At 41.0% G+C, this 132,484-nt stretch overlaps 2 protein-coding genes across 3 annotated transcripts; one reads left to right on the plus strand and one right to left on the minus strand.

The window, feature by feature from the left end:
* Positions 1–15,112: 15,112 nt before the first annotated feature.
* Positions 15,113–34,054, plus strand: LOC140718260 (chymotrypsin-like elastase family member 2A). 2 transcript variants are annotated; one of them, XM_073031766.1, is made up of 8 exons: positions 15,113–15,261; positions 18,712–18,800; positions 26,277–26,374; positions 27,222–27,356; positions 29,535–29,671; positions 31,540–31,682; positions 32,452–32,604; positions 33,979–34,054. In XM_073031766.1, the coding sequence occupies exons 1-8, from the start codon at positions 15,222–15,224 to the stop codon at positions 33,994–33,996; spliced, it is 813 nt and encodes a 270-aa protein (XP_072887867.1). In that variant the 5' UTR covers positions 15,113–15,221; the 3' UTR covers positions 33,997–34,054. The 2 variants fall into 2 exon arrangements, with proteins under 2 accessions (XP_072887867.1, XP_072887868.1); XM_073031767.1 differs by lacking the exons at positions 15,113–15,261; positions 18,712–18,800 and adding an exon at positions 20,699–20,807.
* Positions 34,055–35,923: 1,869 nt separating this feature from the next.
* Positions 35,924–78,142, minus strand: rcc2 (regulator of chromosome condensation 2). Its single transcript, XM_073031765.1, has 12 exons — positions 77,379–78,142; positions 65,829–65,922; positions 63,978–64,121; positions 59,710–59,841; positions 57,465–57,553; positions 56,269–56,383; positions 50,818–50,984; positions 47,370–47,550; positions 44,753–44,858; positions 43,408–43,480; positions 41,117–41,194; positions 35,924–40,118 (listed from the first exon to the last, which is right to left on the minus strand). Exons 1-12 carry the CDS (start codon positions 77,538–77,540, stop codon positions 40,014–40,016), a joined length of 1,446 nt encoding a protein of 481 aa, XP_072887866.1. The 5' UTR covers positions 77,541–78,142; the 3' UTR covers positions 35,924–40,013.
* Positions 78,143–132,484: the final 54,342 nt, after the last annotated feature.

A 132,484-nucleotide genomic window follows, 5' to 3' on the forward strand; every position in this document is an offset into this window, starting at 1 on the left:
CGTGAGAAGCACGGAGGAACATCTGGTGGAACTTCTGACATGCCTGTTTCGCTGCGGCTGCTACTGTGCGATCGGAGAAATCTTCGGAGAGGAAGGCCCCAAATCCTCGGCTTTGCCTGTTGTTTGGCGGCCGGTGCCGGGGTCGAAGCACTCGGCAGAGATGGTGCTCGGTGCTCGGTGTCGGAGGGCTAGTCGGAGGCTTGAAGTTTTCGGACGGACTCGGAGTTGGCTGTGGTCGGAGCTCCCAACGTGCTGTATCGGCAAGCTGCGGCGCTGGAGGTTCATGGCAGGAAGAGTTTTTCTTCCTTCTACTGTCTGCGTGAGATGATGGGCTGTCGGGACTTTGAGACTCTCTTTTAAACCGTGCACGGACTGCTCTTTATCAGATTACAGTATTGCTTTGCTAATGGCTTGCTGGCTTTTATAACAAGAGGAATTGAGTATAGGAGTAAAGAGGTCCTTCTGCAGCTGTACAGGGCCCTGGTGAGACCCCACCTGGAGTATTGTGTGTAGTTTTGGTCTCCAAATTTGAGGAAAGGAGTGCAGCATAGGTTCACAAGGTTAATTCCCAGAATGGCGGGACTGTCATATGTTGAAAGATTGGAGCGACTGCGCTTGTATACACCGGAATTTAGAAGGATGAGAGGGGATCTGATTGAAACATATAAGATTATTAAGGGATTGGACACACTGGAGGCAGGAAGCATGTTCCCGCTGATGGGTGAGTCCAGAACTAGAGGCCACAGTTGAAGAATAAGGGGTAGGCCATTTAGAACAGAGATGCGGAAAAACTTTTTCACCCAGAGAGTGGTGGATATGTGGAATGTTCTGCCCCAGAAGGCAGTGGAGGCCAAGTCTCTGGATGCATTCAAGAGAGAGTTAGATAGAGCTCTTATAGATAGCGGGGTCAAGGGATATGGGGAGAGGGCAGGAACAGGGTACTGATTGTGTATGATCAGCCATGATCACAGTGAATGGCGGTGCTGGCGAGAAGGTCCGAATAGCCTACTCCTGCACCTACTGTCTATTGTTGAAACTATGTGTTATAATTATGTGGTCTTTGTCAGTAAGTCTTTTATCAATTATGGTATTGTCTGCACTGTTGAAACTATATGTTAACTATAACTATATGTAACTATGTGGTTTTGTGCAGGTCTTGTAGCTTCAGTTTTGTCCGATGGGTTTGTAGTTCCTTTCCGGGGAACGTGCTAAAATGGTAGCATGATATCGATACACAGCAGCCTCTCCGGACTCTGGATTGGGGATTACCAAACATTATGTGGTTTTTCTTGTGTGGTCTGTTTTGTGCTTTTTCGTGATATCATTCCAGAGAACATTGTCTCATTGTTTAAGTGCATTGTATTTGTGGTTTATAAATGACAATAAATGGAATCTGAATCTGTTATCATGTGTTGTGTGTACTGGTGTGGTTTACACCCTGTTTCAGAGAAACGTCTCATTTCTATATACATTATATATGTTATCTGCATATATGTAATCAAGTGACAATCAACTTCACTTGACTTGACTCTATCTGTGGAATGTTATGGATGAAACTGACCATCTAATGAAGGATCTAGTGGCAATGGAGAGAACGCAGTGAAGGCTCACCAATTTGATTCCTGGAGTAACAGTATTGTCATTGCTATTGGTATTGATTTATTATTGGCACACGTACCAAGATACTTCTTGTATCTTTTGTTTGGTCTGCCATCTAGATTATGTCATACATAATTACATTGAGGGAATGCATTCCAGATCGGAAGTGCAAAGCTATGAAAACTCCCTTATCAACTGATATCCTTTGCTGTTTAGCTTAAGCTGATGTTCACTGTTAATTGACTCACTCTACTTGTTCCATCATTTTTTATTTGCTTCTATTTATTTCTTTAGAGATACCGCGTGGAACAGGCCCTCGCAGCCTAACGAGCTGCAGCGCCCAGCGACCCATCGATTTAACCCGAGCTTAATCACAGGACAATTTACAATGACCAATTAATCTACTAAACAGTACATCTTTGGACTGTGGGAGGAAACTGGAGCACCTGGAGGAAACCCACGCACTCGCAGGGAGATCGTACAAACTCCTCACCGATGGTACTCCGTGCTCCATTAGCATCATGCTAACTGCTATGGTACTATGGCACCCAATGTTATTGAAGTGCTTTGTTAAGTTTCTTAATTCACTTGTGGTGACATGCTAGAAATGTCTAACCCCTTGATTTTAATCACAGGTAAGTGCATTTGAGTAACTGCTAAATGGCTTAGATGGACCAAATTCCTGTTCTGCACACTGGGTATATGTATATCACTTATTCTGCTTTAAGTGTTAAAGTGCATTGAAGGCATGAAGAGTGGAGATTTTCCAGCCAAGAGCTTGTCAGCAGACAGTAAGGCTCCGAAATCACCCATTAAACAGTCAGCCTTTTCTCGTAATTGAAAATGGATCAGCCTGTCTCCTTGGGGCATTGAAATGCCCTGAACAACTAAATTTTCCTCAGCTTGTTTTAAGGCCATAAAACCATAAGATGTATGAGCAGAATTAGGTCATTTGGCCTGTCAAGTCTGCTCCAACATTTTGTCATAGCTGATCCATTTCCCTCTCAGCCCCAACCTCCTGCTTTCTCCCAATAATGCTTCATGCCCTGACCAATCAACCTCTACCTTAAATATACCCAGTGACTTGACCTCCACAGCTGCCTGTGGTAACAAGTTCCACAGATTCACCACTCTCTGGTTATAGAAATTCCTCTACTTCTCCATTCAAAATGGACAGCCCTCCATTCTGAGGCTATGCCCTCTGGTCTTAGACTCCCCTACCACAGGAAACATCCTTTCCACGTCCACTCTATCGAGGCCTTTCAACAGTTGTTGGGGTTCAATGAGGCCACCTCTCATTTTTCTGAATTCCAGTAAGTAGAGGCCCAGAGCCTTCAAACACTCTTCATATGACAAGCCCTTTAATCCCCGAATCATTTTCATGATCCTCCTTTGAACCCTCTCCAATGTCCATACATCTTCTCTTAGATAAGGGGCTCAGAATTGCTTACAATACTCCAAGTGAGGCTTCATAAGAGCCTTATAAAGCCTCAACAGTTCATCTTTGCTTTTATATGCTAATCATCTCAAAACGAATGCTAACATCCCATTTGCCTCCCTCATCACTGACTCAACCAGCAAATTAACTTTTAGGAAATCCAGAATGAGGACTCCTAAGTTCCTTTGCACCTTATAGTTTTGAATTTTCTCTCCATTTATAAAATAGTCTATGCTATTAGTTAAAGAGCATGACTACATGCTGCTCAACACTGTATTCTAGCTGCCACTTCTTTGCCCATTCTCCTGATCTATCTAAGTCATTCTGTAGCCTCTCTGCTTCATCAATACTACCTGCCCCTCTACCTATCTTCATATCGTCCACAAACTGGGCCACAAAGCCACCAATTCTGTCATCCAAGTTAATGAAATATAACGTAAAAAGTAGTCCCAACACAGACCCCTGTGGAACACCACTAGTCACCAGCAGCCTCCCTTTATGCCCATTCTTTGCATCCTGCCAATCAGTCAATGCTGTAGACATGCTAGCATCTTTCCTATAATACCATGGCTCTTGTCAAGCAATCTCATGTGTGGCACCTTGTCAAATGCCTTGTGAAAATCCAAGTGCACAGCAACAACCAATTCTCCTTTCTCTATCTTGCTTGTTATTTCTTCAAAGAATTCCAGTAGGTTGGCCAAGCAAGATTTTCCTCTAGGGAAATCATGCCGTCTTTGACCTATTTTATCATGCGCCTCCAAGTTCCCTGAAACCACATTCTTAACGATCAACTCATACATCTTCCCAACAACTGAGGTCGGACCAACTAGCCTATAATGTCCTTTCTTCTGCCTCTCTCCCTTCTCGATGAGTGAAGTGACATTTGCAATTTTCCAATCCTCCAGAACACTAAAATCTATTGATTTTTGAAAGATTATTACTAACGCCTCCACAATCTCTTTCAGAACCCTGGGATGTACACCATTTTACCTACCTTCAGACCTTTTAGTTTCCCAATGTTACGAACCCCGTAACTGGGTCACTTACCAGCAAAAATGGAGAGGTCCGTTGAAGTCTGATGATACTATTTTTAACCGTATTTATTGGTAAAAGTACACAAAAATAATATCAATGCAAATATACAGATAATATACGTCATCAATACTAAATCTAAAAGTGCGGGTATAATAATAATCAAGAAGAAATAAGCTCTATCGTTGTCTAGGGGATAATGTATTGTCCGATGGAAATATAAAAGTCACTCAGTTCATGCAGGCTGCAGCCTTTGGTTGGAGTCGAGAGAGAGATTTTTAGAAACTTGCCAATTCCTTTTATGATTTCGATCCGTCAGAGTCTCATTAGTGTGGCCGTTCACTTGTGGCCTCTCCTTTAGCTAAGCCGTTCTTCCGTGATGAGCCTGCCACCCTGGCAAGGGAGGACGCACACACGAGCTCTCACCGGCGTTCGCTATAAAACGCTGTCTCTGGATTTCCAGCATTTCTCCTGGTGCGTCTAAAGGGGTTGTTCCCCAGACCCTCTTTTATCCTTACTCACGGGGTCTCAGATGTCAATCAGGTTGGGATGATGCAATCCCTCAACCAGCCCACTCTGGTCGTCCCCTGAGGGCTTCAATGAATAGTACAGTACTCAATACACAATTCCATCTTCAAGAGACAATAGCCATTATCAGGGGTTTTTGTTTCGCTGAGGCCAGGACACATTCCAAACCTTAAGGATTCTGCGTGTCTCTCTCTCATTTCCTGGGTCCCAGACCCGAATTAATAGCGATATTGCGATTCTCAAAAAGGAGAGGGCGATTTTGTACCCTTCGGCCCCTCAGAGTTGTGGCACATTCATAACACCCCCTTCCTTCAAAGATTTTTACCATCGGTAAAAATGAATTAATACAGTCTTACAGGAATTTTAGAATCTAACACAATACAAAAGAGTTTTTTTTCTACAGCGTAATACAGTTATACATTCAATTCAGCATCTAAACAGTTAGCGATTACATTGTCACTTCCTTTAATATCTTAACATCTTCTTCCTTAATAAATTCTTGTAGCATCAGACTCCAATTTAATAACCACCTATTTTTATTCCTTTTCTTCAGCAAACAACAACTAAAGAGTTGTGATCTTAGCTTACGTGTATATTACAAAAGTTCATGCAAACACTAATCTTTATTTTACTTTCAAACTTAACAGTCAATCTTCCATGGGGGTTGTCGTTATTATTCACATGCTTTGTCGAAATCCCTTAAAACCAGATCCTGTTTAAAATGGCATCCCGTCACCCCTCGCCCCTTTTCCAGTTAACTCCCACGTGGTTAACTTGTATACTAGTGTGGAATAAGCTTTTGCATGCTCCTTTCATAGGAGTTATTTTATCAACAATGTGTTCCAAACTTAGAACATTTTCCGAATTTCCACACAATTCTTTAATTTTAAGCAAGTTGCTAGTTTTCTCTTCAGGACCCTTCATGCTATTTGTTTTCAGTTTAAACTCTTGGTCCAAACAGCATTTCAAATTCTGCCTCTTCACAGCACACTCTTGAATAACAATAGCGTGTGGGGCACCTTTACATTCCAAATCAACCTGTAATTGATTCGCAGGCACCGTGGTACCAAGCCATTGTCTCTGCAGCCTGGTTGCTGCTTCTGACATCAATCCAGACTTTAAATTTTCTTCATTCAATTTGGGAACTACACTTTTTCCCTTTCCCTTCAATAATAATATTCACCTCACCACCTTTTATCTCCTCTCTAACTTTTAACACACCTTCGAACACAAACAACTGGGAATTCTCACTTCCCACTATTACCAAGGGTATTACTATTACCCTTTCTTCACTGAACCAAGTCCATCTGACCCACAAGGACTGCATTCCTTTTCAACTGAATCAAATACCTCAGACTTTTTCTGAGCTCCATTACTAGGTTCAGTACCACGTGCATCCACATCTTGAACACACTCAAACAGGACATTTGCCTCTTCCAGGCTTTCAGTACCCGTACCCTTTTCAAATTCTAAATTCCCCTGATCCTCCCAGTTACTCTCTGGGCAACTCCCTTCCAGAGTAAACTCAACCCTGCGGGCTGAAACAACCTCATCTGCCAACCCAGCAGACTTCTTCAAGGTAATGGCATCCTTTTCATCTAGGACTGCCCTCATTTCATTATCGGGAACACCTTTAGAATTTTCAACTTCTTCAAACAGTTCTGCCAAACCAGACAGATCATCCATGTCCAACCCTGGACCTTTTCACAGCCTTATCTGTTTCTCATCTTTACTTCGTGCCTCTATAAATTTCCTCCTGGCTAAGGGCAGGAACTACCTCCTCTCCCTTACTCTCTTTCACTTTCCTATTCTCCGTTTTACCACCCTCTAACCCCTCTTGGTACAGGGTCAGTTAAAATGTCTCGGCCAAATCGATACTGGCCTGATTTAAACTGGTCTCGTTCTCAGCTGCCTTTCTTGACATGCTGTGAGTGGTCGCGCATGTGGGATAGATTTTGGAATCTAGGGGCGGGACCTCATCACTTACAGGCTGGCTCGTCAGCTCCATGGCTGACCAAACGTCACCACCAGCTAAATCGTTACCCAGAAGGATGTCTACGTCAATTCTCGGGAATTCTGATCGCACCCCTAGTTCAACTGGTCCAGATACCAGCTCACAATTTATAATGATCCTATGCAAGGGCACCGCTTCTGTCCCTTTTCCTATGCCTCTCAAAGCCACCTCTCCAGTCTTGTGACCAAAATCCAGTACCTTACTGCTAATCAATGACAGCTCAGCTCCCGTGTCTCTCCAGATCCGCACTGGAACTGGTGTGTCTCCCTCTCTCACAGACACGGTTCCTTCTGAAATACATTTCTCAGACCCTTCTCGTACTCTGTCTACCTGGGGCTCTCACATCGATTTACTAATCACCACAACACATCCTGTAGGGACTGCTGCTTTCCATTTTCCTGTCTCCTTCCTCGGAGCAAGGCACTTACATGCAATATGACCCACCTTTCCACAATTAAAACAGGTCAAGCCAGGACCTCTCCTGCCGTCTTGCCTTTCCTCCTCCTTAATTTTACCACTAGCTCCCGGCGGGATCTCTGCCTCAGCCGGCAGGCTTTCTGTACCGTTCCAACGGTCTCTCTGGTAACTTTTATTCGAGGAAAACTTTGGGTTAGGGCATATTCATCTGCGAACCTAGCAAATTCGGAGATGGACTTATTCGGCTTCTCATTCAAATACATCCGGATATCATCCGAAACACAACCTTTAAATTCCTCAATCAGAATTAACTCCCTGAGATGCCAAAAATCTTCTTCCACTATTTCTGCTGCACACCAGCTATCCAAGAGCACACCCTTCTCATAGGCAAACTCGGTATACGTCTGATTCCACCCTTTCTTTAAATTTCTCAACTTTTGTCTATACGCTTCAGGTACCAATTCATAGGTCCGAAGATTGGCCTCCTTTACTTTCTCATAATTCTCAGACTCCTCCTCCATGGACAACGCCGCATATGCCCGTTGTGCCTTCCCTTTTAACACACTTTGTAACAACGCCACCCATTGCTCTTTGGGCCACTTCTGACTCACTGCCACCTTTTCAAAATGCAAGAAATAACTATCAACATCGAACGGAGGTACTAACCTAAACTCCCGACTAACATTAAACCGCACCTCTCGGTCTGATCCTTGAGCTCTTCGCTCTTGCCTTAACTTCTCCATGTCCAAGTCATGTTGCCTCTGTTTCTCCTTCTCCCTTTGGTTCTCAGTTCTTTCCCTCTCCTTTTCAGCTCTCTCCTTCTCTTTTTCAGCTGCTTCCAGCTGTTTTAACTGAATTTCATGCTCCCTTTGTTTCTCAGCTCTTTCCTGCTCCCTCTTCACCTTTAACTCCTTTAGCTGGAGTGCATGCTCCCTTTGCTTTTCGGCTCTTTCTTTTCCCTTTTTGGCCCTTTCTTTTTCCTTTTCAGCTGCTTTAACTTAATTTCATGTTCCAACCTTAATTTCTCCAACTCTAACTGAGCCGTCCCACTAGCTGGTGCCTTTTCAGGGATATTTTCCAATACCTCAGCAGAAAACACATTCTTCACAATATAGTACTGAGTTATGGCCCTCCGCACCTCCCGCTTTTTCACTGACAACCTCACCTCTGCGAGGTTTAGTCCTTTCGCAATATTTATCGTCCGAATTTGTGGCAGCCTCTAGTGCCTCCAGAGTCAGGTTTTCTATAAATTCATCCACGTCCATCGTTGCTGGTTTCCCGTCTGGTTACCCGCGCAACTAGATCCAAGTTTGGACTTAAAAACCCGATTCACTGGCCCTCCAATTTGGTATCAAATCTCGAGACGAGGCCCCCACTTTGTTACGAACCCCGTAACTGGGTCACTTACCAGCAAAAATGGAGAGGTCCGTTGAAGTCTGATGATACTATTTTTAACCGTATTTATTGGTAAAAATACACAAAAATAATATCAATGCAAATATACAGATAATATACGTCGTCAATACTAAATCTAAAAGTGCGGGTATAATAATAATCAATAAGAAATAAGCTCTATCATTGTCTAGGGGATAATGTATTGTCCGATGGAAATATAAAAGTCACTCCATTCATGCAGGCTGCAGCCTTTGGTTGGAGTTGAGAGAGAGATTTTTAGAAACTTGCCAATTCCTTTTATGATTTCGATCCTTCAGAGTCTCGTTAAAGCCATTAGGCTTTACAATTCTACCGCCAGGACTTAAGAACTTTTTAAAAGCTATTATTAATGCTTTTTGAGATAGTGATTTAGATGCATATCATATTTTTTACTGAGTTAAGTATTGTATGTAATTAGTTTTGCTACAACAAGTGTATGGGACATTGGAAAAAAAGTTGAATTTCCCCATGGGGATGAATAAAGTATCTATCTATCTATCTATCTATCTATCGTTAGTGTGGCCGTTCACTTGTGGCCTCTCCTTTAGCTAAGCCGTTCTTCCGTGATGAGCCTGCCACCCTGGCAAGGGAGGACGCACACACAAGCCCCCACCGGCGTTCGCTATAAAACGCTGTCACTGGATTTCCAGCGTTTCTCCGGGTGCGTCTAAAGGGGTTGTTCCCCAGACCCTCTTTTATCCTTACTCACGGGGTCTCAGATGTCAATCAGGTTGGGATGATGCAATCCCTCAACCAGCCCACTCTGGTCATCCCCTGAGGGCTTCAATGAATAGTACAGTACTCAATACACAATTCCGTCTCCAAGAGACAATAGCCGTTATCAGGGGTTTTTGTTTCGCTGAGGCCAGGACACATTCCAAACCTTGAGGATTCTGTGTGTCTCTCTCTCATTTCCTGGGTCCCAGACCCGAATTAATAGCGATCTTGCGATTCTCAAAAAGGAGGGGGCGATTTTGTACCCTTCGGCCCCTCAGAGTTGTGGCACATTCGTAACACCAAGCACCTTCTTCCTAGTAATGGCAACTTCGCTCACTCCTGCCCTTTGACACTGTCAATATCTGGCATACTGCTAATGTCTACCACAGTGAAGATTGATGCAAAATACTTATTCAGTTTGTCAGTCATTTCCTTGTTCCCCATCACTATGTCTCCAGCATCATTTCCCAGTGGTCCGATATCTGCTCTTGCCTCTCTTTTACTCTTTATATATCTGAAGAAACTTTTGGTATATTCTTTAATATTATTGGCTAGCTTACCTTTGTATCCACTTTTTCTTTAATTATGATTTTTAGCTGTATTTTGTTGGATTTTAAAAACATCCCAATCCTCTAAATTCCTACTAGTCTTTATTATATGCCCTCACTTTGGCTTTTATGTTGGCTTTAGCTTCTCCAGTCAGCCATGGTTGTGCCATCTTGTGTTTAGAATAGTATTTCTTCTTTGGGATATATTTAACCTGTACCTTCTGAATTTCTCCCACAAACACCAGCCATTGCTGTTCTGCCATCTCCTTGCTTATGTCCCCTTCCAATCACCTTTGACCAGCTCCTCTCTCATGTCTCTGTAGTTCCCTTTACTCAATTGTAATACTGATACATCTGACTTTAGCATCTCCTTCTCAAATTGCAGGGTGAATTCTATCATAATATGATCACTGGTACCCTAGGAGTTCCTTTACCTTGATGAAGCCAAACTCAGGTTGGAGGAGCAACACCTCATATACCATCTGAGTAGTCTCCAGCCCCTTGGCATGAACATTGAATACTCCAAATTCCAGTAATTCCCTCCCCCTCCCCCCTTCCCCCATCCCAGTGTCACTCTGCCTCTTCCTCCAGCTGCCTATCACCTCCTTCATGGTTCAGCCTTCTTCTACTACCCATAGTGCTTTCCCCTTACATTCCTTCTTCACCTTTCCTGCCTATCCCCTCCCTGCTCCCCCTCCAACACCCCTTGATCTTTCCCCTTACAGGTTTTTTACCTGGCACCTACCAGCCTTCTCCTTCCCACCCTCCCCCACCTTCTTTATAGGGCCCATGCCCCCTCCCTCTTCAGTCCTGACGAAGGGTCTCGACCTGAAACATTAACTGTTCATCTCCATGGATGCTGCCCGATCTGCTGAGTTCCTCCAGCGTGTTGTGTGTGTTGCTTTGATCCCAACGTCTGCAGTGTATTTTGCCTTTACCTTGAGCTCTCTAATCAATTCTGGTTCATTATACAACACTCAATCCAGAATAGCTGATCCACTAATGGGCTCAACCACAAGCTGCTCTAAAAAGTCATCTTGTAGGCATTCTACAAATACCCCCTCTTGGAATTCAACACTAACCTGATTTTCCCTATCTACCTGCATATTAAATCATCCATGACTTGCCCAACATTGCCCTTTTGACGTGGATTTTCTATCTCCTGTTGTAACTTCTATGCTACTGTTCGGAGACCGGTATACATCTCCCTTCGAGGATTTTTTTCCTTTGCAGTTTCTTAACTCACCCACAATGATTCTATACTTTCTGATTCAATGTCACCTCCTTCGAAGGATTTTATTTTATTTTTTACCAACGGAGTCCTTCTGCCTCTCTGTTGGAATCCAAGCACGGAGATTATTCTCTTGAAGATTGTCTCTGTTTTCAGCAGGGTGAATGAAAAAGAACCCTTTTTTAAAAATAATACAAACCCACTACTACCAACAACTTTTGATTAAAACTTCTTTAGCCAGAGGGTGGTGAATCTATGGAATTCTTTGCCATAGAGAGCTGTGCAGGCCAAGTCATTGGGTTGATTTAAGGCGGAGGTTGATGGGTTCTTGATTGATCAGGCATCAAAGGTTATGGGGAGAATGGATTTGAGAGGGTTAATAAATCAGCCATGATGGAATGGTGGAGCAGACTTGATGGATCGAATAGTGCAATTCAGCTCCTAGGTCTTAATAGAAATGTCAATTTATTTAAGTAAGTAGTGTTCTTGCTACAGAATCAAGTCATTGGGTTTAGATCACACGCCTGGAATTAAATCGGTAACCTGTATCAATAACTAGTAGACAGAGCCCCAGCCTCAAAGCACCAGAGACTTGGGTTCAATCCTAGCCTCAGGTTTTGACCGAGTGGAATCTGCATGTTTACATAGTGACTGTGTGGGTTTCCTCCAAGTGCCCTGGTGTCCTCCCGCTTCCCAAAATGGTGTGGGTTGCTGGCTAATTGGCCACTGTCAATCGTTCAATGTGTGTAAGCGATCGGTAGAAAATGGGAGCGGTTGATAGGAGTGTGGGAGAAGAGGATATGATGATTAGTGTAGCATAATGTTCTGTAATTCGGTGCTTGATGGCCAACATGAATGTGCTGGGCCAGAAGCCTGTTTCATTGATGTATGGTTCTATGACTCTCCCTGCTTTATTTATCTAGATATTCAGTAAATAATACCACCACACCACTTGAAGGGGAACGCGGAGCTTGACTAATATCTTGGCCTTCTTCCACCCTTCAACCTACAATCCCAGACAGGATCCTCATTCAATTCATTCGCTGTTTAAGGAAAAGTTGTGCTCACAATTTTTCTGATGTATTTAACTACACAAATAAGAGGATTTCATGCAGTGAATGCAAGGTCTTTCTTTTCTAATTGCTGCAGATGAATGACCTAGTGGATGGTGTAAAGAATAAAGTTCAATGGTTTAAGCAACTGCACTTTACGTTCGCAAACGTTGTTCCTGCATGGTTAATTTCAATACAAGGCTTGTCATCATGGAAAATTACTGCCTCAATTCTTAGGGTAGAACTAGATTTAGCATTGTCTTCACATTTGTCACTGTTATTGAAATTCTCCCCTGCCTTTTGTTGACACAGGTGTTTAACCATTCATTCAAACTGTACCAAATGTAAAAGTGGGGAATGTGCTCAGAGCTCCTGATCTAAACATTGATACTATTTTTTTGTGCTGTCTTTTTGGTTTATGAAATTATCTCTACCCTTCAACATGGAACTAGCTTTTGTGAGAATCTTTTGTGCTGCTGATGAAATAAGCAACAATGCTACCAAATTGTAATTACATGCCAATAATCTGCTCACCGATGTTCAGTTTAGTTGTGGAGAACATTATCAGGGCACAGTTAGGAGCAGGTGGTTGAAGGAGAAGGGATCAAATCAGATAAATGGGATTATATGCGTAGAAGATAAATATCTGCAGTGACTGGTTGCTGTGAGCAACCTGTTATTGTTGCTGTAGTTCCTCATTAAAACGTGATCGATGTAGAACATAATTTTTTTTTGTCTCCACATGAGCAGTCCAAGCCACAGTTGCCTTAGCATGAGTAATCAAATTGCCTTTTAATAAATGTTTTCCCTCGCCCCTTTCACTCCTACACTTTCAAAATAGGGAGATAAGAGAAGATTAGTACTGACGACAGGACAAACATTGACAACAGAACACAAACATATGGATACAAAATGATAAAAGACAAGTTCTGGAAGGTTGTTGTGGGTGGCAGACTGGTGCAGCTGGTTAGAACTTCCACCTCACAATGTCAAAGACCTGGGTTCAATTCTTAGCTCGGGTGTGTGGAATCTGCACATTCTCCCTGTGACCCCCTTGAGTGCTCCAGTTTCCTTCTGTGTCCCAAAGTTGTGGAAGATAACATACAAAAGGTGCTGGAGGTAGCATCTATGCAAATGAATTAACAGTTTATGTTTTGGGCTGAAAGTCTTCTTCAGGACTGAGAAGGAAGGGGGAAGAGGGAAGAGGTTAGCTGGAAGGCGATAGGTGAAGCCAGGTGGGTGGGAAAAATTAAGGGCTGGAGAAGAAAAAATCTGATAGGAGAGGAGAGTGGACAATGGCAGAAAATGAAGGAGGAGGGGCATAAGCAGGTGAGGTATAAGGTCAGAGTGGGGAATGGAGAGGGGGATTTTTTTCATGCTAGATAGTAGGTTAATCGGTTTCTTTACAGTGTGCATAATTGAGAGGTAGAATCTGGGACGAACTGGTGGGGGTGTGGGAAGAATCGGTTACGGGAAAATTAATGGGGAAATAGGACTGCTTGGAGAGATAGCAGAGACTTGATGGGCTGAAATGGTCTCCTTGTGTGCCCTAAGGCGATACTAAAAACTTTGGGTCAGGTACCAGAGGCAAACATTAAAGTAACATTCAAATGCAGAGTTGCGTACACAGCTGATCAGATCAGAGATACCAGCCTCCCCTCCATAGACTTTGTCTATACTTTCCCTGCCTTAGTAAAGCAACTCCTATTCTGCTGTTATAAGATTACTGAATGGTTCCCAGGTACAATGGATGGACTCTTGACTTCACTATCCAGCTTGCTATGATCTTGCACCTTATTGTCTACCTGCACTTCTGTAGCTGTTACACTTTGTTCTGCATCTTGTTATTGTTTTAACTCGTACTGTTTTAATGCACAGTATGACACATAGGAGCAGGATTGGGCCATTCGGCCCATCAAGTCTGCCCTACTCTTCCACCATGGCTGATTTATTATCTCTCTCAACCTTATTCTCTTGCTTCCTCCCCATAACCTTTGATGCCCCAACTAATCAAGACCCTAACAACCTCTGCTTTAATGACAAGCCTACACAGCATGATTTGATCTGTGTGCAAGACCAGCTTTTTACTTTACTACAGTACATGTGACAATAATAAACCAATTCCTATCCCATTTCCAGAAATCATTTGGATCAGGTACCAGGAAAAAAATTTAAAACACAGGATAAGATGTGTTACAGGTTTTGTGTGGCAAATGAGTTCTTTTTACAGGATAATTAGAACATAACCAAGACTGTGGCAACCAACCATTCTTATAATGTAGACATGGGCCAAATGGCCTGTCGAGCCTGCTCCACCATTCATTAAGATCATGGCTGATCTGACCATGGACTCATCTCCACGTGGAAAAAGTCCTATCCAGTAAATGAACCTTGATGAATTTTAGGGTTCACACAGTTTCTTGAACATGTGGAGAAAGCCTGTGGATCAAAGATACCAGGAGCCAGAATGGCTCTGAGGCTAATACCTTGGCAGCTCAGGTAGTGATCGCTGGTGAGATTGCTCTGCTGCCGGAGAGGGGAGACTGTATTTTGATCACCGATGAGATCACTCTGCTGTGGAGAGGGGAGGCTGCCTTTTGATCACTGGTGAGATCGCTCTACTACAGAGAGGAGAAAATGTCTTTTGATCCCTGGTGGAATTGCTCGCTGCCAGAAGGGGGAAAGTCAGCCACTGCACTCATCGAGAATGTTTCCCAGATTTTCAGCATCTTGGATATGAACTTGAACTACAGGCTATATTTTCAGTTTTATTGTTTTTCATTATTTCTTTACCCAATCTTTCTCATTTTTTTGTGTGCAGGGGAGCAGGATCTAGGGGTTGATGTGCCTGTTCCATTTTTGTTCATTTTTTTGTGTGGGGAGGAGGGATTTGCAGAATGTATACTTTGAGAATCAATGAACCGTTGAACCTTTTGAACCAAGTGACCTCTCCACTCCTCCTTATCTCTGCTATCCAACATCATTGACCTTGGTTTCTCAGTTGAAAAAGGTCACTAGTGTCAATGAAACCCAGTGTAACTTTGAACAGCTGCTAAAGATTCAGGGACCACCTGCCTCTCTCCCATATATGGTTCTGTCCTTTCTCCTTTAAGGTTAATTTGACACCTAGATTAATAAGCTGTCAGGTAAGAAGACAACAGGCTCTCTATAAATTCTGCTGCGGTCAGCTTCGTGCTTCAGTGGTAGAGAGATGATCTCGCTTGTGGTTGCTGCGTTCCTCCTGGCTGGTGGTAAGATAACTCAAAGTTTGGTACTTCTCTTGCCTTGCTTGTTCTCTTTTGCTTTCTCTTCACCTCCAAGTATTGACTCCTTCTTGGGAAATATTTGACCTGGAGACCCTTCCAAGCAGGATATAAGTTCAGGATGTGCTTGCCAACAGACTCTTCAATAGAAGGGGAAACTCAACAATGAAAATGCAAATAATAATTTCAGTTATGGGAAATCCAAATTAGAAATCGAAAATGTTGGAATTCAGAGTTCAGGATGCATCTTCGTACATGGTCACAAATCTCAGTGAGTGGAACCCAGAACCAAGCTAGGGATGGGGACACCACATGACAAGTGCTGCCTTGACTTTTAAAACAGAAAGTGGTTTCCAACTTTTACATCCTGAGATGAGAAATAATGGAAAAGTGGCCCCTATCCCAAGGAAACAGACTTTGCACGTCAGATTTCACAGCTTCAGTGTTCAGCAAGTGTAGAAATTAGTTTGAAAAGAACAGTGAAGTTGACAGTGTGGTTCAATGAGGCAGCACGTGGTTCTGCTGTCTCACCCAGATTCAATTCCAATCTCCAGTGACGCAGCAGGACATGGCCCGCGGAGTGAGGAAAAACCGGAGATTTAGCTGATTTAAGCACCAGGCCAGTTTGAAAAGGTCAGAGGCAAGGGATGGGCCAATGTTCAGCTTACTACTCCACGAGGCTTACTCATCTCTGCTGAACTGAGACTGTGGACCAATTTTTGTGAATTTCAGTTCCAAATGTTACTTGTTTACATTTATTGTTTGTGCAAATCGGTTTTTTCCCCCTGCACATTGAGTGGTTGGTGCCCTTTTCTAATGGGCTCGATTGGGTTTCTTTGTTTTACGGCTGCCTGTAAGGAGACAAATCTCAAGGTCATATAGAGTATATAAAATTTGATAATAACTGTAATTTGAACTTTTTAACCCTCATGCAGGTGGGTGGTGGAGATTTCAGCTTGGAGTTGATGGCAAGTGAGAGAGAGTAGGTAATGGGAAGCAGTTGGAACAATGGATTGATGCGATTTCTCTGTATAACCTCAGTTGGCCAAGTTACATCCTTCTGTGTCAAAAGGAGCTATGACATTTTTAAGCACAACTTGTTTGCTCTCACAGTTGTTTAGTCACTTTGAGGAAATGAAGCTCTCAGAGAGACGCTGTGTATTGCCATGTCCTGGTACTGCTCAGAGAGTGGAGAAGGTGTAGCTTTCAGGCTGCATAGCAGCTCAATAACCCAGCACACAGAGCTCTGGTGGCACCAACAATCCCAATTCAACCCCGACCTCTAGTACTCTATGTGTAGAGGGTGCACGTTCTCCCTGTGCCCATTTTCTTTCATCTGGTTTCCTCTGAAATCCCAGACTCTGCAGGTTGGTAGATTAGTTGTCAACTGTAAGTCGGTTCTGGCGCTAGAACCTGTGAGAGGTTTATGGGAATTCAGGGCTAAATCAGCGAAACACACAAAATTCTGGAGGAACTGAACAAGTTAGGCAGAGGTAAATAACAGTCAACATTGCAGCACATGACCCTTCAACTGGACAGGATATGTACAGTATTCAATGGAATAAAGTATGTTGGAGCTAGTTAAATTTCTCTATACTATTCACCAAATCAACTCTGGTGAGAGTAGAAATAATATCAAATACTTCTGGCACTGGAGCATTCATTAGAAGCTAACTGGATCATAAGATTATAGCTGTCTTTGTAGAAGTGTCCATGGCAATACAGATGGAGATACACAAGAATTGACCTGTTGATTCCAGATCAAATGGTCAGCAGAGGGAATGTGGCTACAAATAACATTGAGTATAAACAATCTTTGGAGGGGGATTCAATATTAATTACTTGAATCAAAACAGTGTTTTGTAATGATTGGATACAGAACAATGCTGGGGTCTTGTCATGACTTAACAACTAAATGATAGTACAGTCGTAAAAAAAAAATCACCCATTAGATGTAACCATAGAATTAGTTACCTAGTGACCAAAGAAATGTTATAAGTATTATTGCACAGGTTGTGGTTTTAAGTCATCTCAGAACTCTATATTGTGTGGCTTCTCCTTAAATTGTCAAATAAACTGAGAAACAATCTATCTGGGGTTTAATCTAATTTATGTAGATGCAGAAGGTGATTGAACTCCTAGAATATTTGGTGTATTTGCAGGGTTTGCTAGAGCCACTCCAAGGGTAAAATAAATGTTCTGGTGAGTATTATTAATTTGAAAAGTCCTCCCCATTGAAGAATTCACATCAGACTAGAAGGATTATGCAAAAAAGCAAATTCTGGCAAAATTAGAATGTCTCGAATTCAAAGATGTAACAGCTTGAAGAAATATCTTCAGCCAATGAAGCAGAACTCGATATATAGATGAACGAGTCTGATGAGGGAGATCTTTCACCTTTCTCATAAACTTCAAAGAGATGCATTCAGATAATAGAGGAATGTGTCAGAGAGGGGAGATCTTTCATCTCTCTTATTAACATCAGAGACAGATTCAGATAATTGAGGAATGGGTTGGAGAGGGGAGATTTTTCACCTCTCTCATAAAACATCAGACAGACACATTCAGATGATGGAGGAATGGGTTGGAGGGGGAAAATCATTCACCTCTCACGTAAACATCAGAGAGGAGGATACAGGAGGAAAACAGGCGTTGAAGGAATGGCTTGACCAATGATAATGGCCACCATATTGGATTTGTGAGAAACAGTAAGAAAAACTCTCCAATATCCTTAAAGAAAAATAGGGGCATTCAAAGTTGGTATGTGCCTGGATTCTTCCACACTGATCATCACAGTAGCGCAGATGAAACAGGACAACATTGTGTAGTGGTATGATTGGGATAGCTGTCAAATACCAAAAGAAGCCACAAGTTGGTCTGTCTTTGTAGTAACATCTATTCCAGTACAGATATACAGTAGGGAAAAGTTCATTAACCCATTGGCTCCAGATAAACAGGCCCTACAAGATGAAAAAGATATAAAAGCTATGAACTTGCAGAGTATGCGAAGTACTGGGGAGAGGCTTGTGCATGCAAATGGTCAGCAAAGGAATTGAGGCTACAGGTCTGATGACGACAATTGGTTCTAGGCGGGATGTGATATTGATTGAATCAAAATAATCTCTTATTCTGGTCAGAAGCAGGAGTCTCAGCTCGTTCAAGATGTAATAACTAAATATCCATACAATGGTCAAGAAAATGTTCAGCTATGATGTGTGAGCTTCGCATCAGCACCAACTATGATTAGAGCCTAAAAACCACTCTATGCATTGCAACTTTTATGGAACACTGTATCGGGGTGATCTAATTAAAACTGTTCAATTGTATCGATTTAATAAAGAGAACTCCAGTTTTGATTGATTAGTATGAATGTAGAGGGTGAATGTATGAAAAAATATTTAATCCAAAAGGTGGACTGAACTGCCATTTACCTTGCAGCCTATGGATGTGGTGTTCCAGCCATTCGACCTCTGATGCACAGGATTGTGGGCGGTGTGGAAGCTGTACCTCACAGTTGGCCTTGGCAGGTAAGACATCCAAATGCTTAAAGTTGTAGAGTCATGGAGTAGCGTGAAACAGGCCCTTCAGCCCAACTTGTCAATGGTGCCCACCAAGCTCATCCCAAAGAATAACTTCCTCCAAATTTAAAATTGAGAGGGATAATGAATCAACCATGGAGCAGACTTGATGTGCTGAATGGCCTAATGCTGCTTCTGAGCCTTATGGTGTTATTAATTGTATTGAGGCTGAAACTAGCAGAACAAATATGGGAGAACAAGTGGTTTGTTTGGAATTTCAGAAGATTTGCATTTTTGGTCATTTCTTTACAGGTGAGAGTGTCCTACATTTTAGAATTAACTGCTGTTTCCATGTAAACTTAGTTTGCTGTCTTTGCACACCATTTCCTATTACAGCGATCAGTTTGCCGATTAAAAATATACAGCCCAAGAAAATTTGTCAATGAAACAGGGAATTCAGGCTCTTGAGCCTGCCTTCTCTTTAACATGACACTGCACCCACTTTACTGAAGTATCCTCATACCTATTGTGATTTAATGACATACTCATCTTTTAACTTGAAAACTTTCAACAACTGAATGAATAAGGATAGAGAATTCCAGGCTCATGATCCCTTGGGAAAAAAAATGGCCTCTCCTTTTAAACTCCCCAGTCAAGGCTTGGTATGCATCCTGTGAAGAACTTGTCAAGAATCTGTAAAGGTTTGGGGCATGGGCTTCAAAGGACTTGAAGCATAAGACACCTCCTTCACCCATGAATCAGCCTTGTTGCCTTATCTCTAAGACAAGTATATGGATCCCTTCGTAAACTGACCAAATAATACAGGTGTGTTTTCATCAAATGATGGGAACTGAGACTGTATAACCCCGGAAGGAGTCTGGAATATCCAAGTGATAGGACCTGCTCCCTGCTCACTCCATTTTGTACGATGGAGATCCTGGGATTACTCCAGTAGAAGAATCGCAACATCTGGTAAAATGGCTAAAAAAAAATCCACAGAATCCATTCCTCTTGGCAGTTTGCCGCTAGACGTCAAAGAAGCCTATTTGAATTCTCCAGGCTTCAGCTCTTGTGGACAAACCTACCACACAGTTCATGCACACTAATTCCTCTCCTTGAACCTCTCTTCAACCTCACCTTTTGAACATCAAGTCCCCAAGCTCTCTTTTCTCATCTCCCTCTGCCTCCTGGTATATCCCCTCCATTTACTAAGGAGTAATAGTGATTTGAGAAATGCTGAATAGCTGGAGGTAAATATGCCGGATCAAACTGCAGAGTAGAATTTCAGTTGCAATCCTCTTGGAACGAGCCTGATAGAAGTCTGTTGACTGAAAACATTAACTCTATTTACTTCTACTAAGGTGCAGCCTGACCTGCCAAGTGTTTTGAGCATTAGTCCCCATCTTATTTGGTAGCCTGGTCCTTGTCTCTCGAATTCCTTCCTCAAATCTCTCCACTCCACTGGGTTTAATCTTTTATGCTCTATAGAAGTTCCTACTTTCACCCATTCTTGCTTGATATGGTTTTTAGTTTTATTCAGTATCCCTCCCTTGAATCACTTTGTAGCATTTCAGATAGATGAGGGTGAAACACAAGTGTACACTGTCTAGAGGAGTTATGGTTTGTGAGGGGATTTGATAGAGATATTTAAAGCCCTGCTGAAGACTGAAACAGCAAATTGTTCTCATTGGCCAAGTGATGATAACCAGAATGAAGGTGATTGGCTAAAGAATCAACAATAAAATGAGGAACCTTCTTCCTTTTACACAGGGTTGCTTTAAAGGTTTTGCAACTTGCTGCTTTAGGATTGTAGTGTTCGAAAGGGAGCTCGATAACTATTTTAATTTGCAGGACTGGAAATGGATCCAATTGGGTTGCCCCTATGTAGGGGTGATAAACTGAATGGTCCCCACTATTATTCAGTGATAGGGTAATTCTGTTGCTACCGCATAGAAAGCAGTGCAAGTATTTAGAAGAGTAACAGCACCATCCGGTGGCGGGTAAGGACTATTACAGGTAAGGAAATCAACGGTTTCCTACAGGGAAACATTTCTATCATACAACAAGAGCGAGCTCAAACGTTAAATATTCCTTTACATCTTTCTGTAGCACTTGAATCATATTAATAAGCCAAATATATTTCCCATGTCAATATTTTATGAAAGGCTATATAAGTTTCTATTTCATTGTGGTATCTTTGGGAATACAGCTATTGCCATTAAGTCAAGAATTCCAATATATTGACCCAAATCAGGACGACTTTAAAAGCCCCCTCAGCACAGTAGTACAGTAATTAATTTAATCAATGAGTTTACAGGGACCTCAAGTTCATCTTGGGGTGTGGGGTTAAATCACACCAGCAGAATTTAAATTCAAGTAATTAAATATGTCTGGAATTCAAAAAGAAACTAACATTGAATAGTGACTATGACACAACACCTACAGTATGATTCACTAATGTTTTACTTACCCAATCACATTGCAGAGGAAATTTGTGACTTCAGGTCCATCAGGCGGCTTATTTGAAATGATTTGCGGAGCTACCCTATTCAGGGCGCAAATGATGACTGTTAAATGCGGGCTCTATCTCTGTATACCTATCATCCAAAAATAGGAATTTAAAAAATGTCCTTCCTGTTCCCTTTCTGAAGAGGCTAAATGGAGGGAGATACATGGGGAGTGGTGTATATAGGAAATGCTGGCAACACTCAACATCGTCTATAGGCAGAGTTAATGTATCATGTTGAAAATCTTTCATCAGAACTATCCTTTAAGGAAGTCGTAAGTATAGAGTTTCAGAGCTTTTGTAACTGCACCTTCCCCCCCCCCCCCCCGACTCCCTCCTATTCTCCTGTTTTTATGGCTCTGTCTTGATATTGAGAGGTTCCATACCGCTGTTCATGAGATTACTCCCCTTTGCTGTAATCTTCATATTGGACGTGTCATCCTCCACCTGTCAACTTCAAAGGGGACCCGCTACAGGTCAACAGCCCTTCTTCTCACCTTTCAGTATTCCAAATGGGATGATTGCCCCACACCTCCGTGGGCCACTCTTTCCTCTCCACCAACATTCATTCCAATTTTCACAGTACCTTCGCATACAACTGCAGGAGACTCGGCCACTGCCTTTTACCTCGTCATCCTCCAGAAACCCAAACACTCCTTGCGATCTAACACACTGTGTTCATTGCTATGGTGTGGTCTTCCCTTCGTTGGACTGGATGTCTGCTTTGCAGCATACCTACTTCTGTTCTGCAAGGGTGGCCCTAAGTTTCCAATTGCTTGTCGCTTTAATTCTCCACCCCACTTCAACTCTGTTTGGTGTTCCACTGGCGCCTAAAGCAAGCCCAGGGAACTGTTTGTCACCTTCCACTTAAGCACGTTACGGCCCTCAAGGTAGGGCAGAATTCAAAACACTTCAGACAAACAGCCTTTCCATTTAAGTGAGGACTGGACAGTCTTGATCAAAGATCATCCACCTCTATTATTAACTCAGTGTTTCTCCCTCTATAGACCCGAGTATTTCCAGCATTCCCGATTTCTTCAGATTTTCAGTGCATTCTGCGCTCTGTGTCAGAGTTGCAGCATTATTTTTGTAATTTCTTTTGTCTTCCTTCCTTTCCTCCACATTTGAGCAACCACGATGAGCAAGCCTTCTCCCGTCTCTCCCAGTGAGCATCAACACCACTTGCTATTCAGACTTCCTTCATGTCTACCCTACCAGACAACTCCTTGGTTCTCTCTAGCCCGAGACTTACTCTGTAGCTTCAATCGTTTTTGAATTCTTCTTAACTTTCGGATTAAAGCTCGTTCCGGACTCAAAAACTGTTTTTTCCCCTTAGTCGTCAGGTTAATATCTACACCACCACCCATTAACCTACTCCACCACCACTATCTACATATCATCTAGCATCGCATTATGTACATAGAATATATATATATGTGTGTGTGTGTGTGTGTGTGTGTGTGTGTGTGTGTGTGTGTGTGTGTGTGCGTGTGTGTATATATATATATACACACACACGTTACTTGCAGTTGTTTTTATTTTTTTAATTGTGTTCTTTATGCTTATTTATTTATTATTCTTTATGCTTATTGTGTTGTTTTTAATGCTGTATTGGATCCAGAGTAACAATCATTTTGTTTTTGCACACTTGAGTACCGAAGAATGGCAATAAACAATCTTGAATTGACCTGAAAGGTAAACTGCAAATATCCTTACACAGATGGCAAACAATCAGCTGAACCTTTTCTATTATTTCAGGTTATAGTAGTTGCAGTTACTTACTGTTATAGCGGATGTAAACCTGGTCAGTCCGTGGCAAAAACCTTGGAGCATTAGAACAGCTGCTTCTGTCCATCACACATGACGTGACCTTTGCCAGAGCCACAGCTTCCGTTCTGGTTTTGCAGACACCATTTTGACTGACATCTGGCTAACAGTGACACTGATCCACTGTTGCTGGAAGACTGGGCAATGGCAAATATTGATGCAAGTGAATAAGAACAGTTTCAGCCACACATCACCAGCTCAGTTTCTCTGCTGTACAAAGCTGCAACTCATCGATGTATTGCCAAACCACTAAATAAGTGGGACATAATTCTCCGTAAAAGTGGTTGTAGAAGTCGTGACAAGTGTACATCATTGATAACAGTTTTATTCTGGAAGGGTTACTCTTGAAGATGATCCAAGTGTCTAGTGGAGACATAGGGAATACTGTCAGCCTGAACTCATCCATAGCTTGTCCTAAAATTAGATCATATGGAAGGTAGAGGGATTGAACAAAGGGCATCCATTGGAGTTTCAATGGTGAAAGGCAGAGGCAATCTTATGAAAGGCTTCACTTTGAAATTTGAGGAGAAATTAAATTCCAAAGTGTTGGTATTTCAGTGGAATAAAAGAAATCACAATGGCATGAATGGGGAACTGGCCAAAGTTGACGGGAAAGGGACACGAGCAGGAAGGACAGCAGAGCAGCAATGGCTGGAGTTCCTGCGAAAAATGAGGGAAGTGCAAGACAGATATATTCCAAATAAGAAAAAAAATCAAAGATGTGTTGTTACGAATGATGAACAACTCTGATGGGCAGAAGGGTACAGAATCGCCAATGCCCCCCCCCCTTTGGAGAATCGCAAATCACTACTATTCCGATGCTGTTATCAAGTGAGATGAGAGAGACACAGGAAAGCTGCCAAGACAGTTGTTATTGATAACAGCTCATACAAATTAATGAAGAGAGGCACAGCTCAGGTGGAAAGTCTCCAGCTAACAAAAGAGAACGGAACCATTGATTTTTGAACTATTGTCTTTTGGAGAAGGTTTGTGTACTTGGTACTGTTCTATTCATTGAAACCCCTCAGGGGGCAACCAGAGTGGCCTGGGTTGATGGGTTGCATCATCCCAACCCGATTGACACCTGAGACCCCGTGAGTGGGGATAAAAGTAGGGACTGGGGCAACACCCCTCAGACGCACCAGGAGAGACGCTACGAAACCGGTGGGGGCTTGTGTGTGTGTCCACCCTTGCCTGGGTGATGAGTCCATCACAGAAGAACGGTCTAGCTAAAGGACGGAGGGGTCATACGTGAATGGCCACAACAACAACGCATCAACGGATCAAGATCGTAAAGGAAAGTTGGCAAGTCAATAGCTGTTACTGTTCTCTCTCTCCCTCTCTCTCTCTTCTCTAACAATTGAAACATCGCAACCAACAACTACCGCAGCCTGCATGAACTGAACTGAACTTTATAGTTCCATCTGACAATTCATTATCCCCTAGACAACGATAGAGCTTATTTCTTATTGATTATTATTATACCCACACTTTTAGGTTTAGTATTGATGATGTATATTATCTGAATATTTGCATTCATATTATTTTTGTGTATTTTTACTAATAAATACTGTTGAAAATAGTATCACCAGACTCCAATGGACATTTCTACCTTTGCTGGTAAGACACCCAGTTACGGGGTTCGTAACAGTATGTCAATGATTTGGACTATGGTGTTAAGGGATTTGTGGCTAAATTTGCCTATGATATAAAGATAGGTGGAGGAGTGGGTAGTGTTTAGGAAACAGAGAGCCTGCAGAGAGAATTAGATAGTTTAGGGGAATAGGCAAAGAAGTGGCAAATGAAATACAATGTTGGAAAGTGTATGGTCATGCACTTCGGTGAAAGAAATAAACAGGTAGACTATTATTTAGATGGGAAGAGAATTCAAAATGCAGAGATGCAAAGGGACTTGCGAGTCCTTGTGCGAGATATCCTAAAGGTTAACCTCCAGGTTGAGTCGGTGGTGAAGAAGGGGAATGCAATGTTGGCATTCATTTCTAGAGGTATAGAATATATGATCAGGGATGTGATGTTGAGGCTCAATAAGGCACTCGTGATATCACACTTGGGGTATTGCGTGCAGTTTTGGGCTCCTTGTTTTAGAAAGGGTATACCGACATGGGAGAGGGTTCAGAGAAGATTCAGGAGAATGATTCCAGGAATGGAAGGGTTGTCATATGAGGAACGTCTGGCAGCTCTTAGGCTTTATTCCCTGGACTTCAGGAGTATCAGGGGGATCTCATAGAAACATTTTGAGCATTAAAATGTCTGAACAGATTAGATAGGGCAAAGTTATTTCCCATGGTAGGACAAGAGGGCACTTTAGGATTGAAGGATGTCCATTTACAACAGAGATACAGAGAAATTAGTCAGAGGATGGCAAATCTGTGCAATTTTTTGCCACAAGTGGCTGTGGAGGACAAGTCATTAGGTGCATGTAAGGCAGAGAGAGATGGGTTCTTGATTAGCCAGGGAATCAAAGGGTATGGGGAGAAGGCAGGGGAGTGGGAATGACTGGAAGAATTGGATCAACCCATTATTGAATGGCGGAGCAGACATGATAGGCTGAATGGCCTACTTCTACTCCTATGTCTGATGGTCTTATGATCTCACAGGCTAAACGTGAGGAGGATGCTTCTCCTTCATGGGAAGAGACTGAGAGCTAGGGGCTTAGCCTTAAAATAAGATACCTCCCATTTAAGGTAGATAAGGATGAATATTTTTGCAAAGGGCTGTGCATTTTCTAATTTCTTGCTCCAGAAAATTGCAGAGGCTTTCTTTTTGAACAGTGTGTGATTTTAAATCAGTAAAGAAATCAAAGGTTATGTGGAGAGTGTGGGGAAGATACTGTAAGCACAAGTTGAATGATGAAGCAGGTTTGGGGGTTAAAGGCCTACTACTCCTGTTCCAATTTCTTTTGGCCTTACAATATCACAACCTCACCTTCCCTTCCTCAAGTCACCTTGAAACTCACTAGCCCAAGATGAAAGTAAGTCTACAAAGAGGAAATGCTTATGAGAAAATTTCATAGTTTTGGCTTTCTAACCTGACAGTAACTTTAATATTACAGAATGTGACAATGGACAGGTCTGTGTTTAACTTCATATCCAGCATCTTAATTATGTTTTTCTTGTTCCATCCTCAATGAGATCTCTTTCCAATATCTGAATAACAGCGAATGGCACCACAATTGTGGAGGATCCCTCATTGCTGACAACTGGGTAATGACTGCTGCCCACTGCATCCAGTGAGTTATTCAATGGTACAAATTAACTGAACAATTGACTGAAACTAGTAATTCACCAATTCTCTGCTCATTGGTATCTTGATTTGATATTTTTCAACACTGCTGCACCTGTTTTGCATCTTCTAATTAAATGTGCCTCAACATAACGCGATTACATCACAGTATCTTGAATGATCATGAAATGCTAAAAAGGAGGTCGTGAGGGCAAGAGTAGAATAATAATTTCCATCAGGATATCAGATATATGCTTATAGGGGGGAAATGAGAACAGAGGGGGCGAGATAGGCACCCTTTCAAGGTAGGTAAAACCCAGCCGACTGCAGTCTCATTGTTTCAGAAGACCTGATTCTAAAGTATTCCTTCACTGCCCCTCCCGCACTACAATCTATAGGGATCTGGATCCCAAATATTGCCATATATCATACGAGGAAAATTAAGCCTTTTGGCCCACCTACTCTGCTCCATTTGATGATGGCTGATTCATTTTCCCTTTCAGCTCCAGTCTCCCGTTTTCTCCCTGTATCCCTTCATGCCCTGAGAATATATCAGACTCTGCCTTAAGTATACCCAATGACTTGACCTCCACAGCCGACCTTGGTAACGAATTCCACAGGTTCACCTTTCTCCGGGTAAAGGAAGTCCTCCAGATCTCCATTCTAAGTGCGTCCCTGTACTGTATTCAGAGGCTGTGACTGCTGGTGTTTGACTCTCCCACCATGCTCTCCAACCACTTCCCCATTGGCACTGCCCTCCATTGCAAACCAGTGTCCTTCATCGACCACCTTTGCTGATTAAAATTAAAATGATTACCCATTAGACTCATTGTTCTTATTCTTCCTAATTTAAGTGAGAATTTGACGTTCCGGGTAGTACTTGGCAAACACAATCTCAAGGTTTCAGAAACGGAATCTGTTGCAATTGAAATTGCCCCAAAGAACATGTTTATCCACAAAAACTGGGATCGAGATTTCGCTACCAATGGGTAAGTTAACATCTTGCCAAGAAAAGTGTGCAATTAGGTCTCAATGTACATTGTCCCCAATTTCAGCGATGTCGTAACGTTAAAAATAAAATATTAGAAGTACTCAGGTTGACGTACTATATCTCACATCAGTTAGTCACTTTGATTGTTGAAACTCAGATCAAGGGCCGACGCAGTTGCAGAAGGTACAAAAGTTTCGTCGTCAGGCTCACTGGATACCATCCAATAACTTTGGAATCTGCTGCCAAGGCTGCAATTTTAATTAAGCTGCGAATAATTTCACTAAATACGTGTTTACAAACACTTGACCATAGTTCAATACTGCTTCTCCTTGGTCCCCTCCGAGGTCGCCTATCGGATTCCTCTAGCCTTTGACCTTTTCCACCCACCTAGCTTCACCCATCACCTTTCAGATGGCCTCTTTCAATAGACAATAGATGCAAGAGTAGGCCATTCGGCCCTTCAAGCCAGCACCACCATTCACTGTGATCGTGGCTGATTATCCACAATCAGTACCCCATTCCTGCCTTCTCCCCATATCCCTTGACTCTGCTAACATTAAGAACTCTCTCTTTCTTGAAAGCATCCAGAGAATTGGCCTCCACTGCCTTCTGAGATAGAGCATTCCATAGATCCAAAACTCTCTGGGTGAAAAAGTTTTTCCTCAACTCCATTCTAAATGGCCTACCCCTTATTCTTAAACTGCGGCCTTTGGTTTTGGACTCCCCCAACATTGGGAACATGTTTCCTGCCTCTAGCGTGTCCAATTCCTTAATGCTTATATGTTTCAATCAGATCCCCTATCATCCTTCTAAATTCCAGTGTATACAGGCGCAGTCGCTCCAATCTTTCAACTTATGATAGTCCCACCATCCTGGGAAATTAACCTTGTGAACCTACGCTGCACTCCCTCAATAGCAAGAATGTCCTTCCTCAAATTTGGAGACCAAAACTGAACACAGTACTCCAGGTGTGGTCTCACCAGGGCCCTGTACAACTGCAGAAGGACCTCTTTGCTCCTATACTCAACTCCCCTTCTTATGAAGGCCAACATGCCATTAGCTTTCTTCACTGCCTGCTGTACCTGCATACTTACTTTCAGTGACTGATGAACAAGGACACCTAGATCTCCTTGTACTTCCCTTCTTCCTAACTTGACACCATTCAGATAGTAATCTGCCTTCCTGTTCTTGCCACCAAAGTGGATAAACTCAGGTATCCACATTAAACTGCATCTGCCCACTCACCCAACCTGTCCAAGTCACCCTGCATTCTCCTAACATCCTCCTCATATTTCACACTGTCACCCAGCTTTGTGTCATCTGCAAATTTGCTAATGTTACTTTTAATCCCTTCATCTAAATCATTAATGTATATTGTAAATAGCTGCAGTCCCAGCACCGAGCCTCGCAGTACCCCACTAGTCACTGCCTGCCATTCTGAAAAGGACCTGTTAATCCCTTCTCTTTGACATTTATCTGCTAACCAATTTTCTATCCATGTCAGTACCCTACACCCAATACCATGTGCTCTAATTTTGCCCACTAATCTCCTATGTGGGACCTCATCAAAGGCTTTCTGAAAGGCCAGGGACACTACATCCACTAGCTCTCCCCCAGTCCCCACTTTTTTTATTTCTGGCATCTTCTCCCTTCCTTTCCAGTACTGAAGTGCTTGGCCCAAAATGACAACTGCTTGTTCATTTTGATAGAAGCTGCTTGACCTGCTGAGTTCCTAGACATGTTGTGGGTGATGCTATGGTTCAATGGTGGGAGTTGACATTTAACCAGAGAGCAAGATTCTTCCGAATCTATTCTACATAACTTTGTGCATCAGTGAATAGGGCAGAATCAATGAACAAAGGCTGAGAATCTATTTGATGTTACCTTTGCTAACCTCCCCGCCCACCCCCCATTCCTCTCTGAGAAGTCTGGTTTACGCTAGAATGTGGCATGTGGATCAACAGATCTCACATCATGTGCAATCACAGGAGCCATTGATGATCTATTTTTGAATTCAGTAAATTCTAAAAGCAGGATGTGCCTGATAATTGTATTTCTTGAGAAATCTCTTAATATTAAAAACACGTACTGGAAAATTGTGCATTCTTCAACTTGGTATCTTCAAATTTCTGGTCCCAAAATGCCAAATTCATACATAAATTCTTTTATTCAACAGGTATGACATTGCACTCCTCAAGTTGACCAGCCCTGTGACCCTAAGTAAGGAGATTGATCTGATCTGTATTCCGAAAGCTGGAACACTTCTTCCCAATAATTATCCGTGCTATGCCACAGGATGGGGTAGACTCTACAGTGAGTGATGCACAAAATGTTTTAAACACACTACAGTTGATTACTATTTGTGACAAAATGTCAGTGTGGAAAACATGTTCATTTTTTGATAAGTATTTATATAAGTTACAACTGTTAAGGTCCAGGGTCATTTATTTACACCAACTTGCTGTACTGCGGAAACTATCCTGAAAAGAAAAACCTAAGAGACTAATCTCACCTGTCAAAACAGAGTACAATCTTACTCAATGCTACTCTGTGAGGGTCTGTACTCCATTCTAACCAGCGCCTTTTAATTTCATTTCTGCAAAAACTGTTTTACACTCATTTACTACTTCCTCCTGGCACCAGTGCAGCTCGTCCGAAAACATACAACTTCCACTTTCCCCGAGTATTGGTGACAAAGCCCAACATTCCAAACCCACTTCTGACAGCAATATTTTAGTCATAGTCAATCTTTTTGGCCAATCCTGGTGAAATGCCAACTTCAATTCCATCAATACTGCCTGACCTCAGTTCCTCCAGCATTTTGTGTGTTGCTCTGGATTTCTAGCATCTGCAGAATCTCATGTTTATTTGCCTTTTGCCAATTTGTAACCCAATGAGGCAATAATCCACAGATTACCCCTTCTGAGGTTCTTCTTAGTATCTAGAGCCTCACACTCAATATGCAGAACCTGTTACCACTGGGAGGCTGAATATCCTGCAGCAAATAGACACCCCCCCCCCCCCCCACCAGTCCAAAGTCTTTCTACCATTTACAATAAATCAGACAGGAAATAGGTTCCTCTTGCTAGGATGAACACAGCTCCAAAAATATTCAACACCCAAAGACAGTAGGTACAAAATCCCATATGCCTTTCCAAGGCTCAGCTAACATGATTTGGCAATGCATTGCCATACCTTTATCCTCACACAAATGGGAGTCCTGATATGAAAAAGAGCTGTTCCTTTTCAATAAGCATTTATGGTGATACTTTACAACGGTGCTTTGCCAGCACAAATAGTTCATGTGAGCTTGATTTCCACATTTATGAGAAGTTTGGATAGATACAAGTATAGTAGGGACATGGAGGGCTATGGTCCCAGTTCAGCTCGATGGGAATCAGCAGGTTAAGTTGGCTTGGTGTGGACTAAATGGGCTGAACAGCCAGTTTCTGTGCTGTACTTCTCTGACTCTACCCTGTAAAGGGGGAGTGGTGTGGGGTGGAGGGAGAGATACCATCTTGCCAGGGATGCCCAGATCACAAAAACTGACAAATACAGCTAAACCCCCCACTTTCTCCTTATTTCCTTACATCACCAAAGGGTATGGGATGAAGGCAGGGGATTGGGGATGACTGGAAGAATCGGATCAGCCCATGATTGGATAGCAGAGCAGACTCGATGGGCCAAATGGCCTACTTCTTATATCTTATGGTCTTTAACATAGTAGGCCATTTCATTCACAACCAAGTCTATGCCAGCTCACAGAGCAATCTCCTTTGAACCAAATTGCTAGCACTCATCTACGCACTATGGCCAAGTTGTCTACAAACGTGCATCTCTTTGGGGGGAAACCGACTCAGTCACAGGAATAACCTACACTCTACACCCAGACCCGAGCTGCAGGAGCTGCAAGGCAGCTCTTATTATCTGTGCCATGATAGAGCCAATATGGATATTCACACTCACCTACCTAGTAAAGAAATGGTCTAAGTTAGTGAATTGGAGTGGGTCATCAAAGCTTCTCCATTCTAAACATCTAGCTAGCCTTATTACTCACAGGCAAGATTGCCATTAAAGAATTGGGGCATCCATTCTATATCCAGAGGAAACATTTTGGAACATGGTAAAGAGCAAATGTATCCAAAATCTTAATTCACTTGTCTGTTTCATTCTTAATACAGCCGGTGGTCCCCCTCCTGACAAACTCCAGCAAGTTCTTTTGCCGGTCGTTGACCATGCAACATGCACCAAACCAGACTGGTGGGGCAACATATCCAGTAAGTTGGTGTGTGCTGGCAGAGATAGTAATACTTCCGTGTGCAACGTAAGTAATCTGAAATATTAAATTTTACTGTTTGAACATTTCAGAAATAGCTTTTTGTTAAATAATGGCAGGAGCCTAGATAAACATCTCACTCCCAAAATGTAAAGTTAAAAACACTGAGTGGAACACAAAAGACACTCTCCTTGATTTTTAAAACAGCTCAATGGGATCAATAGGATTAAAAAAGTAAACATTCTGTAACTTTTAGCTCTGGGGAAATGTGAGTAAATTGGTGAAGTTTACAGTTAATCAAACAGGAACATTGGTAGGGATTGGAGTGAGACTAATGTTAAGCCAGGGTGCAGAATAGTCCCCATACTGACAACAAACTGTTAACTGCAGAGTAAAAGAATGTTACGACACAGAAGGTTGTCACATGATTCATCCTGTCTCACCTGCTAGTGATAAATATGATGAAATTAGTTTTAAGTCGGTGCTTTAACAAGGTTTGTGACACTACTGTATTATTCCCTGCATCCCCGCCCATGTGAAGGTTTATTACCATAATTAGAATATAAATGGTCATTTGTAGATTTTTTTTAACAAATCAATAACTATTTCATGACCAGATTTTGTGCATTTGTTGCCAAGGAACTAACCTCAAGAAACACAAATCAATATCAACCTCAAGTGATTGATTTCTACACACCAATCCATCTTTGTCTTCAGCTTGTACGATGAAGTGGCCCCAGAGCTATCGTGTAAACAGGAAAAATGACAGGAGTGTTCAGAGATTACATTTAAGAAGCTCATCTTTATTTAAAAACAGGGTGATTCGGGTGGACCCCTGAACTGCTGGGGTGCTGATAAAAGATGGGAAGTGCATGGTATCGCCAGCTTTGGTTCAGCTTACGGTTGCAACCTCGAGAAAAGGCCTTCCGGCTTCACCCGTGTATCTGCCTTCAATGACTGGATTTCACAGGTACATTACCACTTAATTAACAGCCATTATAAAAGAGGCACAAATACAATAGTTCTGGATTCATGAAAAACCAAACATCTGCGACTGCTTTAATTCACCTTGATTTATTTCATCCAATTCCAGTCAAGTGTCTAAACTAGAATGTGGACTGATTTCCCTTTTTGCCCACTACCCAGCACTAAGCTGCAGCTATACAAGACAACCAACGTGATTTTTAAACCACACATAACAATGCTATCCAGCATGTTTAAAAAGCACGGATGGCTAGGATAAACCAAAACTCTGTAGCGTGCATTTCACGGAATGGTTAAGTGCTTTTCTTTCAATGACGTGTTCTGCAGCTAGTTATATGGTTGAGATTTGTAAGATTTGGTAGATGGAAAATAGGCAAATAATTGTCGGGATTGTTTTTGTGCATCTACTGTGTTCCCAAGTAACTTCAATCTGCAACCTTTTAATACCATTCTGTGCTAAAACATTACCTGATAAATGGACTTGTGTCATTAAGGTCCAGTCAACCTGCCTTCATGTACATAAAGCACATATCTCCTGCAAAACACTATTGCATTTGCTTATTTTATGCCATTTCCAACATGGACAAAACGTTTGCAGAATATCAGGGTATATGGTTCAGTCAGGTTAAAATATGGTAAATTTACATGCAAACCAGAAATCTGCAGTGCTCCATCTACTTTTTAAACTTGATGGCAAAGTGCAAATTAAATACTGTAACTCAATTAAATATATTATGATAATAGTGTACTCATGCAGGGTGTTTTGAAAAACGAGCATGCCAGTATAGAGAATACTTTTGGTAATATCTGCTTTTACTTAGCTTTAAGCATGAAATGATTGCTAATTAAAGTTTCTCAGCCTAAATTCGATTCCCTTAATCTTGTTTATCCTGTTCTTTTCTGTAATCTTTCATAACCAGATTCCTGCTCAAGTACAGTTTCACAGCCCTTCGTGTTTGTTCTTTAGGCACTGGTTGTCATTGAACAGTGGTGGTTGATTCAACTACAAAGAACACTGCAGCCCAGCTGAATGTAGTAGTCACACTCAATCAGCAGGTGTCACTGACAAGGAGCAGAACCCTTGGTTAAAGGCTGGTAGCAATTAAGGCACATCATAATTTAGCTAAAACAGTTCAGTGATACCAGGAATAAGTATAGTTTTTGTAAATTTTGGACACGCAATTATTTGTTAGGGTTGGGGAGTTAGCTCCTAGTTTCCAAAATGGACTGTTGACTCAATAAATACAAATATAGGAGACACAAACACCTGTGACAGAATCAATTTTGTAGTATCTGATTGTTCAGGAAAGGAGTTGCATTTCATTGCCACATCAAAGTAATCATCTGTTTTATTTCACAGATTATGGTAAACAACTGAAGTCCACGGGGATGAAACATATTATTCAGTCTGCCATAAGTCAATAAAAACATTAGCTTATACTTGTTTTCTTAGTCCTTGTTTTTTTAAAATTAATTGTTTATATATATACACACACACACACACATACATACACGACAACATGCAGATAGATCTGAAAGAAGCTATTGCAGGCCATTCTCACCGTTAACATCCTTAGTCAGTTTTTGTATCCAGTAGACTGGAAATAATTTCCTGCTAAGTCGTACTGCTATTCTTCAGGAGGTAGAATTAGGCTTTGTTGCACAGAAGTACAATGTCAAGAATGACAATCTACCAGTAAACTTGCCCTTGAATTAATTAAAACGATGAATTTCTTTAATTCAATCAAGTGCAGATCTGTAAATAGGCTAAATTTAGAATGTGTGGCGTGTATAGCATCAAAACATATCAGCTTCATGTTCACATTAGTTATTGTTGACTGGTTTCATAGAGTTGCAATTTATGATTTTTATACCTGAGGAGAGAAGATAGTCAGGGATTTTTTTTAAAAATCCTGTTTACTAATCAGATGCCTGGTCGGAAAACCAATTGTAAAAGGTAGTCACATTTCTTCCATTTCCTCTTCTTAAAATTGCAGAGAAAGGCCATTTGCAAATTACAGTCCCAAACCTCTCGTTCAATGGCATTCTATCCTCCTCAGCCTTTGGCATTTCAGTTCCCATCTCAAGCTTCAGTCATCCAAAGCCTCACCATTCCCCCCCCCCCCCCCCACATTCCTGCAATGTAACTTTCTTGATTACTATTCCAAGTGGCTCCCAACAACTTCCATATACTTTACCCACGTTACCAGGAAAACAGTTCACTAATATCTGCAATTCCCACCCAGACTGTTATTCGAGACCCAAAGCAATGTTGTTGACTCTTAAACGTTTTCAGAAATGATCTAGCAAGTCATTCTGTCCCAAATGCCAGATGAGTAATAACTGTCTGCTCCAATGGCTATACTAAATTCCATTATGCAAAATCCTTGGATATTCTCACAACTTTTTGTCCATCACCAGAATCGCTCATCCATTACAGCATTATTTCCTTCATAATAATAACCCAATTACGTTAGCTTTTCTTCATCAAACACCCCTATAAATCTCACACTAAGCCCGAATCTCTCAAAACTAACCCAATTACTGTTTCGCTGATCTGTAGATCACAGCAGCTGACTTGCAAGTCTCCTACAGAACGCTTCATTCCACAACAATGATATCCTGTGGCTGAGAAATGTGACAATAGGATGCCTTGGTTACATACAAAGTGACATGTCATAATTAGCCCACCCAAAAATCACTTCTACCAAGCCTTACCAGGACCCCTCCCTCTTACACTTGGCATGTTCTTTCCCCCAACCTAACCCCAGGACATTGTATTACACTTTCTCAAAGCTGGCAACCTCAGTCTATCCCCATCCAAATACAAACCTCTCATTGATTCATTTGCACACAGACAGACAAATGGGCAAAGCGAACTCAAAGCCATAAAAATAATGAAAACCATATGACTCAAGTTCTGCAACAAGGTGATCAACTGAGGAGATGGTACAGAAGATTATTAGGATGTCTGATGTCACATTGCAATACAATCAATTAAAATATTTCCTGTGAAAACACAGCAGACAAATTGGACTTGGTTTTCACAAGTACCGGTAAATGAACACATTCCTTTTCCAAAGCTGCAGAGACTGAAGTCAATGTTAGATGAACACTCAAATGTTTGGATTCTCTCCATCCATTATAATTTCTGGGCCAATATTTCTGTCGAGTCAGATCTTCAGGACAAAAGTACGTAAAGCGCTCTTTAAATTTTAGTTTAGAAAAAAACGAGTAATCCTTCCAAATTCAGCAGCTGTAAGTAGATCAACCAGGGCAAGAACCAAATCCACAGTCTCACACAGTGGAAGGAAACACAAGGCAAAATTTATTCAATTTATTGCAGAAAATACAAAAGTAAAAAAAGAAAAAAGGTTTACAGCACTGAACAGGCAACTAATTTGCTACAAAATCACTTTCTAAACCTAATGATGCCAAGAAGCTAGCCACTATTAACCAGAATGAAAAGGAGATGTTCCCTCCCCACCCATCCATCTTACTAAACAAGCTGACAGTTCATCTCTACTTGGAAAATGTCAAAAATTTGTAAATATTCAATTTTATTAGTAGTTTTGAGATGACTGGGAAGCCATTAAACACAGTGGAATTCCCTAGGCACAATAGTAACACAATGAACAATTCAGAATTGTTCTCCTTTGGGGTAACAGCTGAAGGAGGACAAAAAAAATTTCAAGCCCCTATACCCCCAACAATTCTTCCCTGCAAAAGCATTTTGTGCTGTTGTGAGGTTTAATGAGAAGAGTTTGAACTACAATAGTTTCAAGTCTTGGTCAACATCTATTCCAAAACACTTTTTTAAAAAAGATGAACTTACAACTTTACCTGAATGTAAGCTTATCTAAATTTGGACATTTGAAATGGACACGTGAGTCTTGTTTAAAGTCCAGCTGGACTACCAGTATCAAAATTTAAAAGGACACGATCAGGTTGTACATTCAGGAGTGAATAACGAGAATTTTTCTGTACCAGCACAAGAAATACTTATGTTCAGTAATAACAAGTACAGCTGATTACAGGCCATTTGGCATATAAGACACTGAACGGCATCAACAGCTTGCATTTACCCCAAAGAGAAACATTTAAGAAAACAGGTTCAAACTTCCCAGAGGACAACACTGTTATCTTGCACTAAGTCTAACTATGCTCATCATTGTATATCCAAATTCCAGCCAGCTCAGTATTTGAAAGACAGCAGCGATTCCAAAGTTAATGAAGTTACTTTATTTTTGAGATAGTCTGGTGGAATACCATGCAACACTTACAGAAAAGAGTGCATACTCACAGCTACTGGTGCAATACACTGTCTGTGCAACTTGCACCTGCAAAGTTCTGTGGTACATCTATACCCAATGCTATAAAGGCTGGACCTTTGAAACCAGAAGAAAAAGAAGAGTAAAATTTGGGCCAACTTTTCATGGTTGCCATCTTGGATATTTAAACATTGGCTGCTTCAGGAAAACATGAATGCAATAGAATCACACAGGGTTATTAAGTCCCACTGCAGAAAAAGGATCAATATTTAAAAAAACCAGATACTCTCCTTCACAGCACTAACAGCTTTTAGCATGGTGGCTTAGCAGGGTTTCACAATCCTAAGATAGGGACAATTAAAGTCAGACATTCCAGCATGAGGCGGACAAAGTAGCTGGTAAATTAAAACTGAGGAGGAAAAAGCATTAAATGTTAGGAGAATTTATTCACCATTTTACAGAACAGAATTTTGCTTCACTTCTACAAAAAATTAGGAAACTTAAGATGTGCTGTTTTAAGATTTAAATATGCCATTGTTTGCACACAACTTCAACATTGGTGCAACTTGAAATTCTGACATGGCAGCCAATTTTCAGCTTCTTTATAGAAAGGCTGCCCAGCTTGAAGCATCCCCAATGGTAAAGGCAACACAAGACATGTCAACATTGCTAGCATTAAGATGCTTGTGCCACCTTTTGTCAGAGGCTGCATCATGAAAAGACACCACAGCTGCCCCAGATATCATGAAGCATTATTAACAGGAGTAGAAAATTGTGAACAAGTTGTGGTTCTGTCAAACCACAATTGTTAAATATTTTAGTCTCAATCCTTCATCTTACCAGCATTGTTTATGGAATGATATAACCAAATCATTAAGGTTCTTCCAGCACCTGGGCATCAGAAGACCAAATCAGTTTAAATTTTTCTTAATACATTTCAAAGCTTACGTGATGAATAAGAGGGTAACTACTAATTATTTTGTGTCTGCAGTGGCTGAAGCAAGTGCTGGAGAGATCCTGTGCAGTAAATCCTATTTTTCTGCTATTGATCCTTCAAATAGAAAGCTTTATGTGGAATATTTTTTATCCTGTTCAAAGGCCACAAGAATCAGATTTAAAATCTCAGGGTCATAGTTTTGTGAAAGTAGAGTCAGCTGCATGGTTTTCTGAATGACTCCAGCAAGAACCACACTTACTTGAGAGCGTAAAAGTGGCCATTCTGTAACATCAGTGCAGTGGCACCATTCAGAAACTGTCAATATTGCACACATTACAGGTGCTCAGGCCAGAAAGTAATGAAAGAAATGCCAATGGAGGACAAGCATTGAAACTCTGCTAATTAACAGAGAAATGAGAAAAACATTGAGTTTACTGTACGAGGATTATCTGTTTGTTTGGTCTCATTCGTGCGGCACAGTTTAAATGAATGACAAATAATCCCAATGCCCTTGTTTGGTCAGGAGTAAGAACAAAATAATGAGGTTGCAGTATGCAGATTTTAACATGAAAAATTTGGGACTAATGCTGTAAGAAAGTCAATATGTTTATCATACCCAACGTGTCCATATAAGCTTTGCCAATAAGGGATTAGGCTGTATTCAGAATATAAATACATTCTCAAAGCAGCCTTTAGTTGGAGAAACTGTTCTGCATCTAATAAAACACCTTTAAGAAAAAAAAACTGCTCCAATTCATTTTCTGAGCACCAAATATATCAGATAATGAACAACTGCTAAGCCATTGGTACTCAATGTAAATGGGACCCCCACTTCTTTATCTTGCCAGTTTCCTTCCATTATGTTCCTCGGGACTTACCAATTCTTTCCGACTGTAGTGTCAATTTCACTCCAACTCCTTCCCATTGGAAAAACAGCCAAGAAATGGTTTATCCCAAACATATACAAGTGAGAGAGTTTTGAAGTCTCACAACTGCAATGATTTCTAACAAAAAAAAAGACCAAAACAGTGGAGATTTGGGCTGATAAAGTTAGTGCACAAAGATTTGGCTTCGAGACCCACTAATCTCCTTGAAGGAGAAAAATGGGAGAATGGAGAAAAAAATTTCTACTATTAGCTTATCAGAAATAAAGAACTGTAACCATGCATAAAGCTTAATTAAGGGACAAGAAGAGAAGTTAACTTGGGGTTATGATAGGCAAATCACCAAAGTTTAGGTCAATATGTTGGCAATGAATTGGGAACAGTAAGGCAGTTTTACACTGTGTGCTGCTGACAGGTATGTTGTGCACCAGCTGTCAACAGCAATACAACATGACCCATAATCTCATGGAAATAGAAGTCCAAGTACAGCAGTCAAAAGCATGGAATGCAAACTTTTTTTTCCTTTAGACTCATCAAAACGCAGTTTATCAAAAGAGAGTAAGTGGTTTCGAAAGTGATGAGGGGTCTTTGCTAAAGTACAACTCCTCCAAAAAAAAACTTCATGGGCAGTGCAGAGTGCGTTTTTACACCGAATCTCAACATACTACCCATGTATCTCCTCGCCCTACTGAAATGTACTGCTTGAAAACATGGATTGCCATATTTAAGGTAGTTAGTTGAATTATTGAAAAATTCCTGCACCCACCACAACTAACAAGGAAGAAATTTAACAAATAACAAATATATCACTGGCCATAACATTTAGCCAGCCCAGAAATAAAAGGTTAGAAGATACAACTTGCCAGTTTGATAAATTTAGCGCAGCTAATTAAAGGTCAGGGTTCCAAATGTTTCAGCTGTTTACACCACTCTTACTGGCCAATTAAGAGAGCCAAACCTGGGTTTAAAAAAAATATACAAGGAGTTCCAATACATCAATAGGAATTGGCCTTACCCAAACAAATAGTAATGCAATTGCCAAAGAACACAAGTAAAATTAACTATCTGCGTGCATTGTTAAATCAGTTGCTCTGGAAACACTACATAGCTGCATTTGTAATTGTGATCGTGTAAGTACCACTAATATTTTTTATGAATTGGAAAATCTCTTTCTAAGATGTTGTCCATTGCCTGGCTCCCTGTTCAGTGTGGAATTTTTTTTTATATCTCATTGACCAGTGCACTGTAAACTTCAGCTGCCTTTGTTCAAGTGAAGCTTTCATGTGTGGCTGCTCAGGCTACATCAGATAATCCGTGGGTTATATTCAGGCAACTTCTTAATCCTCTCTTTTTCTGCTTCACTTTCATCTCTTGCTATCATCAGTGAATGAGCATGGCCCATAGCAACCTGCAGGAAGAAAAAGTAAATGAAAATGTGTTCCCTGTAAAGTGCCACTGGGCACAAGGTGGTGACTGGCACAAATCTCCAGAAAGAGTTATACTGCATCTTTTACCTCAGGCTGCCCCAAAGACCAGTCAGTACTTCTGAGGGCAGTCACATAATGCAGGAAATGCTGCAGCCAATTGGCACACAGTAAGCACTTCAGATTACGCAATGATTAAAACAAAAATAGTTGTCAGAGGGATTTTAAAAATCCCCTATTTTTCTCTGAAATAGCTCAAGGAGATTTATTTTTAAATTTTATGTCAATGCAGGAAACAAAGAGGACCTTGATTTGAAGCCTGATCAGAAAAATGATACCCCACAGTGCAACATCCCCTTTGTAATATAGATGTCAGGGAACTAATTTGTTTGTGATAGGACTAGAGCTCACAACTTTCAGGACAGTGGCCAAGAGTGCCATCTACTGAGCCATAACTAACTATCATAATACACATATGAATTAAATAATAGAATCAGAACAATACAGAAGGGGAACAAACCTTTTTGACCCACCTCCCCTCTGCAGACTTCATATACCCATCTACAGTAACCCCTTTTGCCTTCATTACAAATGTTTCTTCCCCGCTACACAACTCTCATTCAACTATCTGCTGAAACAGTAATTGCCTCTACTTCCTATGCCAGCTTGTTTTAGGTGATCAGCACTTCGTGTGTGTGGAAAGACTCATCTTCACATCTCTACCCAACAGCCATGAGCTTGTTCCAACAGGTGAAGATCAAATCCCTTTTTATGATGTCAGCAATACAGAAGCAAACATTTTCTAGAAGTCTGTGTGACAAGAGATGCACTTTGAACCTCACTGGAGCTTCTTTAGGAGTAAAAGATTGCAAGCCCACCTCATAAGTTCCTACTTTTCACACGTGGCAGCATGGCTTAACCGATGTGTCCTAATATTCCTGAAAGCTTAAAGATGAAAGCAAACACGAGTAGACTCTCTCACCTGCTCAATATAAACACCATCCAAGGTCTTTATCTCCTGTGCAGTAGTGGAGGATTTGGGTTTGTTGTCTCCATAGCCCTGCAATATTAGTTATGGTTTAAAATTTACTGAGACCATCACATACAGCCCCACCAAGGAAAAACACCTTACCAAATCATTTGTTTATAAACAAGTTGCAAGACACGAAGATTATCCGACGATAAAGTAAAACACCCTCTGCATATTAAAGTGGTCATTCCCGTCAAACTTAACATCAATTGCCAAATTTAATGAAGAATTTTATCAAATTTTATTAACTTGAGTCGTGGCGAGAGAAGTATCTGGGTAGTATTTGGTTGTGGGCCGGCTGCTGGTGTAGTGGCATCACCACTGGTCTTCAAGGCAGATGGGTTGTGAGTTCAAAGCCAGCCGGATCCCAACCTGGACAGTGGCAGTATCTGCATAGAAGAAAGGTCTGGCAATCTACTTCCGTATCTTGCCGTGGAAACCCCACAGACCCTACGGTCCAGGAGGTCTCGAAGAGTCAGACTCGAGTGAACAAGAAGAAAAAAGCATTTGGTTATAGCATCAGTATCAGTTGCAAGTGATTTAAATGGTAGGCTAAATTATATTTTTACCTTGGATACAAGTTTGAAAATTTGAGAACTGTCATGCTTTTCCAGACAACTGTCTCCCAAAAAGCAACTTCTTGAGGTTTCCAAACCTGCAATATCCTTCATTCTAATGCAAGTCAAAATAGCTTAACAATTAGCTTCTTCCTTCACTGTCAACATAGCATTATTGCTACACCAATTTTTAAATTATCTCCATAAAATTCTTCAACCCATTCTAAAATCTTTTGACTGTAGTGCCAAAAGTAATATCAAAATTTACAAATACTGCACAATTGGAGATGCTTGAGCCAACATTTGCAAACCTGCTTACTAATCTGAGGGCAACTTCCCTCATTTCATCTCCTGTTCCAGATTACCAACTCTAAAATCTCACAGTTAACCCTATGGAGACCAAGGCACTAAGGCAAGAGGACAGGCAATGTGTCGCACCAGCACTAGAGGGTGTCCAGGGAGACAATGCCCCGGTTCTCCGCTCCCCACTCAGCCTCCCCTCCCAGTATGCCTTCTATATATACACACACAAATATAAGTAGAGAGCCTGAAGCAAGATGAGATTAGGAGAGAACCCCTTTTTCTTTTAAGTCAAGCAGGGGCCTCATGTACTACCGTAGGACACTGATGCACCCAACTCACCAAAACCTGCATATGTTCCTGCTTTTCTGCTCCCTTCCCTGCCCTCTCTTATAAATGCAAATATTGATCCATATCGAAAACCCACATAGAAAATTCTCAGCCATTCAAGCATTATAATTAGAATCACAGAATTCACAGATCAGAGCAATGTTTCTTCAGGAGATTCAGCAACAATCTAGCAAATGAACTCACTCTCAGGATATGCGCTGCCAAACCAGCTGAGCACTTTCTGTTTACAAATCATCTGTCTTACTGTACCCCAAAATTGACAGTGGTCCATCCTTCACTCACTAACACTAAACATCCACAGTAGTACAAACTTTGAGCCGGGATCTTTTCTCGCAAGTTAAATGGCCACTCAATCTGAAAGCTGTGGTTTGTCCGAACACCAGTGAGAACCAGAAAAGTGCCAGCATTCTTTATAGCAACTAACTGAAATCCTGAAAAGAACCTGCTCTAAAGAAGCATGTCCCTGTAAGGAGACAAAAGAATGCCAAACACTCCATTTGAGTTCACTGCAAACTTTTAGATTATACTGTAGCCTTGAATTAATATTTTCTACTAGAAATGAGAACATTTACACCAAACACTGCAATACTGACAGTAGTTTTACTCTAGCACTGTAAAGAGCGAGAGCAAATAAGCCTACAAATAGAGTCCCAGCTGAAACCCTGTGTCAAATCCAGTCTCCCTACAGGATTGCTCAGTGTCACTATAGTCACCTTCAACCTTAAGCTGGTGTATGTGGAAAGTGAAAAAAACACATTGAACCAACAGATGTAAAGGCTCCATTAAATACCATGCTAATGTAACTTTCTCCTCTGAAAGTTTCCACATCAATGAGACCTAAAGGCAAACTGGAAAGTGGGTATACATATTCAAATTACCAATCCCATTTTCAATGAACATTTCTCACTCAGCTCAAACCCAAGTTTTGGCAATACGACTTTTCAAACAGAGGGCGACCAGATTCTTATAGGGATGAGCTTGGAACGAAACTCAGTTTTCAGGCTGCAGTTATCTTCCTACCACCACGGTCCTTACCAGTTCTCCAAAAGTAGGTGATGGTCCCCAGCTGATTGTACTCTCGTCTGCTGCCACAATGATGCTGCTTTTCCTGAAAGAAATAACAGCAAAAGAAGTCCACACTATTGAAAATGGGCTAGCTATAGAATATTTTGCAGTAGTAGTAAACAGCCTGAAATCTGATGAAGCACAGCGACTGAAATACATCTAGTTTTTCATTTTACAGATGCTACTTGACCAGGCTTCACCTTAACTGCTTGTCACATTCTGTTAGTGTAGCCATTTGGCCCACTCATTCTTTCGCAGATCAGAAGAGAAATCCCTTTCTCCAACTCACTTCCCTGCAACCAAGTCTTGCCTGATAATTAACTACCCTCCAGTTTCCTACCACTGATCCATACACGGGAGAACTTGCAAAGAGCCAATTATTAGCCAAAACATTTTTGGGAGTGGGAGGAAACCAGAACACTCAGCAGAGATCCAGATGGTCATGAGAAAACCGGAGATCTCCTCCCAAGTGGCTCCAGAGATCAGGATTGAACCCAGATCACTGAATCTGAAAGGCCATCACTCCGCTGTAGTAGTACTGTGCCGTCCTTTTGTTTTCTTCCCTTACTTTCTATTTTGAAGATTTGTCACAGCCTCATAAGCTGGAAATTAATTTCTGCTTACCCTAGATAATTTGTACATTTGTTCATCATTTCCAGGACACTCATGGCCTTTATCTACCAACAGGCACTGAGGAGAAAATTTCCACTGAACACTCCTGTAGTATAGTAGATGCTCCAAACTCTGGGGGTATAATATACTTGAGGGTATGGAACTGGGGAGGAGGGATGTTCTTAAAGATATATTCCAACTTTTCTTCCAGCACATTGGCAATTCATACAGAAGCTGTCAATTATCATCCCATTTCCTTCCCACAGCCCATTTGTGTCTCTCCTCTTTCCTGGATCTCTCCTGCTCCATCTCGGGGGATAACCAGCCATAAACATCCACTACAGGAGTACTCAATCCTGTAGTTAGTTGTCTTGACTATACTTCCTACCGCCCTGCCTCAATTCCAGTTATTCGGTTCCTCCATCTTCATCATATTTTCTCCAATGTTACATTCCTCACAGATACTTTCAAGAACATCGCCCTTCTTCCCTAACCTTGGCTTCCCCTCTAGTACTGTGTACAGAGGGCTTGGCTGCATTACACCCATTTTCCACAGCTCTGTTCTATCTCCTCGTGGATGGGGCAAGAACAGTGCTTCCTTGGTCCTTGCCACCGAACCCATCAGTCTCCATATCCAACGCTGAGCTACAACTAAAGATCTACATATCACTGAAATTTGGCTGTGCTGTAGCCATCTACTCACCCACTAGAAAGGCTTCGAACCTTCCACCCACACAGGTCCTGCACCACTTTGGGATACATTGTGCAATCACGAGAGGTGTTGGTTGCACCCCAGAAGAACAAGCCACCTATATAGGGAAAGAGAAAAGAAGTACTTACAAGCCGATTTACTTCTGAACTGTAGTGACCATGAACTAGGCAAATAAGTTTATTTATTAGATACAGTGCAGAACAGACCCTTCCAACTCTTCAAGAACACTGCCCAGCAACCCCAATTTAACCTTAGCTAATCACTCGACAATTGACGTTGGCCAATCAACCTACCAACCTGCACATCTTTAGACTGTGGGAGTAAACTAGACGACCCAGAGGAAACACACACTCACGTAGAAACTTGCTTACAGAGAACACAAGAATTGAACTCAATGCCCTGAGTTTTAATTGCGATGCACTAACCACTACACTACCATGATGCATGGGATGAAGCTTCAGGTTAACTTGACATGGTATGTTTAACCAATATTGGCCCCATCGTTATTTAAATGATGTTGCAGAATTATTCACAGCTACCCGCAAGAGATGTTCCTTCATTGTCTCCATTGCAGAATTATTCAAGAATATAGTACTCCATCTCATGCACTGAGGTGTCAATGTAATTTAGGATTGTTCAAAGTGAAGTGCAATTAATTCAGTCCCACCAACTGTTGGAGAGGGAAGAAAGAGTAAATAACAAACTTTCCTACCTATTCTGACCAAAGTGTTGATCTCAAAGCCTGCAATTTTTAAATGCTGTGTCAGAATTTTTAAATGTACTCAGTCTAAATTTGCCTTTATACAGGTCTACTTGCATTTGTTGGAACTTCTTAAAGCCCATCAAACCTCAAGAATCACCTTTGAGCTGTATTCTCTGGTATGTAGGCAAACTTTGCAGCCAGTCACACACAGGGGTTAAAATTTAATATGCAGTGCTTAATTATGCACAAGAAGCTGACAGTAATACCCTGACTGGGTCGGATCTGCTAAAGAATGCAGCTTGTCACTCAGGCACCCTACACTAACTGATACAGCAAACTAATGACCAGTACACAATGTCAAAGGGCCAAGTAGAACCGTATGCCCAAGTCTGCACTCTTAAGAGGAAAATAAAAATCCAAAACATATAGCCATCATCACACTGACAGCTTAGTGTGCATAATTAGTATAACAAACACACCTTAATGGAAACAAAGCACAACACCACTGCAGGCACAAGCATACATAGTAAACTGTATATACACACACAGGTCAAAACACTAACACGGTTTACACATGTTATCCAATATTGTCAAATACTAAAATGCACTATATTTCTCACAAATACCTTAAGTCTGCAATAGAAATTTATGTTTTTATTTCACTTACAAATGGACACAAAACATTGTATTCAAAGAGTAATCACACAGGGCCAAAACTATTTTAAGAATATTAAGTCCCTTTTCACTTAGTGGAAACTGAGTCACTCCATCCAAAGACACACGTCGAGCTGCAGAAAAAGAGCAGCCCAACAGTGTGATTAGACAACCACGGAGCAGCAAGTCTGTAGAGATTTACAGGGGTGATGGTGTAGCAGAAATGGCCCTGTGATATATTACACACAGAAGCAACAGACACTTTACAATTACCGTAGATGTCGGATTATAAGCCGCTACTTTTTTCCCACATTTTGAACAGCTTTGAACACTGCGGCCTTTACTACGGTGCGGCTAATGCATGTTTTTTTTTTCATGCCGCCAAAAACATTTTGCCTCGTAACAGTAGACCAATAAAATTGATGAGTAGTTCACAGAGGTCCAATGAAATTGTACGATAAATCAAGCGCACTTTCACAATTAAATTATTGTAAATCAGTCATTTGTACTCACGCTCATCAACATGGAAAACACTCGAAGAAAAGCATTGTGCTGCCTTTATGGCAGTTATTTAGTTTATAATATTTTCGCTTAGTAATTCATTTGTTAGTATTTTCTAGTTAAAGTTAGAAGTGTTAAGTACGTATATTTGTTTTCTGTACATCCCGGGATACTATGACATCACATCCGGTTTCGCCACATCTTGTGGGAAATACCGGTTTGCGATAAACAGGAAGGTGGGGGCGAGCACATTAGCCGAGCGCATTAGACCTGAGCGAAAACGCTGCTTTTAAGTTAAAGGCGATCAATAACTTTTCCTGGTAGGCTGCAGTATATATTTTTTTTAACCAGTCGTTAGGAGATATTGGAATGTTGTTCGTGCACTGTTCAGTAAAAAAGTATATGCAACGTAATTTGTGTGTTACCGATAAGTATGTATATTTAAAAGTAGCCGTGTTAGAGGCACGGTTCGAAAAAAAGCATTTGCAATATGTATTTGTTTATGTTACCATACGGATTTAATAAAAAGTTAAAAAATCCTCACGTGTAATATCTTTCTGTGTAAATATCTCATATTACAACGTGGGACACCTGCGGCCTAAAATCCGGTGCGGCTTGTACAAGTACCAAATTGATTTTCTTTCTAAAATTAGAGCCAGCGGCTTTTAATCAGGTGCGCTCTGTAGTGCGAAATCTACGGTAGTCTACACTAAAAAACAACATAGGCTGAAGACAATGTAGCTTACTCACCCATCTCACTGACTGCGAATGAACAAGTGTTTCCTGCGCAGATCTGTACAGCACCACGTCCAGGGAAGTCAAACAGTTTAACTAGGCGTGGGACCATCTCATCCTTCTGTTCAGAATGTCCAAGGCGACCATATCCTCCAAAGCCCCAAGTGAACACCCTCTTCTGAGAATCAAGAGCAATCTAAGGAACACACATCTTGATCAGTAAGAAAGGAACCATTCTGCTATTCCCCCCTCCCCCACAAGTCTACAGTAGCAGCTGCACAACTTGTTAATTCAAAGGATTACAGCAGAGCAACCTTCAAAGACATGTGCACTGAGGACTGAGGGGAACAGCCAAACCGACTTCACAGTGAAAACGAGAAAAGGACAGGTGCCATCAACCACAGAAAGGGCTATGGGAACTGAGATTAAAATTAGCACTTGGGATAGAACAGAGCAGCAACCAAAAAACACACTTAACATAAATACAAAACACCGAGCAGACACAGCAGGTGTGTCAGCAACTGGGAACAAAGGAAGAAAAGACTCGTTAATATTTCAGGAACAACCCCTTGACCAGAAGTTACTCAGAAAAAAAAACAGCTGCCTGCTGAATGAGTGCAAGGCAAAGCAGACAAGATTTTCCCACCCAAAATATCAAGGCTGGCCAACAATCAGGAAAGAAAAAAAATTCTCTTCAGGTAGATAAATGGTACAGGGCAGCAAAGGAATATATTCTCTGCTTGGTTGCAGAGCATCAAGAGGTCAAGCATTCTGTGTCAATTTGATATCCACCCCTGCTGAAATTGTGATGAGCTACTGGAACTGCAACAAGCCATGTGCACCCTCTCCCCCCCCCCCCAAAAAAAAAGAGGTTGCCAGCTAGTTGCAGGATTTTGAACAATATTGAAGGAATGAATAGCAATACATGTTTGAGCCAGAATAACATGAAACTTGACTTGCTACTGTATTTCATCTCTGAAGTGGAAGCTCTGTCCAATAGTGCATCCTGTAGTCAGGACAGCAATCCTGATAAAAAGTTAAAGTGAGTATTGATCCTTTAGAACATGCCCCAGGAAATTAATAATGCAAAATAAAGCAATTGGGGGTGAATTAAAAAGGCCTATTTGCATGAGACTTCAATGCAAAAGATATGCATGGACACTGGACAACAAGAGCAGGAGCAAGTTACTTGGCCCCGCCATCCTAACTTCCGTTAATGCCCCTGCTCTCCTTCTTACCCCATCCCTGACATATTTAGTTGTTTGCCTGTTCTCCATCTTCCTCTGGTGCCCCCCCCCCTTTCTTTCTCCTGAGGCCTCCCGTCCCATGATCCTTTCCCTTATCCAGCTCGGTATCACTTTCGCCAATCACCTTTCCAGCTCTTAGCTTCATCCCACCCCCTCCGAGTCTACTCCTATCATTTCACATTTCCCGCTCCCCCCACTACTTTCAAATCTCTTACTATCTTTCCTTTCGGTTAGTCCTGACGAAGGGTCTCGGCCCGAAACGTCGACATTGCTTCTCCCTATAGATGCTGCCTAGCCTGCTGTGTTCCACCAGCATTTTGTGTGTGTTGTTGTTTTATAAAATTAGGAATGCAGGGAGGCAGAGAGACAAACTCAGGAAAGTTGCAAGTCACCAAGGAAATGCTACTGAACAAATTGGTAGGCTCTGAGCAGAGCTGTGCCCAAGTCAAAATGGAATTTTCCTTGCTGATGCAAAGATTTTAATTTTCAAGAATTCCATGGATTGGGACAAGTACTAATAACTTCCTATTTCAAAAGGGGAGGCAAATGAGAAAACTCTAAGCCAGTTAGCAACATGCATTATAGGAGAAACATTACAAGCTATTGTTAAAGACTTTGCATCTGGACATTTGGAAAATGTAATCAGACAGAATCAACATGGTTTTGTGAAAGGAAAATAGTTTGACCAATTTAATGAAGTTAATTTAAGTAGTAATGGAAGAACAAGTGGTTGCACTAGACTTAGATTTCCAAAAGTCATTCGATAAGGTGCTGCTTCAAAGAGGGCAAAAAAAAAATTAAATGGCTCATGGTGTCACAGGAAACCTTCTGACTTGGATACAAGATTGGCCAGTTGACAGGAAACATCAAGCAGCATAATCGGCTCTTTGCAGGTTGGCAAGGTGTAATCAATGATATGCCATAGGGACTGGCATTAAAGCTTTGCACAATTTATATATGCAAAGATATTGTGCCTAAACTGGCTGATGACACAAGTTAGAAAAAGTTACAAGGAGGCTACAAAAAGGACACAAGAGAGTTTGCACAACTGGGCAGAGACCTGGAAAATGGAGCATAATTTTGGAAGTGAAAGCGTACCCTTTGGTTGGAGAAAAACATTATAATATCTGAACAGTGATAGACTACAGATACAGAGGGATCTAGTGATCCAGGTATCAATCCTCAGGAAGTTGGTATGTAGGTGCAACAAGTAATTAAGAATACTAACAATATTATTGGGAGGAAGCTTCACACAAAGCATGAGATTATACTTCACCTATATACAGTGCTTACAAGACTACATTTGGGGTAATGTGTATAGTATTAGTCTCGTTACTTTATGATGCAAGTGCATTAGAAACAGCGACCGTAAGTTTAGTAGAACAATATCTGAAATGGGCAAGTCATCTTTGGCCATCTTTGGCTTATCTGGTCCAGCATTTTGAAGAGTGATAGGGGACTTGACTGAAACAAGATCCTGAGGGAACATTAGGGTCAATGTGGAGAGGATGTTTTTAAATCATGCAAGCAGCTAGACTGGGGTTCTCTGAATAAAGCTAAGAGCTTGCCCATTTAAAACAGTGTCAAGATTCAGGGGTTGAGAGCTTCGGAAATAATTTTCCTCATAGGAACATTTTAAAGCAGATTACATATTTGCAAAATGAGGTGAAGTGTTACCATGGTCAATGGAAAATGGAGATGTGGTTACAATCAAATCATCCAGGATCTTATTAGATGGTGGAGCAGGCATGGCAGTGGTCAAGTGGCCTACTCCCATCTTTATCTGCTCCACATATACGCTGGAAGATAAGTGCTTCTTGTTTGCCAACACATGTCAGGAGAATATTAATATTTGGAACAACCCAGTGTTTCCAGATCAAATCAATACTTCTTTCTCCTCTCCCATCCCCATAAAAAGAGACTAAGTACAATATGGCAGAATACAAAAAATGGGTTAGCTGATTTTCAACGTATTCTTGAAGAAGAAAAAAAAAGATTTTCAATCCAATTTGCTCTTGTCCAAGGGACAGAAATATTCCCTCAATCACAATTTCCCCTCAAATCATTTCCTTGGATTAAAACTACAAGAGAGATTATACTGAGTAAGGAGTTTGTTGATAGGCACCTCAAAGTGATGTCATTATTGGCAGAGAAACTTCCAGTGCAGTGGGCATACCCCACAGGTTTTATCACAACCATATATCATTCTCTCATACCGTGTGGTTTGCTCCACAGGCCACTTCACGGACAACAACATTTGGCACTGGTAAAATTTGACCATCCTTAGTCTTCTCCAGAAAGATGGCCACCCGCCGTGGTACCACCTCACAGTCAAACTCAATTCTCTGGGCCCGAGCAATGAATTTTCCATCAGAGTTGTGACCTGTTTGGAAACATAAATTACAGCATTTTACACGAAGAAACAATTCTTTACTGTTCCACAGATCTCCCATAATCTCTGCCACATTTTGAGTAAAGATATTTCAAGAATTCACTTATGAATAATATTTGTTACCAATGCCTCTAATTTTGTACACCACTATGTGGGTGCATTGAAAACTACTCATTTTATATAGACTTTCAATCGATAGATCAACAAAGTGATGCTTTAAATGTTAGCCACAAAAATTGATGAATTCTCTAAAGTGTTTCACAAGGACCTATCAGTACAACATATGCAACACATTACTAACATGGAAAAGTACTTCAGGCCTAGAACAACTGGTCACATTTATTGTTTCTCAACATCCAATGGAAGACAAGTAAGACAGGCCGAACTCTGGAAAAAATACTTAGGATAATGATATAGGTAGACTTTGGTTATATTTAAAATACAGAACCACTATCATTCATATCAAAGATTTCTTTTACATCAAAATCTTGTGCAGATGCTCACCACTTAGAATCACTAAAATATGGTGTAGGATACAGACATTTTCCCCATTCTGAAGAGAGGAACAAACAGAACCACAGTACAAATATGATTAAAACTAATAGAAAAGCCTCAAGGCTTTATATCTTAACATAAAGCATTTGTAACAAAATACATGACCCAATGGCACAAACAGACATTCAAAAGTTCATAGTCAAAATATGTGTATTACCTTGACATTCATTTTCTAGTAAACATTTACATGGAAATAAAGCAACACAATAGATTTTACAAAAAAAATCTATGTAAATAGACAAAGGCAGATAAATAATCAATGCATGGCAGAAAACAAATTGCACAAATAAAGAAATAATACCGAGAATGAGTTACAAGGAGTCCTAGAAAGTGAGCCTGTAGGTCGTAGAATCAGTTCAGAGTAGTTGGGATTGAAATTATTCACACCAGCTCAGGAACCTGGTGGTGTGGTGACCTCCTGCCTGATGCTAGTAGCGAGAAGAGGGCATGACCTGGATGGTGAGAGGCTTTGATGATGGACGCTGCTTTCCTGTGGTAGCTCTCCATGTAGCACTTCCAATGGTGGGCAGGGATTTGCCCATGATGGACTGACCTGTGTCCACCACTTTCTGAAGCCTCCTTCATTCCTGGACCTTGCTGTTTCCATACCAAGCTGTGATATAACTCCCCAGTGTGTATCTATAGAAATTTCTGGCAACATGCTGAATCTATTCAAACCTCTAAGAAAGCAGAGGCAATGTCATGCCTTCTTTGTGATGGCACCCATACAGTGGTCCCAGGATAGATCCTTTGATACATTAACAACAAGGAATTTAAAGCTATTTTGACTCTCTCCACCTCCATTCCCTTAATGAAGGCTGGCTCATGGACCCTGGGCTTCTTCCCCCTGCAGTCACACCGCTCAACCAAATTTTCAGACTCCCTCTGATAAGATTTATCACTACCTTTGATTTGGCCGATAGTGGTGTCATCAGCAAACTTAATTGGAGAACTGCCTTCCAAACCGTATTGCACAGTAGTTCTATATTAATATAGAGTAGGATTTTGCTTTGGAACTTCTATGCTGCCCAAGAGGAAGAGTTAAGCAGCTTGGGTTTCTGCTTTAGAGTTTAGAACAATTAGGGGGTAATGCAATTGAAACAAATCTGGTGGAGGGGGGTAGAATTTGACAGAGCAGCTACTGAGAGGTTATTTTCTCACAGGAAAGTGTGAAACCAGATCAAATAGATTCAATACAAGGGACTGCACATCAAAGACAGATGAGTAAAACTCTTCTTTGGAACTTGAAGGTTTTGGAACCCCAAGGCAGAGAGAGCTATGGAAGCAGAGTGCTCCAGTATTTAAGGCTCTATGGAAAAGAGCAGGAAAGTGGGTGAAAGCTGTCAAACAGCCACAATCATACTGAATGGCAGAGCAAGAGTGATAGACTCGATTGCCAATTCCTGTTCCTTCATACCATGCAGGCTGGTCAGACCATTTCCTAATACTTGTCTGCATCCCTATAAAAGGCACAACATTTCAAGTACTGAAACAGATGCCAAATTTAAATTTGGGGGCTCTTGTTCTCATCATTCTGTGGATGATTTTTTTTTTCCAAATTCTCCCCTAACCCTTCTAACATTAATTTTACGTGTCTCGGTTATTACTGTACCCAGGGAAATAGATCCTGCCTGTTTATCTCTTTTTTTCTTGTTAGATATACATCTCGATTAAATCTCACTGTTCGGAAGAAAACAATCAGATTCCAATTTTCTCTCAAACCAATTTTCACTTGCCCCCTAAACATCTCATATTTGTCCATCTCTTCTGCAGCCCTTCAGTATAATCACACCTTTCCCATGTGATAGAACAACAATTTACACAACAGCATGAATTTGATTCTTCTCTCCACGCACCAACCAAAAACCACCAAACATTCTGAAAGGCACTTTTTTTTAAAAAAGCCATTACCTACTCGTCTTGTTATCTCTGAAATGTGGACACATGATAACAATTCTATGGTCCTCCATACTTCTCAGAAGCCCCCCATTTATTGGCAATTTCTATGCCACATTTGACTTTCCAAAGCACAGCACCTTGCAACTGTCCAGATTAAATTCCATTAACCACATTAGGTAGATTGCTGCAGACCAACAAACCACTAAAAAACTTCAGGTATCCCTAAATGACAAGTTCCCATCTCTCATCTTCTTGCAACCATGTCTCCATATTGGTCACAGTTAATGCCTGTTCACTTCTATTTGTGCCATTAGACAATAGGTGCAGAAGTAGACCATTCAGCCCTTCGAGCCTGCACTGCCATTTTGAGATCATGGCTGATCATAGGTTATGTATTTTGTTACAAAGGCTTTGTGTTAAGATACAAAAGTCTTAAGACTTGCTTTCCTATCAATTTTAATCACACTTTTTTGTACCGTGGTTCATCTTGGCCTCTGCACAACACAGAAATACACTAGAAGCAACAAATGAGCAGAGTATGGACATTCACTTCTGCTCGTTCTCCACGATGGTCATCTCCATGGTGCTGAGGCTATGAAGCCTGCCCCAGCTGCTGTGCCCCATGTCTGCCTAATACGATGAACTGATAATCAAGGCTTTGGACCTACTCTGGGCTGCTCCGGAGTTCGCATCTGAGGACTCTGCTTTGGTACGAAATGCTGTTGTTTGCTTCAATTCTTTGCATGATATTTTTTAATCTTGTGCATCAAGTGCTGGTTCCAAGGGTGATGTTGCTTCCCCTTTTAAGAGGTCAGGGTCTGAATGGACACAGTTGAGGGAGAATGTGGAATAGGTTAGGACTTTAGTAGTTGGAGCGTAGGAGAGTAAGAGGAGATTTGATAGAAGTAATAAAAATTATGAGAGTACAGATAGGGTAAATGCAATCCGGCTCTTACAACATAGGCTGGGTAAGATGAGAACTAGAGGTTACCAGTTAAGAAGGTGAAATATATTTAAGGGGAGCTTCTTCACTCAGAGGGCGGTGCTAGTGTGGAGCGAGCTGCCAGCTGAAGTGGTAAGTGCAGATTTGATTGGAACATTTAAGAGAAGCTTGTACAAGTACATGGATGGAAGGAATATGGAGAACTATAGTCCAGGTGCAGGTCAACAGGATGAGACGGAATCACAGTTCAGAATGAACTGTATCTCTGCTATAGTGCTTTAGGATTCCAATTAACAGGAAAAAAATGACAAACATCAGATACAAAACGACACAGAGCATCAGTACTGAAAAGTATACCACAGGGAAATGCCGATCAGCCCACCCAAAGTGATGCTTTGAGGATATGTCACTATTTTGACTTCTCCCTTGTGTGCCACGCCATTTTTATTTGTCAAGATCTACATTCCCGACAGGTTTTCTGGTCATTAACATAGAATCCATGGGATTCTGGCCACTGCACTTCCTATATTACTGCAATGTCTGGAGCGATCAGCCCAGTCACAGCTTTGCATTAAAAACAACAGAGGAAGGGGAGAAAAATAACAGAAGGTATATACTCCAATTACAACAAGAGAAAATCTGCAGATGCTGGAGATCCAAACCAAAAGAAAAAACCCACACACACACACACACTCACTCTTAGAGGAACTCAGTAGGCCAGGCAGGTACTCTATGGAAAAAAAAGAGTACTGTTCACGCTTTGGGCCAAAAACCTTCAGTCCTGCAGAATGTACTGGCAGCCATCTACACACTCTCACTTACATTACAAATTTCGGGAATACAATAAATACAGGGTAGAAATTTTTTTTTAAAAGGACTAGGAGGAGAGGCAAAAAGAAGAAAGTGATAACCATTAACACTAAGCTGAAATCCAGCAAATCCTGTTCCATCTCATTAAACTACAGCTTTAAAAAAACCATATTCACACAAGGAAATTAAACTAATGACTTCCAATGCCTTAAACTGCCATTGATCATAAATGAAGCATTCACTAAAAGTAATAATGATTTTTTTTGTAAGTTTTTGAATCCGGGCAAGTTGCTCACTTTATCAGGGATAAAATTCAGTCCACTGTTTAATCGGAACCTGTGCTATATTTCACGTCGGAAACTTAGTGCACCACCACACTCTTGGAAGTGAGGCAGACTTGTATTTGTGGCACATTGCATATCCATTCCTAAAATGTCCCAAACTGTTTTGAAATACAGTCACCATTGTAATGCAGAAATATCAAAAAGGAATTAAGACCTGCCAAGAAAGCATCTACAGAGAAAGAAACAAAGCTAGCATTTAATGCCACACTATCATCAGAACAGCTTTCCTGGCTTGGATGAAGGATTATTGATCTGAAGCTCCGTTTCACTGTCCATAAATACTTCATGACTACCGAGATTTATTTTAGATTTGTTTCATGAAGCTGGACATGTTGCATCAGTCAATTAAGAACTCAATACAATGCATCATGTAATGATGTGTCAATTTCCATGGAACATTTAACAATGAGGCATCACGGGAAAATAAAAGCATTTACAATCATCTTCATTCTATTGAGACATCTCAAAGCACTTCACAATCAATGGTCACTATTAAATTTGGGAAACGTGTTGGCAAATTCAACAGTTAACTGCACACAGCAAAAATCTAAAGAACAGTTCTGAGTATTCAGTATGTGGGGATTTCTTTCTGGTCATTTTCAGTGGCTTACCATCTTCATTCCAGTTCGTAATTTGAATTATGTGGTAAAACGGGAGATTTGGCAGAGAAGTATCGAAATACAAAGGGTTATTCCCCACCCCTCAAAAACACACACAGACTTACCAAGCTGTCCATATTCCGGATGGCCAAAAGAATAAAGGTTCCCTTTACAGTCAGCGATCATACTGAATTCTGCACCACAGGCGATTTTCACAATTGGCTGGCCATTGTACATAATCTGAAGAGAAGAAAATGAGAAGAATAATCAGAACCAGCCGATTAGTCCACTGGAGGTTAGATAAGGTCTAGTATTAAAATGGTCACAACACAATTTTAAATTGCACAAAATTTATTGTCCTTTCTGCAGCTACAATATTCTAAACACATCCTTCGTTTGATCATCTGATCGTTAAGCAGGCATATTTTATTTACTGACAAATAAATTACAGTGATGCATCTTCAGTCATCCCTTGTGACCATAACTGACTGTATGTGACCATAACTGAAGGCTTCTGCAAACCTTCTCATGCTCCCACCAAGACCCTATGAACAAGCAAAACTTATAAACATTGTGGGAAAATATACTTACAGCAAAATTCACTGGAAAATCAGAAGCAGCAAAGAGCCACAGCAAGATCTATTACAGTTAATATCTTCCCTATCCCACCCACTTGGCTTTGCCTATAAACTTCTAGCTTGTCCTCCTTCCCTCCCCCCCCCCACCCCCGCAACCCTTTTATTCTGGAATCTTCCCCCTTCCTTTCAGCCAAAAATGTTGACTTTATTTATTTCCATTGATGCTGCCTGATCTGCTGAGTTCCTCCAGCATTTTGTGTGCATTTCTCTGGATTTCCAGCATCTGTAGAACTTGTCAATGTGGAAATACCATGCAGAAGGCACTTCTTCAAATGCCAAGCCTCTACTTTGCAGCTTGTACTCAAGTTCTTTACAAAGAATATATTTTAGTGATGCACTACATAAAATCTGCATACAGAGGGAGGGGAGAAGGTGAATGCAGAATACTAAGAAAACTCAAGAGAGACAAGCAAAATGGCCATGAGGTCCTGATGACTATTCATATTCTGTACCTTTGCTGAAAACACGAACAGAGACCAGAATGCAATGTCCTTGATCTCCATCATATGCAAACAGCTAAACGTTCAATAAACTCACATGAAAATGGATCCATTTGCAGAGTGTGCCACTGAATTACATTTCACAGGCTCAGAGTTTGAAGTTGCAAAATATAATCCAATAGACCAAGCAATTATGAGAGATTGGTCAGGTGGATGGGAAGTATCTGTTAGACAACTCCTTACCTGTGCAGGGCAAGGCTCTGCTTCAGTCTGGTTTCCAAGGCCAAGCTGTCCCATTTTGTTCTCACCAAAGGCATAAACTGTTCCATTTTCTAAACATAAAAATAGGACAACTTGTAACTCATCTGTCAATTATAAAACAAAATAGCTCTCCAACACTGCAACAAAGGGGATGACAAGAATTACTGACACTCGCTTAGATTTTCAATATTAAAATTAGTGACTGATGTTACCCAATACCTGCAGCTTATCTTCTTGCAGCCAAGCTTCTCTCTGGCTCAGAACACTGAAGCTGCCACTTGCGGGCAACTAGTTAACCAAGCAAATAGCAGAGTTTTGCTCTGCTCAAAGTTTCATTGTGAAGTTGGTACAAGCTTGGTAGTTGATCCATTTCAGCTTAAAATTGGGGAACCGGTCTTGGGTTTAAAGGACAAGTCAATTAGATAAATCTGCACGAGTTAGAAAGACGGACTTGCACATTGCCAAGCGATGTGAATGACAAGCAAACAAATTCACCATTTTGATAGTTGGCCATTTGGAATTAATAACAGGGATCACTTGACAAGTTGAACAACTTGTCGCTGCACATCACAACACAAATGAAGAGCAACATTGTTTGCAATAGAACTGTAGGCCCACTATCAATCGGACTCAGAAAACAGAGAGAAAATGAAATTGTTTTTGCAAAAGGGAGATTATTTTTTGATTATACTCCAGTGCAGTCAGATGGGAATCACTTCCTTTAGTCAACAGAATGTAATGCGTTTAGTCATTTTGATTTAAGTTAACCAGATAATAATTTATGCAACAATGACAAATGCCTTGCAGTTAAAAAATGTTCAGAAGTTGCAAATAGTTTGGTAGATTTACAGCTTTCACAATAACTTCATTAGGGTGCTGGTGGTATAATAAACACAGCTGTTCCGCAGGAAATTATCTGCCATTTCTGATTTGAACTGTCTTCACCTCCAGCATGTTATCTGTAGCTCCAATTGGACCTACAAGGCCACAAATCTATCTTCACACCACTTAACCATGTTCAATACAAAAATTACTCAACATTATTGAGCAACTGCAAAAACATTTCCATTATTTTTACCCAAGTATGAGAGAAAACACAGCAATCCTACAAACCTTGGCAAATGAAAATAGAGAAGAGCTGGGAGCTCGTGGGCAAACTGGAATAGTTTAAACTGCACTGTTCTACAAATTGGGAGCTAAAGACCACAAGTGAGCAAACAAAATCTTGAGCTGCAGTCCATGACCTAATAGGCAAGATTTATACATGTTCCTCATCAGACCGTTAAGCCATTTTGGGCTAGGAAGCTGAAGGATTGCATTGTGGCATCCAGAAGACAACCAGACACTTCAAATAAGTAGGAAATTAAATCAGTCACTGGTTTAACAAACAGCCAAAGGATCCTCCCCATCAAATGCTCTGCTTCACTTCCTCTTCAATGAAATGGACATCGGTGACTATACATAGAAGTCTTTCATCTATCAACTTCCCTTGAAGATATCAAAACCCACTACATTTAGATTCAGTCAAAATGGGGGAGTAGTCAGCAATTTGCCATGCACCAGACAAGTTCCAGCAAGCAACAGAACACATCAAGAAACACATTACAATTCTATTTGGAATAACATTAACAGGATTTTCTCCCACAAACTCAGCCCTTAATTAGGTCTCTAGTATGAGAGGGGGAGGGCTGTGCTGTGACATTTCCCTCTCCCATCTTCCCCAATCAAATTTTAAGGGGATATTATTACTACAACTCCTACAGTTAAAAAGCTGATTAAATTGTCAAAAAGGGAAGATTGCCCAAGGATACAACCACAAGAGTATCTAGCCCAAATTCCCTTCCTCAGAATATACTGCACGTGCATTTTTACTGAATTCAATGCAAAGAACTGCAGGAATCAACAACTGATAAAGAAAAAGTAGTGCCTTAAAGTTACATCTGTTCTTTTTATGTTTATCACACACAGAAATATAAACAATTATTTATAGCTTACTGCTAAACTACATTTCCATTATTACAGAAATTAATAACCTTCATTTCAGATTAATTTTCAGAATGGTAGTTTTTGCAAGAAATGTTAAACACTAATTTGAGGTAGACTACGTTACGGAAGTTTTCAAAGCCAATTAGCTCAGTTCTGTCCATACAGAAAAATAGAGTATCTGTTCAGTATAAAAAAAATTACGAAGACAACATTAGGGTTTTCCATACAATCCAAACGCTACCTGTTAAACAGAGACTATGATTACGTCCACAAGCTCCTGCAACAATTGTCTGATCTTTGAGAGCATCAATCAGTCTGGGGACCTCTCCTCGCTTTGTGTCTCCATGTCCAAGCTGCCCCTTCTCACCTCGACCTAAGCAGTAGGAAAACAAACAAGAGAAAAAGAAAATCAATTAAAAATATTCTTCAACATGAATTGAATACTATACTAATCAAACTGGAGCCAATATTACCAAGACCTGTAGGTGCCTTTCTTGTTTTGATGCATTGAATGGTTTCTCTTAAAATTTATGCCTTTTATCAAAAGAGCAGTTTACATTAAAGTTATTCAATTTGATCGTTTAAGTGAACAGAACTGATAAGGCAATACCAAAACCCACAGCTTAATTACAAGTACAATGGTTGTATGGAAGTTGGCAAAAATGTTCAGGTTCATCATAAATGCAACAATGGTTTTCATAGAAGCAAAGTGATGAAAAAAACTGCAAGCTACAATTGTTACCAATAAAGAATTCAAAATATTTCTTGAGAGACTAGTTGCAATGTGGAACTCACCACTTCGGGGCACAAATAGCATTGACAATGACGTGGGAGAAAGGAATAGAATGTTAAACTGATGAGACTAGATGAAAAGACAGAGAGAAGAAACATTTTGCACTTTTGGTTTTTACATCTATGTGAAATTTACAGTTCAATCATGCACAAACAGGAAATGTACCAGAAACTGGAGTCACATTCTATATCTCTCCCAAGAAACTGAAACAGACTGCAAACTGACATCATACTTGACCCATCATGGCCGAGCCACCTTCAGGACCACAAATTTCCACCTCACCAGATTCCAACCTTGCTTCAGCTCAACTGCTGGTACTGTATCTTTGTCAGCACTGTGATCATTTCTGGCCAGCCTACTTAATTTCAAATCAGCCAAAACTCTAGTCGACTATAAGACAAAAGGCAGGAGTAAGTCAGCAGGTCAGCAGAAGGAAGGCAGCTAATGCAAAGGAGGTAAAGAGAGAACGGCAAGGCAGAAAGGTGACGGTTGGAGCCAGGTGAAGAGTGGTATGTATGATGGGCAGATGGAGGCAGATAAGGAGAAGGGGAGGATGAACGCAGACACATCTGGAAGACTAAACTTTCCCCTCCCTACATCCTTCTGCAACCGCTCGGTTCATGCATTCCTCAACCACTCCACTCCATCCCATCCTAGGCACTTTCCCCAGCAAGAGTAGGAACTACAAGGTCTGCCCATACGCCTCCACCCTCAACATCATCCAGCAACCAAAAGAGCCCTTCCAGGTGAGGCAGAGATTCACATACATGTTACCCAAAGTTAATCTATCTATTGTATTTGGTGCTCGCTATGTAACCTTACCTACATCAACCAAGTCCAGCTGTATTTCAGGTGACCACCTTGTTAACAAGCACCTGCATTCTAGGCACCAAATTCTGAAATTGCTCCCAAAACCACACAGCCTCCCTTTAAAACATTCCTTAAAACTCACCGATAAAATGCTGGAGGAACGCAGCAGGCCCGGCAGCATCTATGGAAAAGAGTAAAGGGTCTCAGCCCTAAAACATTGACTGTTTACTCTTTTCCAAGATGCTGCCTGACTTGCTGAGTTCCTCCAGCATTGTGTGTGTGTGTGTGTTGCTTTGGATCGCCAGCATCTGTAGATTTTCTTACGTTCTTAAAACTCAACCCATTTGGTCATCCATATTTACATTACTATAGATTGGAGCACTATTTTGCTTGAAAAAGTCTGGCGATCATCGAAGACACCAAATAAATACATGAAAGCGGGGCCTTAATGTGTTTTGTGACAGATCTGATGATGAATAGCAAAACCAACTGTGTCAGTTCCAATCACGTGGCATAAACAAGAGGCCAATCTGTGTTCATGACCTTAAGAATGTACAGCACAATTATAATATTTTGCAATAAACAGCTGGGCTGACAGGAGCAGATTTTAAGAATAAAATGAGTGTATAACAGGTAAAACTTAATTGCAGGAAAAGAATAGGAACTATACACTTTAGTAAAAACAATAAGGAAAGCAAAAATAAATTAAATGGGATACAAGAACAGACACAAGGTTGATGGCACTTCTGCACAAAACTTCAAAGCTGGCAGGAGGTTAGTAAATTAATTAAACCAAGGAGATGGTGGTGGACTTTAGGAGATCTAGGCCTCATATGGAGCCAGTGATCATTAATGGAGAATGTGTGGAGCAGGTTAAGACCTACAAGTATCTGGGAGTACAGTTAGACGAGAAGCTAGACTGGACTGCCAACACAGATGCCTTGTGCAGGAAGGCACAGAGTCGACTGTACTTCCTAAGAAGGTTGGCGTCATTCAATGTCTGTAGTGAGATGCTGAAGATGTTCTATAGGTCAGTTGTGGAGAGCGCCCTCTTCTTTGTGGTGGCGTGTTGGGGAGGAAGCATTAAGAAGAGGGACGCCTCACATCTTAATAAGCTGGTAAGGAAGGCGGGCTCTGTCGTGGGCAAAGTACTCGAGAGTTTAACATCAGTAGCTGAGCGAAGGGCGCTGAGTAGGCTACGGTCAATTATGGATAACTCTGAACATCCTCTACATAGCACCATCCAGAGACAGAGAAGCAGTTTCAGCGACAGGTTACTATCGATGCAATGCTCCTCAGACAGGATGAAGAGGTCAATACTCCCCAATGCCATTAGGCTTTACAATTCAACCGCCAGGACTTAAGAACTTTTTAAAAGCTATTAGTAATGCTTTTTGAGATAGTGATTTAGATGCATATCATATTTTTTACTGAGTTAAGTATTGTATGTACCGTAGATTCCGGATTATAAGCCGCTACTTTTTTCCCACATTTTGAACAGCTTTGAACTCTGCGGCCTTTAATCCAGAGCGGCTAATACATGTTTTTTTTTCATGCCGCCTCGTAAACATTTTGCCTCGTAACAGTAGACCAATAAAATTGATGAGTAGTTCACAGAGGTCCAATGAAATTGTACGATAAATCAAGCGCACTTTCACAATTAAATTATTGTAAATCAGTCATTTGTACTCACCCTCATCAACATGGAAAATACTCGAAGAAAAGCAAGACCCGAGCGCGTCAGACCCGATTAGACCCGATCGCGTTACGCAAGCGCGTCAGACCCGATCGCGTTACGCAAGCGCGTCAGACCCGATTAGACCCGATCGCGTTACGCAAGCGCGAAAGACCCGAGCGAAAACGCTGCTTTTAAGTTAAAGTCGATCAATAACTTTTCCTGGTAGGCTGCAGTATATATATTTTTACCAGTCGCTAGGAGATATTGGAATGTTGTTCGTGCTGTTCAGTAAAAAAGTATATGCAACGTAATTTGTGTTACCGATACGTATGTATATTTAAAAGTAGCGGTGCGGCCTAAAATCCGGTGCGGCCTTTACAATTAAAAAATTGATTTTATTTCTAAAATTAGAGCCAGCGGCTTTTAATCAGGTGCGCTCTGTAGTCCAGAATCTACGGTAATTAGTTTTGCTACAACAAGTGTATGGGACATTGGAAAAAAAGTTGAATTTCCCCATGGGGATGAATAAAGTATCTATCTATCTATCTAATAAGGAACACACAGTTGTCCATTTCACAATTATACAACATAAAGGAAAAGCGGCAAATTTTCACAACCTATTAACTGATCTCAGTTGGGATACTATACAACTCTGTATAGCATATTTTAAGAGAAAATTTGATGAAGTTACATAAGTTTACTAAAACATTTCCTAGAAATAAAGGATCATAATTCCTAGACAGGCCTTAGAACGCAAATGTTTTGGAGGGGAGAAGGTTATGAAGTAATCTAACAGAAGCATTTGAAAACTATCAAGAGTTTAGACCAACAGCTTAAAAGATCAATGATCAGGTAATAGATTTAAAGTAATTGGCAAGGATGTTTTTGTTAGAAAATGCCACTAGTGTATACGGTTGAGAATGAACTGTAATAGTCAAATACCATAAAACTGGACTTCACAACCAGGTAGAAGTAAAAGCAATTCAGAGAAAAATATACAAGGAATAAACTGTTGTTTTCTTTCTACTCTATTGCACTGCAATATTGAAAATTATATATGTATAAAAAGAGAAGCTAGAGGCTTAGAACCAAACGCCCAGACCCATGTACAAAATTGATATGCAAAGTTCTGCTGGTAACTGACTTTTAACCAAATTAAGCTTTAAAGGCTTAGAAGTCAGGACACACAAAGCTGTCAAACTCTTGCTCAAGTTTCAGCACCACTTACCCCAGCTCCAGATCTTTCCCTCCGTAGTAATGATGAGATTGTGAGCAGCACAGGATCCTGATGACACTGTCCGCACACGTATTCCTGACAGGCAGCCATAACGATTTGGACCCCACAGATTCTGCCCCAAGTTGCGGTATGCAGCTGAAAGAATTAAGATCGATCAACCATTGGCAAATCATTGCAAGAAAAAGGATAACAAAATAACATTACACACTGCCTAGTTGGCATTCCATCACATTTTATCACAACACAAAATTACCAGCACCATTTTCAATAATCAAGATGTCTGTAAACATAGCTGTGTTTGCATCAAAACTGTTATTGCTATTGATTTGTTCAGTAAATAATATTAATGTTAGCTGCAGGCAAAAGCAATACAGCTGAACCCATTACTAAATGTCAAATATGAGGGTACTCTCATTTATTCCCTCAGTAGCACATTAAGATATACACAGGTAAAATGCAAAATGCACAGTGCAAGTGATCCACCAATCTCCTTTGTGGTATAACCAACTTTTTGGAGCATTTATGTGGCTAACAGCAAGATGGTCTCTGGACTCTCGGGAGTAACTAGGGAAAGGGTAGAACCATTCAAGGACAAAGAAGGGAATTTATGTTTAAAGCTACAAGTAGGTGAGATACTACACAAATACTTTGTGTCAGTATTCATCAAGAAAGACATGAGTATAGTGAGATTAGGAGGGGTATGCTGATATTCAAGGGCATATTAATATCATGGGGCTGATGGATTCTACTGTATGGTATTGAGAGAGGCAAAAGAGGATATTGCTGGAGCATCAGATCTTTGTATCCTCTGTAGGCACAAGAATACAAGAAAGTTCCAGGGGACTGAGAATAGCCAGTGTTGTTCCTTTGCTTAAGGACATTAGAGACAAAACCAGGAAATTATAGGCATTTGGAAATGTAGGCAGAGAAATGGAAGATGGTCTTGCGTGAGGTGTAGCACTGTGTGAATTCCAAGTTAACGGGCAAGTATACATTCAACGGTAGGTCCCTTAGGACCTGGGTGAAAAGACATCTTGGGGTATAACTCCATAGTTCTCTGAAAGTAGCAACACAAGTAGACGGGTGGTAAAGGGGTGTACTCACATCCATTGGTTAGGATGTCATGTACAAAAGTCAGTACGTCATGATACAGATGTATAAAACTTTGTTTAGGCCTTATTTGGAATATTGTGTAGTTCTGATCACTGCATTACAGGAAGGATGTGGAAGAGAACAGAAGGATGTTGCCTGGTTTAGGAAGTATTAGCTATAACTAATTAGGACAAATGGATTGTTTTCGACAGCATGGATGGCTGAGGGGAATTCTGATCAAAGTCTGAGAGGAAGGGTGAGGACAGGAGGGGTTGAGAGTTTAAAGGAAATGTGTAGCCAAGTAATAGAGAGTGGTAGGCACCAATGCACTGCCAGGGGAGATGTTGGGAACAAATACAATAGCAAGATTTAAGAAGCTGTTAGACAGACATATCAACAAACAGGGAATTGAGCTATATACATACCATGTTGACCAGAATGCCAGTTTAAACTGGCTTTAAGGTCAGCAAAGACATCATTGGCTGAAGGTCATGCTCTTGTGCTGTACTGTTCTATGTTGTAAACCTTGATTTTAAAGATGGTGTGCTTTTAAAAAGAAATGTGCTTTGTGGTGACATGTACTGTAGCAATACCCTAATTGACCAAGACCACAATTGTGCAGCAAAGTAATTTGCACAGAAGCCTCTGAGCTGGAAACATTGAGTAGAAAACCTCCCCAAAATGTTTTGTCATTCAGAGTTGAAATTTCATTTAGTAGTAAGGCTACATCCCAGAAGTAGTACAGCATACCTTGTTGCTTAGGAACTTCTTTACGGCCAATCAAGTCCCAGTTTGTAGCTCCGCAGATAAGAAGCTGACCTTTATGTTTGGATCCTTCTAGTTTCTATGAGAATGCATTGAGAACAAAAGAGTAACTTTCAGTTACAAGATTGCAAAAACCAGTCACTGAGATAAATTGCAGGCCACGCTATATCCTCCTAAGTGTTCATGATCAGATAATGTTGCGTTTCAATTATTAAAATTACATACGGGGAGCCTAGAATGCACATGTGTATATAACAACTCTACAAGGATACTTATAGCAATGGCTCATCTGGTAACTCCTACAGAAGCTAAAAATATACTCAAGAGCAAAGCTGCATTTATGCAGCACATAACCAAAACAGAACATTATTTACATCGCTCAAACACGACCTCGAGGTGTGTCACTGGAGTCGTCAAAAAAATAAAATCTGACATTGAGCCACATAAGGAAGTCATGTGGCAAGTGATCAATCCTTCAGTCAAGTACAGTTGGAGGGAAGTGGCTTGGGAGGAGATTCTAAACATTCAGGCCTTGCCAGCTGAACAGCTGTGGCCACACCACTGTGTACTGACAACTATACAATGCTTGAAAACAAGACTTGAGCGCAGGCAGGGCTGGAGGAATTTACAAAGAGGAAAAGAAAGCAAAAAGCCATTAAGATGCTGTGAAGTAACAAAAGCAGATTAGACAGAACCAGGAGCCAATAAGCACAGGGAAAGCAGGCAAAGATTTGGGACAAGTTGGAGGATGTGAGCAGCAGAGTTCGACAACCTCAAGCTTATCGGTAGAATGATGGTCAGCTAGAAAAGATTAGGACTGGAGGTTAGATTAGGATTTCAGAAAGAGATAAAAATAATTGTTTGCTGTGATGCTACAGCATTTTGTCCCAAAACTTTTCAAAAGGTCACCTATCACTTTAAAGCTGCAACCAGTGAGATTTTACCCCAGGAAGATACAGGGGGTAAATGTACACCAGTCAGTAGCTAGGAAATGGGGCTTATGGGAAGAACTGAGGGCAACATCCTCGGTCGTCGTGTTTAGTTGGAAGAAAACTCTGTCAGGCATTTATAGAACCATTACAGGCAGCAAGGAAAGACTTGATGCCATCTACAAGCAGGAGAATTCTGGAGGAGCAGAAGCCTTCAGATCCCATGCTGCAGTAACATACAGTTCCCTGGCTATATCTGCACAGACAAACATGGAACCAAGCAAAAGGCTTCTCCCAGGCAGTTCAAAATCAATACAAGAGCCATTGGAGGAGGATTGTGTGTAAAGCTGTTGCCAGTTCGAATCAAGAGACATTGGTAAGAGCCACCTGAGTACGGTGGCAGTTGTGAAAACTCAATTGAGGGAGCTTCTGAAAAGGCTACAAGATATGATATATAGCTTGAGGACAAAGCATTTGAGGCAAGCTGCCTGCAGAACTGAAGAGGAGAAAAAAATATTGAGGAGAATCAATTCAGCTAATCAGGGACTGAGGAAGGGGCGACTGGTGTGCAGTCAGGGGTAAATAACCTGCCAGCATAGAGTTAAGATAGGTTTCAAAGGAATGAGCAGAAAAACAACTAAAATTAGAGAAAGATGCAAATTCACAGGACAGCTACCTTGAGGAAGTTTGGTCTGTCACGATATGAAAAGTGAGTGAGTAACAGAAGCAGCCAATTGTTTGGCAGATCACTCATGATCAAGACTAAGCTCCTCTCACACCTATCAGAAGGGTGGTGAAATCAGGCTTTAATACTTGGTTTTTCCCAGGATGGCCCTGATAAAATCCAGCTGTATTTTACTGCTGCCCTCGTCCAACCTCCACTATATTGGTGGACAGTTGTCTGACATCCAAGAGTAGACATTTCCTCCAATTATTAACCATTTCAGTACCTTTCATAAAGCCATCAACTCCGTCACCTTCCTGACTGAACTTCTGAATTAAACCACAGGGGAAATCCATGCCACAGCCAAGACCAAATTGCACTGTTTTATACTTCCAAACACTGACCCCTTAATTCATCTGCTGTCAAAAATCTTCAGGTGTCATTTCTGCTTGGTAATTCTTATACAGCTTAGAATATGCACAAATCTGTTGCGCATATTCTAAGGGGTACAAAATTCTGCTCCCCGTTACCCTTCTGCTTTCTAAACTCAAATGACTCAGAATTAAGCAAAATTTCCAATAAAAACTCCACCTTCAAATCACTCCATGGTCTCATCACCAGCAACATCTCCATAATCTCCAAACACGAGGAAATCTGCAGATGCTGGTAATTCAAACAACACACACAAAATGCTGGTGGAACACATCAGGCCAGGCAGCATCTATAGTGAGAAGTGCTGTCAACGTTTCGGGCCGAGACCCTTCATCAGGACTTTGTTAGTACTGTAGCAATGTTTGATTATGATAGAATTACATTCTTAATCTCCTCTAGTTTCAATCTCAAGATACACAGACTTGAGTTCTGGGCTCACATATCAGAATCTAGTCACGCCACCACTGACAGACATGGCTTTATTTGTCAAAGTTCTAAAATCTGGTATTGCCTCCAAAAAAAAAAATTTTGCCCATTCACCCTCCTTATATAGTCATTAAAGTCCACTCGTTGGTCACATTATTTGTGAATGATTTATCCACATGTTGCCTTTGTAGTTTGCTGTTCGTTTCCTTCTCTGATACGTCACCACATTATAGGTGCAAATGAAAGTTTTGTTTTACTTAAAAAGGGGCCTGAATATTGCCCAACCAGACCTGGTCATATCAGTTGCATTTAAAATCTATATGCCTGGGACATAAGGAGTGAAAAGGCAGCCCAAAATAGGGCGCAGTTCAAGAAGTAAAGCATTTTACCAGGGGGTAGGGGGCCAAAGTGGAATTTGAGCATATGATGGGAAAGATGAACAACTGCAAGAGGTCTGCAAGGTCAGAAAATTGACATCTGAACACTAGAGTTGCAATTTCCTCACCCTAAAAGGTAGATATAGAAATAGGAATGCACGTCAAAAAGATACAGGTGAAGACAGTTCAAAAGGATTAAGAGAGGATATTATTGAATATAGGATTGCAAAAAGAACGGAAGATTAACAACTTATTAAATGTGCTGGTGTTTATATATTCTGGGAGTCTTTACTCTCAAAGCACTGCTGCACATTAAACAGAAAACAACTTTATTCTGGAAATTGACAGAAGAGCCATCTGAAATAGGGACTTGTTTTCTCTGCAGCATGCTAATTAATCGGACGAGGCATTTTTCAATATTTATTTTTATTTCATGGGTGTACGATGTGTATAAGTACGTGAGCATATTTTATTTCACAGGAACAGGTCAGAAATTTAAACCGGGTATTATTCACTTGCTATTTGAGACCATCCTAACTGAATATGCAGACACCATTGTGGCATGGCTGATATACTGACAAAATTTGGAGATTAAAATACAGCAAACTGAAATTGATTAGAGTGCTTAAAAATGATTGCCATGAAAACCTTCCCAAGCCTCCTGCTTACAATTTCATTTGCATGCCAAGATCCATAATATTTCTTTCTTTCTACCTTCCATAAGATAAATATTTTAACTTTCTTGTTAAAGTCATCAGTTCACTTCTGTAGTTTTACTTCCAACAACTGTAGAATGATGAATGATTAATCTCATTTGCATTGGATAAACTAAACAGGCAAGTCATAAATGCATTCAAAAGTGGTGTAGATGACCTTGAAGTGAACATGCTGAAAAGGAGATCTTTATTTTGCCCAAGACTTTTTAATGTTCACATCACCAGCTTTTACATTCCATGACCCACACTACTGAGGACAGTGCAACTATTCATTCAAATAGAAGTCTTTAATAGGCCTCTGCATCTCCTTTTGGTTTCTAAGACCAGTTACTAAATTGTATTATCAGATTTTTAAAAAAATTTGGGCCAGAAAAACCACTAACTGGTTCTTTTATAAAATATAACATGGAAAGGGAACTTATTGCCAAGTTTCAACTACTTAAAAAAAACAAGTACTGTAGCAAACACGAGGAAATCTGCAGATGCTGGAAATTCAAACAACAACACACACAAAATGCTGGTGGAACACAGCAGGCCAGGCAGCATCTCTAGGGAGAAGCACTGTTGACGTTTCAGGCTGAGACCCTTCATCAGGACTTTGTCAGTACTGTAGCAATGTTTGATATGATAGAATTATATTCTTTAAGAACAATACTTGGGTATGATGAAAACATCATTTACACTTAAAAAGATCTGTTAGTCATTGCTTACCAAAGACAGCATACTGAACAACTATGAACGTACATTTTGGAAGCATGACAAACCATGCAATATTTGTAAATACATTTTCTATGCTACATGTACAAAAGCTTAGTAGTTATGTTAATTGACTGATACCTTTGAGAAACAAATTCAAATTCCTCAACAGTAAGTGGGGGATTTAAAATAAGTCAAATAAATGTGAGATTAAAATCTGTAATATTGCATATGAGGGGTGATTGATATGTTCGTGGCCTACGGTAGGAGTCAATTTTAGAAAACCTAGCACATTTATTTTTCAACATAGTCCCCTCCTACATTTACACACTTAGTCCAGCGATCGTGGAGCATACGGATCTTGGACCTCCATAAAGTGTCCACAGCAGCGGTAATTGATAAGTTCGTAGCCTAAGGTAGACGGAGTTGAGTTATACAGCTCTCGTTACATGCACACATCCTTCCACCTTAGGCCACAAACTTATCAATCACCCCTGATGAGTTATTAACTTCAAACTTTCTGCATAATCACTCAAAGAGTTGAACTGCACGTGCATGTAGTGAGAGCTGTAAAACTCATCTCCTTCTACTCTAGGCCACAAACTTATTAACGACCCCTGCTGTGGCCATTTACTGGAGGTCCAAAAATCCGTATGTTCCACGACCGCTAGACTAAGCTTGTAAATGTAGGAGGGGACTATGTTGAAAAAAAATGCGCGAGGTTTTCTAAAATGGACTCCTGCCTTACAATCACCCCTTGTAAAGCAAAATAGCAGTAAAAATCTGCTTTTAGGATAGGAAATCTGCTGTTCTTACCGGTGACAACATATCCACACTAATGTAATTACTGTTCAACTGCTCACTGAAGTGGCATTCAGATCAAGATTAAATTGGAATGGGCAATTAGTGGCGGTATTAGTTAAATTCAGGGTCAGTATACACAGAGAAGTTATGACATTTCTTGGCAGCAGTGAATGGAGCACAGTACAATATCACTGGTCATTTAGTAGTCCAAAGAGCCAAACTGTGGAGGAAGAGTGATAGTGCCTTTTCTGACCTAAAGGCTGTATTTGACCAATGTGGCAAATTTAAATCAATGGCCAAAGGGAAAAACACTCCAGTTGCTGGAATTGCATCTTATGACAGTTGTTGTGGTGTAGGAGGTCAACCATCTCAGACTCAGAACATCACTTCAGGAACTCATCAGGGAACTGCCCTAGACCCAACTGGAGTCCTTGAAACAAGAGATCACAGTCTCACATTACAGGTCAAAAGTTATAGGGTTCAAATGAGAAGGAGTGCCCCTGAATCATTTGCAAAGAGATGGCTTCAGTGGCCAAGTCGCTGAACGCCAAGGAGAGAGAGAAAATTGCATCAACAGATATGGGGAGAGCAAGTTCGCATATGGCTGAGATACATGATCAGCCACGATCACGTTCTAAAGCAAGGAGTCCTAAAGTAGGAATACTAATTCCTTCTCCCATGTTTCTATGTGATGGAATACCCTGCACTTGTCCAGCTGCATCAACACTTAAGAAGCAGAACAGGGCAGCAAAATTGATTGGCACCCCACCCATGACCCTAAATATTCATCCTTTCCACCAGTTTCCGCAATGTGTACTATTTATGTAATTTATTATTCACTCAGTTTCCAACAGCACTTCCCAAACCACTACTACCAGCAGCAGCAGATATATTCCGGTTACTCTCCAAAGCAGCCTTAGAAACAATGCTTGTGCTTTTCACTGCTGGGTCCAATTCCTGAAGGGCTGCAACAGTTCAATTGAAGGTGGTGATGTGCTACGGTTAAGGCCGGCCAATTAAAGGCTGGTCAGATGATGAAAAATAAACATCAAAGGAGTCAGGAGAGTGGCTCAATATAGTTTCCTCGGAAAAATGCTCCCCCCAGTAATCTGCTATTCAATGTTTCAGCATCTCCTTACCAAGTACATTTGCTATTCCCCCTTTCAACTCACCAAGGCCCTGGTTCCAGCACTCTAAAACTATTACTTGCACCAATTAAATTTATTATAAAGCAGCAGCATAACATCTTTTTTTTTTTAAAAGGCATTTCAGGATGTATATTTTATACATTTCTGACATTAAATGTACTTTTGAAAAGATCAGATTGGTATTTCTAGGAACAACTACAGAAAACCTTCTAAATTCCTGAGTCTTCTAGATTATTGGAGATTCACTGTATACTCATCCCCAATAATGTGTATTATTTGATGTTACACAAACTGCATTTGCCACAAGTTGACCTCAGTCTCATGGTGTACGAGGTGCACAAGCCCTTGAACAGCCATAGTTCCTTAACCCACCAAAAACTGGATGCAGGGAAACAAGGCTATTTCTGTCCATGAAACTTATTCCATTACCTCTGGGATGACATTAACAAAGAACAAACCCTCCACAATACAGGATATTTATCACAGTCTCAGAAGACCTCTAAATATCATTCTCCGCTGCACCATCGGATCCCAAACAGAAAATATAAAACTACCTCTAGAATTAAAGAAGCTTACAGGAGTAAAAAAAGACACACATTGATACTGTATTGCACAAGCTAGTTCTTCAGCCTCAAAAGCGCTAGTGACCCTTGATTGATACTGACCTTAGGTACATACAGTTTGCACCCATCTCTTCATGGGCCCAGTGGGCTGAATAACCTTCTCATGTACACTACCCAATAGGTTTCCTTAGCTAGAGAGCTGCAATTCCCAGGTATCCTCAGATCAGACCAAGGGCTTAAAAATAATCTGTGCAAATCACTAGCAGGTATGTAGACTGCTGACGCTTCAGGCACCCAAGAAAAACGTTCTCCAATTTGCAGCACAACCAAACTGAGTCAGCTTCAAATCTGCACAAATTTCTCCTCAGCTTCATACAAAGACCCCAGCATTGTCATAAGCCAAGAGTTAACTCCCACCCAGTTCAAACCAGTTTAATTGCATAGTACGAAAATTCAAGGAACTTCTCAAAAGTACTGAGATTACAACAATTGCTCCAACCTCTAAAATGCAACACAAATGCCAGGTTTCTAACAAAAACTGAAAACTTTGTAAAAGTATAAATTTAGTAAGAGGCAACTATACTAAACTTTTTGACAGCAGTTATCAGCAACTTAAATAAAACCACACTGAGGGTCACTGCTACAAAGATCCATTTGTATTTTCTTACTTCAGAAGAACAGGGCATTTTGTTAAGATATACAAAAAAGCTGGAACTCAGCAGGTCGGGCAGCATCTGTTGAAAGGAGCAGTCAACGTTCCAGGTTGAGACCCTTCGTCAGGACTAAAGAAGTGGGGGCAGGGGCCCTATAAAGGTGGGGGGAGGGTGGAAAACCAATCAGAGGAAAGATCGAGGGGTGGGGGAGGGAAAGCAGGGAGGGGATAGGCTGGAGAGGTGAAGAAGGAATCTAAGGGGAAAGCACTATGGGTAGCAGTAGAAGGCAGAGTCATGAGAGGTGATAGGCAGCTAGGAGACAGAGTGAAGGTGGGATGGGGGAAGGGAGAGGGAGGGAATTAACCAGAAGTTGGAGAATTTGATGTTCATACTAAGCGGCTGGAGACTACCCAAACGGTATATGAGGTGTTGCTCCTCCAACCTGAGTTTGGCCTCATCATGGCAGTAGAGGAGGCCATGTATGGACATATCCGAATGGGAATGTGAAGGAGAGTTGAAGTGAGTGGCAACCGGGAGATCCTGTCTGTTGTGGCGGACGGAGCACAAGTGCTCGACGAAGCAGTCCCCCAATCTGCTTCGGGGCTCGCCGATGTAGAGGAGGCCGCACTGGGAGCGCCAGATGCAATAGATTACCCCAACAAACTCACAAGTGTTGCCTCACCTGGAAGGACTGTTTGGGGCCCTGAATGGTGGTAAGAGATGAGGTGTAGGGACAGGTGTAGCACTTACGCATAAGTGCCAGGTGGGAGATCTGTGGGGTGGGACACGTGGACCAGGCAGTCGCGGAGGGAACGATCCCTGTGAAAAGCAGAGAGGGGTAGAGAGGGAAAGATGTCTTTAGTGGTGGGGTCCTGTTGAAGGTGGCAGAAGTTGTGGAGGATAATGTGCTGGATCCAGAGGCTGGTGGGGTGATAGGTGAGGTCAAGGGGGACATGGTCCCTGTTTTGGTGACGGGAGGATGGGGTGAGGGCTGAAGTGCGGGAAATGGAGGAGATGCGGGTGAGGGCATCATTGATGACTGCAGAAGGGAAACCACGATTCTTAAAGAAAGAGGACATCTGGGATGTCCTGGAATGGAAAACCTCATCCTTGGAGCAGATGCGGTTGAGACGGAGGAACTGGGAATAAGGAATAGAATTTTTGCATTTGGCAGGGTGGGAAGAGGTATAATCAAGGTAGTTATGGGAGTCAGTGGGCATTTTGTTATATTGGGCCACATTTACAATACCAATTCTTAAACCAAGATGATAAACCCTACCTTACAAAACACTGGAAATCACACGGTAGTTGTTTTTTGGGCCCTTCTAAAGGCAATAATTAAAGATTTTAGTGTAAGTTCATAATGTATAATGTAGGGGTTTCAGCCAAGTATGCTTTCTCATTAGCTTATGACAATGACAGCCATTTTGTCCACGGGCTTCATGCCAGTCAACCTCAACAGTTCCCTCTTTTGTACTTGAAGTTATTCTTCCCCTTGTGTACACCAACATTTATTTTGCCTCTTATCCACAGAAAGGATAATTTATATTAGCCAATTAAGAGTAAATGTTGTAATTATACCTGCCTCTACCACTTCCTTCTTTAGCTCATTCCTTATATGCATCATCCTGTTGGAAACAGTTGCCCCTCTTGTACTTTCTGAACCTATATTAAACACCCCAACCCTGGGAAAATAAAAGATAGCAGCTATTCACCTGATCATGCCCCCTCAATGTTATAACCTCAGCCTGCTTCACAGGCCTAGCTGTGTCATTGTTTACCACCTTGCATGGGATTCCCAGCTCCTCTGTACAATGGGCAAGACATGGTCATTCAAGTGTACCAGTGCATGGATATTCCAGCCTTTTTGCACCAGAAAAAAATGCACTGTTAGGGAGGTGACAGGAAAGGGAAACCAAGATGCAAGATCAGCTGTAATGTCATTTAACGGGAGGAAAAGCTCAGCTTAAGTGACGAGTGGAGTAAGTTTGCACTTACCAGCCCAGAGTTTGATACCTTACAACTTCACAGAAAGCTAAATAAAAGTACAGAAATACCCAATTTCTTTCACGCACAACACTTTATTTAGATACAGAAATAAAAATATTTGAGCAACTTTCCTTTAGACACGTACTCAGAATAGCTGGTAAGGCTATAATGGCTTTCCATTATAGCTTTACCAGAAGCATGAAGAGCTGCTTAATAAGGCTTCTCAGAAAATAGAGCCAGTGTTTTCGGAAGCAAACACTCAACTTAGGTGGCCAGGACAAACAAAAACAATTAAATCTCTCTCCCTCTTCAACCTCACATAAATCGGGGGGGGGGGGTGGGGGGAAGAGAGGGAGAGAGAGAGAGAAAGGATCTGCACGCTGCAAGATCTAGTTTCTGACCACGTTTCAAGTCTATGATTCCCAAAAGAAAATTTCTAAGACGCAAGTTTCGTAACGGAAAGTCAGTATGCTCGGTTTTTCAGCTGTGGCGCAGATCATCGGCCTAAAGTGTTGCGTGGTCTTCTTGATAGACGCTGTCGGAATTGCAGCGCAGTTCCGGTTATCTGCCTTGTTTTATTTTCCCCATGTGCCTTTCTAAACTTCCCCTCCGGCCTCATGCTGCCAATAGACATCCTAACACACTCCAATCGCCCCCACAACCTACAGTTAACCAAAATGCAGAAATTCCCATTCGAGCGCGCCCAATTACACGCTGCAAAACGGCACATCACCGTCACCCTACTTTAAAAAAAAACACGTTTTAACTCTCATTGCACTGAACAAATATAAACTTTAGGGTTCAATACTTGCGCTGGCGTTTCAATTTCTTCTCTCAGAAATCGAGCGCTTTGTGGTGTCAGATGCACATGGAACAGTCACCCTGTGCAATGTGACTAAGTACGCATTTTTTTTATATATTTAAAAAAAAGCAGCTCCCGTAAAAGTTCAGAGTCAAAGTACGAACGACCCATCGCCTCGGGCTATATAAAGAGGACGGCAATCTCTTCGCTCTGCTTCGCGGCGCGCAGGCTTCCTCCTCCGGTTGAACCGGGACGGCTCCCGGTGATTGACAGGCGAGCGCCGCGCCTGCGCACATCCCTCCCCGGCTCCCGGACCGGGGAAATGGCGGGAAATTAGAGCAACCGAAACGGGCGAAATAAATCTATTTTTCTATATGAGAAAAGTTAAAAAGTAACCACATCTAATGGCTTCAGGCGAAACGCAGCAAAAGGTAAAAGCACAGAAAAAAGAAACAAGTTGTATGGACGGAGTTTTAAACAAAAACTCAGGACTTTTGAGAAAACGTGAAAGTTTTAATAAAAAAATAATAAAATTGGAGCCGGTTTGTGTGAATAAAAGCGGCAGGAATTTATTTAAACTGCGAGGGAAGGTGCGGCGGTTGGGGTTCCGACCCCTGGCCGGTGTGCGGCCTAGTCAGCCGAGAAGCCCAAGCCTCGGGCCGGCCGACATCCGGCACCTTGTTCGGCCCTTGGAAGAGACTGCAGCCCCCCGGAGGCGACTGAGAGAGTAGTGGGTGACAACTCGGAGTGCCCGGTTGTCGGTCTCTCGCCGTGCACCCCTCGGCCCGGGGCGTCTCTTTGTTTGGAAGCGAGTGGGGCCGAGCGGCGGAGCGCAAACAACCGGCCACAACCGAACAAAAACAATTAAATAATCCAAACCAAGTAAAGCTAAAATCGACCTGCTTCCCTCCCGATTCTCGGCAAGTGAGTTGGAGAGGGAGCGAGCGGAGCGGCAGACGGCTCGAAGCCTTCCATTAAACACCTTCCCCGAACTCCCATCCCGGGCTCGGGCCTGACGTCAAAACTTCCAACAAAACCCCCAAAATTCACACAAATATTCCTGGAAATAATCAACACACTCCGTACAGGAGTCGCTTTTGTTACTCGCTGCGAAAATAATAATAAAAAAGTTGCTTTCTTCTCCCTCTCCCGTACTTTAAACTCCTATACTTTAAATTTAAAATAAAACTCTTTCCCCGCCACACAATAAAACAACTTTGAGGGGAGTTTTGAAGGGGTTAGTGACAAAACGGGAGCGGCGAGGATTTTATTTTAAACTATGGTGACTTCTCCCGGCCCCCGAGCGAGCGGCCCGCCAAGCCCCGAGCTTGCTTACTATTTTCTCCTTGGTCTCCTCGGGCTCGTTGACGGTCTGCAGGGCCGGCTTGCCCATCTTCTTGCCCGAGTTCTCCAGTTCCAGCTCCTCTTCATCGCTGAAGTCCCTTTCCCTCTTCCTTCCACCTTTCATTTTCTTCTTCTCCACCTTCTTGCGAGGCATCTTTTCTCAAGCAGCAACAACAAACAAAAAAAAATTCGTTCCCCCCTTTGAGCAAAAAAAATCGCTTCTAGTTTTCCTTTAAAAGCAAATTTAACTCTTTCTCCAGGTGATCAAATTATCCACCAACTTGACTGAAAGTCGTAAAATATATATATAAATTTTTTGTTTTCTTTTTTTCTTTCTACCGGGTTTTAAATCCAAAGATTTGTCTCCTTTTCTCCCTCAGACTCTGCCTTTTTATTGATCTGAACAATAGATCTCTATGTCTGAAAAAAAACCACGTGGACCCGCCTCACATCTGTCTGCCTCTTTTATATATATTTTTTCTAAATAATTAAAGCATCAAACTTCCGCCTTTTCTTCCTCTCTCCAAACGCTGCACTAAAGTGCCTTGGTTTTTTTCTTTGCCCCGTTCGCAGATCAACTTTAAGTACCTGGATTCGTTTAATTGGGAAGGAATGATGCTGTTGTTGCAAATGTGTTATGGGGGAGGGAGACTGAGTTATTTTCTGCAGGTTTTTTTTATATTCAGCCCACCCGCCGTTAGGTTAAAATGTAAATCTGCCCCTGAGTCTGTGACATGATGTGACAGCCCTCTATTCACAATCAGTCATGGACACACAACTCAGGAAGGAAAACTAGCTTCTACAAAAGAAATCCCGTAAGCTCCTCAGACATTGACATCTGCTGGTTGGGAGAGACCCTTTAAAACTCTGTATTTATGATCGTTAAAAGAGTGAAAAGTTACTTTTATTTCAATGGTAAGGTCAGAATTTTGCAGTTCTAATAAGATTATGGCCCTGAAATTGAACTCAGTATTTCTACTTGCAAATGCTTCTAGATTATTTACAGCATTTTCTGCTTTAACTTCAGATTAATATTTATTTTAGTTTTTTACTAATATTTGCCTGTTATTTGTTATCATGGTGCATTGTAAAACAGGGTCAGGGGAAGAACATATCAATGATAGCACACAATTATATGGCCAACAAGGACAGATTGAAAGGAATAAAGTGTTCTGAACAACAGATACCTGTGGACACCACCACTTGGAAATTCCCCTCCAAGTCAATTCACCATCCTGACTTGGAAACATATCGCTATTTCACTGGGTCAAAATCATGGAATTCCTTCCCTAACACCACCGTGGGTATACTTACACCTCCGGGACTGCAGCGATTCAAGAAGATAGCCCATCACCACCTTCTCAAGGGCAACTAGGGATGGGCAATAAATGCTGGCTTAGCTGGCGATGGCCACATCCCATAAATGAATCAATAAAAAAAGAATTTGCGTTGGAAATAATTATATTGCTCTATTTCATCAAATTTAGGTTTATTAATGTCAATTTGCTCAATTGCCCTATAATTATTGTTAGTCTTCAGATAAATATTTGAGCCTTTAGTGACTGAGCAATACATACTTTGAATTCTTCTTATGCAATATTATTAATAACATTGTGTTGGCCACACCAAAATGTTAACTGTTAATGGTTTCATCTAGAGCAGATATGATTATGGTTTCGCCTGGTGGATCTTTGCTTTCAGCAGTCAGTCCAATAATTTGGAAAGGAGCTACACCCAAGATTATACATTTAAAGGTCTGACATTTTTGTGACATAATTTGAGTTACCTCTTTGGCATATTTGCTTGTTAAGTGCCATAATATTAGTTCAAGCATTGCTATTGCAGCTTTGCGTTGTTCAAAAGGACACTGCAATGATAACAAAAAAAAACACATTCGATTTTACAATTTTGACTTACAGTCTAAGGAAAGATTCCTTGATGGAAATCCTTTAGATTCTCAATTCCAGTCCCAGCCTATCTGTGAGCTCCAGAAATCTGATGAGGATGCTGTGCTGCAAAATCTGTAAGGAAAGTGCCCCAGAAATTTAATTGTGCACTTTTGCGTTTATGTGTATCTGGTACTGGAATTATCAGATAATAGATCATAGAGTTAGATTACTTTCAATGCAGTTCTTGAAAGATGCCAGATTTCTACAGGGTTCGGCATGTGCGTGGCACACTAAGACATAGAGGCCTTTGGATACATGCAGTGTCATGTATGGTGTACAATACACATCTGATTTCCCTGTAACACAGCAGCTATAAACATAGGAGATAAAGTAAAATATATAGTTCATATGGATATTACAAATATCTTACAATGTATAGTTTAGAAGTACTGATATAATATATTTACAAGTTTAATCAAGGCTGTAGATTTTTTACTCTGTGATCTTCCCAGCAGCATCAGCTTTACAGAAAGTTCTAAGTTCAGCAGGTAGCTTTTGGAGTACTTTCATCTTTGAATTCAACAATGTCATCCAACCTCAACTCTTTTTGAAACAGTACATGGTGGCTCTTGAACAATAGTTGGACTGACTTCAGATACATCATAAATGCTGCAGATTTTGCTAATCTCTTGGATGTCATTTGTTAGGATTATATGGCCAATATGGAATTTCTTTCTCGTCTTTGGAAGATAATTTTAATGTTTTTTCTGGCAAATAGCACTTAACTAACTTTGTGTATTCTCACATGGAAGCAGCTACTTACGTCAATGTCTTGATTATTAATTGTTAATTTTGAAATAGCTATGTTTTCTTTTACCATTGCTAGTGGCTTATACACGTACTCCTTAATCTCTGTAAAGCTCATTTCTGTAATTCGACCTTTTTCATTGGGACGCTGCTTGACTATCACGGTTTAGGCTTAATGCACTCTGGCCTTATACAGAGGTGATTAGACCTTTCTTTCAACAGTTAAAGCATCCTATTGGTCTGAATTGGCACACTTCAGGAAGTGTGGAGAGGCATGAAGAACATCATTGTCTTCAATCAATCAGCCTAGCTTTAGGGCTTTGGAATAAAGCAGTGAATAGGCTAATGAGTTAAACCAATTCTTTAATAGGTTTGACAATTGCCCTCCTGTTCACATCCACCCCCCCCTCATCCCGAACACACCAGTCCAGGTGCCGAGGCACCCAATACTCCCTCAACATCAATGCCCCACCTCTTCCCTCCTTCCCCTTCCAGTTCAACAATTGGAAGAACAACACAGGCTACCCATGTCTACATCCCCTCCTTTCCCTGCATCTACCATCCACACCTCCACATACTGACTGCTATTGTCCCGATAATCACTCCCCCAGCCCCCACCTTCCACCAACTGCCCAGTCATCATGGACTCACCTTCACTACTGAGCAGCTGAGAAGGGCTCTGGGGAAACTCAGACAGAGTGGACGGTGTGAGCCCCAAGGTCCTGAAGCAGCTGAGCAGCTGTGTGGAGTTCTTCAGTGCATTTTCTCAGCCTTGAAAGGGTTCTCACTGTGTGGAAAACATCATGTGTGGTCCCAGTAACCAAGAAGGGCCGACCAGAAGTCTTGAATGACTATTGTCCAGTGACCTTGACCTTGCACATCATGAAGACCCTAGAGAGGGTGGTCCTGGCTCACCTCCAACCCATGCCAAATCAGCCCTCCATCCCCTGTAGTTTGCCTACCAGGAGCACGTTGGAGTCAATGATGCTGTCACCTACCTGCGGAACAGAGCCTACTGTCATTTGGATAAGGAAGGCAGCACCATGAGGATCATGTTTTTTTTATTTTTCTAGTGCCTTCAATACCATACAGCCCACATTGCTGGGGGAAAAGCCACACTCAATGCAGGTTGGCACTTCCGTAATATCCTGACTGCCAAGACCACAGTCTGTGCAGCTTCAGAGCTGTGTGTCAGACATGGCTATAAACCACAGGGGACTGAATTGGCTCCCTTCCTGTTTACCCTGCATAGCTTGAACTTTAGATACAACATGGAGTCACCTCATCTACAGAAATTTTCTGATGACTCAGCAATAGTTGGGTGTATAAAGGGAGGATGGGAGGATGAACACAGGGCCCTGGTGGAGGACTTTGTCAAATGGTGCAAGCTGTATCATCTGAAGCTCAACATCAGGAAGACAAAGGAGATGGTGAGAGACTTTAGGAAGACTAACTCTGCGCTGCTCCCTGTCACTAGTGATGGTGAGGACTTGGTTGTGGTGAGGACCTACAAGTACCTGGGGGCACACCTGGATGACAAACTTGAGTGGTGCACCAACACAGAGTGTACAAGAAGGGCCAGAGTTACCTCTGCTTCCTGAGGAGACTGAGAAACCTTTGGAGTATGCAGGCCTCTCCTTCATATATTCTACCAGTCTGTTTTCGCCAGTACGATCTTCTTTGCGATGGTATGCTGGGACAATGGTATCAACATGTGTGATGATAACAAGCTCAGTAAACTGATTAGAAAGGCTAGTTATAGCCTAGTTCCCCACAGCTCTGTTATAGGAGTCAAACTGGACACTCTGGAGACTGTGATAGAACAAGGACCCTGTGGAAAATCCTGGAAGTTCTGGACAATGTTTTCACCTTCTGCATGCCACCTTGGCAGATCAGAGGAACACTTTCAACAATAGACTAAGACAACTGCACTTCGCTGAAGAGTGCTATTTGAGGTCATTCTTACCCTCGGCCATAAAGCTCTATAATGAGTCAATCTATAGCCGGGGAAGTGATGACCCCTCCTGTTAGACTGTTTAAGGTAACTTATTTTTTATTTATTCTTCTTACTTCTCTTCTAATTCGTATATCTGTGAACTTGTAATGCTACTGTGACACTGTAGTTTCCTTTGGGATCAATAAAGTATCTATCTATCTATCTTGTGCTGAATGCCAGAGAAGTAGAAGTTCTTGCTCACCCTGCATTTCACACCATTCACGCTCAGTCAGAGATCTCAACATTTTTCTTGCCATTAGTCTATATACTTTGCATACAGAAGTATTTATGTTCTGGGCTGGCCAAAATTCCTATGCATTTAGAGACCATTTTCATTCATATCTGGTACCCTTCATTCAATACTTAAATTGGATATGTCTTTGGTGAGTAAAAATACCTTGCTGTGTGTACCAATGAAAAATATCAGATTAGCAAAGATAAATCTTTGGAACAAGTGCATAACTGTTCATAGTTTCACCTGACCTCTGACTACAGGTTTCAAACTGCTTTAAGAACCTATGTACTAACGTGAAATGGGTGGAAATAGTTTTTTTTTTCAGATTTTCTGTTACTTCATTAAATGGGACATTAATTATCTTATGGAAACAAGTTTGGCCAACAATTGGCTGTTTTCTAACAAGATCATCTTTTCTGTATTTCAGAATCACCTTAATCCAAGTTGATGGCTTTGGGCCATTCTCTGTTTTGACATTATTTATCCTTTGAAAAAATAATCTTCCATGCAATGAGTAGAAGGGTTCCTGCAATGCAGAGATTTCCAGAATAGCTCTGGGACTGCTTTTATTCTGCTTTTCACTTCGACAAGGATTGCTTTTTCAATTGCTTTAAATGTTCCTCACATTATCTTTTCTCTTCAGGTTCAAATTTGCCCCATACTTTTGATGTGATTAATTGTGCTTCCACCAGTGCAGATATCCTTCATCACTATCACAACTAATGGATGGGTTTCTTTGCAAACATTGTTGTCAGAGTAAGCTATGTTTCAGTGGGTTCTTAACCTCTAATGAAGTACATTACAGAATGCTGCCTTTTGCACATGAGAAAGGAGCTCAAGCTGTGCAGAATGTTTTAAAGATTCTTTCACAGACTGACTCTGGAACTTCCTATAAATGTTGCTGTAATCCATAGTCACATGACAGATGTTAAACGGCATGTCAGTCTTGAAGTAGCAATAATCATTCACACCCACTACTTGAACATAAATGTATTAAATTAGGCAGGAAATGAATCTTGACATCTTCTGATTGGTAAGATATTGAATATTGGAAGCCAAACCCTAATTGCACTGCTGGCCCAATTTATATTAAAATGTACAACTTGTCTCTCTTTCAGCTGCCATGAAGAACAGTATAGACTGGATTAGAGAGTTTGCCTAAAGCTTGTGTGAAATACCATTGCTATGATATTGTTTAGTTACATCAAAAGAAATATAATAGCACAATTGTTGACTATAAAGCCAATACCATAGCAGTCAAGTTAGGTAAATTGCATAATTTTGGACACCAGTCATAAAGAAGTGAAGCTGTGTAAACTTACATTACTGTCATTAGTGACAAAAGGAGACCTAGACATAAGGAACCAGCAACACAAGATCAATAATGATGCTGATTGTTTTTCCAAATACTGTTCAAAGGGATCTGACTGAGTAAACCCTTCACTACCCACATGTGCTGAAATAATGCTTCCATCAAGAGTCACCTCAACATAAGAAATCCAAAGACGTACGGAGTAGGTTAATCGGTCATTGCAAATTTGTCACATGATTAGGTTAGGGTTAATCGCGTTCGTCAGGTTGCTAAATAAAATAATCAAATAATAACTGCTGATTGTAAATTGAGGAGGCAATGGTCAGAGAGCCGCAAATTACATAACTATTTCATCATGACCTCTTACTTAACTTGCCCTAATGGAGTTAACAGAACTGGGCTTTCATCATCTAATAGGATTGCCCATTGTAGGTCTCAATATCTCAAACACAAGTGATGTTACAAAGCCATTAGCACAAATGTGGGGAAATTCAACAATTCACACTATCTAATTCTATTATATAGGGTGCTTTTTTTCAGAAGGCCTTTGACAAGGTGCCGCACATGAGGCTGCTAAACAAGATAAGAGCCCATGGAAATACAGGAAAGTTACATATGTGGATAGAGCGTTGGTTGATCGGCAGGAAACAGAGAGTGAGAATAAAGGGATCCCATTCTGGTTGGCTGCCGGTTACCAGTGGTGTTCCGTAGGGGTCCGTGTTGGGGCTGCTTCTTTTTACGTTGTATATCAACGATTTGGATTATGGAATAGTTGGCTTTGTGGCTCAGTTTGCTGATGATACAAAGATAGGTGGAGGGACTGGTAGTGCTGAGGAAACAGAGAGTCTGCAGAGAGATTTGGATAGATTGGGGGAATGGGCAAAGAAGTGGCAAATGAATTACAATGTTGAAAAGTGTATGGTCATACACTTTGATAGAAGAAATAAACGGGCAGACTATTATTTAAATGGGGAGAGAATTCAAAGTTCTGAGAGATGCAACGGGACTTGGGAGTTCTCGTGTAGGATACCCTTAAGGTTAACCTCCAGGTTGAGTTGGTGGTGAAGAAGGCAAATGCAACATTGGCATTCATTTCTAGAGGAATAGAGTATAGGAGCAGGGATATGATGTTGAGGCTCTATAAGACACTGGTAAGACCTCACTTGGAATACTGTGTGCAGTTTTGGGCTCCTTTTTTAAGAAAGGATGTGCTGACGTTGGAGAGGGTTCAAAGAAGATTCACTAGAATGATTCCGGGAATGAGAGGGTTAACATATGAGGAACGTTTGACCGCTCTTGGACTGTACTCCTTGGAGTTTAGAAGAATGAGGGGGGACCTCATAGAAATATTTTGAATGTTGAAAGGCATGGACAGGGTGGATGTGGCAAAGTTGTTTCCCATGGTGGGGGAGTCTAGTACGGGAGGACATGACTTGAGGTTTGCAGGGCGCCCATTCAGAACGGAGATGTGAAAAAAAATTTTTAGCCAGAGGGTGGTGAATCTGTGGAATTTGTTGCCACGGGCAGCAGTGGAGGCCGGGTCATTGGGTGTATTTAAGGCAGAGATTGATAGGTATCTGAGTAGTCAGGGCATCAAAGGTTATGGTGAGAAGGCGGGGGAATGGGACTAAAGGGGAGATTGGATCAGCTCATGATGAAATGGCGGAGCAGACTCGATGGGCTGAATGGCCGACTTCTGCTCCTTTGTCTTATGGTCTTAGGATGCTTGGAAGCATCACCTGAGTTGTAAAATGGACCTTAAGACTCAAAATAAAACAGAAGATTAGTATTAACATACAAAATGTTCTAACCATTCTAATCATTATTTGACATGTGACAGGGATATTAAGAAGAAAAAAAATGATGGATTTAGGGGTGGGGCTTCTGATGAACCTTTGAGAAAAAGATATCAAATTAGTGGATATTGTTATTAGAGGAACTATACAACAATGTTTCTCTTTTAAGGACAAAAAAGATATATTTAATACTGCTCTATGGCATCTTCCTGTGTTACACTTTCTCCTAGCCATATAAATATTATGGAATTGTTTCCTGACTGATGATAAGGAAGGCCCAGTTTTCAGAATCTTTTCCTAGCGGCTGATTGACTTGCGGTGTTAGCAAATGAGCTTTGGCAGTGGCATTTAAATTTGCAAACGTTTTCAATTACTTTTTTATTCTATCCGCAACTTGAAGCATGTTTGACATGGTAATCCTGGTCCACATGGATGATTTTGCCAAAATGTTATGGTCACCCATAGAACTGGATTGAATGTTGAGCCTTTATGACCTTGCCAACTTACACAGCTTGCAAAATAAAGACAGAAAATAACCCTGCTAGCTTGTTTTTTCTCAAAACTCAGATTGACATATTATAGCAGCTTGTGAAAATAAACCTACAGATTTTTGAATTGGAAACAGAGTTCTCTGTGTGAAGTAACTTTATTTGTGTGCACCCACGGAGTAAAATTAGCATCTGATAACATATTATACATGGCCTCAGTCAAAAAAAGAGGTGTAGAAAGTGAGCTCTTGATAAGATCTAGGAGCGCCGTTCTTAACTTTGAATTCATACATCAACATCAGAAAAAGTCAGAAGAAAATTGGAAACAAAAATATGTAGACTCCAAATTACTGAATTTATTCCCCATCAGTCCCTGCCATTTCAACGTTGTAACTCATTCTTGGTTAAGGATAACTATGCATAATTTTGATTGACTTTCACAAAAGCTATTAATTTGTATGTAGTTTTTTAAAACCTGCATGATAGATTATTGTCTAGTTGTTAGTAATGACAATAAAATTTGGTTGTAATACTAAACATGAGTGGAATCAGCATATTCAGTTTATGGCTGTAATTGATACAGTATCTAAAAGATGTCAGCTTTATGGTAGGTGGAATTCAATGTGGACAGTACTTATGCACTGAGATATGAAATCAGCAATATCAGATCTTATTCATTAACTATACACAAACCTATCACTTCTTCCTATGGACGATGTTGGATTGGGTCTGCATTTCAAGCTCGTTTGATTGATAGTGTAAAGTATTGAACCAGCTATGAATGAAACTAGGAGATCATAGCAGACTCAATACTGACCATGTCACTTATTTCCATCAGAAAGTGTGAGAGAATATGTTATTTATTAGTGGAAGAGAAATGATTTCTCCTAAACAGAACTGCAGGATGAACAAGAGGTCCTGGATATGGGAGCATAGTAAATTGAGGACTGATGTTCAAGAGCAGTAGATTTTCAGATGATTCATATTTAGGATTATAAGGTTATAGACGTAAGAATATAAAAGATGGATGCTGTCATTGAGCATAGCAGGCTTCTATTGAAGAAGCTGAATAGGCTACATTGATTCCCAAGTCTGTACTAACTTACAGTACGTTCTGTACATTTTTAGCATTCATTTTGCAGCTAGGGGGCGCACACTTATTTCAAATGGTCTTACATCCGTCAAACAAAATATTTTATCAAAGATGCTGAAGCAATGTCCCAATTTTCCTGCATGTGGCCCCCTACCTGCATTCACCACTCAACTTCCCAATTTTGTTTTCATTTGTCCACGTTGATATTCTCTGGAGCCAGGAGACTGATGCTCCTGATTGTCCTCTGGTGGCATCAGAGCCTGGCCAGAAACAATAGGACAATGAGTCATACACATTAAACTCCTCGGGCCTCTTTAACAGGTGGCAAAGCCCCAATCCCTATTCAATCATGTGTCAGAGATGTCAAAGATAGTCACTAAAACATTCAAAAGTATTTAATGTGAAATAACCAATTAAAACATTAAAAGCGATTCAATATTTTAGAAAATAAACTAAAACAGAAAAAAACAAAACATTAAATAAATTACATCAGATAAATGTAACTTACCTACATTGGTACAATGACACAGCTACTGGAGTCAATGAGTCAATGGCCAATTTTTTAAAAATTTTGTTGACATTGAGGGAAAGGTTTATGAAATAACATAATGCCACTTGGCTCTTGCTGTGTTTTGACTTGAAATTAGGTTCACTACAATCTTGTGGATAGATTTAGAACTGGGTGTTCCAGTTTCCTCCCATATCCCAAAGATATTTGCATTGGTAGATTAATTGGACATTGTGAATTGCCTCTAGTGTGTGGGTGATGACAGAATCCTGAGGGTTCTCATCCACAACAGACACATCTCACTGAAGACTTATGTCCAACAAGGCTGCGACATTTATCCAATGCTATACTTTCTCAGCACAGAGCAGTTCCTCACCCCAGTAAGTTTCCTGTTGGACATGCTCAATAAATCCAATAAGCATAATAGAATCATTGAAAGACTACACCAACAGGGCAGACAACAGTGTGCAAAAGAGAACAAACTGTGCAAATACAAAAAGAAAGAAAAAATATAATAATAAAAATAGGTAAGTGCAGACCATTAAACATGAAGAAAGGTGCAAAAGAGCTAATAGAATGCAAAATAGACTTGCAGGGTATGAATGATGTATTCAACCAATGAATGAATATGAAACATATAAATATCTGAGATATCAACAAGCAAAGAAAATAGATCATAGTGAGCTAAAGGGAAAACTTTTGACAGAATTTACTTCAAGGCTTAAGGAAATCTGCCAAACAGAGCTCAACCATAAAGATATCACAAAGGCAATAAACACATTTTGCTACACCCATATCAATGTATTCTTCTGGTATAATATCTTGGTCTGAAGCCCAACTTGAAAATTTACAAAGAAAAGTAAGAACTGAAATGACAATTTTTAGAAAACACTATATATTCGAATGTGCTTAGATTAACACTATCTAGGACAGATGGAGGAAGAGGAATAACGGACATAAAAAATTTACACAGTAGTCAGATAGCACTTCTAAGGATATATTTTCATCAATGAAAACTGGATTCAGCACTCCACATGAGCATATGCAATTCTGATAAGAAGTACATACCACTAGATTAAATGAAAGCACAACCCAGAAAACTGAAAAATTATCAGTATAGAAGAAAAAGTTAACCAATGGAAGAGCATGACCCTCCATGAAAGCCATCCCCATGATCTGAGCAGACTAAATGTTGACAAGGAAGTATTGAACGCCTGGCTCAGAGTGGAGACCTCTTCCCAGAAACAGAGGGGTCCCTTGTGGCAACAGAGGAGCAGGTGGTTAACACGCCCAAAAAAAATAAAAAATACATAATTAAAGACCAACAAATTCAAGATGTTAAATGCAGAAAATACCAAGAGAAACCAGAAACAATCCAACATATCACAGAATCCTGGAGCCAATTAACTCAATCTGATTACTTACACAGGCACAATCAAGTGGCAAACTTCATTCACCAAAATCTTGCTTTAAAATACAAACTCATAAAGGACACCAGATCTTACTATAAATACACGCCAGATCCAGTTTCAGAATCAGAGTCCCACAAATTTTGTCTACAACTGCCATCATCCCAAAGTCACTACAAAATAGCATTAAACAATTAGTCCTACACAAAAATATTTATGTAATTCTCCAGAAAACCACAATACTAAACACCTCTAGAGCAGGCCAAAAGTTCCAAGCAATTGAGAAATGAGTGTGCTTGTCTCTGCCTGTACCTCAGGTTTTACCAACTTGAGTTCAGAAAAAATAAAAATAATAATAATTGTTATTTCTAAAAACAGATTTTTTCCCCAGCTCAAGCTGGTAAAATCTATGATGCAGCCACCTTTCATTATGTTTAATGTTCTGCACATACCTATTATTATTATTTATTTTTTTCTCAGCTTGAGCTGGTAAAGCCCAAGGTACAGGCAGAGCCAAGCATGCTCATTTCTAATTGCTAGGAACTTTTGGACTACTCTACATACTGCTGTGCAGCCCTAATTGTTTAATGCTATTGTGTAGTGCCTTTGGGATGATACCACTTGTAGATATTACTATCTGGACAAAGTATACCCTGTTCATGTTCCAAAATCTTTCAATTTCCTCTTTTAATTCAGGTGTTTCTGGTGTTTTTCACTTACTGATTTCTGTAAGTTATGTGTGTTTTGAATGACTATATCTATTAAGTTGTTCTTGCTTATTTATCCTGTATTATATCTAGACAATTATTACGCATTGTCCTCTCTGTGATAACAGATTGGTCATAATATAATTTGTGGTATTCTGACTCTAAAACTGGATCAGACTTGTATTTATAGTAAGGTATAATTTCTTTTATGAGTTTGTATTTTAAAGCAAAATTTTGATGAATGATGTTTGTCACTTGATTGTTCCTGTGTAAGTAATCAGATTGAGATAAACTGCTACATGATCCTGTAATATGTTGAATTGTTACTGTTTTTTCTTGACATATTCCACATTTATCATCTTGAATTTATTGGTATGCTATTATATATTTTTTGAATTTTTTTGTTAACCACCTAGTCCTGTATTGCTACAAAGAACCTTTCTGTTTCTGGGAAGAGGCCTCCAAATCTGAGCCAGACATTCAACGCTTCTATGTCGATATCGAGTCTGCTCAGATTGTGGGGGTGTCATTCATGGATGGTCATGCTCTTCCATTGGTTAATTTTTTATTCAGTAGTGACATTGCCTTCATTGTTCTGGTTGTGCTCTCATGTAAGTTTAGTGGTTTATACTTCCTATCAGAATTGCATATGTTCATGTGAAGTGCTGAATCCAGTTTTCATTGATGAAAGTACATCCTCAGAAGTTTTATCTAACTGTTGTATAAATTTTTAATGTTTGTTATTCCTCTTCCCCCTTCTGTCCAACGTGGTGTTAATCTAAGAGCATTCAAATGTACATAATGTTTTTTGAAATTTGTCATTTCGGTACTTATTTTTCTTTGCAAATTTTCCAGATTGGTTTTGGAACAAGATATCATGTCAACAGAATATTTTAATATAGGTGTAGCGAAGGTGTTTATTGCCTTTGTTATAATTTTACTGTTGAACTCTGGCAGAATTTCTTAAGACTTGTAGTAAATTCTGTCAAGGCTTTATCACATTATCATCACTATTATTATTATTATTATTATTATTATTATTAATAATAATAAATAGATAGACAGACAATAAATAAATTGATGGATGAATGAATAAATAAACAAACAAAATTGCAAGCAAGCAAGTGATAAGTATTGAGAACATGAGATAAAGAGTCCTTGAAAGTGAGTCCATAGGTTGTGGGAATAATTCAGTGATGGGGCACGTAAAGTTGAGCAAAGTAATCCATTCTGGTTCAAGAGTCTGATGGTTGACAGGTAATAACTCTTCCTGAATATGGTGGTGTGAGTCCTGAGGCTCCTGTACCTTCTTCCTTTTGGCAGCAGTGAGAAGAGAGCATTACCTGGATATTGGAGGTCCCTAATGATGGATGCTACTTTCCTGTGACAAAGTTGTATGTAGATATGTTCTAAGATAGGGAGGGCTTTACCTGTGATGGACTGGGCTGTATCTACTACTTTTTGTAGGATTTTTCTGTTCAAGGGCATTGGTGTTTCTATACCAGGCTGTGATGCAGCCAGTCAATATACTCTCCAACACACATCTATAGAAGTTTATCAAAGTGTTAGATGTCTTGCCAAATCTTTGCGAAGTTCTAAGGAAGTAGAGGTGCTGCCATGCTTTATAAATTGCAGTTATGTGCTTGGTCCAGGACAGATCCTCTGAAATTAAATGTGCTGACTCTCTCCAGCAATGATCCCCTGATGAGGACTGGCTCATGGACCTCCAGTTTTCTACTGTTGAAGACAATAATCAGCTCCTTGGTCTTCCTTGCATTGAGAGAAATGTTGCTGGTGTGCACCACTCAGTCAGATTTTCAATCTCTCTCCTATATGCTGATTCATTACCACCTTTGACTTGGCCTACAACAGTGGTGTCCTCAGCAAACTTAAATATGGCATTGGAGGTGTGCTTAGCTACACAGCCATAAGTGTAAAGTGAGCAGAGTAGGAGGCTAAGCATATAGCCTTGTGGTGCACTGTGCTGATGTAATCTTACATGTATATTGTTTGATTAAGCATTCTTGTTTGTTTCAATAATTAATTATGAGTATATGTAAAAATACATTAATTGCATACATCATCACACTACCACGTGAACGTGATACATCCACGGTTTTTTAGACTCATATTCCTGTACTCTTGAGTCTTCATTTGAATTAATTTAATGTTTTGAAGACATTGGTGTTTTTAAAATGAACCCGAGAAGGCTGTTAAAGCAGACTGAAAAGTTCAAGCTGAAAATACTCAGTGAGGAACAGTGAAATAAAGCAGCATGTGTCACACTCGAGTTTTTGTTTAGAAAAGGCTATTAACTAAAGAATTCAGGGTTTATAAAAAGTGAGTAATGGGCAATAATAATCATTGAAAAAATTCAGAAATAGTTGGCTACATCGGAAAGTTTGATGAGTTTGATTACAGAACAGGTAACTGGCTCAAGTATACTGAGCTATTGAACAGTATTTTGAAGGAAATGAAATAGCCAACAAGAAACAGGTGTCAATTTTGCTGTGGATTAGGTTTAAAGGCATACAGTATGCTTCGAGGTTTGACCGCTCCAACCATACCTGCAGAAATGAGCTATGCTACTATTGTAAAAGTAATGCAGGAACATTTGGAACCAAAGCCATTATTGATTGCAGAACGCTTTAAATTTCATAAGCAGAATTAAAAGGAAGGGGAGTCCATTTCAACATACATGGCTTAATTAAAAAGATTGAGCATTGTAAAAGGTAGGGCATTAAAGAATGCAGTAGAATAGAGTGATCTAGGAATAATGGTGCATAGTTCCCTGAAGGTGGAATCTCATGTGGATAGGGTGGTGAAGAAAGCTTTTGGTATGCTGCTCTTTATAAATCAGAGCATTGAGTATAGGAGTTGGGATGTAATGGTAAGATTGTACAAGGCATTGGTAAGGCCAAATTTGGAGTATTGTGTACAGTTCTGGTCACCGAATTATAGGAAAGATGTCAACAAAATAGAGAGAGTACAGAGAAGATTTACTAGAATGTTACCTGGGTTTCAGCACCTAAGTTACAGGGAAAGGTTGAACAAGATAGATAGATAGATAGATACTTTATTCATCCCCATGGGGAAATTCAACATTTTTTTCCAATGTCCCATACATTTGTTTTAGCAAAACTAATTACATACAATACTTAACTCAGTAAAAATATGATATGCATCTAAATCACTCTCTCAAAAAGCATTAATAATAGCTTTTAAAAAGTTCTTAAGTAGTTTACTTAGATACATTAAATACAATCAACCCCGGCACTTTAACATATCTTACTCCTGGCGGTTGAATTGTAAAGCCTAATGGCATTGGGGAGTATTGACCTCTTCATCCTGTCTGAGGAGCATTGCATCGATAGCAACCTGTCGCTGAAACTGCTTCTCTGTCTCTGGATGGTCCTATGTAGAGGATGTTCAGGGTTTTCCATAATTGACCGTAGCCTACTCAGCGCCCTTCGCTCAGCTACCGATATTATACTCTCCAGTACTTTGCCCACGACAGAGCCCGCCTTCCTTACCAGCTTATTAAGACGTGTTAATAAAGTTAGGTCTTTATTCTTTGCAGCGTAGAAGGTTGAGGGGGGACTTGATAGAGGTATTTTAAATTATGAGGGGGATAAATAGAGTTGACGTGGATAGGCTTTTTCCATTGAGAATAGGGGAGATTCAAACAAGAGGACATAAGTTGAGAGTTAGGGAGCAAAAGTTTAAGGGTAACACGAGGGGGAATTTCTTTACTCAGAGCGTGGTAGCTATGTGGAACGAGCTTCCAGTAGAAGTGGTAGAGGCAGGTTCGGTATTGTCATTTAAAGTAAAATTGGATAGGTACACGGACAGGAAAAGAATGGAAGGTTATTGGCTGAGTGCGGGCCAGTGGGACTAGGTGAGAGTAAGCGTTCGGCACGGACTAGAAGGGCCGAGATGGCCTGTTTCCATGCTGTAATTGTTATATGGTTAGTTTGGTAATGGGCTTAATGATACATTGAGAGATTGTTTAGTTTGTGGAATCTTAAAAGAAAGCATTCCAAACTGGCTCATCACTGTAGCACAGCTTACATTTAAAAGAATAGTCAAAATTGCTGTTTCAATGGACACCACAGACAGATACAATTGAGTTGCAGTCAGGAATGAAAATGAGTATGAATAAAATTGCAACACCTAAACAAAAACCTGCCTGGCCAAACAAATTGAGTTAGTGTTGTAGCAGGGGCTCACACACACCAAACAAATGCAGATTTAAAGGTGAAACTTGCAGAAAATGTAACAAAGAAAGACACATACAAAGAGCAGGCCAGGAAGACAAAAATAAATGGACTGCTCCGGAAGAGAAAAAGATAAAAAGTCAGGTTGCTGCTTCAAAAAGCACTAATCTGCATGCTATTGATGAAAAATCTGATAATGATGGGAGTGACACAGGATTGTATAGCCTTAAAACTTACAGTGTGAAAATTAAGTATACGCAAGCAATATGGCTTATGCCAGAAGTGAACGGCAAATTAATTAAAATGAGAATTGGACACTGGTTCAGCTGTTTCAGTCATTCCACAAAATGAGTGATAGCATTTTAAAGATCTAAACTAAAGCCTGCAGATATCCAACTAAGAACTTATACTGGAGCAAAGATATTGCAGTCTGTGTGACATTCGTTACTGTGAAATACAACAACTGACAAGCCACTTTGAGCTTCTATGTGGTGAAGACAGAAAGAAGGACCTGCATTGTGTGGGCTTGACTAGCTGAGACAACTACAAGTCGATTGGAGATCCAGCCACTATTTGCATTCCACATCTCCTACAATGAAGCCTGTTACATACTCCGTGGGTATCTTGTGACTGTCTTATGACCATGATGTAATTGAGTACCTGGTGAGCATGATGTAATGGTCTTGTGATGGTGGGGTGATGTAATTTTCCTGCCAGTGTGAGGTCACGTGATGACATGTTCCAACAGGTATAGAACGGGAAAGCCTGCTTTAATTCGTCCGTTACTCCGTTATGCTGAGTATTTGTCTCATGACGCAGTTTCGTTTTAAAGTGGAGTTTTACTTTCAACTGTAACGTACAGAATTGCTGTGCTGGCAGTTTCGCCAATCACTGCCAGTTTTTTTTGATGTATCTTTGATTTAATTTTAAAGTTTAAGTATTGGAGAGTGAAGACTTTACTGAAGTACGGGGACCCTAAAGATCGAGTGAAGTTGGTGTCATTTGACGGTTTAGTACAGGATCAACCTTATTGAATCTTCATTCAGAAAATAGTGACCTGCATCTGAGATAACCCCTGCCTGTAAGAGCAGAAAGGTTTGTGCAGTGTTCATTCGCCAAGAAAAAGGTCAGTTCCTTTAAGCCGTTTTTATTTCCTTCGTTGTGAATCCTTCGGACAAGGCATATATTGGCTGGGATCAGCAGTAACGTCACGTCGTCGAGGAATTCATTACTTCAGGAAAGTCTCTCCTAATTGACTGTATAAATCACTTTAAGACTGTGTTCGCATTTACCACTTTAAGACTGTGTTCTCATTTACCACTTTAAGAACTGTTCCAGAGTTGCCATATAGCAGTTAACTTCCGGTTAAGTTAGTCATTTGTTTACTTTTCATTTTTGTTAGGCAGAGTTTAATAAATGTTAATTTGTTTATAAAACTTGACTCAATTCTATATTCATTGTTGCCGGACATGTAACAAGCCACATGAAAGTGAATTAAGAAAGGTACTGGATGATGCCACAACTGTCTCAATGCTGAACACCATGAACCATTGCGCAACAGAGGATTAACAAGTGTTGGTGCCAGCCTCTGTGCCTCTGGTTGGAAAGTATATTGAATAAATGAAGGACAATGCTGCTCAGAGTAATCATAAAAGTGATGAAAGCAGTGGTCTGACTACAACAGTTTTTGTAGGCAATACATCTGAGAAAGCTTCTGATATGTTAATCAGGCAGTTATTTGTGAAGTGTGGCTTAGTTTTAAGCTGGAAGAGAGTTCAAGGAACTTCAGGCAAATTAAAAGCATTCGGCTTTTGTGAGTATAAAGAACTGAAATCTACTCTGTGCGCATTAAGGTTATTGCATGAACTTCAAGTGGGAAACAAAAAGCTGCTTGTAAGACCAAAGCCCAGCTGGGTGAATGGAAGGCCAAAAAGAATGTGTTAATGGAAATACAAAAACAGAGGATTCATCAGATGGTGTTGTGGATAAGGAAACCAAGAGGAGAGATCTGATTGTCAAGGGAGCGATAGAAGGATTAATATGAGAATACTCCACAGAACTAAGTGCATCTTCCCAAATTCAAGATGCACAAACGAGAAGAAGAAAAAGGAAGAGATGAAAAGAAGGAACATAAGAAGGAAAAAGAAGGCGATCAAAGTAGATCCAGAGAGAGAGAAGGAGAAGAAACGTGTCCAGAGCTGTCAGAACCACTTCCTGCAGTCTCAGAGTCAACTCCTACAACCACCGCGGAGGAGGCCTCAGAAGCTGAGATTGTTTCCACAGCAACTTCTCACATGCAAAGCAGAGTGATTCCCAGGAAGGATGTTATCCCATAAGATTGAGAAGGCTTCCATAGCTATGAAGTCTTTCAGCTTGAATGGGACAATTTAAAATTTACTATGCTGTGAACGTCTGTATATAGCAGTTGCATTATATAGTATGCTGTGTATACAACTGAAGTGCATTCTGTATTGAGTTGGAGTTTATAGTTAAGCAGGGAGGAGTGTTGTGTATTTAATATTTCAATAATTGAGTAATTTTGTGTGTATCTACATACATACAGTTTGATTAAGCATTCTCATTTGTTTATTATGATTATTATTTATAATTCTCATAATTTATTATGGGTTATATGTTAATTGCATATGTCATCATGCTACCATGTGATACAAGCGTGCCTTGTTTAAAGTAAGCTTGAACTAGACTCATACTCCTGTACTCTTTGTGTCCTTATTTGAATTAATTTAATGCTTTGAAGTTACAAACCATAACAAGGGTCGCGCTCAGCTTTAGTTGTTTTTTTGTGTAATTTTGTGGTTAATTGGGATGGATTTGGGAACAGAAAGTGGATTCAGGGGTCAGTTTATGCTTTTAGGGAAAGGGATGTGGCAGAATTAGAGGAATTAGTGGACAAGCTAGAGTCTTGATTCTTAAGTCTTCACTCTGCATTCGAAGGATAGCGACGCAGACGTGGGACATCTCCATACTGGGCTTGAATATACAGCCGTTGAACTAGCGTAGACAAAGGCTGATGGCTCCCTCAGGATCAGTGAGTTATCAGCAGGTTCCAGTCGCAGTTCCTTGTAGGCAGGAGGAGTAAGATCCAATGGTCCCCTGGGTTCATGAATCAGGGCGATCGATGTTCAAGGCCTGGCATTTGGGGATCGTCGTTATTGGATCCAGAGTTTGGGGCCTGGTGTCTGGAGATCAGCGGGTCCTGTGGTTGATCCTGAGGGTCAAAGACCAAGGGTTGAACTGGAGGTCCGGAAGTTGAGGCCCGTTAGCTGAAGCCCCATATCCACCAATCTTTCCGAGTCCACTGGGGTCATCAAAAGCTCAATATCTGTGTGCCAAAGCATCTGAATCCAAGTCTGAATCTAGGTCTAGAACATGGACTATTTTGGGATGACCTTGCATGGGTGGGAGGAGGAACAGGGCTTTGTTCCACTGGTGTTTCTTTTTGACAGTGTTCTGAGTTGTTCTGCTAAGCATTGTGGACATGCTATATTGCCACTGGGATGTGACACTTGGGGGCTGCCCTCAGCACTCCTTTGGATGTGTTGGTTGTTGTCAGAGATGACATATTTCACTGTATGTATCAATGTACACATGATAAATAATTTTGAATGTAGGTTGTAAGAATGCAGCTTCAGTTGAATGGTTACTGAAAGTAAATTTATTATCAAAGTGCATTCACAATAGAACAAAGAAATAAAATACAATCAATGAAAAACTATGTAGAAAGACAGACAAACAACCAAAGTGCAAAGAAGATAAACTGTGCAAATACAATCAATGAATTAATCAATAAGTACATGGATGGATAGATAGATAGGTACATAAGTAGGCAGGAAGGATTGAGAACATGAGATGTAGAGTCCTTGAAAGTGAGTCAATAGGTGATGCAGTCAGTTCAGAGTTGAGGTAAGTGAAATTATCCACGCTGGTTCAGTAGCCTGATGGTTGAAGGGTAATTACTGTTTCTGAACTTTGTGGATGTGAAACTTAAGGTGTCTATACTTCCTTCCCAGTGGCAGCAGTGAGAAGAGAGCATGGGCTGGATGGTGGGCGTCCTTGATGATGGGTGCTGCATTCTTGTGGCAATGCTTCTTATGGATGTGCACAATGATGGAGAGGGTTTTTCCTGCGATGGACTGGGCTGCATCCACCACTCTTTGTAGACCTCTCCATTCAGAATCAGAATCAGGTTTACTATCACCAGCACGTGATGTGAAATTTGTTATCTTAGCAGCAACAGTTCAATGCAATACATAACCTAGCAGAGAGAGAAAAAAACAATAAATAAAATAAAACATAATAAATAAACAAGTAAGTCAATTATGTATATTGAATAGACTTTTTAAAATGTGCAAAAACAGGAATATTCTATATTTTAAAAAGTGAGGTAGTGTCTGATGCTTCAGTGCCCATTCAGGAATCGGATGGCAGAGGGGAAGAAGCTGTTCCTGAATCACTGAGTGTGTGCCTTCTGGCTTCAGTATCTCCTACCTGATGGTAACAATGAAAAAAGGGCATGCCTTGGGTGCTGGAGGTCCTTAATAATGGACACTGCCTTTCTGAGACACCGCTCCATAAAGATGTCCTGGGTACTTTGTAGGCTAGTACCCAAGATGGAGCTGACTAGATTTACAACCTTCTGCAGCTTCTTTTGGTCCTGTGCAGTAGCCCCTCCGTACCAGACAGTGATGCAGCCTGTCAGAATGCTCTCCACGGTACAATTATAGAAGTTTTTGAGTGTATTTGTTGACATACCAAATCTCTTCAAATTCCTAATAAAGTAAAGCCACTGTCTTGCCTTCTTTATAACTACATCGATATGTTGGGACCAAGTTAGATCCTCAAAGATCTTGACACCGAGGAACTTGAAGCTGCTCACTTTCTCCATTTCTGATCCCTCTGAGGATTGGTATGTGCTCCTTCATCTTACCCTTCCTGAAGTCCACAGTCAGCTCTTTTGTCTTACTGATGTTGAGTGCCAGGTTGTTGCTGTGACACCATTCCACTAGTTGGCATATCTCACTCCTGTACGCCCTCTCGTCACCAGCGGAGATTCTACCAACAATGGTTGTATCGTCGGCAAATTTATAGATGGTATTTGAGCTATGCCTAGCCACACAGTCTTGGGCATTTGTGTTTCATTATCAGGCTAAGATGCAAGCAGCCAGGATACTGTTTACTGTGCATCTATAGAAGTTTGTCAAAGTTTTAGATGACGTGCCAAATCCATGCAGTCTTCTAAGTAGAAGCACTGCTGTGCCTTCTTTGTAATGGCACTTAACATGCTGGTTCCAGGACAGATTTTCTGATATGACAACACCAAAGAACTTAAAGTAACTACGCCTCTCCACCTCTGATCTCCTAATGAGGATTGGCTCGTGGACCCCAGGTTTCTTCCTCCTGTAGTCAATAATCAGCTCCTTGATTTCACTGATGTTGAGCTGTTGCTGTGGCACCATTCAACTAGATTTTCAATCTCCCTCCGATATGCCAGTTCATCACCACCTTTGATTCAGCCAACAACAGTGACTGGATTTCATTCTTGAGACTCAACAGGGTTCAATAACCATAAACGTTATTACATTCAAAAGAGTTTTATATTTTCACTTTTGAATTACACACTGGCAGGTTTCTCATAGCATGTTTATATTCGTTTCTTCTCCCCTCTCAATCCGTACTTAGCTTCCAGACCAAAGCATTGTGAAGTAAACAAGTATCTCAGAAATTCAATCCCATCATGCTTTTTGTCAGCTGTACATTATTAAAAAACGTTTATTTTCACTGAGGAATGTAATTGTAACCACATCCAAGTTGATTTAGAAACTTATTTGTGTTGATGACATGTTTTTGGATGCACGTTGCTAATGCAACATCATTTTAATGTGTTTCCTGCAGAAATTAGGTGATATAACATAACTGTCATTGGGCAGTCACGGCCTAGTCAAATCTTTAAAATGCTGCTTGCCCTGTAGCAGTGGCATTTGAAGTACCATTTTGAAGACTTGCTGCAGAGTACTGTAAAGACTAGATAATAATTCTAAAAACTGCTCATCCTGACCATGAATAATTCTGCGAAACTCATAAATCCACCTATATTATGTACCTCTATGGGGATCTTGCTGACGATGGTTTTTGATTGAGAGCTTGGTGTCACCACTGCCACAAACATAGCATGAAGAAGCAATGAAGTGCTCAAGTTCAAAGACCTGTTCACCCAGAAAATGCAGAGATTCAAGTTTCTGAACTTCATTCCACTGGGTTTTCCACAGTACTTGTAACCGAAATATAACACATTCTGGGGTAGGCCACCAGCTATGCACGTATGCCTTGACTGCTTATTGAACTCAACATCAATAGCATATTCAACTTTTTATCCTCTGGATCATTTGAGGCAGCCACAGCTGATCTGCACCAATCAATGTCTCCTACCTGTAACCAATTCTCTACCTATCAATATATTCTTACAATGTCAAACAATCCTCATTTTGTCATTAGTTTCTTGTGTGGAACTTAATCACATCTATTCTGAAAACCCATAAAAATAACTTCTTCACAGGATAATGTATCTATTTTGATTGTACCACAGTATCATGGATTCTATTCACCAGTGTAATGGACGTTATGGATTATTTATACTCCAAGAGCTATATATTTCTTCTTTTTTAGTTAATGAAGAAAGTGAGGCAGAGTGGACACATAGGCTTGGCAGTAATGTGACCTTTCTTAAAATTCAGGCCCTGATAATCAGCATTTATCTGTCTCTTCAAACTTTGCATCAGAGCCTGGAGCTCTTTGTGATTCATATGAACTACAAGTAAACTGTTCAAGTCGTAGTTGACCACAAGACATTAAGAAACCAGAAAGCCCATGACCTATTCATTCCTGAGGGAGTCCACTTTATTATATATCTTTCAAAGCCAAAGGCCTGATCTTGACTAATCTTCCCTGACTAATGATTCCTGTTTAAGCTCCATCAATTCCAGTGGAGTGTTGTTACGTAAAATATTTGATACTGTGTAGACCTTGAGTAGGAGAGTTTCTTTGAAAGAAATATCTTGTTATGCCATTGTTGACCCACACCAGCAATGATAATGGAACTAAATAGCACTAAGAAAGAACATTATCTCATAGTTTTAAATAGTTGGCATCAAAGAATTGGTCTATTGAATTGTATTAACTAATCAGCTGTGGAAGCACCATCCTTGATAAATGTCTATGCATTAGGAAATATCATTACAGTGTATCCATAATTTGATAGATCATGGGGTTCCTTTAAAATAAGTGTTTGAATTAATGTCAACTATCAACATAATAGCCAACAGTGGATTCAGATGAAAGCCCAAACTTTGCAAAGCAGATGTTTTTAAGCTAATGACACAATCTACTAATTTGTGAGAAAGAATTTGGGAAATGGATGGCTTCTGATTGTTAATTTGATGTACTTTTTGAATACCACTCAGAGTAATTATATTTCCTGTCAGGCAATCCAAAGGTAAAAGACTTATAAAACATATGCTAAATGTGATAATGTCCATATATAATGCAACTAACTCATTGATATTATTGTTATTTTTGCGGAAATGGAAGTCTAAAGCAGTTCATTTGAATTTAGATGTAAGCAAACCAAAATACCAAATGATTCTTGCAGAAATATGAACTCTGAATGGTGAAATAGTGACCATACAATTCACTCTTTGTTCAAGTTGTATTGTATGGCCACAATATTCATTAAAGTGGAGTTTCCATTTCCCATCAATATACAGTATATCTCTGTAACAAATGAGCTCCTCCCAATAGATCACACTGGCTCATTGTGCATGTCCTTCTGCACCAGTATGTTATACTAACCAGCTATGTAACCCTGTTCTAAAGGCATAGTCATGTGGTAATGACAAGCATTAGTTCATTATTGCTTCAAATGATATTCAGAATTTTCAATATACATGACTCCCTGCAACACCTCAACAGGGTCTTCATTATTAAGAGAGAAGGGAGAGTCCATTAGCTGTTTCCTCAAGAGATTTCATGTGATTTTCATGGTTTCCAAACTGTCACTGAACTAGATGATTAATGAATCTGAATGGTAAACTAATATAACTCCTCTATTGCAAGGGAGTGTGTTATTTTTCAGTGCCCCGCATCTTTGAGTGTTTTCCAGTGACGCAATTACTTTAATTAACATTATGATAAACATGGCTAAGTTTGTGTGATGCAGTACTACTTCCACATCGCTAGCATTCAAAGAGTCATATAGCGCGGAAAGAGGCCATTTGGCCCAACACATCCACACTGACTAGTGGGCAGCATCCCACCTTCCTGCACCTGGCCTTCTATGCCTTGGCAATTCAAATCTCATCTAAACACTTCGTACATGCTGACAGTGAATCTGTGTGTTTCAGATACTCACCATTCTTTGATTCCATTCTAAATTCTGTTATCCATTGCCTTAAATCTGTATCCTCTGCTTTTATCTACAGCCTGCGCCATAGAAACACAGACCCAAACCTCAGTGCCTTCCTATCCAGATATCTAGCCAAATGCCATTTAAACTTTGTAATTGTTCCCGCCTCTATTGCATTCCTTGGCAGATTGATCCAGATATTTACCACCCTTTCTCCCCTCTTACCTTCAGTATGTGCCCTCTAGTTCTGGATTCTTCTGTCCTGGAAAAATGATTCTAACTATCTAACTATGCTTTTTATAATTTTATTAGATTATCACATAGCCTTCTATGTTTCAGTAAGAACAAACTGAGTCTCTCCAATCTTTCCCTATAACAACAGCTTTTTATTCTAGGCAATATCCTGGTGAATCTCCTCCTCTGCACTCTCCTTATTGCTATCATATCCTTCCTGAAGCGTGGCAACTAGAAGTGTACACATTATTCTAAGTGCAGTCTCATCAATGTTTTGTGCAACTACAACATGACACTTTAACTCTTACGTTCAATGCTTCACCCTTCCAAATGTAGTTTTCACTATCCTATCTACCCATGTCAGCGGTTTCAAGAAGCATCCCCGATACCTCTGTAGATCAACATACCTAAGTGCATAACTTCACATTTGTCTGAATTTAATATCATCTGCCTCTGCTCAGCCCAACCTCTCAGCAGATCTATGTTCCATGATATCCTTAGACATCTTTCTTTGCTGTTTGCAACTCCACCAATTTTTGTGTCATTTGCAAACCTGATAATCATACCATCTACCTTCTCATTCCAAGTAATCTATATACATTACAGAGGCCCCAACACTATCCTGGTGGTACATCACTTGTTACAGATTTCCTCCACTTATGTCCTCTAGTTTAATCCACTTGGCTGCTGTTCTCATTCATCAAGGTGAACAGGAGGTATCGTGTGGGAGAAGCACATCTCCCTCATTACCAAAAAGGTTCAGTCGAGGGTGCACTTCTTACAGCAGTTGGTTTAATTCCATCTTTCCCCAGAATATACTGGTACAGTTCTACACTGCCATCGTAAAGAGCATCCTCACATCAGCCATTACTGTCTGGTTTGGTGCAGCATCCTCTCACAATATAAGAAAACTACCATGAACTGTCATGACAGCAACGGATTGCAGTCTATCATCACTGCAGGACTATGTGTCCAGGACAAAGACACAGACAGGAAAGATAATTGCAGATACTATCTACATTGCAAATTGCCTTTTCATAAAGCTCCTTTCTGGAAAGCGCTATAAGACTATTAAAATATAGCCTTCATGCCATCTTAAAACTTCCTTCCCCCAGGCGGTTCGTCTGATCAACTATTCTGGTTAGCCACCACCAGCCCATCCCTCGCTCCACACACTACTCTGCACTGTAGACTCTTTAAACCACTTTTTATCACGCTGATTATATTGCAAATGCATGTTGGTATTTATGTATTTATCCACATTTATTCCATATACATTCTTTAATCTCTAACTTCATTTCTTATATAATTCTTTATTCTTTATAATTGTTGCAAGTCGCACCCTGACCAACACACCACAGCAAATTCCTAATACATGTACACTCGTTTGTAAATATATAATTGGAGGATAAAGTTGATCCTTGGTCCTTGATCCACAATGCACATCAGGAATCAACTCAGCACAAAGTACACCGCAGATGCTGTGGTCAAATCAAGACGTACAAAAAGCTGGATGAACTCAGCAGGTCGGGCAGCATCCGTTGAAAGAAGCAGTCAACGTTTCGGGTCGAGACCCTTCATCCTGATGAAGAATCAACTCAAGCCCTGTAAGGGCCAGCTTTTGACTTCTGCTTTCTATATCTATCATAGGGATCATTGGCTATGGAACACGTATAAGGCAATTACCTGAGATTAGGTGGTGGGAGTTGAAATACTGAGATCCAACCACAGCAGATCTACAAACGTACATCCTTTGACTGTCTGTTCCTGTACACGCTGGTACTATGCTGAGGCCAATGAGAACATCTCAAATAGCTGCTATGTGAAGGCATCAGTGTTGTCTCAGGTGTCAGCTTTCTGCCCAGGCAGAACAGCAAATTGCTCTCCAGTGACATCTCCTCAGTCTTGCATGAAACTGATTGCTTTTGTGGAAAAAGCAATCTGTTCACATGTGATATCTCTGAGGAGAACAATGGTGTGCTCTCGGAAGGCTTCTCTTATGATAACAACCTGTTCCTATTTAAGGTTAGTAGAGCTCTCATGGTGGGGGAGGGAGAAAAATGAAGTTCCACGAAGACACATAGATTTTGAATGGTCTTCACAATGGAAGCTTTTAGCCACTGTAGAATGGCAGTGTTGCTGGACCTGGCTCCAGAGTGAAGATAATAATATCTTTCCTCCATGGAGACCCTGAAAGAGTTTGGAGATGGATTCCAACATGCTCCTTGCCATCTCCTGCATTCAGTAAGGAAAGCTGGATGAGAGCCAACTATCTCACTAATCTCCTGAATCTTTCTGGCCAATATTGTGAGGAATCATAATTAGCTGTCAAGACTGGAGAACAGCTATCATGGACTCTGAAGTTCACCAGCTTTAAAGAGAATATTTGCTTCCTGATGGTCATAAGAACAATCAATATCTATGCTAGGCTCACAGCAAAGAAAGTTATTCAAGTATTATCTTCCATTTGATGGTTTTACGCTCCAAAAACAGTGAAAATGAACTTGTGGTTATCAGTATTTGGAACTCTTTCAGCCCAACATCTGTATTTTCTTAATTTAAAACTTCAAAATTGAGGTTTAAAACTTTGTGAATTTTGATAAACCTGTTTAATGAGGACTGAATCAAAGTCAGCCTAATGCTAGGCCCTTGTAATGTGTATGAACATCTGAAACTGACAGGCAGGGAGAGCTACTTTGCCAAGACTGCCTGCATAATGGCCAGAACATCATGGGTTAACCTACTATTTGGTCTGGAACCATGTAATCTACCAAAAAGAAGCTCAGGGATTATTGGAGGAAAACTTCAAAACTTCTCTCCACCACCAATCTGTCCTAGGCAGTTGAAACCTGTCTTGGATTGTACACCAATATTACCACCACAGTTCATTAAATAATATTAGATATGTTTGTAACCTCCGTTATTGCATATGTTTGTGGGAAATCACAGCCAATAGTTTGAACTTAGGTCAGTATCAGTGGCCATTTATGACCATTTTCATCGGAAAGAAAGCAAAAGATGGCAATGAGCAGCTCCTTCTCAGGTTGCCATGTTGTGACCAGTGGGTACAGCGGAGATCAGCGTTTGGATCAAGCTTTACACAATCATTGACGTGGTTGAGGCATCAAAGGTTATCCTTGCAAGTTCGCTGGTGATACTAAAAATGCTTGGTTTGTAGGTGTAGATGAAGACTTCAATGGATATAGACCAGCTGGGTAAGTGGTGAGCATTATGGCACAGGAGTAAGGAAGTGTTTGCAAGACTGGAACAGTACTGTTTACATTTTTCCTCTGTAATTAAGAAAGGATGAACTTTCTATTGAAGAATGTAGTGAACACCCATTGGACTGGTTTCGGGAATGGCAGGTTCTCTTGATGAGGAGAGATTAAATAGACTGGATTATTATTTTCTAGCTGACAGTCTACTTAGGGCTGAAATGAGAAGAAATTTGATGGTGCAGAGGGTGGTTAAAGTTTGGAAAGGTAATTTGGAATATTCAGAAGAGAATGAATCGAAAGATTTTTGAATATGAGATGAATCAATGGATATGGGGCTAACATATATGTATCTCAGCTTATGGAGGTTGGTTTATACACACAAGCAAATTACTACTATCCTCAAGAGAGAAGAGAAATAAAATGAAGGAGGATCCAATTGGCAACTGCAATTGGATTGGGTAAAGTTAACAAGTTAACAAATGATGTCAACTTGATAACTTTATCCAATCTAATTGTAAATGTCATTTCTGGTTGTACAGGTTCCAAGACAAGTCTTTTGACATTCATGATATATCTTTCTATATCACCATTCTGTCATAGATTTGGTCACTGAATTACAGGAAGGATATTAATAAGGCTGAAAGAGTGCAAAAAAGGTTTACAAGGGACTTGAGAAACTGAGTTACAGAGAAAGGTTGCATAGGTTAGGACTTTATTCCCTGGAGCGTAGAAGAATGAGGAGAGATTTGATAGAGGTATATAAAATTATGATGGGTATAGATAGAGTGAATGCAAGCAGGCTTTTTCCACTGAGGCTAGGGGAGAGAAAAACTAGAGGACATGGGTTAAGGGTGAAGGGGGAAAAGTTTAAAGGGAACATTATGGGGGGGCTTCTTCACACAGAGAGTCTTGGGGGTGTGGAATGAGCTGCCAGATGAAGTAGTAAATGTTTGTTCACTTTTAACATTTAAGAAAAACTTGGACAGGTACATGGAGGGATATGGTCCAGGTGCAGGTCAGTGGGACTAGGCAGAAAAATGGTTTAGCACAGCCAAGAAGGGCCAAAAGGCCTGTTTCTATTCTGTTCTATGGTACTAGGAATGAGAATATTCACTGATGATTGCAGGATGTTTAATTTCAAATGACGCAGCACGTATGTGAATGCAGCAAGACTTGCAGAGAGCTGCTGTCTCATGACTCGAGCAGTTCAGGTCCAATTCTGATCCTGGACTGCAAATTTTGTGTAGTTTGCATATCTTCCTGTGACCATGTGGTTTGCCAAGGTTAACTCCCGTATCTCAAAAACATATGAGTTGGAAAGTTAATTGACCACAATAAATTTTCCCTAGTTTGTAACTGAGCCATAGAATTGGAAGGAGGGTGGGGAGTAGATGGGAATGCAAGAAGAATTAAATGAGATTAGTGCAGCATTAATGTGAATGGGTGCTTGATGGTGAGCATGGATTCAGTGGGCTGAAGAGCATCTTTCTCTGCTGTAAAACTCCATAACATTATGAAATGCTGGCCTTGCCTCTGATGCACAGATCCTAAAAATTAACATAAAGAAAAAATTCAGACTGTGCAGTCAAATATTTTCCTAATTCTAATATTACTTTTTAAAGTAACATAAGTATTGAAAGAACAGAAGAGTATTTAAAATGTTCTTATGACTGTTCCCTTGCCAAGTCTTAGAGGAGATAAGTATTTAATTCCTGGAAATCTTAAGTCAGTTGTGAAGATTAATATTCCCCAATTGCAAGTGCTTTGGGAAGAACCAGCAAACACATTCTGGCTCAGGTCTATTATCTGTGACTCAGGGCTTCCATTACTGCACAAAAAAATCATATATACTGAAATCTGACACTGGTTTCAAAACAATAGATGTTTTTGTTACTTGAGAATTTTGCACTTAAAGCCTTTTTAAAAGAAGCAGGAGTGAATGCGAAATAAACCCAAGCTGTAAAAGTGTATCTGACATTCAGCAAGCTTTACAATGAGTGCACATTACATGTCAGAAATTGGAAGGAATCTGAACATTTCTGAAAATTTTTTGTTTAGTCCCTGATGGATTTAAAAGGAATATTGTAAAGGTCAATGGCGACTGACATCGATTTGGCAGCATTTTGTCCAGAGCACAGCTGCTACACATGAAACTGAAGCTGCTCACTCAATTGTCTATAGTTTTGGCTAAACTCTGCATAATTCTGGGTGATCCTTTCGAATGCACACTGCAAGGCTAAATACAACTGCCATTGCTACTTTTACACTTTGTTAGACTACAGCTGAGAATCTATATGATTGACTTTTTTTTAAAAGTCAGTACTACCAAAATAATCCATCTGCAATTCTTTCAACTTCTGTCTCATTGCTGGGGAAGTTTGATGTACAAAATATAACTACTCATCAAATTAAAGGCAGTATTATATTTTTACCATTCACAGCCAGCACTAGCATCATATAAATCAACAAAAAAAAAAGAAACCGCAGATTCTGGAACTCTTGAAAAGGAGAAACAGTAAACATTTTGTGTCAGCAACCGCTGGTCAGAAGAATTTCTTGGCTAAGTTGCAGCATTACTTAGATTCGAAGTACAAGCTTCTAAAAATGTGCTTTTCTCTGATTACATAAGAGCATTCATCACTGAAGCGGTGTGAGATTTCCATTTTAATATCTGCAGAAGAGGTTACTGCAGTAATATAAATCTCTAAGTATGGCAGGATCAAACTCCCATAAATGGGAGTCCCACATGATTAAGTTAATGGATATCAAAATCAGCAGTCTTAAACTTGGCCCATAATACTGGCAACTATGAAGATGCATTCCATCATAATTCTCTGTATCAGAGAGAACTTTAAGAGCATAGAAGGCATACAAACATTTTAAGCATTGAAAGGAATATCACAGTCTATTTTAAAACTCCCTTCCAGTTCCAGGCTTGCTTATGTCTCTGTATCCCTGTAAAGGCAGAGCTGGGAACTTCAGATGGTTCATGAATCCATTTCTAGGGACAAGCTGTCAATGAACACAGATCTCCTTTTGTGTGGCAACTTGTTCCTTATCTGGTGCAGACATTTCTTTTGTGACTACACACGAGATACATGTGCCCTGTCAGCCCTTGGCATCAATATCCAGTTGCAGTTTTTCAAAGTGTATAGTGTTGTACCAGAATATAGCCAGGAACCATAGGAACTCAAGACTAACATCCTGGAAGAGAGATGGATAAAGAGGATAGAGCAAGCATAATTAAGAACTCATTGGTACTCTCTGTTATTTCACATCATAATAAGATATGGTTTATGACAATGATTTTTATACAAGGTGAGTATGTGACGAGAGTCCTTGACGAGGATAGTTTGGAACCAAATGCTGGAGTATCCATGACTAGGATCAAGACATGGAATAAAACTGGATCAAGAACTGAGCACAAAACAAAACACTAGACGATATCTCTGGTTGGGCTCAATTCTTGGCACCCAAAACATGCTTGCGAATTAGCAGGATGGTCCTGAACTCTTAAAAGGGCTGCACAAGCTATCCATGCTCTGGAAAGTTAGAGCGTCTAAATCCAGGAAGCTGGCATGGTTGGGTGCATCTCGTAACAGGACTACGGCCGACTCCTGACAGCCCTGGCTGCTTGGAGAGATGGTGATGGTAGTCGTGGATGAGAACCAGATCCAAGATGTCTCTTTCAGGCACCCAATACCTTGCCTCCATGAGTCTTCCATGAAGACCTGCTCTCCATCGATAAACCTGGGTGACGGCAGGGATGATGGTGCTGGGACTAAGGGGCTGGTGCGGACAGGTTTTAATTTAGAGATGTGGAAGGTGGGATTGATCTTTAGGGTCTTGGAAATTGAAAGGTATAAGCCATGGGGTTTACTTCCTTCAGGACTTTGAATGACCCAATAAACTTGGGCACCAATTTTCTAGTCTCCACTCAGAGAGGCAAATCATGTATGAAGAGCCAACCTGTTGCCCAGGCTGCAAAGCAGGTCCCTGCCTTCCCCTTTGGTTTACCTTAGTCTCCACCTTCCTGGTGGAGGCCAACAGAATCTCTCTTGCCCTAATCCATTTCTGCTTGCAAAATTGGATGAGATCTTCGGCTGCAGGAACTCCAACCTTGGCCTCCTGTTCTGGAAAGAGTGGTGGAGGATAACCAAACTGGCACTCAAATGCTGTAAGGTGTTGTGAGTGACCCGTGCCCACACCAAATGATCACACCACTCCTCAAGTCTTTCTGAGGTCAGGCACCTTAGGGTTCATTCCAAATCTAGGTTGGTCCAGACTGTCTGGCCATTGGACTGCAGGTGAAACCGAGAAGAAAGACTTGTTGTTGCCCCAATCAGCTTACAGAACACCCTCCAGAAACATGATGTGAATTGTGAACCACAATTTGAGGCAATGTCCACCAGAAGTATGTGGATCCTTAAGACCTAATCCCAGACAATTTTTGCTGTCACCACTGCAGAAGGTAGCTTATCCAAGGCAATAAACTTGCAGGCTTTTGAAAACCAATCGACGATTACCACAATGACAGTCTTCCCCTTGGATGGTGGAAAACCTGTGACAAAGTCCATGGAGATGTGAAGCCATGATCTTTCCAGAACAGGTAGGGAGTGGAGGAGCCCTTGAGGTTGAGTACAGGGTTCCTTGTTCCAAGTGCCCAGCTTGCATGCCTGCATGTACTGCTGAACCTCTTTCATCATTCCGGGCCACTAATACCTTCTCCTGATAAACCTATGTGTGCAGGCAATCCCTGGGTGAGCAGTCATTCTTGATGAATGTAACCATTGGAGAACCTGAGACTGGATGGAACTTGAGATGAACATCTGACCAAGAGGACCCTTTAGATATCTCCCCTTGCACTTGGGCCTTGCAAACAAGAGTGTCGATTCCCTAACAAATTGGTGCTATCACCTTGATGGTAGGCTGATCCTCTTGTTCAGGTTTGTCAAAATGACGTGGCAATGTATTTGGTTTCTGGTTTTTTGATCCCACTCAAGAGGACAGGTTGAAATTAAAGTGGTTACAAAACAACGACCACTTTTCTTGCCTGGAATTTTATCTCTTGGCCTCCTGAATATAAGCCAGGTTCTTGTGGTCGGTCCAAATGATAAAAGGGTTCTTGGTCCCCTCTAGCCAGTGACACCATTTCTCCAAAGCTAACTTAACCACAAGAAGCTTCCTAGTGTCATAGTTTCTTTCTGCCAGGGATGGCGCCTGGAGAAGAATGCACACAGGTGCAATTTACTGTCTGAAGGTGACCGTTGAGACAACACCGCACCCTCTCTGATGTCTGAGGCATCCAACACCACGAGAAGGGAAGGTCGGTGTTAGGAGAAACCAAGATGGGAGCTAATGTGAACCACTGTTTGAGCTTCGCAAAAGCAGCCACCACTTTGGTAGTCCAGACAAAAGGGCCCATGGATTTCTTAGTGCTATCAGTGTAGCTGCCACTGAGCTGAAATTCCTGATGAACGTCCAGTAAAAGTTCGAAAACCCCAGAAATCGTTGGGCTTGTTTGACACTGGATGGTTGTGGCCAGTCTCTGACTGCCTGGATCTTGGTAGGGTTCATCTTGAGATTGCCAGTGGCGATGATGAAACCCAAAAATGAAATGGTCATCGCATGAAATTCAGACATCTCCAGTTTGTCATAAAGTCCATGGTCCAGAAGCCTCTTTAAAATGTTCCTTACATGAGTGACATGCTCCTCCATGGTCTTCAAGAAGATCATGATATCATCCGAGTAGAAGTAGGCGTATTTACGGGAGAGTATCTCAGAGCACATCGTTTATAAAGGCCTGAAAGACCGCTGAAGCTTTCATAAGACTGAAGGGCATAACCAGGTACTCATAGTGCCCCTATTGAATGTGGTCTTCCACTAACACCCTGTTTCATATGGACCAGATTGTATGCACTCCATAGGTCTAGCTTCATGAATAGTTTTGCCAGTTGGAACATCTCAAAGGCCATATTCATGAGTGGAAAGGCGGGGGGGGGGGGTAGCATTTCTTGGCTGTCATGTTGTTAAACCCCCTATAATCAATGCATGGCCACAGGCTCCCATCTTTCTTTTGCAGGAGGTGGAGGGCTAAATGAAGCCCACGGCAAGATCCTCCTTTATGTACTCCTCCACTGAGCTTCTCTCTGAACCTGAGAGTGCATACAATCAACCCTATGGAGGGCAAGGACCAGGCAGCAGGTCTGTAGCACAGTCATAGGGTCAGTGTGGTGGAAAAGTCAAGGCTTTCTCTTGTTGAAGACTTCCTCCAAATCCTTGTTGATGGAAAGGATTTTGAATGATTTGAGGGTTGCAATCTCCTCTGGACCTTACTTCAAGGATGACCCCTGAGGCTTCTTAAGTGGCTGGGGTGATTCGACAGACCTCAAGGTACCCTCCCCAGGACCACAAAACTCATTTGTAGAAACTGTGGCCAAATCAGAGTCTGTATCCTCGTCTGTATCCTCAGGCAATGGCAGCAAAGTGTTACAAATAGGCTTTGCTCCCCGAGCATAGGCTTCAAGGATCTGCATACAGGAGTCTTTCTTTTCATCTGGCCTGGCAACAGGATTTCTTAGGCTTAGCTGCAAGTGTTCCAGACTGCTCAGGCATCTCTTTGATCTTCTCTTGAACTAGAGATTCTCTCTCTCTCTAGTTCCTGTGCAGTCCTGACTCAACAGGGTCTGGACACACACAGTCCCAGTGGCCAGGACTGGCTTGTCTATTCTTGAGGACAGGACTAGATTTCCAGAGGGCCTCAGGTTACCTTGCACTAAAGGCCACCTCCTTGTTGGTCGCTGGTCTTGGGGAGAGTCTGAGGGGCAGAACACCATGCTGTAAACATCCCCTCTTACAATGACAGGATCAAGCAGTGATCTTCCCCTCTGCCCAGTCCACAGCTGGGTTATGCTGGGACAGCCAAGGATCAGGGGAGTGAGTGGTGAGTCAATGTCCTCCACATAATCCTCCATCCTCATCTGCAAGACCACTGTCTGTTGCTGGATCTGCCTGGAAACTTGCGGGTAGCCATCCAAGACAGTCATGGGCAGGGACTGGCTCAACTTTGGCAGCGGTATGTCGAATTCACAAGCAGGTCATGAGTCCTGAAAATTATCTGCTGCCTCAGAGTCCACAAAAGTCCTCACCTGTCTCCATTTCTTACCAGAGGTGATCTCTGCCTTCAGCATGAAGCCGGAATCAATGGGATCAGGAGAGCTAACTGCTATGATCACAGTCCTCCAGACACTGGACGGTCTTTGCTGTTCTCCCAATGGTGGCAGCCTCAGACATTTGGCCCACAAATGTCCTGCTTCCCCACAGCAAAAGCAGCAGCCTTGACTCCGATGCCGGGACCTCTCACTGGTGGAGAGTCGAGTGCAACCGATCTGTATGGGTTTGACTGAGTCCTGAATGGGAACGTGCAGGTCATGGTCTGACATCGGGGTATGGAACTAGGATGCATTGAGGATGGGCTCGGGCTAGCCCTCTTTGACCGCTTGATGTAGTCCACTTACTCTCAGCCAGATGATTATCGAGATGAATGGATTGGTCGATCAGAACCTCTAAGTCCTCTGCTGGTTCTCCCAAGGTGAGGGCATCCTTCAGTTCATCTCAGAGTCCGTGGCAGTATAGAGTGGCCAAGGCATCCCTGTTCTAGCCACTCCCTTGGGCCAAAGCTCGAAACACGATAGCATTGTCGTCCACTGATTGTTTGCCCTGTCGAATTTTCATCAGACGCTCCGAGGCTCGGCTGGCTCCAACAGGGTGATGAAACACCTTCCTCTTGGCGGCCATGAATTCCTCCATATCTGAGCAAACATCTAACCTTTGATCCCCTGCACAGTGGCCCAGGTCAGATCTCTTCCAGTCAGAAGAGAGCCAATGAAGGCCACCTTAACTGAGATGGTTTGAGTACGAACACTACTGAGCATTGAATGAGGAAACCATGGCAAGAGCTCGGGTCACAGTCAGATCTCTCTGGGGGTGGAAGATGTACTGGTTCTGCAGAGCAACCGAATGGCTATCCTGAGTGACTCTGGCTTCCTCTTTGCAGAAGTTGACAAAGGAGGTTGTATATCTCCAGGCCGTCCAGAAATCCTCTCACTGTGGCTGGTTACAGCAGATGAAAGACTCTGACACCCTACTGGGCCCACACTGGCTCAGTCATACTGTAACAAGAGTTCTCGGCGAGGATGGTTTGGACCCAAATGCTAGAGAATCTGAGGCTAGGATCAAGACATAGAATACACTGTATCGAGAACTGAACACAAAAAAACACTATATGATATCTTTGGTTGGGCTTACGATTAAGCACTGAGACTCCATATAGGTACTCTTTAAATACTCAATTCTTGGTGCCCAAAACATAATTACCATGTAGTGGGACAGTCCTGCACCCTTTAAGGAGCCGCACCAGCTACCCATACTCCGGAGATTTAGAGTGTCTAATCCCCAGAAGCTGGCGTGGTTGGGTGTATCTTATAGCAGAGTAACAACGTACAGGTCCCCTCTAACCATTACCAAACCTGCAAGAATAAACACTTATAAAGTGCTACTTATTTTCAGATTGGTTGACAGCTAGAATAGTTTATAAGTGAGAGTTGAGGGGCAAACTAGAGAAAACTAGGGAAGCAAAGGTTTATAGGTGGAAGCAATGAACAGTTTGACCCTCCATGGTGAACCATTGTGCGTTACACATTTCAAGGATGGTTGCATTTCAGCAATCTCAACCCTCAAGCCATTACTTACTTCAACAATAATTGTTTATAGTAAAGGTGCAGATCTATCATTGTCTTCTTTTTAGGTTAGGTTAGATTAAGTGCCTTAATGGTCAAATTAAAGTAATTGAATACTACAATTCAGAAACAGTCCCTTCGGCCCATCTAGTCTGTGCTTAACTACTTATCCGCTTAGTACTGTCTACATGCACCTGATCTATAGCTCTCCATACCCTGTGCCTATCCCAATTTCTCTTAAATGTTGAAATCGAATATTCATCCACCAGTTGCACTGGAAGCTCATTCCACACTCCCGTTACCCTCTGAATGAAGAAATTTCCCCTCTTGTTCCCCTTAAACATTTCACCTTTCACCCTTAACCCATGAACTCTAGTTCTAGCCTCACCCAACCTTAGTGGAACAAGACTGCTTGCATTTACCCTAAAAATACCCCTCATAATTTTGTGTACCTTTGTCAAATCTCCCCATATTCTTCTATGCTCTAGGGAATAAAGTTCTAGTCTATTCAACCTTTCCCTGTAACTCAGGTCCTCAGGTCCTGACAGCATCCTTGTAAATTTTCTCTGCTCTCTTTCAATCTTATTTACATCTTTCCTCTCGGACACAGTACTCCAAATTAGACCTCACCAATGTTTTATTCAACTTCATCATAACATCACAATTCCTGTACTCAGTACTTTGATTTATGAAGGCTAATGTGCAAAAGCTTTCCTTTCAAGCATGTTTACTTGTGACGACATTTTCAAGGAATTATGGATTTGTATTCCCGAATTCCTCTATTCAACTGCACTCCTCAGTGCCCTACTACTGATCAGGTAAGTCCTACTATGGCTTGTCCACCTCACACTTGTCTGCATTAAGTTCCAGCTGCTGTTTGTCCATCTGATCCATATCCTACTGCAGGCTTTGACAGTCTTTCTCACTGATCACTACACTCCCTATCTTGGTGTCGTCCACAAATTTACTGATCCACTTGACCATATTAACAGCCAGATCATTGATATGGATGACAAAGAGGAATGGACCCAGTATCCGCTAATCAGAGGCCTCCAGTCAGAGGGGCAAGCATCTACTACTCCTCTCAGGCTTCTTCCATAAAGCCAATGTCTAATCCAATTTATTACCAAATCTTGAATGCCAACTGATTGAATCATGTTGACCAACCTCCCATGTAGGACCTTGCTAAAGTCTAAGTAGACAACATACACTGTCTTGCCCTCATCAACGTTCCTAATAACTTCCTTAAAAAGCTCTATAAGATTGGTTAGACACGACCTACCACACACATTGACCATCCCTAATCAGTACCTGTCTATTCAAATACTTACATAACCAGTCCTTTAGAATACCTTCCAATAACTTATGACTGATGTCAGACTCACTGGCCTATAATTTCCTAGCTTGTTCTTAGAGCCTTCTTAAACAATGGAACCACATTAGCTATCCTCCAACCATTGCCCATGGCTAAGGATGTTTTAAGTATTTCTGCTAGGACACTCGCAATTTCTGCGCTTGCTTCACACAGGGTCCGAGAGAACACCTTTTTAGGGTCTGAGGATTTATCAGTCATAATTTGCCTCAAGACAGCAAATACCACCTTCTCTGAAACCTGCATATAGTCCATGAACTCACTGCTGCTTAGCCTCACTTAAATAGACTCTGTGCCCGTCTTCTGAGTTAATACAGATGCAAAAAATCCTTTTAAGATCTCCCTTGTGTCTTTCAGCTCCATGCATAGATGGCCAGTCTGATCTTCCAGAAGAGCAATTTTGTCCCTTGCTGTCCTTTTGCTCTTAATATAGCTGGTAGAAGGCCTTAAGATTCTCCTTCACCTTGTCTGATAGACACAACCTCATTTCTTCTTTTAGCCCTCCTGATTTCCTCCTGGAGTGTTCTTTTGCATTTCTTATACTCCTTAAGTACCTCATTTGTTCATAACCACCTATACCTGTTGTGTACCTTCTTCTTTTTCTTAACCAGGGCTTCAACATCTCTCAAAAACCCAGGTTCTCTACACCTTGCCTTTTATTCTGACAGCAACATACAACTTCTGTACTCTCAAAATTTCACTTTAGAAGGCCTCCCACTCACCAAACACACCTTTGCCAGAAAAATGACTGTTCAGATCTACACTTGCCATATACTTCCTGATTCTATCAAACTGGCCTTTCTCCAATTTAGAATCTCAACCCAAGGATCAGAGCTATTCTTCCCCATAATTATCATGAAACTAATGGCATTATGATCACTAGTTGCAAAGTGCTCCCCTACACAACTTCTGTCACATACCCTATATCATTCCCTAATAGGATATCTAGTATTGAGTATCGTACTCTCTCTAGTTTTGACCTCTATGTACTGAATAAGAAAATCTTGAACACATTTGACAAACTCTATCCTATCCAGTTCCTTTACAGTATGGGAGTCCAATTCAATATGTCAAAAGTTAAAATCCCCTACTATCACAACCTTGTGTTCCTTGCAACAGGCTGCAATCTCTCTACAAATGTGCACTTCTAAGACCCGTGGACTATTGAGTGGTCTATGATATAATCCTATTAATGTGGTCATCCCTTCTATGTTCCGCATTTGCACCCAAATAGCCTCAGCAAATGAGCTCTCCAGTCTGTCCTGTCTGTAACACTTTCTCTGATCAGTAATGCCACCCCTCCTCCTTCAATCCCGCTCTATCATGTCTAAAACAACGGAACCCTGGAACATTGAGCTGCCAGTCCTGCCCGTCCTGCAAACAAGTCTCACTAATGGGTACAGTGTCATAATTCTATGTTCTGATCCATGCCCTAAACCAGTGATTCCCAATGGGGTGGTTACTAAGGGGAAACAGAAGTCGTATGGGGGCATTCGTATGGTTCTCGGGGAGGGGAAGGCAAACAGCCCCCTAACTTGAGGCATGACACCTGACAAACTGTGTCAACTCTCTGCCACCGTCAACGTCCCTTGGTCATTCCCAATTTGTGTTATTTTAAAATTTTAATTTAGCCCCATTTACGATGGATAAATACGTATGGCACGGTCTCTATGAGACTGAAGGTGGTGAAGCCTTGAATTCCAATCCTGCTAAGAAACAGAAACTACAGAAAGTGCATCAATACAATGTTACATACCTGGAGTACGGTTTTATTCTGTTCCATCAGATCAGCAATGCCCCATGTGTCTTATTTGGAATATCGTGGTATCTAATAAAGCCACGAAACCACCAAGATTGCAGGACCATTTCCGTAAAAGACACCCCGAAAAGATTACTTGTGGTATTACTCAGTTCAAGAAGATGAAAGAAGCATTGGAAAAGCATTACACACTCAAGTCATTTGCCAAGAAAGCTAAAAATGACCTTGATAGTGGTCTCATTGCTTCTTATAACATTTCCAAAATGATAGCAAAGTGTGGAAAATCTCATACAATTGGTGAAAGATTAATACTGCCTGCTCTATCAGAAGTGCTCACCATGGTTCTCAAGATGGATACCAGTATTTTAAAATAAATTTCTCTGAGTATTAACTCTGTAGCTAGTCGTATTGATGAAATGAGTGAAGATATTCAGTATCAACTGTGCACAGAGCTACAAAAATAGAATTTGGGATACAACTGGATGAGTCAACTGTGCAAGACAACTTGGCATGGCTAATGGCATATGTACTGTTGATCACAAATGGAAAAGTTGATGAAGAGATTCTCTTTTGTAAAAAGTTAAAAACATATGTCAACAGAAAATCAATCCCCTCAGCCTCCTGAAGGATCTGGAGTTCATCCAGTTCCTGCTCCATTTTTTTTTAACAGAGTCTGAAAGAAACTGCAGGTGGGTGCAATTCTTGCAGGTGTACTCATCAGGGACACTGAGGGTATCCTTGCTTTATCCCACAAGTGGAGCATTCCACAATCCTGCCTGGCATCCCCACTGCTCTAAATGTGCAATGAGAAAGAAAGAAAGAAAAATTAAACCAAAAGATCTACCTACGGCCTTTGCCTCTCTTTACCATAGCCTCTATGAGCCAAACCTGACCTCCCCACACTAACACTGGCCCAGTCACACTCCAATTTTTATTGACCTTTGCCAAGTGCTTAATCATGCACAATCCAATGTTTCCTCAGGAAGTGTGGTGTACAGAATGCCCTGACTACCTCCACTTGTTTCTTTTGAACTCTCTCTCCTGTGACACAATCCAATGTCTCCTCAGGAACTATGGTGTGCAGAATTTTCTTCTATACAATTACCCACAGCCCTTCTGTCACTGTTTCCCTTTGCCATGGGTTTAAAACTTTTTCCTCCAAACGTCACTCTTCCATCTCTCCATCCACCCTCAAAACCTCCCTGACTTTCTACCACTCTCTACTCCTCTAAAATATCTTCTTAATAAATCTGCTCTTCAACTCCCTCATTGTTCCATGTTTTAAAATATTCCTTTAGTTTTCCACTTGTTGCTGAAAATGTTTGATGATTGAGAGAAAATTGATAGAGGTATACAAATATGATGGGTTCAGAAATAGTAAATGGAGAGACACTTCTTATTGACAGACGAGTCAATGGCAGGAGGACAAACACTTACCGGTATATAAAACATAGAACAGTACAGTACAGCACAGCACAGACCTCTCAGCCTGTAGAGACCTTACTCATCAAGGTTTGGTATGGTTAGAAGGTGAGGTGATTAAAAAAAATCTACAAGTGACATTACGATTTTTTTTAACATGATATAATTTGGAATGCACTGTTGGATTTGTATAGAATGTAGAGCTAATTTTGGTTTTAAGCAAAGTAGGTAAATAGATTAAAGGGAAAATGTTTGTAAGGCTCTGGGGAAAAAAGCACTGAAATAAGAATTAAAATATTGCCCACTTGTCAAAGAGACAGCACCTGCACAATGGGTGAAATGGTCATCTGTGTTATAACATTCACCATTTTCTGCTTTTATTATTACTATTTTAGAATCTTACATGCACCAATTAACCTCTGAATATGCCTGTGTTGCAGCACGGGGATCCTACCGATTGCAAAGCTTTCTTTAGATATTACATTGAGGAACCAGTGCTAAAAATACACCGTTACTAAATGTTAAATCTCCAAAGATTTATTTTCATAATAGTTTTATTTGCCACTAAGTTTGTGTGCATTAGATACTACTCCCAGTTCTCATTTTCAAAACTGCGCAGACCAGGAAATCTGACAATCTGGGGAGATGGGGGTTCCTTAAGTTTGCTATCATCCAGGGAGGTAGTTGGGAGAAATTCCCATTACCTATTAAATGCTCCAACGGCATGCATCTCAAATAACCTCTGACAAACAAGTCCAGCTCCTGGCCTTCTCATGTAGCTCAGCTACTAAGCCTGGTGGAACAAATTCTACTGACAGAAGGAGGGGCAAAGGTGGGTTGCTGGCACCTTAAAACCAGTCACTTCTAGTAGATGGGGCTCATCAGTTGTGGCTGGCAGCTCATCAAGAAGGAAAACTCTGACCTCAAACCACTGCCTTGCAGCTATGGCCATTCATGGAGAAGGCTTTGGGAGTAAACTCCAGGAAAAATCCGGAGCTGGAGTCCCTAAGGCAGTCATATGTTGAGTTCAATGATGACTGCGAGGCCACTGGTGCCAAAATGTGTCAGTCTCTACCATTCCTTTGGATTCAAAGTGTGCGGAAAGGAGGAGCTGATAACATGGAAAAGAGCTTGCGCTCCATATCACACTGCCTTGTCTCGCACACTGGCTTGTGTAGCAAGTAGAGAGCTGGGACGCAACATACATGGTGTACCCTGACCAACGGAAGACCTCCAGGGAGATGTGGTGAGCAGCCAGGGTAGACTCCATTCTTGCTTTGTGCTGAAAGTTAGAGAACATTGCTTGAAACCAGGATCTGACCTGATCAACATGTCCCACTATCAAAAGGCCAGTACCAGAAGGCAACAAGTGCTTGTGGGTCAATTCCTTCATGAGAAGCAACAAGGAGAAATTGTTGGAAATAAACACCATAGAAATTTCACTAGGATGAAGAAGCAGGTATTAAATGCAAAACTTCCTTTGAGGAGAACTGGGACTTGTTACAAGAAAATTTTGTACCTCAACCAAATAGACAGCATATTGTTGCTCCTATTTTTTTTGAGCATTGCTGGTTTAAATAAGTGGGTAATGAATGAGCAAGATAATTTTTTCTGGAATTTGAGATGAGAATGCCAGCAAAGTAAGAAGGCAAAACCATTTAAGAGCATAAGGAATAGAAGCAACAGTTAACCTTGCAACCCCTCGTGCGCTGCTATTTAACAAGATCATTGTTGACTATTTTGCATTTTTTCTGCATCAATCCCATATTATTTAATTCCCATAATATCTAAATCTCGATGAGCTCCTTCTTGGACATTCTTAGTGACTAAGTGTCCACAATCCTTTAGAATAGAGAATTCCAACAATTTACTACCCACTAGGTAAATGCATTTTTTCTCACCTGTGTTCTAAATGACTGAACCCCTTAATTTTAAGATTATAATTTCAAATTGGCATCAAGCTGCAGCCTCCATCAAGGTCATGATTCAGACATTTTTTAGGTTTGTGAGGATGGTTTTGGGGTATAGAGAGGGAAGTTGGAGGTCAGGTTAGAGCTTAGGCACAGAGATGTGGGGGAGTTAGAGGTCAAACCGAGTCTACGCCTCTACTACACGTTACACACTGGATGGCCAATGATGTGAACATGTGACAAAGGACATCTGAGGAGGGAAGCACTGTGGATGAAGACGAAGAAGGACAAGGGCAGGTGGACCCCAGTTGACAAGTCCCCTCAGGTTGGGAGGTTCTGGAATCAGAGGTTTGAAGGCAAGAGGCACAAGGATTTGGTAACCCCACCTAGGTTGGTGAATCGATGAGTCTGGAGTTCAGGGTCCTGTCATTGAAGAGTCCTGGGGTTGGTTACCGAAGATCGAAGGCCAAAGTGGAAACCGTGGGTCTGTGAGGCCACTGGGAAAGTCAGAGGCCTGATGCCTGCGAGTGCACAGTTCTCTGGAGGTTGGAAGCCCAGAGGCGGCCTGTCCTGGAATTGGAGGAGTGCCTGAGTGTGTGAGTGGGTGGGAGGAAGGAAAGAGGCTGTTGTTGTTTTGTTACTGTTATTCTGCTGAACATTGTGGGCATACTATTGTATGTGGGCACTCATTGGGGTGATTGATAAGTTCATGGCCTAAGGTAGAAGGAGATGAGTTATTAACTTCAAACTTTCTGCATAATCACTCAAAGTGTTGAACTGCATGTGCACATAACGAGAGCCGTATAACTCATCTCCTTCTACCTTAGGCCACAAACTTATCAATCACCCATCTGTGGACACTTTCTGGAGGTCCAAGATTCGTATGCTCCACGTCTGCTGGACCAAGTGTGTAAATGTAGGAGGGGATAAGTTGAAAAATAAATGTGCTAGGTTTTCTAAAATTGACTACTTCTACCTTAGGCCATGAACATATCAATCACTCCTCATATGTATAACTTTAACTTGGTTTAGCACTTGGCAGAAGTTACCTTTTAACCTATCGAAAGCTGTCACATCACGTTGAGTAATTTTGTTTTCCTTGTGAAAATCTATGATATGGATCAACTGTTAAATACACTTAAACAAAAACATGATAGAGCCAAATGGAGGTTATCCATTAGCCGTAATAGCATGAAAGTGAGATGGATTCAATTTTATTCTGAAATTCCGACATCAAGGAGAAATTATGGTGAACTGCATGTTTTTCTTCAAAGATGTCAGTGAGACAAGCATGACAAGCTGAGCTACTGTGAACCATTTGTGCAGCCACGCCAAAAGGAAAATTACAACAGCTATTTCTCATGCATCAGATGGCTTTTGTGAAGGGGTATATCTAAAAGGTGAGAATTAAATGGCAAGTGTTTTTGATGCCTTTGGTGCCTTTAAAACGTTTCAAGAGAATTTCATTTTAACCTGCTTTTCGCAGGAATTTTTCACTTACAGAATTTGGGAGCCATGAGTCTTTTTACAGCTGTGGAATAAACATTTTGATTTTTCCACCAACCAGTATCATGTATCTGAAAATATTTGCAGAGAAGACAGAAAGTCTTTTGAGATGTGCAGTACAAAAGTGCCAAAAGATGTGTTATTGTTGGGTACCATTCAGTCAATGCAACAATTGGGTACATAATTTAGACCTAGCTGGTTAAGGGAAAGGAAAATATAAGTATAATTCTTGCTCCTGATCATTATCCAGTGGTGCTTAATTTAAGCCTAAAGATCAGATGTAGACAGTAGCTATTTTAGCTATCAAATTTACAGTGGCTGGTCTTAATATCCAAAGGGTAAAACTTATAAGGATCTGCTTCCTGTAGTCAAGATTAGATAATTGGGCTCTCATGCTAAATCTGAGTTTTGGCACATGGACTCTCACAATGAGGTAGTTTTCCATGAAGACTCCTCTACAGTGTTCAGACTATAACAATGATCTACCTCAACATTATTTTCCAGATGTAAATTCCGATGCTATGAGTCTGCATAACTTAGCTTTCATTGAGCAATTCTTTAAATGTGTCCAAATCATTCTGGAGTTACTGCAACATTTTTGGAAAATATGATTGGCTTAGCTGTGAAGCATTGAATGTCCAAAGGCCTCCTGATGTGTGTCCAGGCAGACAAATGAAAATACAGTACCTATTTTGACAACTGATTCCTCTGTTAATCTATTGCATGGCTATTAATACTCAAAGGATATTAATGGTCATGCAGTAGAATAAAAGAGGAGTCAGTAGTCCCTTAATAGGGTGCTCTAGGTTAAATTGCCCTTGCTTTTGTGATGACTCCAATAACAATTTGTGTTTTGCTTTGCCTACATCTCTTCTTTCAAATGTAAATCAAACACCTCTGGATATATGAAATCTGAAATATATACCAAATATGCTGAAAACCTGTAACAGTTCAGGCTGCTTCTGTTGGATAAGAAACAGTGTTAATATTTCAGGTTGAGGACCCTCTCTTTTTAATCACTGTCCCAAAACAAAAATCTCTTTGAAGCTTTCTTCCCACAGTATGTTGAAAGGGTTTTAGCATACTAATCTTGGATGAAGGCATACAGCAACTTGCCAAACCAGCAATAGCAAAAATAAATCTTTGCCAATGTAAATTCTGGATATGGCTGAGAGAAGGTCACTTATTGATTTGGCTATCCAGACCGTCATCTTGATTAGATTTCAGTGTAATTCAAAAAGCTTGTAACACAGGAATCTCAGTACACTATACTGTTTTTTGCAGGTATAAAGCTTGTTATTAGATATCTCAAATAATGAAGTATGACAAAACCATTCAGAAGCATTCAACATAAAGCTCACTAGTTCCGGTTTGCTTTTGGAAAAGCTCTTAACATAGCAATCTAAGGATTTTGAATGATTGGCCAGATTTTAATTGGGTACTTAGGGAAAAAACTTGAATGAACTTTTCTTCAACTTTGCAGCATGAACTACTTTTCTACAAATAAACAAAACACAGCAAACTGCATTGAAATGACATCTCCTACTTCCCTTTCAGTATATTCCAAAGTGCTCTTCAAGTAAATAAATATATTTTTGAAGTGTGGTCACTATACAGTATACTCAAAGCTTCCTTAAAGAATGTAGCACTCTAGGAACCTCTAGCGCATGTCTATTCAAAGCAGGGAAGAAACATTTGGGATGGTGTAGATATAGTGAGCCAATTAATTGTGCACACCCAGGAGCCCCATGTAATTGACAGGAGTGCAACATTTCACAAATTACCCATCTGTGAACCTCAGAGTTTACTTTCTTGTTCAATCTGGGGAAGTATCCTATTGGTCTCATTTGCCATCATAGAACCCATGAAACTGGAGAGACAGCAGGTTATTCTTGATCTCATCAGATTGCCTAAGGAAAGTAGAAAACTAAGAAATCTAGAGCCTATATGTTCAAGATCCTACAAAGAACGATGTGGTACAATCAGTTGAATAATGTTGAGTGAAGAAGGAAGATCAACCAGGATACAGAAGGTATCTCATTTCCCTTTTTTTCTTCAAAATTGTACCATGGTAGTTTGCAAATCTACCCAAGAGATCAGATAGAACCTAGATTTAATATCTCACTACATAAACAGTATCACCAATTATTTATGTATTGAGATAACATACATTGTTGAGGGAGAGTGCAGAGCACACCAAGATGCCAGCATGCAGGATACTCAACTGAACTTTATTGATAACCCTGTTTGTATAGTATGTGATCTCCTCCAAAGAGGGAGTGGTTAACTGAGTGTCATAGGTTTAGGACCACTATTGACTACCACTACACCAGTTGTGCACCGCTGTATCAACAGAGAGTTTTCTGCGGAGGTCTCGTATTTAGTACCTGAATCACAGATATCTCACCTGCAGGCAAGAGTGCTGCAGACTGAGCTAGGCTGACTCTGGATATTTATTATGGGCTTTAATCTGAGTGGATTCAGCATTGATCCTGATTCATGCTGATTCAGCATTCTGATCTGAAACATTCACAATTCCTTCCACACCCCCACCACCCTGCTGAACCTGAGGGGGGCCAATATCCTTGTGGGTAGGGTTGTTAGAGCTATTTGGGCAGGAATGAACTAATTAGGCAGAGGGATAAGAACCAGACTGATAGTGCTGAGGATGAGGTATTTGGTCGACAGACAGAAATCTAGCAAGGAGAGGCTAATGATAGGGCGAAATTGCAGTCAACATGGTGAGTTGCAATGTAAAGGTGAACAAAATTAAAAAGGGAGAATACAGAATGAAGGAGTTATATTTGAACGTGCGTAGTTTACGGAATAAGGTAGATGAACTTGTGGCACAGTTACAGATTGATATGTCCAATGTAGTGGGTGTAACTAAATCATGATTGAAAGAAGGTTATAGCTGAGAGCTTAACATCCAAGTATACACATTGTATTGAAAGGGCAGGCTGGTAAGCAGAGGGAGGGGTGTGTCTCTGTTAGTAAAAATGAAATCAAATCATTAGAGGCAGGTGACATTGGCTCAGAAGGTGTTGAATCGTGGGTAGAGCTAAGGTCAAAAGACCCTGTTGGAAGTCATATACAGACTGCCAAACAGTAGTAAAAATGTGTTCTACAAATTATAACAGCTGATACAAAATACATGCCAAAGGGGCAATGTTGTAATAGTCATGGGATTTCAATATACAGATAGATTGGGAATCAGGTTGGTGCTGCATCCCAAGAGCGGGAGTTTCTAGAGTGCCCACGAGATGGCTTTTTAGAGCAGCTCATGATCGAGCCAACTATGTAATCAGCTATTCTGGATTGGGTGCTGTGCAATGAACCAGAATTAATTAGAGAGCTTAAGGTAAAGGAACCCTTACGGGAGGTAGTCATAATATGATTGAATTCACACTGCAATTTGAGAAGGAGAAACTAAAGTCAAATGTATCAGTATTACAGTGGAGTAAAGAGAATTACAGATGCTCAAGAGAGGAGCTGGCTGAAATTGATTGGAAAAGAAAGCTGCCAGGGATGATGGAAGAGTAGTCATGGTTGGAGCTTCTTGAAGCAATTCAGAAGGAGCAGGATAGACACAACCCAAAGAAAAAGTATTCTAAAGGCAGGGTGACATGGCTAACAAGGGAAGTCAAAGCCAAAATAGAAGCCAAAGACAGGGCAAATAATAGGACAAAAATTAGTGGGAAGTTAGCGGATTGAGAAGCTTTTAAAGATCAAAAGAAGGTAACTAAAAAAAGTCATAAGGAAGGAAAAGATTGAATACAGAGGTAAACTAGACAATAATATTAAAGAGGATACCAAAATCTACTTCAGATATATAAAGAGTAAAAGAGAGGCAAAAGTAGATATCAGACTGCTGAAAAATGATACTGGAGAGGTAGTAATGGGAAAAAGGAAATGGCGAATGAACTGAGTAAATATTTTGCATCAGTCTTCACTGTGGAAGACAGTAGCAGTAAAATGGAAGTTCAAGAGTGTCAGGGGGCAGAAGTGTGTGAAATTGCCATTACTAGGGAGGAGGTTCCTGGGAAACTGAAACATCTGAAGGTAGATAAGTCACCTGGACCAGATGGTGTACACCCCAGGACTCTGAAAGAGGTGGCTGAAGAGATTGTGGAGGCATTAGAACTTTCAAGAATCAATTTATTCTGGCATGGCTCCGGAGGAATGGAAAATTGAAAATGTCACTCTACTCTTCAAGAAGGGAGAGAGGCAGAAGAAAGGAAACTATTGGCCAGGTAGTCTGACCTCAGTGGCTGGGAAGATGTTGGAATTGATTGTTAAGGATGTGGTTTTAGGGTACTTGAAGGCGCATGACAAATTAAGTCATAGTGAGCATGGTTTCCCCGAGGAAAAGTCTTGACTGACAAATCTGTTGGAATTCTTTGAAGAAATAAAAAGCAGAATTAGCAAAGGAGAATCAGTAGATGTTGTGTACTTGGATTTTCGGAAGACCTTTGACAAGGTGTTACACATAAGTAAGGTTGCTTGATAAGAGCCATGGTATTACAAGAAAGGTACTACCATGGATAAAGCATTGGCAGATTGGCAGGAAGTAAAGATTGGCAGGAATAAAACTAGCTTTTTCTGGTTGGCTGCTGGTGACTAGTGGTGTTCCATAGGTGTCTGTTTTGGGATCGCTTCTTTTTATGTTATATGTCAACGATTTAGATGACAGAATGGATGGATGGCTTGCTGGCCAAGTTCATGGACAACATGAAGATAGGTGGAGGGGCAGTAGAAAGGCTGCAGAAGGATTTAAGCAGATCAGGAGAATGGGCAAAGAGTGGCAGATAGAATAGAGTGTCAGGAAGTTTATGGTCATGCACTTGGTAGAATAAAAGGGTAGACTATTTTCTAAATGGAGAGAAAATTCAAAAATCTGAGGTGCAAAGGGACTTGGGATTCGTCACACGGAATTCCCTAAAAAAGGTTCATTTGCAGTTCGAGTCGATGGTGAGGAAGGCAAATGTGATGTTAGCATTCATTTCGGGAGGACAAGAATATAGAAGCAAGAAGGTAATGCTGAGGCCTTATAAGGCACTGGTGTGGCCTGACTTGGAGTATTGTGTGCAGTTTTAGGCCCCTTATCTTCCAAAGAATGTGCTGACATTGGAGAGGGTTCAAAGGAGGTTCACAAAAATGATTTCGGGATTGAAATGCTTGTTTATAGTGAGTGTTTGATGGCTCCGGGTGTGTACTCACTGGAATTTAAAAGAATGAAATGATTTCATTGAAACTTATCAAATATTGAAAGGCCTTGATAGAGTGGATATGGGAAGGATTTTTCCAATGTTGGGGGAGTTTAACACAAGAGGACACAGCCTCATAACAGAGGGGCGTCCTTTTAGAATGGAGATGAGGAGGAATTTCTTTAGCCAGAGAGTGGTGAATCTGTGGAATTCATTGCCATAGGCACTGTGGGGGCCAAGTCATTGGGTATATTTAAGGCAAGGATTGATGGATTCTTGATTCATCAGAGCATGAAAGGATACAGGGAGAAGGCAGGAGATTGGGGCTGAGAGGAAAAATGGATCAGCCAAGATGAAATGGCAGAGCAGACTTGAAGGGCCAAATGACCTAATTCTGCTCCTTTATCTTATGGTCTTCTGGCTCAGAAAGGAAAGACATGTTGTATTTCAGGCTTATTACATGTAGCTATTAGGACAGTCAACAAAATATCTATACAGACATGTAGGAAATCTCAACATTTGTTGCATTTGAGATGCAGGTCATACAATCAGAACTACCCTCAGCCTTCAATGAAACCAACTGGATGCCTCATAATATAAACTATGAGAACGATTCACCTATTTCTAAATATTTCAGCCATTAGTTGAAGCTCCACTGCACTAATGAACATACACTGTAACCATACATGCACAGGTCAATAGTGTCTCACAAATGGCTACCACATAGCAGCTTACCATATAGAAGAACAAGGGCAGTTGAAAATTGCTTTACTTACAAATTCCTCTCCAAGCCAGCCATCTGAGACTGGAAGTATACCATGGAGGAACAGGCAAAGCAACGTCTGTGGAAGTAAAGGGGTACTCAATGTTTCAATGATGCATAGAGGAAATGCAGTTGGAATAAAGAGGTGAGACGGGCTGGTGATAGAGACGTGGAACCAGGCACACTAGTACGGTGATAGACAAATGCTGCCAGCTTGGAGGAGGGAGAGGGTGTGAGGGTGGAGACAGAAGCTGGTGGATGATAGGTAGAGATAAAGAAAAATGTACAGATGAAGCTGAGTGGAGGGAGGGAGATAAGAGGAGGAAAGTGCAGAGGTGGGAATTTGCAGTGAGGAGGAGGAGCAGCGAAGGCTTATAAAGTGAGTTTGAGAAACTACGATATTTACTTACCAATGGGACTAGCAGTGAATAAAAAGATGGGTCCTAGCAAAGAGGCTATTTTGTGAAGGGCTATCTGGAGACCAACATGTAGCTGTGCGGTTAAACTGAAGACTTTGGGGAAAACAGGGCAAGCAGCAATAAGACCAGGCAAGGTAAGATAATTCCTTTACTTTACTCCCTTAATTATTAAAGGGACAGTAACGTCAGTCAGTGGAGTGGTGTATTCCTTCTGTGAGATCAGGAAGAAGTCAAATGTCCATGATGACAGAAAGTGTGTTCGGCTACATCTTCACTCAGGCCACGTGGACCAGTTGAAGTAGCAGTTGGACTCACTGAAAAGCATACTGGCGGCAGAGCATTACAGAGGGAGGTGGTCACACCAAACGTGCAGCCACATATTTGCGTGACCACTAGGAGGGGGTAGGCCGATCGTGTATGAGTGTGGCCGCTCCCTTCTCAAACAAGGGTACAGTTTTGGATGCCATAGGGGAGACAGCCTCTCAGAGGAAATTGCATCAGCTGATCGGAGCTTTAGCGGGTTCTGTTCTACAGCAGAGTAGGCCAAAGTCTAAATGAGCAATAGTGATAGAAGACTAGTGGTCAGAAACACAGATAACAAGATTTCAGGAATTGTGAGTTGCCTCTGTGGGTCAGAGATCTTTCTAATCATGAACAGGACATTCTGTAAGGGAAGACTGAGCAGCTGAAGGTCATAGTCCATATTGCTATTAACAACAGAGACAGGAAAAATGATAAGATCTTGCCAATAGAATTTAGGGAGTTAGCTAGTAACTTTTAGTGTTGTAATCTCAAGATTACTCCTTGTGCCACGTGCTACTGAGACAAGAAATAGGCAAAGTTCAAAGTTGAAGTTAAGTTTATTGTCATATGAGGCTGCTTCCAGATGAAGACGGCACCAGTGAACAATGCTACCAAAGGTGACATCCTCAAGACGGGTCACAAAGCAATTCTTTTCACTTCTTTTACGTCTTATTTTTATTTCAGATGGTTATCCTGGAGTGTTCAGCTCCATCAACCAGCCTCTCGCTCGCTGCTGCCAGGGAAGGTGTATGGCGGTCTCTTGCTCTCTTGCTCGCTGCTCCCAAGGGAAAGTCCTTACGTTTGAGTGATCTCTCTCTTGATGCTGTCAATGGATGGTGATGGAGCAAACCCCAGGTTTATGACGTGCTCTAGTTTCCAGTTTCGGTCGCTCTTTTTTGTCACTACTTTCGGGCGATTTTTGAGTTGGGCCAACCTGCAGATAATGAACACGAGCTGAACTGTAGTGAAATATATCTTTTGATTTTTGTGTTTCATATTTTATATTTTCGCTCATTGTGTTATTGTTTGTGTGACTTTCTTTGTGCTTCGGGGGAGGGGGTTTTGAAGCTTGATGTTTTCCTTTGATCGGGTTGGTTCCATGGTTCTTCTTTGTTTTGTGACTGTCTGTGGTGAAGACAATCTCAGGGTTGTAAACGGCATACATACTTTGATAATAAAAGTACTTTGAATCTTTGAAGTCGCTCTGGTACTTTTTATGCACGAGTACATGGAAAAACTTACTTGCAACATCAACAAAGTCCCATAACGTTAAAGACACTACATTCACAAGAAAAACATAAATTGTACAGAACTATACAAGAAAAAACACAATTAGAATGAAAAGCAAAGTCCATTGCCGTGCAAGATGGTCGAAGTGCTACTACACAGAGGTTGCAATCGGAGATGTGCCCGTAGATTGAAGAACTGAATGGCTGAAGGGAAGTAGTTGTTTTTTGAACCTGGTGGTGTGGGGCCTCAGGGACTTCCTGCCCAATGGTAGCTGGAAAAATGGCACGGCCCAGATAGTGTGGAATCTTCGATGATAGATGTTGCTTTCCTGAGCCTGTGTCTCACGTATGTACTTTCTATGGTGGGGAGGGATGTGCTCAAGACATGTTGGACTGGGTTCACTACTTTCTGCAGCTTCTTACATCCCTGCACATTCGAACTGCCATACAGACTATGAAGCAGCCAGTCAGGATACTTTAAATTATACATCTGTAGAAGTTTGTTAGAGTATTGGGTGACATGCTGAACCTCTTGTCCATCTAAGAGTAATGACATTGGAGCACTATCCTTGTAGCTATATTGAACGTGTGGCTAAGGGGTGCAGAGGGTCTCAGGTTTCTGCATCATTGGGCTCTTTTCCAAGCCGGGTGTGACCTACACAAGCAGGATGACCTGCACCTAAGATGGAAGCTACCAAGATCCTTCGATAGGAGATTGCACGTCATATTGAAACATTGGTTAGGCTATGTTTGGAGTATTGTGCGCAGTTCCGGTTGCTGCACTTACAGGAAGGACGCGGATGCTTTTGAAAGAGTGCAGAAGCAGTTCACCAGGATGTTGTCTGGATTTGAGAACACCAGCTTTATAGAGCTCTGACAAAGTTGGATTGTTTTCTCAGGAGCACCAGAAACTGAGGGGTGATCTGCCTGTGGCATACGACATTATAAAAGGCCTAGGTCGTGCAGAAAGTCAAAGTCTTTTCTCCCAGAAAGAAAATGTCAAAAATTAGCAGACATAACTTTAAGGTGAAAGGGGGAAGTTTAGGAAGAAATGTGAAGCAAATTTTTTTTTACATAGAGAGAGATAAGTGCTGGAAGATGCTGCCAGGGAATGTTGTGGAAGCAGATATGACAGCACCATTTAAGAAGCATTTAGATACATGAACAACCGGAGAACAGAGGGATATATAGCATATGCATGCAGATGGGTTTGATTATAATTGGCATTATCGTCAGGACAGATATCGTGGACAAATGGCCCTTTTCTATGCTGTTCTGTTCTATGTATTTTAAAGTAATAGGTGGAGCAGTGAAGGAGGGATGGTGGGAAGGTGAAACCAAAGGAGCAAGGGATAAGAAAGAGAGGTCCAGGGAGAAGAGGAAAACCAGGTGGATCTGTATATTGGCAGATGAAAACGGGAAAAGGTGAACAAAAAAAGAGAGAATTCAGGCGAACTTGGGTCAGAGTGGGAAAGGAACACAGGGAGAGTAGGTTACATGAAATTGGACAATTCAATGTTCATCTCATTGGGTTGTAGACTACATATGTAGAATACGAGATGTTGTTCTTCTAATATGCTCATGGCCTCACTACGACAGGGGGAAGGGGGTGGAAGGCTGAGGGCAAGAATGGGAAGAGTAGTTGTAGCGACATGTAAAATGATTGCCTAGTCTATGCTTGGTACTGCTACTGTAGAGCAGGCTGCATCGAGGGCACTGAATGCAATAGACGGGTTTGAAAGAGGGGCACCTGAATCTTTACCTCACCCGAAAAGACTTTCTAGGTCCCTGGATGGTAGTTAGGGAGGAGGTGCAGGGCCAGCTGTGTCATCTATAAGGCAGGGGAAATGGCCAGGCAATGTGGTGGTGGGATGAAAGGCGATTAATCAGCAAGTCATGAAAAGAGTGATCCTTGCAGAAATAAGCTTCCATTTTCTCATCTTTGCTGGGACATCTTGGGACTTCCTAGCTGCACTTTATGGATACCCTTATTCTTTTGACACCAAGGACTGTGAATGGAATTTATTCAATGAGTTGAATTAAGCATGCTGCGGCTACTCACTAGAATTACCCCTGCCTGGAGAAATGAAAAACGTACTGTAATGCTGAAGGTATTTGTGCCTCAAATAACACATTGAACAA

The sequence above is a fragment of the Hemitrygon akajei genome, chromosome 29, assembly GCF_048418815.1.
Source record: "Hemitrygon akajei chromosome 29, sHemAka1.3, whole genome shotgun sequence".
Taxonomy (NCBI): Eukaryota; Metazoa; Chordata; class Chondrichthyes; order Myliobatiformes; family Dasyatidae; genus Hemitrygon; species Hemitrygon akajei.

Bases quoted from the DNA above. Each gene is read 5' to 3' on its own strand.
- LOC140718260 (XM_073031766.1), top strand. From the start codon at position 15,222: ATGATCTCGCTTGTGGTTGCTGCGTTCCTCCTGGCTGGTG. The intron at 29,672-31,539 runs GTGAGTGATGCA...TTCTTAATACAG, and splicing joins AGGATGGGGTAGACTCTACA to CCGGTGGTCCCCCTCCTGAC. The intron at 31,683-32,451 runs GTAAGTAATCTG...ATTTAAAAACAG, and splicing joins GTAATACTTCCGTGTGCAAC to GGTGATTCGGGTGGACCCCT.
- rcc2 (XM_073031765.1), bottom strand. From the start codon at position 77,540: ATGCCTCGCAAGAAGGTGGAGAAGAAGAAAATGAAAGGTGGAAGGAAG. The intron at 65,923-77,378 runs GTAAGCAAGCTC...GCATTCTCATAG, and splicing joins AGGAGACCAAGGAGAAAATA to AAACTAGAAGGATCCAAACA. The intron at 64,122-65,828 runs GTATGCTGTACT...TAATTCTTTCAG, and splicing joins AGAAGTTCCTAAGCAACAAG to CTGCATACCGCAACTTGGGG.